This window comes from Lepidochelys olivacea (genome assembly GCF_965140295.1).
Source record: "Lepidochelys olivacea isolate rLepOli2 genome assembly, chromosome: 6".
Taxonomy (NCBI): Eukaryota; Metazoa; Chordata; order Testudines; family Cheloniidae; genus Lepidochelys; species Lepidochelys olivacea.
The window spans coordinates 87,699,975-87,823,445 of record NC_140416.1 but is presented as its reverse complement, the minus strand read 5'-3'; the positions used below and the strand labels follow the sequence as shown (position 1 = coordinate 87,823,445).

Genomic DNA, 123,471 nt, shown 5'->3' with positions numbered 1-123,471 from the left:
TTGGAGAGAGCCCTTAAAGGGACAACACCCCTTTCCTTCCAGATAGCTGGACAAATGAGTTTCCCTGTCTTTACCTCTGACTATTTGATGAACTAGTTTTAAGAGAACCCTCCAGTAAAATCAGTATCTTAGTAAGATATCAAATGCTTTGTTCTGCCTAAAATCTTTGGAAACATTTTTTAAAGTTGGTGAAATTTCATAAACATGTCTACTGTTATGGAGATCACACAAAGTAAATTAGTGTTACTTTTTTTCTAAAAGCTATGAACACTAAACCTCTGACTGATTTTAAATGTCTGTTTCAGTGAGTTAAATATGTAGTACTCTGGAATGATTACTTTATGAAGGCTTAAGAGTACATTTAAAATATAAAATCAGCTTAGAAATACTGATTAAGAAAATGTAAAACAGGGAAGAGCTGCATCATGTATTCCATAATATTTAATGCTGTAGTCAGCAAGACAGCTGACTTGCCCTTGCTACAAAGTTTTTTGCAAATAAATCTAACTTCAGGGTATATCAAAAAACCTGTGACTGACCTTTTTTATTGTTGGATCATATTAAAGAAGTTCTGTATTAAAATCACAAATGAGTTTGATTCCCCATAGTTTAAATTCCAGGGTATTACTAATTAAGAGGTCTCTTGGTTTTTGGTACTGTTTCTCTCCCTCTATGTGTGAAACTTGCAAGCTGCTAACTGTGTTAGTACATTCTAAGACAGAGTCTGTTCTCAAAGCAATTCACAGAGAGAGAGACTGAAAGCAATACTCTAACAGAAACAGCACCCAGAGACTCCCTGCCCTTTTGTTGTATTAACAATTGTGATTAAAATAGAGATAGAGGATGTATGTAGATGGATGCTTGGTGTGGATAATAACTGAATGATCAGGGAGGTGCCAGCCTAAGAATCCAGTGTCCATCGGCTGAAGAAGGCGTCAAGTGGAAATAACCAGAGGACCCCCCGCCCCCCGGAGGGCAGACTGGAATCCACCCAACAGCCTCAAGGATGGGAGAACCAAAGAACAAGATAACATCTTGGAGCCGTCAGGAATGTGCTATCTGCTGATTGATTCAGCAACAGCATGATGAAGCAATTCCCATAGACTGGCATAGGAAGAAATTCCTATAAAAATAGACTCTAAAAAGTGAGAACTTTGGGGTCTGATTCTGCAAACCAACTTCCAGGAGCATCAGATGAGCATCTGACAAGGCCCTGCTCCCTCCTCATGTCCAGGCCACCTGGCCAGTGGCTTGGCATGAGCAACTCTAAGGCTGGTAACTATGATAACAACCTTGCAGAACCTGTGTGTGTGGGTGTGTATGTGTGTGTGGGTGTGTTTGTATGAATGAATGTGTGAATAAATATGAGATTGAATGGAATGTTATAGCTATAACTAACTGCTTACTATGATTCTTTCTGTATTCACAATAAATGTGGTATTTTGCCTTTTTCCCTTTAATAAGATCCTGCTGGTTTTTATTTTATTGGTACAACATTATTCCCATGTTTAGTGCTTTTAATTAGGTACCTTCTGCATAGCCAGTCTTCACTAACTGGCATGCAGTAGAAAACATGCTCCATTTTCTTTAGAAAGAATTTGCAGAAGAGTGGTGTGTGGTTTTCTTCTCATCCCCTCCCCCCGGCCCCATGTCATCTGCTTCATTTGGGTTCAGGGATTTGGCTGGAAGGGGGTGAGCAGAGAGGAGGGAGACAGTGGGAAGAGGGTGGGGCCTGGGGTGGAGTATAGGAAGGGCCAAAGGCAGAAGAGGTGGGCTGCTGGGGAGCTAGTCTCCCCAAGCAGCAGCTTCACCCACCGCCCATGACAGCAGGTAAGAGCAGGTCAGCTCCCACACACCCAGCTCACGCTGCAGTCTCCTCAGGCAGGGGCCATAGTCAGAGCTGAATGCGTTGGTGCTGCACATTCTGCGTGAGGGAGAGGGTACGGGGGTCTCTGCAGGGAACACTGACTCTCCTCCACCATGAGGCGGGATGGGCAGCTTGGTATCCTTTGCTGCCTCGTCCCTCCCCCCAGGTTGCGAGCCAGGTTGCCGTCAGGCATAGGGGCACCAGTTTAATAATACTGCATAGAGCCCCATGAATCTTAAGGACAGCCCTGCATCTGCCTACAGTCCACCGAGTGAGGGCACTAGGCTCTACTCCCGCCTGAGCTCCCCTGGACTGTTTGGGTGCTCTACCCCGGCCTCAGCCCAGAGGACTTGTTGCCCATACTCTGTACTGGCCCAGCCCAATTAAGGGCTCAGCTTACTTACTGTCTCTTTGCCACTCGCCCCTGAGTACAGGTCCAAGCCACTGACCCTTCACTGCCTTGATTATGGCTTATCGCTCTACCCGGACTGCTGCCCAGAGCTACAAGCCAAGAGTGACTCAGCAATTCCCCCACCTGGGCACAACGCCCTGCGACTAGTGAGGCGGAGTGGCCTCTCACTGACCCAGAGAGGGAGGGGCTACTGCTAACCCACTACAGGCAGGGACCATCTTTTTGTTCTGTGTTTGTACAGCACCTAGCACAATGGGGTCCTGGTCCATCACTGGAGCTTCTAGGCACTAGGAGGATACAAATATTTATGTACAGGATTTACAAAAAGATTTACTGGTATCACTACGTGCTAAGAAGGCCTTTGAGAAAGTAGAGTGATCTTTCCTAAAAACATGACTACCAACAATGGGCAATATAAACACTTGGATAAATTACTCTCTCCACTAGAATAAAAGTTAATGAGGTATACGCCAAAGACTTTCATCTATGAAGAACCACCAGACAAGGTTGTCCTCAATTCCTCTCTTTTGTTCACTCTTTGTTGAAATTAGAAATTGGTATTTTAAAACATGAAATGATATGATTTAGTTACTTTTATTTGTATTATGTGCAATAAAGCAACATACAAAAGTTGTAACAGATGGTAAAAACAAAACTATAGTCTAGTTTTCAATGCTACTTTAAATGTACAGAGCTAGGAGGCAGTATACTGAAAGAGTTCAGTTTGTGAGTATTGATATTTTGGAAAAGCAACTGTAGTAGGTGATCACATATAGTAACATTCAGTTATGTAGAATTAAGACTTATCTGCAAATAGTGAAATTAGCAAGGAATGAACATACTTGTTAAGTTATCAGAATGAAAGATTTCATTATTTTTAAGTGAATAGTTACCTCAAGCTTTGCAGTTTCTTTTGTTAGAAGTACAGGATCTTCCAAAATTGAACATTGCTCTTTTCTAGTATTTTATTCAAACTAATCAGATGGAACATAGAATGATGTGATATGCAGTACAATCTAGGATCTATGTTCCATAAGAAATTAATGAATTCAGTGATATGAGGCTATGGAACTAGTTATACTAAATCTGAAATATTATACGGTGGGGGGGAGGGAATCTATTATTTACAAGATACATTTGTGGTTTTATGATCCAAACAAAGTATTGAGGAGTCAATATTTCTCTTAATCTCACTTGGCCAATTGAAAATCATTTTACTCATATTCTGAAAAATGATTTGCTGGATTTGGAAAAAACTACATTTGGCTTAGCTTGGCCATAAAGCAGCAGTAAAAATGAATTACTTAGCAAAACTTCATTTGCTATTTCAGGCCCTACCACTATGGATACCAAAAATAACTGGAGGCAATTCAAACAAATTATTAACTTTGTGTGGGACAGTAAACTCCAAACTTTAAATGAGAACTCTTAATAGAGCAGATCTGCAAGGGGGATTGGTAGTACCAAATTTACTAAACTATTATTGGGCAGCTCAATTAAAATCACTGTCAGCCTAGTACATTGGATGGAACTCAAACAGGATTTTAAATATAAATGTAGTGTATTTTTGTACCTCAAAAATTAAGACATACACACCAGGGAAACAATATATACATCACTTTGGATATGGAATCTGACACAGATAAGAAGTAGCCTCTTCCTCTCCCTGTTTACACCCATCAGAAACAATCCAGAATTTTAACCAGAGTTATCAAATCCAATGTAGACTATATGTCAGGAAAAAGTGTATACAACCACCGACTGGATATTCTGTAATGATAAACTATGGAAATTAATATGATCAAAAAACTGACAAGGAATATTAATATAACAGTTTGACTTATTGCAACTAGAGCATTATATCAAAACCCATGTAAGAAGCTTATATCTCAAGAGGATAGAAACACTAATTACAGGAAAGACCACCTTAGAGGGCCAGATCTCTGTATGGTACAATGAATTGTTACCGATGGACCTGGAAAGCAAGACTACGTTAATGGGAAAAGATCTAAAAATGGATATAACTTTGCAACAATGGGAAAATATCCTGAGAGGTCAAAACTTCATCTAATTGTGTAACCCTTAAGGACAATTATTGCAGAATACTTTATCAATGATACCTCACTCCATTTAAGCTAAAGAAAATATATAAAAAAGGAAGTCCTAAATGCTGGAGAGGATTTGGAGGAATAGGGACAGTTCTGTATGTTATGGTGGGAATGCCTGGATCGAATAGTATTTTGAACGCAAAAGCAGAAAATAAAACTTTCAAAATAATTAAAGTTAGGCTACCCATAGTGATTTTATTATGTTACAGCCCAAAAGAGACTATTGAATGGGGGAAGGACCTTTTGATCCTTGGGTGCATAAACACCGGAATCTCGAGTAGGAGTAGCGAGGTTATTTTTACATCTATATTTAGCTCTTGTGCCAGCACTGTTGGAATATTGTGTTTTGGTGTCCACACTTCAAGAAACATGTTGATGAATTGGAGAGGGTTCAGAGAAGAGCCGAAGAATCATTAAAGGATTGGAAAACATGCCATATAGTGATAAACTCAAACAGCTCAATCTATTTAACTTAACAAAGAGAAGACTACAGAGTACTTTAGTCAGTCTGCAAGTACCTACCTGGAGAACAAATATTTGATAATGGTCTCTTTAATCTAGCAGACAAACAAGATCCAATGGCTGGAAATTGAAACTAGACAAATTCAGACTGGAAATAAGGTAAGTTTTTAATAGTGAGGGTAATTACACACTTGAACAATTTACCAAGGGTTGTGGTAGAGTCTCTGTCACTGGCAATTTTTAAAGCAAGATTGACTGTGTTTCTAAAAGATCTGCTCTAGTTCAAACAGAAATTATTTTGGAAATTTCTATGGCATCTATAAGGAGGTCAGATTGGATTTAGTGGATCTTTCCAGCCTTAGAATCTGTGCATCTATGAATAACATGATTACTACTAGCACCAGATGTATGATAGTTCACTTTTAGAAAAATACAGATCCCCCAACATTAGTGGTATAGGAAATAAAGTATGTAAAATGCTTCCAATGGAAAAAATGACAGACAGCCTTACAGGAGGATCAAGTCGATTTTAAAATATATAAAAAGAAAAGGAGTACTTGTGGCACCTTAGAGACTAACCAATTTATTTGAGCATGAGCTTTCGTGAGCTACAGCTCACTTCATCGGATGCATGCCATGGAAACTGCAGCAGACTTTATTTATACACAGAGAATATGAAAAAATACCTCCTCCCACCCCACTGTCCTGCTGGTAATAGCTTATCTAAAGTGATCATCAGGTGGGCCATTTCCAGCACAAATCCAGGTTTTCTCACCCCCCACACAAATTCACTCTCCTGCTGGTGATAGCCCATCCAAAGTGACAACTCTTTACACAATGTGCATGATAATAAAGTTGGGCCATTTCCTGCACAAATCCAGGTTCTCTCACCCCCCTCCCAAAAACCACACACACAAACTCACTATCCTGCTGGTAATAGCTCATCCAAAGTGACCATTCTCCCTACAATGTGCATAATTAAGGTGGGCCATTTCCAGCACAAATCCAGGTTTTCTCACATCCCCTCCACCCCCATACACACACAAACTCACTCTCCTGCTGGTAATAGCTCATCCAAACTGACCACTCTCCAAGTTTAAATCCAAGTTAAACCAGAACATCTGGGGGGAGGGTGGGGGGTAGGAAAAAACAAGAGGAAATAGGCTACCTTGCATAATGACTTAGCCACTCCCAGTCTCTATTTAAGCCTAAATTAATAGTATCCAATTTGCAAATGAATTCGGAATTCATTTGCAAATTGGATACTATTAATTTAGGCTTAAATAGAGACTGGGAGTGGCTATTTCCTCTTGTTTTTTCCTACCCCCCCCCTTAGTCTGCGAATACAGACTAACACGGCTGTTACTCTGAAACTTAAAATATATAGTTACTGTTTTTTTTAATTTGAATAGAATACATACACAGATAATTATAAGATGTTGACCAAACACAAAGGGAACTTTAAAAGGTCACAAATACAGTTTATGAATAAGATTTATTTAATATCTGTATGGAAAGTTTATAGGTGTTAGTATAAATGCTTGGCGCTTCCATAACTATTTAATCTTGGTTTATAGTAACAATGGCTCAATTACTTGTACATTTTAAATAAAGTGAATTTTTACAATAAAGCTTTATAAAGTCAAAACTTCATTATACTATGGTCAAAAATCATCCAAGTGAGATCTTACTGAATAAATTAAATGGGAGCAACTATACTCCGTTAAGAGTTTGGGTCATAACACTACAAAGGGATACAGACCTTAGTGCTTCAGAGTATAGGTATGATGGCTAACAGGAGGCTCAGAAAAGTATTCTATCCCCCATCCCTGCCATGTCACATTCAGTGACAGCAACTGCACAACTAGGGTCTAATCCTGCAAGGCATTGAGCACCCTACATAAGAACATAAGTTATTGAAGTCAATGGTAGTTGAGGGTGCTCAGTACCTCCTAAGATCTGGCTCTTCCCCAGACCTATTATAGAGCTTTTTATTTTCTTCTGAAAGATCAGACCTTGACCACAGCTGGAAGCAAGATCCCAGACTAGATAGGACAGAGGTGGGCAAACTACAGCCTGCAGGACTGTCCTGCCCGGTCCTTGAGCTCCCAGCTGGGGAGGCTTGCCCCCAGCCCCTCCCCGCAGCGACGTTCTGGCCAGCCGCTCCTACTGGGCAGCACAGGGAGTGCAGCTGGCTCCGGCCAGATGGTGTGCTGTTGCTGCTCTGAGCAGCATGGTAAGGGGGCAGGGGGTGCCAGGGGGCAATCAGGGAGCAGAAGGCGGTTGGATGGGGCTGAGGTTCCGGGGCGGGGAGTAGGCAGGAGATGGGGAACAGGGAGGGTTGGGAGTGGGAGTCCCGGGGGGCCTGTCAGGAGGCAGGGGTGTGGATAGGACTCGGGGGGGGGGCAGTGAGGGGACAGGGAGCGGGGGGGGTGGGATCCCAGGGGCAGTTAGGGGTGGGGGGCAGTCAGGGGATGAGGAGCAGAGGGCGGTTGGATAGGGGGTGGGAGTCATGGGGGGGACTGTCAGGGGGTACGGGTGTGGATAGGGGTTGGGGTAATCAGGGGACAGGGAGAAGGGGGGGTTGGATAGGGGTTTGGGTCCTGGGGGCAGTTAGGGGACAAGGAGCAGGGGGGGTTGGATGGGTTGGGGGTTCTGAGGTGGGCAGTCAGGGGGCAAGAAATGGGAGGGGGAGGGGAAGGGGGCCAGGCTGTTTGGGGAGGCACAGCTTTCCCTACCTGGCTCTCTGTACAGTTTTGCAACCCTGATTTGGCCCTCGAGCCAAAAAGTTTGCCCACCCCTAAGATAGGCCAACGGTTTGCTCCGGTATGGCAGCTCCTATGTTTTTACCTGAGTGTATATGCACTATACATCCCGGTTTATTTCAGCAGGCTCGATTTTTCACCAATGGCTACCTAATTGCCCAGTTTGGGTGTGGCGTGTGAGCCTTACATGCATATGGAGCCCTCTTATAGCAGTGGTAACACCTGTGGTGGTTTTCCTTAGTTTATTTTAAAAACAATTTATTAACTAAAAATCCCACCTTCATCCTCCTCTGAGTCAGAAAATTCATGTTCCATGTTGCGTGTCCTTATCAGCACTCTGAGAGTGCTGCTTGTTACTTTGCTTTTTCTCCTCTGCGAATTACTAGTTTACAGTCATCTCTGTCTGACACCCTATGACCTCCTCACACAAAACCCCTGCCACAGCCACTCAACTCTAATTGTCAATCACAGAAAACCTCCAGGAGCAAGGGTGTCATCTATATGATTTGTAATCTTGATTTATACTGTTTCTGAATAGGAAGATCATTTCCCAGTCACTGGGGCTGCCTGGGTCATGTGGCAAGTTTTTGCAAGGCCCCTCTTTCATTTCTTCTCAAGCATTCCATGACCTCATCTGGACATTGTGACTCAAGATAGAGGTTTGAGCATTGGCCTGCTAAACCCAGGGTTGTGAGTTCAATCCTTCAGGGGGCCATTTAGAGATCTGGGGCAAAAATTGGGGATTAGTCCTGCTTTGAGCAGGGGGTTGGACTAGATGACCTCCTGAGGTCCCTTCCAACCTTGAGATTCTATGATTCTAAACTTACCACGAGATATCCTGCAGTCATATCACATCAGTCTTTGGGTGCATCAGATCTCATTAAGTAGGATCAGAACCGGTCAGCATTTGGATAAGTGTTTCAGAAAGTGGTGCTAATAAGCTGGCAAGGGGTGCTCACCCCTCAGAATCACTAGTGAATCAATGTACCAGCCCGGTACATTTTCAGATGAGAAATTCAGTCATGACCATTTGTAGTCTTTAAAGACTCTCAGCACTTTTTGCAAAAGTTGGTTTATAAGTCCCCATGTCCTGAACAGATTCCAACTTGAGTAACTGCTTCTTGCCTACTGTATATAGATGTGCTCTGTAATGATTTAAGTACCTAAAAGTGCCCTAAACCCAGGTATTTATTATTTATCCAAGCAATCTTAACTGATCCCAAAGATGAGGCGGCTCCATTGAATTGTCAAAGGAATTGGATCAGTGCTTTTTATTTATTTACAGTGTTAGAGGACCACTCAAAAGGCTGACAAAAATCATTTTCTTAATGAAGGAGGCTTTTTGATAAAGGTGGAGGAGAACTATACTCAGGACATTTAAGGGCAGTCTTCCCCTAGAGGAGGTAGCCCAATAAAGATAGTTTCTCATAGAGGTTTCACAATGTATATAGCACACACAGATTGCTAAGTGCTATATAGATATAAAGAAAAAGTCCCTGCCCCAAAGAACTGGGTATCTTAGAAACTTTGGTAGTTTTGTTTACCCATATTAAGCACAAAACTCTCAACGATTCCAGTTGTCAGAGTTCAAATAGGGTTATTCTTTGGTGCAGAAGAGTAAAATGTTGCGTAAGCCAATGGAAGTTTTGACCTTGAAATGCAGGCCCATTGTATGTTTTGATTTTGTTTGTGAATAATTTTTCTAGTGCAGGCATTACAATTTTGGTAGCTCAGACATTTGCTTGCTTGTGGTACTAATTAATTTTCCATGTTCCACTAGTTAACAGTCCTCACATATTTCAGTGTGATTGTCTCAATGTTGGATGGTTCTTGGATACTATACCTCTTCTGTCAAAGATCGACTTTATTTTAAAAATGCCCAAGTAATTATCATTTGCTGTTTCAATAGGCTGCTGCCTCTGGGCTATTAGTAATATCACCTTCCGTTTCTGTAGCTGAACAAAAAGGAAGAATAGTCTAGTAGTTAAGATGCTAGCCTAACACTTCTGAGACCTGAGTTCAGTTATCTGCTCTGTCACAGACTTTCTGTATGACTTTAGACAAGTCACTTTGTCTGTGCCCCAGCTGTAAAATAGGGATAATAGTAATGTCCCTTCCTCACAGTAGTGTGATAAATACAGTAAAGACTTGTGAGGTGTTGAGATGGTAATGGAGGCCATATAAGTACCTTAGGTAGATTCATGCATGGTAAATTTTGTTCTGTGGTTTTGAAACAAAATTATGTTATTTTGAAAATGCTCTGCAGATCACCAATCATTTTGTCTTATGAACCGTCTTGCAGCAGTCAGTGCAGGCTCTGTTAACAACATGTCAGCAATGTCCTTTTTGGCTAGAGGTTTCAGAGTTGTTTTGATAGAGATATGATTAATGTGCTCATCAGCAGGTGATGGGTTTGTTTTTAAGGGATGTTTGGAGATACAGTCAGCAGAGTTAGTCTTTCCAGTTCTGTGTATTACTACTTGTGTATAAAGAAAAGGAGTACTTGTGGCACTTTAGAGACTAATGAATTTATCTGAGTATAAGCTTTTGTGAGCTACAGCTCACTTCATCGAAAGCTTATGCTCAAATAAATTTGTTAGTCTCTAAGGTGCCACAAATACTCCTTTTCCTTTTGCGAATACAGACTAACATGGCTGCTACTCTGAAACCTGTACTTGTGTATAAGACATCAAGAGTATACTTGGAGTAACAGGGCATATCAGTACTCAATTTTATCTGACGTTTGGTTTCAGATTTTTAATATGGTCAGAATGATGAATGTAGCAAAATGTTCAAACTCTTCTCTTTCCAGATGAAACTATCTGGTTTCAATATGTGACAGGCTTCAACTTTCATGGGCTACAATGTGATCATGACTAGCTGGGACTGTTTGATTCTCTATAGCTCTTGAGTTTAGAGGGTGTCATAAATATAAAGAAAAGAAAAGGAGTACTTGTGGCACCTTAGAGACTAACAAATTTATCTGAGTATAAGCTTTCGTGAGCTACAGCTCACTTCATCGGATGCATTCAGTGGAAAAACTTCAAAAACAGACTCCAACGAGAGACTGCTGAATTCTGCAGTCTCTCATTGGAGTCTGTTTTTGAAGTTTTTCCACTGAATGCATCCGATGAAGTGAGCTACAGCTCACGAAAGCTTATGCTCAAATAAATTTGTTAGTCTCTAAGGTGCCACAAGTACTCCTTTTCTTTTTGCGAATACAGACTAACACGGCTGCTATGCTGAAACCTGTCATAAATATAAAGGGAAGGGTAAACACCTTTAAAATCCATCCTGGCCAGAGGAAAAACCCTTTCACCTGTAAAGGGTTAAGAAGCTAGGATAACCTTGCTGGCACCTGACCAAAATGACCAATGAGGAGACAAGATACTTTCAAAGCTGGAAGGGGGGGGGGGGAGAAACAAAGGCTCTCTCTGTCTGTGTGATGCTTTTGCTGGGAAGAGAAAAGGAATGGAGTCTTAGAACTTAGTAAGTAATCTAGCTAAATATGCGTTAGATTCTGTTTTGTTTAAATGGCTGATACAATAAGCTGTGCTGAATGGAATGTATATTCCTGTTTTTGTGTCTTTTTGTAACTTAAGGTTTTGCCTAGAGGGATTCTCTCTGTTTTGAATCTGATTACCCTGTAAGGTATTTACCATCCTGACTTTACAGAGGTGATTCTTTTACTTTTTTTCTTCAATTAAAATTCTTCTTTTAAGAACCTGATTGCTTTTTCATTGTTCTTAAGATCCAAGGGTTTGGGTCTGTGTTCACCTATGCAAATTGGTGAGGATTTTTATCAAGCCTTCTCCAGGAAAGGGGGTGTAGGGTTTGGGGAGGATTTTGAGGGGAAAGACGTTTCCAAGCAGGCTCTTTCCCTGTTATATATTTGTTAGACGCTTGGTGGTGGGAGCAATAAAGTCCAAGGGCAAAAGGTAAAATAGTTTGTACCTTTGGGAAGTTTTAACCTAAGCTGGTAAAAATAAGCTTAGGGGGTTTTCATACAGGTCCCTACATCTGTACCCTAGAGTTCAGAGTGGGGAAGGAACCTTGACAGAGGGCTTCAGTCAGTCTTCTATTAAAGGAAGGGTTGAAGGACAACATCTCATATGTTCATCAAGGCTACATATGATGACATCACCTGCTTCAGACTGTGCTTTTGCCCATACAGATTTTGTATAATATTTCATAAGATCCTGAAGGGGAGCAATTACACTTGCAAAATTAGGAAGGCAGCATGATCAATAACTATTCATGCCTAAAATGACTTAATATCTGCAATTGTTCAGTAAGACTATATGCTTTATTGTTTTGATTTTCAAAGGATATGAGATGACTCTTGTTTGAAAATACATGTCCAAAGACTTTTAAGTAGATTTTAAAAAATTGATCTTGTCCCTGTTTAATATGGGGGCATTCTAGGATTTTCTTTAGTGCATCGTCATGGTCTTGATATACTGTTCTGCACATACCTTACAGGATGGATTAGACGGCATTAGGAAATGTTTCTGCAGCCAGATATTACAATCTTTTGTAACGCATTGGCCAATGTGAGTCGAAAAGGTGGTTAGGTACGTGAATTCAGGGTCCATTTGGAGTTGATGGAATTCTTGTTTAGGCCCAGTTTTGATAAACATCCAGCACTATTAAGGTAATGTACAATACAGCCCAGACGGGTGTAATATATGCTGCTCCTGCCTGATTGCCTCCATGGGACACCACACAGCTCTGAGCAGGTATGATTAGGGTTACCATACGTCCAGGTTGTCCCAGACATGACCTTTTTTTTAGTCTACCGATCTCTGTCCAGGCAGATTTTTCAAATAAGAGGAAATGTCTGGGATTTTTTTTGTGGATCTGATGTTGCCACTCAGAAAGAGCCATCTCCATGTCCCAATTGGTCCCTTCCCATGCACCCTCAGCTGTCAGATCCTGGCCTGCCAAATAAGTGGAGCCACCAAGCACCTCTCCATCGGGCTACCTGCCCTGCCGTGGGGCCTCAGAGCCCAGCAAGGACGGGTGAGCGGGCCAGGGCCATGCTCCTGACCCTAGGGAGGGTGACAGCCCTGCAGGGCTGTGCTGCCTGAAGGCTGGTGCTGTGTCCCGGGCCTGCGCCAACTGCCCTACCACTGTGACAAGGAGCACGACACTGCCCACAACCTCGAGAGTGAGGCCACAAGCACCCCCCCAAATGCCCCCTCCAACACCCCCCAAATATCCCTCCCTGTACACACACACCCCTCCAGTGCTTCCCAAATATCCCTCCCTGTACACACACACACCCCTCCAGTGCTTCCCAAATATCCCTCCCTGTACACACACACACCCCTCCAGTGCTTCCCAAATATCCCTCCCTGTACACACACACACCCTTCCAGCACCCCGAAATACCCCTCCCAATACATATACCCCTCCAGCACCCCCAAATACCCTCCTAGTACACACACGTCCATCCAGCATCCCCCAAATACCACTCCCGAACCGTCCCAAATACCACTTTCGGTACACACCCCCCTCCCGCAACCCCCAGCTGTCCCCTCCCCTCCCCTCCCGCTGGTGCAGCGTCCTCTATTCAGGAACTTGAATGGCAACCCTAGGTGTGAGATGGGCGGATACCCAAACGGGATCAAACGCAGCACCGCTTCACAACGCAGACTCATCCACACAGAGGTTGGGAGAGCAGGCGGCCTGGAGCTCCTGGGAAAGTTTACAGGCCTCATCCCCCCAGCTCTGCTCCCCGCCGCGCTCGGTCTCCGGCCCCAGGACGGACGGACGGGCGGAATCCATGCCGGGGGCGCGGGGCAGCGCTGTGCCAAGGCCGGGCCGAGCCGCCGGCGGCTCCCAATAAAGTTGTTGTCGAGGCGGAGCCGGGCTGGGAGAGGATCGGGCCGGGCGGCATGATCGGCACCGTGCTCTGCTACCTGCTGCTGCCAGCGGCGCGGCTCCTCCGGGCCCTCCGAGGTAACAGCCCCCCGCCCCGGACCCCTCCCACGGCCCGTGCGGCCCCGCCCCCGGCCCCGCCGTGGGGACGGCGGCAGGCTATTGCCTGCGCCCAGGGCTGCAGCCAGGACCACGGGCCCTGTGGACGCTCCTGCAGCCCGCCCTGACTGGCGGGTCGTGGAGCAGCTAGATCACCTCGGGCCCGAGGTGGGCGACCCCCCCCCAGCTCCCGGGCCTGGGGTGACAGGCCTCCCCGACCCCCCCCCCGGCGACCTCCCCCTCAGCCCCCGGCCTAGGGTGACAGGCCTCCCCGACCCCCCCCCGGCGACCTCCCACTCAGCCCCCGGCCTAGGGTGACAGGCCTCCCCGACCCCCCCCCCGGCGACCTCCCACTCAGCCCCCGGCCTAGGGTGACAGGCCTCCCCGACCCCCCCCGGCAACCCCCCCGGCGACCCCCCCCAGCTCCCGGGCCTGGGGTGACAGGCCTCCCCGACCCCCCCCCCCCCGGCGACCTCCCCCTCAGCCCCCGGCCTAGGGTGACAGGCCTCCCCGACCCCCCCCCCGGCGGACCCCCCCCTCAGCTCCTGGGCCTGGGGTGACAGGCCTCCCCGACCCCCCCCCGGCGACCTCCCACTCAGCCCCCGGCCTAGGGTGACAGGCCTCCCCGACCCCCCCCCGGCGGTCCCCCCCCTCAGCCCCCGGCCTGGGGTGACAGGCCTCCCCGACCCCCCCCCCCCGGCGACCTCCCCCTCAGCCCCCGGCCTGGGGTGACAGGCCTCCCCGACCCCCCCCCCGGCAACCCCCCCGGCGACCCCCCCCAGCTCCCGGGCCTGGGGTGACAGTCCTCCCCTACCCCCACCTCCCGGAGTGACCCCCCCCTCAGCTCCCGGGGCTGGGGTGACAGGCCTCCCCGACCCCCCCCCCCGGCGGATCCACCCCTCAGCTCCCGGGGCTGGAGTGACAGGCCTCCCCGACCCCCCCCCCCCCCAGCGACACCCCCTTCAGCTCCCGGGCCTGGCGTGACAGGCCTCCCTTACCCCCACCCCCGTTACCCCCCTCCCTCAGCTCCCGGGCCTGGGGTGACAGCCCCCGGCGACCCCCCTCAGCTCCCAGGCCTGCGGTGACAGGCCTCCCCTACCCCCCACGCCGGCGACCCCCCCCTGCTCCCAGGCCTGGGGTGACAGGCCTCCCCTACCCCCACCTCCTGGGGCGACCCCCCCCTCAGGTCCCAGGCCTGGGGTGATAGGCCTCCCCTGTGACCCCCCCCTTCAGCTCCCAGGCCTGGGGTGACAGGCCTCCCCGACCCCCCCCAGCTAACCCTCTTCAGCTCCTGGGGCTGGGGTGACAGGCCTCCCCGGCGACCCCCCCCCTCAGTTCCCGGGCCTGGGGTGACAGGCCTTCCCGACCCCCACCTCCTGGGGCAACCACCCGCCTCTGCTCCCTAGCCTGGGATGTCAGGCCTCCCCTCACCCTGGAGAAATGCCCTTCAGCTCCTGGGCCTGGGGTGATAGGTCCCTCCTCCTCCTCCTCAGAGTGACCCTCCTCAACTCCTGAGCATGGGGTGAACCTGGCTCTCACTGATGTTTCCTGGAGAGACCAGCTCTCCCAGGCTCTCTTAGGTACCTCCCCCAGCTCTCCCCAGGGAACCCCAAGGAGACCAAATTCTCCCAGGCTGTTTTGGATAGCCCCTTGCCTGATTATTATTGTTTATATAGGCCTAGCAACAGTGCTAAAATCATGGGAGGGCCCTGAATGTCAGGTATCTTGCTTTAATTTAAACAGTAGTGAGACTAAAGAAGTGAGGTAGCCCCTAAAAGTAGTAAGGGGGCCCACTGTCCAGCCCTCCCTCCAGTCCCTCTGTAATTTAAGCACTGTTTAGCAGTGATCTAAGTGCTTTCACATCAGAAGACAATGTCCTTGCCCTGAGGAGCTTGAGCTCTAGGCAGATGGAGGCAGGGCTAAGAGGTGAAGCTGTGCTCTAGAGCTGGCTGAACAATTATTCAGTTTCTCTCTCTCTCTCTGTTTGTTTTAAAGGAGTAAAAGGATTAGTAGTCATCTAATTTGACAGCTAATCAGAGGAGGGTTTAAAAGAGAGAGTGGAGGCTTGGTGGAGTGGTCAGGTGAGACCATCTCTAGGTCCTCCTCCCAGCCCTGACCATTGTGTACAAGGGAGAGCAGCTCCTCCAGACCTCAGGAAACTCTAATTCTGATTGCTCGATTGCTAATAGTCAGCACTAGCCTGGGGAGCCCGTCTTTCCAGTAGATACACTGCTGCCTGTTTTTTTTAAGCAGAGGTCCGCAATCTGTGGGGTATGCCCCCCTAGGAGGCGCAGCTGGGACCTGGGCCAGCCCCCACGAGGGGTGGAGAGAGAGTGCCACTCAGCTCTGCTCCTGTCTCCCGCTGTTGGCCCCACGCCCGGGGATCAGCTGCCAGCCCCACACCCAGGGCTCTGCTCTCAGCCCCATGTCCAGGGATCTGCTCCCAGCCGCTGGCCCTGGCTACCAGCCCTGCACCTGGGGTTCAGCTGTCGGCCACAGCTGCTGGTCGAGGCTCCACTCCCACCCCAAGCTGTGGCCCTAGCCTCAGCCCCCTTACCCTTTCTGTGTTTCCCCCCTCCCAGAGCCACGGCCCCGCTCCCAGCTTGGGGGTGGCAGCGTGTGGACAGGGGTAAGGGTGGCGGGGCGAGGTAAAAAGTTTGGGGGCCACTGCAGTAGATCATTCTTCTTGGGGGAATGTACTTAAAGCAAACAATTTCAAGGGGAATGTCTTTAGAAAATTATATTTTAATTTTTTTTCCACTTTATACATCCTCCCCCATCAAAATAAAATAGGGTGCATCCGAAACCAAGTGCCTTGAGAATATTTATAAATACATTTTTATAAGCGCTTGTCTACACATGCAGTTACTCTGAAATACCTAATCCATTCTAAATTCACACCCTACCTTATTTTGGAAAAGCATTTATGTGTAGACAAACTCTGATTTGTAGTTCCATTCATTTCTCTTACCATTCTTACTCCTCAATCTCCAGTGAGCAATATCCAGGTTAAAGAGGGATAGAAAATGAATGATTTGCAGAGAACACAATATGCTAATCAGTAATGGGGATATGGTTGCACAGAGATTTTAGCAAAAACACAAATGCTTTTATCATCTTGAAGAGTATAAAGGGGAAATACTAGTGAAACTAGTATGTTCTTGTGTTGAGCATGCACTGAAGTATTTGGCCCATTACAGATGTCAGTCACCGCCATCGGGTGAATATCATGGGCTTCCTATTCTCAGACCATGGTTTCTTTCATGGTAGTGTTTTCACTAATGGGGCTTTTCCATCTTTAACTTCCATGTTTGTGCTTCCTTGTTCGTCTCTCCACTCCTTTTCTTATATGCATTTGAAAAGACAATTCAATGTGGAATGGGTCTTCTATATTGGGTCTCTGCAATTATGGAAATTCCTGGTATCTAAACTGAGGACCCCTTGTTCATTTCCTGAAAATTCACCCATTCCAAAGGTCAGCTGCTAGAACTTCCTTCCTGATGTCTCTGTCCCATGTGGCTAAATGTATCTGTATCTGTGTTTGTATAGAAGATGCTAAAGAAGGGCAGTACTATAGCTTAGATCGGGGTGGGCAAACTTTTTGGCCCGAGGGCCACATCAGGGTTGCGAAACTGTATGGAGGGCTGGGTAGGGAAGGCTGTGCCTCCCCAGACAGCCTGGCCCCCGCCCCCTATCCACCCTCTCCCACTTTCCTCCCTCTGACTGTCCCCTCAGAACCCCCAACCCATCCAACCTTCCCCCTCCTGGGACCCCCACCCCTAACTGCCCCCCGGGACCCCTTCCTTATCCAAATCCCTTGCTCCCTGCCCTCTGACTGTCCCAACCCGTATCCAACCCCCCTGTTCTCCGTCCCCTGACTGCTCCCCCCCAGAACACCCAACCCATCCAACCCCCCCTGCTCCTTGTCCCCTGACCACCCCCTCCCAGGAACCCACCCCGTATCCAACCACTCCCCGCCCTCTTACCATGCCGCTCAGAGCAGCAGGAGCTCGCAGCCCCACCACACGGCTGGAGCCTGCCGCGCTGCCCGGCAAGAGTGGCGGGCAAGAGTGTGGGCAGCGCAGCGAGCTGAGGCTGTGGGGGAGGGAGGACAGCAGGGGAGGGGCCGGGGACTATCTTCCCTGGCTGGGAGCTCAAGGGCCGGGCAGGATGGTCCCGCGGGCCGGAGTTTGCCCACCTCTGGCTTAGATGCTGCTCTGCTGACCACCTATTGCATTGTATAAATAATAATATAAAACCAGCTTAAATTTCACTTTCAGTTAAACCAGCACCAGCTCACTGAAGTCAATGGCATTGTACCAGCATAACTAAAGTCAGAATATGGTCCAAGAGGCAGCCTTAATTACTCAGAACTATAACTATGCATCTTTTTTGAGTAGCCACTCAGTGCTCTTGATGTATTCAGATGGTTCTATAGCACCAAATTGTAACTGATTTCTCTAGCCTAAATAAGCCAATAAGTGAAGAGAGCCGTGGATTTTAACCATTGTCTTGTATTAACTTCCTGACAGATGCTTTCTTTACGTGTCGAAAGAATGTGCTTCTGGCGAAGAGCCCGACCACCCAGGTAGGGGGTATCTCTTCTGTACCCAGCAGGAGGTCAGTCCCAGAAGAGCAGGAAGCCCTGCTGCAGCAACAGCTGGAGGTGGAAGCTGGTGGGCTATACAGCAGTGAGAGTCCTCTCGTGGTGGCGAAGGTGTCAGACACAGTGCCTAGTGACTGGCTGGAAGGCTCAGAATTATTGATGACCAGCCTTAGCAATCTGAATGTGGCTTCAGAGGTCACATGGTGCAGTGATCAGCAAGACGATGAGCTACATACATTAATATCTCTAGGACCAAAGGAGCATGCTGCAGTAACATTGGCAAAATTACCAGAAGAGGAAAGTGTGGCTATGATGGGCATTGCAGCATGGCCAGCTGTAAGGACACAGACCGATCACCAGATTAGTGGCTGCACCCCTTCAGCCCTGGAAAGGGAGGATGAAGATACTGCTGTGCTGGACTGGAGCTTAGTGCATGACACAGAAATAGTGCCAGTGGAGGCCACAGCCTGGCCCTTTTATGACACAGGACAATTCCAGCCTTTTCCAGCAGAGAGACCTTACCACGGTCAGTAGTAATACAGCCTTTTTTGATTCTGAGCATGCAGTGCTAGATTGGGATGAGGTAGTGTAACAAAACTTTCTGATCTCCCTGCATGTGGATGCTAAATCCTGGGTGAGCTGGGTATGTCTGCACTTGCTGTTTGTTAGGCAGAGGTTGCATCTTTCCATGCCAGGATGATTGCATCTGGTAATGAAAATGATAAAAGTAATCTTTCCTGATGGAAAGGCCAAGACTTCTGGCATTATTGGGTTGGCTAGTGTTGCTAATCACAATTCCTGTGAAGTTAACATAAGTGCCCACTTCATATTGGAGATGGCCTCCAAAGAATGGCTTGAGTTTTTCTAAAACATTTTCTCCCCACTAGGACCCTGCCATTCCATCCCTGTTGACAGCTATTCAGATTAATCAAAGAAAATCATCCGAGGGCCGATGTAGAGTACAAAATGCCCAGATTCAGGGAACAAGAGAACAGCTAATCCCAGTGCCCCAGCTAGCAGGGGCATTCCAGGAAATAGGACAGGGAAGGATACCCAGCATATATCTGACCTGTCTTCCTCTCTCTTACATATAGAGATTTTATGGAGGGACTGGGAGGATCTCTCTACACGGTTTGCGGTTCCAGAGCTAGGCTCAGAGAATGGGCCTCTGTTTGAATTCCGAGTCATGTCTTACAACATTCTGGCCCAGGACCTGGTGGAGCAGAGCCGTGATCTCTACCTGCATTGCCAACCAGATATCCTGGACTGGAGCTATCGTCTTCCAAACCTCTTGCAGGAAATCCAGCACTGGGACCCTGATGTGAGTACTACCCTGGCCCTTTCATGTCCGCTATCACCAGAGTTTTTGGGGTGTGAAGCCAGTGCCTCTGGAGTTATTAGGGTCCCTGGTTATGTGCCCACTGGCTCCTATAACCTTACTAGGATCTATTCTTTGATTGGAGGGGCTCAACTTTTCCTAATAGAAGTGGGAGCAGGACAGCCTGCTGCAGTCCTTGGCGAGGAGGCAGAGCCTATAGGGCAGTCTGGAACAAGCCCAGAGAAGAGGCCTACATGAGGGTGGACTTCCTGTTCCTTGCTTACTTCTGTGTTCCTCAGGCTAGCTTAGCATGCTGAGGAAGAAGTGTGCTCACCGCTAAGGATGAGAAGTGAATTTTATTTCACTCTTGCTTCCCCACTGGATAACTGAAGGAGAAGTATGTGCTTCAGAAGTTGTCCTGCATGCTCTGTCTCAGTGGTTCTCAACCAAGGGTACGTGTACCCCTAGGGGTAGCAGAGGACTTCCAGGGAGTACATCAACTCATCTAGATATTTGCCTAGTTTTACAACAGGGTACATAAAAAGCACTAGCAAAGTCAGTACAAACTAAAATGTCATAGACAATGATTTATTTTTACTGCTCTGTATACTATACACTGAAATGTAAGTACAATATTTATATTCCAATTGATTTATAATTATATAGTAAAAATGAGAAAGTAAGCAATTTTTCAGTAATAGTGTGCTATGACACTTTTGCATTTTTATGACTGATTTTGTAAGCAAGTAGTTTTTAAGTGACATGAAACTTGGGGGTACACAAGACAAATCAGATTCCTGAAAGGGGTACAGTCCTCTGGAAAGGTTGAGAGCCAGTGCTCTAGCTGGAGGAAAAGTTGCTTAGACAGCATTTCTTGGTGAAGGGGTTAAGTGTGAGAAACTGTTTTTCCCTCTCTTCCCTCACTGTCCCAACTCCTCTCCCCTCTCCACAAAAACTCCCCAAAGCAATTGCCAAACAATGGCAGAGTGAGCTAGGTCTCTGCCTTCCTTGCAGGTTCTGTGTCTCCAGGAAGTGCAGGAGAATCACTACTGGGAGCAGCTGGAGCCAACATTCAGGATGATGGGTATGTCCCTCTCTTTTCTACAGGTTTGGCTGAGACTTGCTGAGAACACTCCATGTCGATAGCTCCAGAGCTATACTTCTGTTTACAGAAGTAGTCCCCACCCCAGGTTTTGATGGCCACATTTCTGAAGCTGTCTGCACCCTTTCAATTGTTGTCCTGTTCCTGTTGTGACCGATTCTTCCCCATATTGGCTGATGAAAGCAACAAAACTCATCAGGGGCCTGGCTTATATAGAGAGAACAAAAGACACTTGATAGTACATGATGGCTAACGGGACAGTACTGCCTACAAGGGCATGAGCCAGAGGACGAGAGATTGATTAGAGCATCCCTGAGGGCATAACTAGAAGTATGGGCCGAAAATGAGCAAGAGGAAAATTCAAACTGGGTATTAAGAAAATCTTCCTGCCAGTGAGGTCTGCTGGACTGCAGAACAGTCTACCATGGGAAGTAGTGGGAGCTCCATAGGTTGTGCTATTTAAACCCTGCAAAACAGATTTCCTATACTTTGCTACATCTTACTAAAGAGGAGCCAAGGCTCCTGGCCATTTGGGCCCTCCTGATGGATGGTGGTTTTTTTTCAGGCTTTGTGTGCTTATACAAACGGAGAACAGGAAAAAAGACAGATGGCTGCGCAGTTTGCTACAAGCACAGCAGGTTCCAGCTGATCAGTGCCAACCCTGTAGAATATTTCCGGCCTGGCCTGGACATCCTAAACAGAGACAATGTGGGTCTGGTGCTGCTGCTGCAACCTTTACTCCCAGAGGATGTAGGACAGAAGGCAACAAGCCCCCTGTGTGTGGCTAACACTCACGTGCTGTATAATCCCCGCCGAGGAGATATCAAACTTGCACAGATGGCCTTGCTCCTAGCAGAGGTTGACAAGGTTGTGAAAACTGTTGAGCGCGGCTACTGTCCTGTCATCTTGTGTGGAGACCTGAACGCTGTGCCTGACTCTCCATTGTACAAGTTCATCCGGAATGGTCTGCTCTCCTACCATGGGATGCCAGCCTGGAAGGTAGGTGTAGACAGGGAATGTCATGGAGCAGCTCTTTGGGTTGGAGGGAGTGGAGTATTTGTATAGTTGTGTCTCTGATCACTATTATAAGGCTACTTCCTCTTATAAAGAATGAGCCCCACTCAGCAGCAAATTCATAGACGTACAGTACATTGTGATAACAGTGGAGGTTATCGAAGCAGAGAGAATTTTTAAAATCTTGTTTCTTTTTCACCGCTGATATTGCTTGTTTGTGATGTTAGCTCAGGTGGTGAAACTGGACTGGTCAGTTCATCATTGTCCTTCACTCATCCATCGCTGTTGTACTTGGGTGATAGTAATTGAAGGGGGAGGTGCAAATCCATATTCATGGAAATATTCTCTAAAGGTTGGGCCTAAACCTAGTTCTGTTCCTGAAATATACACCCATGCAAGCACTGCTCCTTTATACGTACTCTCTGTGGCTGTGCACCCAAACACGTACCAACCTCGCTTTCAAAATGGTTTGAATGAAATATTTCAAACAGAATTTTTTTTTTTCTTTCCCCACACCTTCGTTTTACTACATGTTCCCCAGCTAGTAGCTGCACCACGGATTTACATGATCCTTATTCTGTGCCAGTAGTAGTGCTGGGGTTTGGTTCTGTGTGGGGGCTGTGCACGTTGCTGGCCTCGCTTTAACTATTTTCCTCCTGGTACTTTGTTCCCCTCACCTTTACCCTGCTGCCTTGATGCAGGTTTCTGGACAGGAAGACTTCTCCCAGCAGCTGCACCAGCGGAAGCTGCAGACCCCACTCTGGCACAGCTGTCTGGGTATAACGGACAACTGTCAATATGTCACTCTTTGCCAGCCAAAGAAATCAGGTGAGCTGTGGTGTAAACGTGGGCTCAACGAAGATGATTATTGTGTGGGTCTTGCTCCCTCTCACTGAGCTGCAGTCTCACTCTTGGCAGGACATTGACACAACTCCAGGGCAGAACTGGGGAATGTGCTGCACCAAGCACTCTCCTTGACATGGATTCTCTCCTCTCAGAGTACCTGATTTGAACTGTATCACTTGTATGCCCCACAACCCGTCTCAGCCTGGGTTTCTGCCATCTTCCTGCACTTGCTGGAAGCTGAATGTCCCACGGTACTTCACATATCGTAGTCATATTTGGGATACGCTTGAAGGGCCTTGTCTTTTTTTCTTCAAAGCGCTATGTGATGTAGAGCCCATTTAGGCTCTCACACTGCTCTCCAGAGATGCTTCAGCATATGAAGCCCAGATCAGGGTGTTCTTGGTGGAAGCTTGGTGGATATAAACTCCCTAGAAATCAGGCTGAACCCATATCTCTTTTTCCCCTTCAGGCTGGGGTTTCCTCCAACATCTGTGTCATAAACACCCCAAATGCCTTGCTTAGAAATTGACTGGTATCTTGCCACTGTAGACCATATTTTGGGAAGGGGAAGCTCTTAATTTGTGGAACCCCCAGATACCACAGTGATGGGTGCATCAGCAATAGGTATTAAAGTAGCTGGGATGCAGTCTAGACAGTCTCTTCCTCTTCTATCACCATGTCTATTCTATATTCAGGTTCTTATATTGTGCCCATCACCATGGCATTCATGTACTCTGGTAGTATTTTTGGCATGGAAACCTAAAGAGAGAGCTGACTTCTTGGTTATTTCCTTCCTTTGAACTGGCTCTGCGCTGCAGACAGACGCAAGTACAGCCGGGACTTCCTGCTTCAGTTCCGTTTCTGTGATGCTGCCTGTGAACGACCTGCACATCTGATTCTGCAGAAGGGTGTGACAGATGTTAAACCAGGTACTGGAGCAAGTTCTCCCTACTTCAACATCTTTTCTGCGGCATGAGCTGCCTTTGGCAAGACTTGAAGCCAGCAAGCGGAGACCAGTCTTGGCTTGTGATTGGCTGGATGAGTCCCAGAAAAGGCAAGGACTTGGGAAGGTGGGAGCCCACCATTGCATCATATTCCCATGGTCACAAGTGGATTCCATAAGGGCTCAGCAACAGCTCTCAGCTACTGACCTGCTCCTTGCATAGCAAGTCTTGCTTTGCTGATTTATGTGTTTTACATCCTGTGTGGAGAGGAATGGAAGAGAGGGTTCAGTCTATTTTCTGTCCTCCCTTTGTTTTGGAGAAGGGCAAGTATTTTTCCATTCCTTCTGCGCTTCCAGATCCACTGGAATAAATTCATGGTGGCACCTGAGCTGCCTCAGTGCTAATATGGGTGGCATCAGCAGGTGACCACAAGCTGGCATTAGATCTGCTACTAAAGAAGCAGAACCTCTCCTCATCTCTGTGCCTTTTGACATGTTTGGTTCTGTTCTCCTCATTCCCTACCTCCTCTGGGATGGCAACCCATTTCATGATCCCAATTCTGTGACTGTCTGAGTTTCTCTGACAGCAGAGGTTGTAGTACAGGGCCACAGGGATCGGCCTCTGGGCAAAGGTAATGTCCACAGCTCTATGCACAGGAGCTGATTGACCTGGATAAGTTGGTTGCACTAATTTGCTCCTGGGATCGGCCCACTGACTTTTTGCGGGAGGGAGGTAGGGGTTAGGCTTTTTTTTTGGCCTGGTATCAACTTGTTACTCTTTCAGCACCACTGTACCTAGGCCTCCTGTCTGAGACCAGGACAGTTTGCATTCAGCTTTGGAACCTTGTCCTGACTTTCCAGCATGTACTGTCACTCCTGAGGGTGCCTATCCAGGAGGTCAGGAGGACTCTTGGCGCTGCAATAAGAGACCTTTTGGGTCCTGGGAGGAACTTTCAAACTCAAAATGAACAAACTGCTTCAGGACCAGTGGCATGTCAAATTGGAATCTCTCTGCTCCTTTTTAGATCGTCCTGCACATTGGCCCAAGCATCTCACCATGGTGAATGATCCTGATCCAGAGCTCTTCTTCCCAAGGTAACCTGGAGGGAGGGAAACTTCAGCTGGGCCATGTGAAGTTAGTGGCACCCCTCCTTGGAGTGGCCATGGTGGGGTGCTTGGAAAATGGGCACAGGAAGCTAAATTAATGTCAAGGTTTAAATAATTCCATGGTCCCTTCTCCCAGGCTAGAAAAAGAACACACTAGAGATGGGAAAGAATCAGAAAAATCTATCTACAACTGACCAGATCCATACCAGGCTGCACGAGCAGCTGGGAGCTTCCATGTCAACACTGGGTTGGTGCTGCAGGTCAGGAATGCAGTGCGTTGGCAGAACTGTATGTTGATGGTGAGGGAGCCCCTGTCCACTCAATGTCTTAGTAGAAATGGCCTTAATAGTCTCTCACTGATATAAGCATTAAAATATATTGAAATATATGTGTAGAAATAGTCTACAAACAGCTGCATCAGGAAAGTGGCTTAGTTTGCTTAGATTCCAACACTGAGCTTTGCATCCCCTCTCCCATGTGAGGGAATGGGGGAGCTGTTTCTTCTCTTCAGGTTTCCAGGTGTTATCCGGCATGGCCTTAATCTGACCTCTGCCTATAGCCACTTCTTGCCCCAGAGAGGTCGCCCTGAGGTCACAACCATGCCCATGGGCCTTGGAGCTACAGTTGATTATATCTTCTACTCGGCAGAGCCCATTGAGAATGGGAACAAAGAGGGTGAGTGTGGCAACATTGGGCCTCCTGAGAGCTTATCCCCACCATGCTAGGAGGGAAATGTGTGGTACAGCAAAATGGAGCTCATCATGGTGGGCAGTGTGTCTCCACCATGGCAGGAGTGGGCCGCTGGGTGTGGCAGCATGCAGTTTCCAGGGATCTGTGCCCAGTAGGGGCTGAGTGATGTACTGTGGGGAAATGCTGTCCTCCCCAGCTGAGGTGACAAGATCTCTATTTTATGCTATTGAGGAGATACAATAGTTCTGCCTGTCCTGATCATAGTTTTTAAGGGGAAATCAAAGTAGAATGGAATGTTACTTTCTTGTTGCCCAACACTTCACCTTGGGTTCACTTAGCATATGCCCTGGAACAGCCCCACAGGTAGTTGGCATTGAGATCTTAGCTCCTCTGGCCTGGTAGTTTGTATCCTTCGCAGCAGCATAGACCATCTGTAGGAGGCACCCCACTTCACCTCCAGGTGATACCCCCTGCAAGAGTCACACTGTTTGAAGGAGTTGATTTGATGAGGCTCTGCAAGTAACGGCATCCAGCTCCTACGCCCTCTGAGGCCAAGATCAGCTCAGCATGGGCTCTTTGAGGGTGTGGTGGGAATAGAGTGCGAAAAGTCTCCACAAGTCAAATTTTGTTTCCCCCGAGCCTATGGCTCATTGGGCTGACACGGTTAAGGCATGTCAGTTTCATAGCCAATGGTACGCAAGTCTCTTCAAGTAGAGGCCTAAATTCACCTCTGGGAATTTGAGTGCTACTAGCAAGAGCTTCCTTGTGAACAGCTGCATGATGACTGCAGTGTGTGTTGCAGCTCCTGTGTGTGCCGGAGCATGAATCCATATATCAGTAGCAGTCTAGGGTGCCTGTTGCTATAGTAGCCAGGTACGAAGAGGGACATGTTGTTTTGTATAGGCTGTCTGTGTGGATACACCCTTGCTTCCCTGACTGTGCAGCATATGCTAGCTGCCCTGTGTCTGCGCAAAGAGTTTGAGCACGAAGCTCCAGTCTCCATCTGACATGTCCTTCCCATTCCCTTGCCAGGTCGCAGGCTATATCGAGATGGAGCCCTGAAGCTGCTTGGCCGCCTCTCCCTGCTCTCCGAAGATGTCCTGTGGTTGGCAAATGGCTTACCCAATCCCTTTTGCTCATCTGATCACCTCTGTCTGCTGGCTAGCTTTGGCTTGGAGATCTCCAGTGCCTGAGAGAGGGGGATTGTGTGGGTCCCCTCAGACAAACTGGACTGAATGCAGAATACAGAAATTGTGCATTCAGAGCCTCAGTTGGCTCGCAGGAAACTTCCTTTCCATTTCCCCCCATCCTCAATGTAACCGGAGCATGAAGGGGCCAGGAAGACTGAGCCCTTCCCTGCATTGCTACTCCATGGGACTCCATTACTGGCTGATGCCCAGTTATTCTTTGGCTGCACTCTCTCTTAAAGGGGCCCGGGCAATTAACTTCCTTACCTATTTGGTCCTGCAACCTCTGGCAGATGTTCTAGCTGTGATGTTCTTACACTGCAGGAATCAACATGACTTCCGCTTATTTACTTGTCTCTGTGTGCTGCTCCTCAGTGATCTGGGAAAGATCAGGTGCAGTTTTGAGACTTGTGTGGGCTTTTTTTTTTAAGTTGGCTACTTGCTGCCAACACCAGGGGGTGCGCCCAATCATCATCTGCCACACTAAAATGGTGATTCTTTTTAATTTCCTAGCAACAGTGTATGGAATGCATTCCCCTTGGATTCACCCAAGCATCCCTTCTGTCATCTGTAACTTAAGATAGGACTGGGCTTGATGGTGGCTCGGAAATGGAATTGAAGTAGCGTTTACCTAGGGATACCTAAAGAGAGTTTCCATCAGGTTCACCCAGGTCTGCACCCAGCACACACATCAGCAGAGTGAGAGTTTTAAGTTTCAATAACTTTCTGTAGGGAGCTTTCTATCGTTACGAGACCACTGTACCAATAAGGTCTGACACAAAGATCAGTGTGATATGGAGGTGCTGGTTCTCCAGAACCATCATAGAAAGCCCTGGAATTGCCACAGCAGAAATCTGAGATCCTTGGAAAGGCTCCCTCACTGCCTTCCTGACCATCTCAGAACAGTTCCTAGTACCTCTCTTGGCACTTATAAGTGATAGAGAAGGATTTGCCAAGGCCTTTCCTACGGGTTTTATGCAGGGCGAACAGCGGACAGCTCTGGACTGATAAGAATGTGAGAGTGATGAAGGGCTGTGGTCATAGCTGCTTGCAGAACAATGCTAAAGAGAGAAGGGGTGCCAAAGGAAGTGGAGGAATAGCTGCTTCCTCTTCCTTTTAGTAGGTACTTCACTGATCTGCAAAATGTAGTAGTCAAGGCTCAGGACAGATCAGATGTCCTCCTGGCCAAACATGTTATTTTGTGTGCATATTATTGCCCCGTTCTGGATCTATCCTGTAAAGGGAGTTGAGCTGATAGGAGCTGCTCCTCTGTCTGTGATTTGGAGCCCTATCGGTTTGGAGCCAAAGCTTCAATACTTGGATCCCCATTGTAGCCTTATTGTCATGTGTGTTGATGATATATTCACCGGTCAGCAGTGGCTTGTTGCTAGTTCTTTTGGGGGGTTTTTTGGCGCTGGACCCTGCAGGTCAGATTCCTCAGCATGACCTGACTGTTGGTGCTCAGTATTTATCAATGAGTTATGAGAAGAATGTTAGCAGAAGAGTTCTCCACCCTTAAACTCCACTTCTGGGGCTGAGAAATCTCCTGACCCTGTCTTAGCCAGGTTTTCAGGGGGGAGGAGGTGAGAAGCTAGAAATAACTATAACTGGATTGTTTTGAATAATGCATTAGAGAGGTTTCAGTGTTTTAAGTGTTACTTTCTTAAACGTCTTATTTGAAAAATAAAATTTTATAATTTCAGAAAAAATGCACAGTAAAAGTGGCTGCTGGGGCTCCTGAGGGCAGAGCCCCCCTCCCCTTAAAGGCCTGGTTACACTTCAGTTGGTTTTGTGTGGAAGAGGCGTGGGGTAGGGTGTTAGCTGTGCAAGGGTCATGGCAAGAAGTGGGGAGAGGTTGGGCCTAGCTGATAATCTGTATAAACATTCATATCAAACAGGCCATGAAAAGCCCCAACCCCTGATGCCATTCTGGTATAGCTCATTTGGGCTGTTCTAAAACAGCTTCTAAAACTAAAGTGAGCTCAACCCACGAATCTTTCTTCTGAAAGTAGAGGCTATTGCTGGTTTCTAGAGCCTATGTCCAATCTTCAGGTTGTCTCAGCAGCTCAGCCAGACCTTCGTTATTGGGCTCCCATGTTATCTTTACAGTGGGGTAAGAGAAAACTGTATCTGTATGTCCTTTTCCTCTCACCCCGTTCTGTTGGGAGTGATGTCTGCCTACCTGTGGGTGACTGGACCCATTATTACCTGATGTGGGAAGTGGGTGAGTAGGATTCTATTGTCCATTTGTGTGCATGCTGTCCAATAATCTGTTGTGGGGGAGAAGGATTGTAGGGGCAGATCCACAAAAGGACTTAAGCAACTGAGTCCCAGCTTTAGGCACCACTGCAGTCCATAATGCCCCCGCTCAGCTGCAGCCTATACTCAGTGCTTAAACTTCCCTTGAAGAAGTTCCCCAGGTGCCTGTTTTTGCCACTGGGCATGTGAACTGCTGCCTCATTGTCTCACTCCTAAACTCAGTGCAATCCACATTGAGGAAGTGTGTCCTAACCACTGAACTATGAGAGACTCACATCAGAATAACCCAATCTCTCCGATTGAAGCCGGTCCACATTAATTGAATATGAATTGGGCCAGAGAGAGTGAGAATCATTCCATAGTCCAGAGGCCATGGCACTTACCTGAGATGTGGAAGATCTCTGTTCAGAACCCTTCTCATAAGACAGAGGTGGGAACTGAACCAGGATCTGCCACATCCCAGGTCAGTACCCTGACCACTGCGCTAAAAGTTACAAGGGAGCCTGGGGCTGCCAGTCTTTTCCTCTCCCTTCCCAGCTGTTTTTTGCAGAGTTAGGTACACCCACTTAATTCATTCTCACAAGAAACAGCTTACACACCTAAGCTGCCTTACTTCAGGAGAGGGGTTCCCAGCTGTGGATCACAGGCAGAGCTAGGTGCCTCCCTGTAGCCCAGACTTAGGTGCCAAACTCTGTGAGAGGGGAAGTGCTTAGGACACACCCACCTCATCAGTATCTCCCATTGGCTGACTTAGGCAGCTCCTTGCAGTAGCCTGCTGGCTTTTGTGCTTAGGGGCCTGTCACTCCCTATTCATTATATAGGGTGCCTGACTCAGGATTTGTGGATCCCATTGTTGTTCCAGTGATTTTCTAGGTGCCTAAAAGTTAAGTGTTGCAACAATCTAAGTCCCTTCGTGAGTCTAGGCCAGGGGTTCTCAAACAGGGTTGTGACTCTGACAGCTGTAACCCCCGGAAGCCTCCATCCCCAAACCCCACTTCACCTCCAGCATTTATAATAGTGTTTTTTAAAAGTGTTTTTAGTTATAAGGGGGTCACACTCAGAGGCATGCTGTGTGAAAGGGGTCACAAATACAAATGCTTAAGAGCCACTAGTCTAGGCCATAGTTGCATGTTTATGAAGTACCTCTTCCCCAACTTATATTGATTTTGGGGTGGCATTGTTTGGTGGGGTAAATGTAATTGTGAAAAAGTTCCCATAGCTGGTTGCTCTAACAATTGCATTAATTGCTGTAATACTTTTATTTTAACTTCTTTATAATGGGGGTTTCTGTATTTACAAACAAACAAATCCATGTAGCCCTTTGCCTGTGAGCTTCTATTCCTATGTCTGATTGGCTCAAGATTCTAGGTGAGCCTGAGACTGAAAGTGGCCCATTCTGCACTAACATACTCACAGGCTGGAAACACACAGAAGGGGAAAAACTGAAAGGTGGTACTTTGGGAGAAACCCACTGGAAAACTTAAGGCATTCAAAACTAATGCAACTAAGTGCAAAGTATTAGGTAATCACAGCAAAAGCTAATGTTGCAGAGCTTAACTTCAAAGACACTGGCTTAGATTCTAATAGGTAGGTTACACAAGTATATATCTGGAGTTATTCAATTGCCTTCAATGAACTCTGGAAATCCAGATTTTAACCAATGTAACTGATATAAGAATCTGACCAACTATTTAAGCAGCTTAATCTTTTTTTAAATAAAAAAGTTACAGTCACACTGAAATGTTTCTAAATGCCACAACGCAAGGGGGACTTTTAAAATTTTGAAACAAAAAGGTGTGTTGTTGTGTAGCCTTCTTTGTATAGCTCTAATGCTGAAATGGCTGAAGGTAGAAAGTTTAAAATTTGGCATAGAAGTAGCCCTCCTTGAGAAATGCTTTTGTGTGTTCTGCTGAAAGTATCACTTAGTGCAGCTGCAGTGCAAATGAGATTTAAAAAAAAAAAACTCAACACTTGGAAAGAAGATTAGGGTGGCCTGTACGTTGAATGAGGTGGGTTGAGCCCTGTTTCATTCACTGCATAGCAAAGCGTCAAGGGAGCTGCAGATTTTCTGTTCCCTCCCCTACAGAGTTTGACTTTCACAGGGAGTCTCCTACAGTACACAGGGGAGAGGACTCTGTGGGAGCCTCACTGAGTATGCACCATAGGTGGGAGTGGGACAGTATTCTACTGGGGTCCCAGCCAATTTGTAGCAGATTCTGGTCAGCCTTTATTCTTCACAACCCCCATAATAAGGGTCAGGGGGGACACCTAGGAAATTCAATTTAAAAAACTAAGGTTTCACAACTAAGCACTCAAGTCAGAATAGGCCAAAGCTGAAACCGCAGGTGCAGCCTTAACTTTCATGTCTATGTGTTTCCATGCGTTTTTTTTAAAATGACATAGTCCTGTAGTATTTCTGAAATAATACCACACAATTTATCTTCTGTGACCTTGAATTTAATGATGTATGGATTCTGCATGTGTATAAAACATATATTAAATTATATATAGTGTCACTGGAAGACATAACATATATAGATGTAGGTGGGCGGAATAGCATAATATGGTATTATTTGAGAATAGCATGTGGGGAGATAATTAAAAATTGTATCATAATGAGTAGTTTGCAACAGCACACAGGTCAGGTTGCATATATGGCCTTAACTTAAGCACATCCAGACCCAAATGCTTAACCAGGCAACATTAACACTTACCCTGCATAGTTTTTTTCCTTTTTTTCCAGGAACTCTGGAAACAAAAGGAAATGACACACACACACACAAAAAAAATTAGGACAGGTAATAGTTTCCATGACAAACACTTACTGCTGCAAGAGCATGTTCTCCTCCATAGCCTTTTCCTGACACAGTGGAGCAATACACATTATTCCCAGTTCCCCTTGACTATCTTCCTCTAGACTTCTGCTTTGGCTGACTAATTTTACACTGGGAAAGGCCTTTACAAAAAATAAATAGTTTAACTTAAGAGAACAGGCAAGTGCTGCATCTCTAGGCAGCCCCACCTGTCCCCTCTCCGGGTAATGGTCTAGTCTCCCAAAGCAATCACAGTACATTGAGACTGCAAGGATTCCTTTGACTTGGCATACAGAAACAAGAGTTTCCATGGGAAGAGAATGCAGATAAAAAGTAGCATGGGACATATATCAAATCAGTTGTTTCTTTTGACAGGTTTCAGAGTAACAGCCATGTTAGTCTATATTCACAAAAAGAAAAGGAGTACTTATGGCACCTTAACGACTAACCAGTTTATTTGAGCATAAGCTGTCGTGAGCTACAGCTCACTTCATTGGATGCATACTGTGGAAAGTACAGAAGACCTTTTTATACACACAAACCATGAAAAAATGGGTGTTTACCACTACAAAAGGTTTTCTCTCCCCCCCACCCCACTCTCCTGCTGGTAATAGCTTATCTAAAGTGATCACTCTCCTTACAATGTGTATGATAATCAAGGTGGGCCATTTCCAGCACAAATCCAGGGTTAAACAAGAACGTCTGGTGGGGGGGAGGAAAAAACAAGGGGAAATAGGTTACCTTGCATAATGACTTAGCCACTTCCAGTCTCTATTCAAGCCTAAGTTAATTTCTTTTGAGTAATTCTTTTTTTCCTGGAGCGTGAAAAGGAACAACAAGAGCAGAACCCAGCCTGGCTGCGTTACAGCATATGTGACTGGTTAAGGACACCCTCACCTGTTGTTAAAACTGACCTCAGTATCTCCTGCAGAGCCAGCAGTGGATGCTTGCACTGTGGGTTTTAGTGAGCAGCCATCACTCAGAGCTACCTCCCTGTCCTGCAGATATATTTTGGGGACAGAACAATGATTTTTCTAAACTGACTTAGAATCTGGTGCAGGAAACTTCTTACCAAGGTGAAACCATTTTAAAGAAGTTCAGAAGTGGTGATTGTGCTTACTGGATTTGGCAGTGCCCTTTTAATGTTTTACTTACTGGGGGAGGGATGGCAGCTTGCAGCCACTGGCTTATCTGAGGTGAGATGCTGCTTGTCTTGATTTTATCAGCTCTTAGTTTGGCTGACTGAAGTTCTTCTTTTGCTGTAACATGGGAAGAGAACCCTGGAACTATGTAGATCCTTTCCTCCACACAGAAAAGGCTTTTCCTTCATAGCCAAGTACTTTGGTGTGAAATTGAGTGAGAACCCTAGAACTGCAGCAGTGAAGCTAAGAACCAGTAGTGGCAACTTGTGAGCTGGGAGGGGGTCAGTGGTTGAGGGATAGTATGATCTTGTGGACGGGGACCACCCATGTTTTAATCCCAGCTGTTACAGCCTTGGGCAAGCTTCTTCCTTGTTCTTTGTCTCTGTAAACTAACATTCAGCCTGACCTATCCTGCATGGGTGGGTGTAAGGATTAACTGATGTTCAAGGGTATGTCTACACTACGGAATAAGGTCGAATTTATAGAAGTCGGTTTTTTAGAAATCGGTTTTATATATTCGAGTGTGTGTGTCCCCACAGAAAATGCTCTAAGTGCATTAAGTGCATTAACTCGGCGGAGTGCTTCCACAGTACCGAGGCTAGAGTCGACTTCCGGAGCATTGCAATGTGGGTAGCTATCCCACAGTTCCCGCAGTCTCCGCTGCCCATTGGAATTCTGGGTTGAGATCCCAATGCCTGATGGGGCTAAAACATTGTTGCGGGTGGTTCTGGGTACATATCGTCAGGCCCCCGTTCCCTCCCTCCCTCCCTCCATGAAAGCAAGGGCAGACGATCGTTTCGCGCCTTTTTTCCTGTGTTACCTGTGCAGACGCTATACCATGGCAAGCATGGGGCCCGCTCAGGTAACCGTCACCCTATGTCTCCTGGGTGCTGGCAGACATGGTACGGCATTGCTACACAGTAGCAGCAACCCCTTGCCTTGTGGCAGCAGACGGTGTAATATGACTGGTAGCCGTCATCGTCGTGTCCGAGGTGCTCCTGGCTACATCGGCTGGGAGCGTCTGGGCAGACATGGGCGCAGGGACTAAATTTGGAGTGACTTGACCAGGTCATTCTCTTTAGTCCTGCAGTCAGTCCTATTGAACCATCTTATGGTGAGCAGACAGGCGATACGGATTGCTAGCAGTCCTATTGCACCATCTTCTGCCGAGCAGTCATGAGATGTGGATGGCATGCAGTCCTTCTGCACCATCTGCTGCCAGCCAAAGATGTAAAAGATAGATGGAGTGGATCAAAACAAGAAATAGACCAGATTTGTTTTGTACTCATTTGTCTCCTCCCCCATCTAGGGGACTCATTCCTCTAGGTCACACTGCAGTCACTCACAGAGAAGGTGCAGCGAGGTAAATCTAGCCATGTATCAATCAGAGGCCAGACTAACCTCCTTGTTCCAATAAGAACAATAACTTAGGTGCACCATTTCTTATTAGAACCCTCTGTGAAGACCTGCCTGAAATACTCCTTGATGTAAAGCAATCCCCTTTGTTGATTTTAGCTCCCTGAAGCCAACCCTGTAAGCCATGTCATCAGTTGCCCCTCCCTCCTTCAGAGCAACAGCAGACAATCGTTCCACGCCTTTTTTCTGTGCGGATGCCATACCAAGGCAAGCATGGAGGCTGCTCAGCTCACTTTGGCAATTAGGAGCACATTCAACACCACATGCATTATCCAGCAGTATATGCAGCACCAGAACCTGGCAAAGCGATATCGGGCGAGGAGGCGACGTCAGCGCGGTCACGTGAGTGATCAGGACATGGACACAGGTTTCTCTGAAAGCATAGGCCCTGCCAATGTGTGCATCATGGTGCTAATGGGGCAGGTTCATGCTGTGGAACGCCGATTCTGGGCTCGGGAAACAAGCACAGACTGGTGGGACCTCATAGTGTTGCGGGTCTGGGACGATTCACAGTGGCTGCGAAACTTTCACATGTGTAAGGGCACTTTCATGGAACTTTGTGACTTGCTTTCCCCTGCCCTGAAGCGCATGAATACCAAGATGAGAGCAGCCCTCACAGTTGAGAAGCGAGTGGCGATAGCCCTGTGGAAGCTTGCAATGCCAGACAGGTACCGGTCAGTTGGGAATCAATTTGGAGTGGGCAAATACACTGTTGGGGCTGCTGTGATGCAAGTAGCCCACGAAATCAAAGATCTGCTGATATCAAGGGTAGTGACCCTGGGAAATGTGCAGGTCATAGTGGATGGCTTTGCTGCAATGGGATTCCCTAACTGTGGTGGGGCCATAGACGGAACCCATATCCCTATCTTGGCACCAGAGCATCAAGCCAGCGAGTACATAAACCGCAAGGGGTACTTTTCAATAGTGCTGCAAGCTCTGGTGGATCACAAGGGACGTTTCACCAACATCAACGTGGGATGGCCGGGAAAGGTACATGACGCTCGCATCTTCAGGAACTCTGGTCTGTTTCAAAAGCTGCAAGAAGGGACTTTATTCCCAGACTAGAAAATAACTGTTGGGGATGTTGAAATGCCTATATGTATCCTTGGGGACCCAGCCTACCCCTTAATGCCATGGCTCATGAAGTTGTACACAGGCAGCCTGGACAGTAGTCAGGAGCTGTTCAACTACAGGCTGAACAAGTGCAAAATGGTGGTAGAATGTGCATTTGGACATTTAAAGGCACGCTGGTGTAGTTTACTGACTCGCTTAGACCGCAGCGAAACCAATATTCCCACTGTTATTACTGCTTGCTGTGTGTTCCACAATATCTGTGAGAGTAAGGGGGAGACGTTTATGGCGGGGTGGGAGGCTGAGGCAAATCGCCTGGCTGCTGGTAACGCCCAGCCAGACACCAGGGCAGTTAGAAGAGCACAGGAGGGTGCGGTACACATCAGAGAAGCTTTGAAAACCAGTTTCATGACCGGCCAGGCTATGGTGTGAAAGTTCTGTTTGTTTCTCCTTGATGAACCCCCCCCCCCCCCCGCCCCTTTGTTCACTCTACTTCCGTGTAAGCTAACCACCCTCCCCTCCTCCCTTAAATCACCGCTTGCAGAGGCAATAACGTCATTGTTGCTTCACATTCATGCATTCTTTATTCATTCATCACACAAATAAGGGGATGACTACCAAGGTAGCCCAGGAGGGGTGGTGGAGGAGGGAAGGAAAATGCCACACAGCACTTCAAAAGTTTACAACTTCAAAATTTATTGAATGCCAGCCGTCTTTTTTTGGGGCAATGCTCTGTGGCGGAGTGGCTGGTTGGCCGGTGGACCCCCCACCGCGTTCTTGGGCATCTGGGTGTGGAGGCTATGGAACTTGGGGAGGAGGGCGGTTGGTTACACAGGGGCTGTAGTGGCAGTCTGTGCTCCAGCTGCCTTTGCTGCAGCTCAACCATACACTGGAGCATACTGGTTTGGTCCTCCAGCAGCCTCAGCATTGAATCCTGCCTCCTCTCATCACGCTGCCGCCACATTTGAGCTTCAGCCCTGTCTTCAGCCCACCACTTATTCTCTTCAGCCTCCTGGTCATTTTGTGCTTTCCTGCACTCTGACATTATTTGCCTCCACGCATTCGTCTGTGCTCTGTCAGTGCGGGAGGATAGCATGAGCTCGGAGAACATTTCATCTCGAGTGCGTTTTTTTTTTCTTTCTAACCTTCACTAGCCTCTGGGAAGGAGAAGATCCTGTGATCATTAAACACATGCAGCTGGTGGAGAAAAAAAAAAGGGACAGCAGTATTTAAAAAGACAAATTTTATAAAACAGTGGCTACACTCTTTCAGGGTAAACCTTGCTGTTAACAAAAAGAAAAGGAGTACTTGTGGCACCTTAGAGACTAATCAATTTATTTGAGCATAAACTTTTGTGAGCTACAGCTCACTTCATCGGATGTATACTGTGGAAACTGCAGAAGACATTATATACACATAGACCATGAAACAATACCTCCTCCCACCCCACTCTCCTGCTGGTAGTAGCCCATCCAAAGTGACCACTCTCTTTACAATGTGTATGATAATCAAGGTGGGCCATTTCCAGCACAAATCCAGGTTCTCTCACACCCCCCCCCCACCTTTTTTCCAAAAACCACACACACAAAGAGTTTGTGTGTGTGTGGTTTTTGGAAAAAAAAAAAAAGGGGGGGGGGGAGGTGAGAAAACCTGGATTTGTGCTGGAAATGGCCCAACTTACAATGTGTATGATAATCAAGGAGAGGTTTCAGAGTAACAGCCGTGTTAGTCTGTATTCGCAAAAAGAAAAGGAGTACTTGTGGCACGTTAGAGACTAACCAATTTATTTGAGCATGAGCTTTCGTGAGCTACAGCCCACTTCATCGGATGCAAGGAGAGTGATCACTTTAGATAAGCTATTACCAGCAGGAGAGTGCGGTGGGAGGAGGTATTGTTTCATGGTCTCTGTGTATATAATGTCTTCTGCAGTTTCCACAGTATGCATCCGATGAAGTGAGCTGTAGCTCACAAAAGTTTATGCTCAAATAAATTGATTAGTCTCTAAGGTGCCACAAGTACTCCTTTTCTTTTTGTGAATATAGACTAACATGGCTGTTACTCTGAAACTTGCTGTTAACATTACATACATAGCACATGTGCTTTCGTTACAAGGTCGCATTTTGCCTCCCCCCACCGTGTGGCTACCCCCTCAACCTTCCCCCTTCCCTGTGGCTAACAGCGGGGAACTTTTCTGTTTAGCCACAGGCAAACAGCCCAGCAGGAACGGGCTCCTCCGAGTATCCCCTGAAGAAAAGCACTCTATTTCAACCAGGTGACCATGAATTATATCTTACTCTCCTGAGGATAACACAGAGAGATAAAGAACGGATGTTGTTTGAACGCCAGCAAACATACACTGCAATACTTTGTTGTACAATGATTCCCAAGTACGTGTTACTGGCCTGGAGTGGTAAAGTGTCCTACCATGAAGGACGCAATAAGGCTGCCCTCCCCAGAAACCTTTTGCAAAGGCTTTGAGAGTACATCCAGGAGTGCTGCGAATGCCAGGGCAAAGTAATCCTTTCACATGCTTGCTTTTAAACCATGTATAGTATTTTAAAAAGGTACACTCACCGGAAGTCCCTTCTCCGCCTGCCGGGTCCAGGAAGCAGCCTTGGGTGGGTTCAGGGGGTACTGGCTCCAGGTCCAGGGTGAGAAACAGTTCCTGGCTGTTTTGCCCCCGCTTGCTTGCTGTGAGCTATCTACAACCTCATCATCATCATCTTCGTCCCCAAAACCTGCTTCCGTGTTGCCTCCATCTCCATTGAAGGAGTCAAATAACACGGCTGGGGTAGTGGTGGCTGAACCCCCTAAAATGGCATGCAGCTCATCATAGAAGCAGCATGTTTGGGGCTCTGACCCGGAGCGGCCATTCGCCTCTCTGGTTTTCTGGTAGGCTTGCCTCAGCTCCTTAAGTTTCACGCGGCACTGCTTCAGGTCCATTATGACCTCTGTCCTTCATGCCCTGGGAGATTTTGACAAAGGTTTTGGCATTTCGAAAACTGGAACGGAGTTCTGATAGCACGGATTCCTCTCCCCATACAGCGATCAGATCCCGTACCTCCCGTTCAGTCCACGCTGGAGCTCTTTTGCGATTCTGGGACTCCATCATGGTCACCTCGGCTGATGAGCTCTGCATGGCCACCTGCAGCTTGCCACGCTGGCCAAACAGGAAATGAGATTCAAAAGTTCGCTGTTCTTTTCCTGTCTACCTGGCCAGTGCATCTGAGTTGAGAGTGCTGTCCAGAGCGGTCACAATGGAGCACTCTGGGATAGCTCCCGGAGGCCAATACCATCGAATTGTGTCCACAGTACCCCAAATTCGAGCCGGCAAGGCCAATTTAAGCGCTAATCCACTTGTCGGGGTGGAGTAAGGAAATCGATTTTAAGAGCCCTTTAAGTTGAAATAAAGGGCTTCATCGTGTGGACGGGTGCAGGTTTACATCAATTTAACGCTGCTAAATTCGACCTAAAGTCCTAGTGTAGACTAGGGCCTAGTATCATTAGTAGCAGCTGCAAAGAGATGGAGGGGGGGTATCCACAAAGAGGAATGGTATTGGCAGCATGAGGTGAAATGGCACTGTAGATGACATTTACAGCAACTCCCAGCTCTGCTTTTGAAAGGTCTTTTCTCCTAAGATCTTGTGAATCTTGAATTTAGGTGTGATAGGGGAGGGGAATGCTGTAGTAGTTCCATTCAGCAGCTGAGACAAGTGATGTTTGCCAGTGAGTTTGCTATAAACAGCCCTGCAAATCCACAGATGTAGATATTTGTGGACCATGTTTGCAGATCAGCTGCAGTTACAAATTTTGTACCCATGCAGGGCTCTAGCTATAAACCCCTCTTATGCTAGAAGCATGGGCTGAAGGTTTATGGTGAGGTCACCTTAGGGATGAAGGGGACAGCCATTGCTTGGCAGGGGGCTTGTTACCATTACTTTTTAATAGTGTAGTAAGGCTTCCTCATTGATACAGAGCTTATTTCAGCTCAGAGGGATCATTGTAAGTTCCATCATGTCCTGCTGGACAGAAAGCAGGAGGACCCCATGTGGTATCTCCCCCACTTTCACTCAGGTGCCTGCTGTAAGCCTTATCAACATCTCCATGTGCTCATGTTCTGCTGTTATTCAGCTCTCTACAGTTAAGCAATACACTTTGTATATGACATACTAAAAGTTGGATCCTCCCTCATGGGGAAAGGACAGTTTTGCAGCTGCCTTTCCTTATTAGGCTACTCTGTGCTTTAAGAAAGAATCACGAGAGAGACCACACTGGTGAGGACATATGCTTCAGAGAGCTTGGACTGTATGTTAGAACTCCAGGTTTGGTCAGTACCTGCTGCTCTTGTGAGGACAGCTGGCTGGATCATCTATCGAAGGTTGGTTCTGCTTCCAGGCCATGGCACCCTTTGGACCACCACATCATCTTGAAGTTTGCCTCAGCTTAATTAGCAGTATGAAGAGAGCCTGGCTGCTCAGCTCCTTTCCTCTGGTGCTAGGACGCCATGTATTTCATTCCTGCTCGCTGAGTGGGTTTTGGCTAGCATGGGCATATTGACCAACCCAGATGAATGAGGGGGATGGTGTAGGGTTCTTTCCCCTTCCCTGTGAAAGCCACCTGTATTTATTCTTTTTTGGTGTTTGAATAGGACACACATCCTTTCCAGAGAGCTAGCATCACCATATAGCCAGACTAGAAGTTTAAATAGCACCTGGGCTCTGGTTTTACTGATCAGCAACAATGAAAACAGAGACAGTTTTCATTTTGTTCTCTGCACAAGGCAAGAGATGTGCAGATAGGAACTTTTATTTTCTCACGTGAAAGGAGGAGGAAATACTGATATGATACAAGTGCAGTTAAAACTAAATCTAGATACAGGTTCTGTGTTGACTATAGAAAAACAGGCCCACAACTGGTTAATTACAAAAAAAGACACACATGAAGCAGTCCATAAAGAAAGTCCTTCATTTCTTGGATAGTTCTGTGCAGTATCAGTGATAAAATGTAAATGGTTCTGTTGCACCATAGAGTAACAGAAACAGGATAAATACTGATGTGCATGGAAGGGACTATGCAAGTCCCACTAGCACCATCTCAGCCCTGACCTGGAGGCTGGAGGAAAAACACTACTCTGCAGAGGTATAGGAGATTCAGTTGCCTTCTTGGCCTAAGCTGGTTTTCTCCTGAGCAGACAGTGTCTAGGCACCACCCTGAGGAAGAGTGGTTGTGATATGAACAAACATCTGTTAAGGAGACCAGCAAGCATTCTGAACCCCCCGAGGAGCACAGCTCAGCTGCATAAAGACAGACTCCACCTTGGTTTGGCAGAGTAGGAGCCAACCAAGAACTGCTGACCTGAGTTGGATCACAGGCTCCCTCCTATGCAGATTCTATACATTAGAGACAGGGCAGCAGTGCAAGACTATTAGAGCACATGGTGCTGTTTCAACGAAGCAGACTCACAAGTAAGACACAGAGGGAAAAAAGAGCATGCCCTGTTTACAGACGTTCCCTGGATAGGTCAATCACAAGGAATAATGCCTAAAACAACTGGCCCAACTCAGTAGCAAGAGCCTCTGCAGTTGGATCAGGCCTACTACTTCCTATCTAGTCCAGACTTTTGCCCCTTAGCAATGTAGGATTCTTTTCTAGGCTGTGGTTTCTTGGCCTTTGTAAGGGACTATTTTAGGGACACTCATGTTCCAGTTTATACCACACCACATGTGAACCAGCCTTTCAGGTGACTTATGGGGTCAGAGTCTGGTTCAGGGTTTTAGCTGCAATACCATGGCAACATTCTTCACGTAAAGCAGCTCTGGTAACAGCAACAAAGCAAATAACTCCTTTTTCTGCTACTGGGCAAATAACTTACCTCTTCTGCTACACACAAACTACATCCAAGACAAGGCTCTGGAGTCATCTACTGTAACTGTCAAGGTATAGAGTACACTAGAGAGATGTGCAGTACATATGAACTGGGTGTCACAAGGGGTAGGATAATCACACCTAAATACAAAGCATTACACATCCCACAGCCGTGGCATATCATGAAATGCAGTAAGCCACTGCAGAGTGGTTTCAGAGCAACACTGGAGTCTCACAAGCCTAGACTATTGCACAGATGCTGATGGAGACCTGAGCCCACTTTTCAGCAGTCAGCCTGGTATATTTGTACCATGCCAGAGTACCCCAGGGCAGAACCCCTTGGTCTCTGTTCATTGCCTCATTTATTTTAAGACAGTTGTAGAATTAAATTGCTGAAGGGTGTGGAACAAGAGGCCGTGTCTACACCAGCACCACAGAAGTGTTAGGAAGAACTGTGTTTTGAACCCAGCATTCATATTTGAAAATGGTCTTGCTAACAGGAATTCAGTAAAGGCCCTCTCTCTGTAGCCCTGGTTAACCACATATAGCGGGATGGCCAAACTTACTAACCCTCCAAGCCACATAAGATAATCTTCAGAAGTTCGAGAGCCGCAAGACAAGCACACCCTGCCCTACAGGACAGCGCCTCCTGCGGCGCTGAAGCCCTGAGACCATCCTCCCCACAGGGCAGAAGGCTAGTAGGTGGAGAATGGGGGTGGGGGCATGGAGGGCGCCACAAGCCACAATTTGGTCCCACCTGACATATACAATGCAGGTATGGTCTGGCTCATGTATGGAGGAACTTCCTCCCCCCAGGTTTCAGACTTGCATGGACTAGGGAGTATATAAGGGGGAGAGCCTGAAAAAGTGGGATTTAAACACATAATAAAAACCTCACTGGTGATGTTTTTATAAGACCTTATTAGGACTCCAAGCTAATACTAGACAAAATCCTCTGCCCTGGACTCCACTTGGTTCACGTTTTACTCTGGAAACATTAAGGATTATCGATTGATCCAGGCCCATTGCCTTCATTCATTCCTAACAACTTTAAACTCACTTTCTTACAGAGGTTTGGGATACAGTGAAAGGACCAACTTTACCCTTAAGCTACAACACAGTCCCATCTTTGGGTCTAGCAGTCAGGCTACTACTCTTGGGGCTGGAGGAAACAGACCAGGGCGAGCAGCATGGGCAGAGAGAAAGACAGCATTACTACTTAACTGGTGAATTAAGGTTATTAAGCTATATGCCCAGGGTTTCTCATGGCTGGACTGCACCGATTGCTTCCTGGGGCAAAAACTATGTCCTGCTCTCGGCTACAGTGGACTCTGAGGTGGCAGGGAAGGTGGGATTTATTCTGAACTAGAATCATAGAATATCAGGGTTGGAAGGGACCTCAGGAGGTCATCTAGCCCAACCCCCTGCTCAAAAGCAGGACCCATACCCAATTAAATCATCCCAGCCAGGGCTTTGTCAAGCCTGACCTTAAAAACTTCTAAGGAAGGAGATTCCACCACCTCCCTAGGCAACGCATTCCAGTGTTTCACCACCCTCCTAGTGAAAAAGTTTTTCCTAATATCCAACCTGAACCTCCCCCACTGCAACTTGAGACCACTACTCCTTGTCTTGTCCTCTTCCACCACTAAGAATAGTTTAGAACCATCCTCTCTGGAACTACCTCTCAGGTAGTTGAAAGCAGCTATCAAATCCCCCCTCATTCTTCTCTTCTGCAGACTAAACAATCCCAGTTCCCTCAGCCTCTCCTCATAACTCATGTGTTCCAGACCCCTAATCATTTTTGTTGCCCTTCGCTGGACTCTCTCCAATTTATCCACATCCTTCTTGTAGTGTGGGGCCCAAAACTGGACACAGTACTCCAGATGAGGCCTCACCAATGTCGAATAGAGGGGCTCCTGTCTTGCTATATTCACCATTACAGAGTGGAGAGAAAGAGCAAGAGCAAAAAAGTGGAGGGGAAAAAAATGATCAGGTCATTACCAGTCTCCTGGCACTACCCCAGAGTAGAGATATAGGAGCACTAAGAAGTGGTGGTTCCAAATCCAACACGCAGGCAGCACCAGAACAACAATGCAAGAGGCCTCAAGTAGTCCTCAACTAGGGTTACTCCCCTGAACTGGCTTATGGAAGATACAGCCACAGTCTGATGAGTTCACTCACCCTTTTCCAAGGGAGGGGCTTGACTCCTGCTGTGATCATCTAGGATCTGCGGTATGATTCCAGCTTTTGTGGCTTGGACCATCCAGGAGACCACCACAAACTGGTACACTGCTGCACCCAGTAAAGGCACCTCTGTCTTGCAGAACAGTCCTTTGGGAAACGTGTGTAGATAGTATTCTCTCTCTTCTCCCATCACTGTTCCCAGGAGAGGACTAGGGATGCGGAATTTAACACGGGATTTTTGTAACTGGTATAGGATATCTTTCCGTTCAGCCTGGGGGTTTGTCCCCAATGGCCCAACCTAAGAATAGCAGCTATTGCCACATGCAGGAAGCTGCTGATGGCACCTATCACTTACTAGAGGAATAAGGAAGGGGGGCAATTACTGCTGAGATACAAGGAGCACAGCTGTCAAAGTATTTAGACCATATGCACTGTGGATCTGCATAGGAAAAAACCAATGCAACATCTACTCTTTTATCAGTGTTGAAAAGTGGACAGCAACAGATGCTTCAGAAGAATTTAAACACTCCTAATGCATTTAATTATGCAGCTACACCTTGAAAGAGGATATTCATGTCTGGCACCAGCTGGTGAATACACTGAAGGATGAGGAGTAAGAGACCTTGAAAAATATCTACCTGCCACTCATTTTTTAAAATGTATACTTAATTTTCTGTACTACTGGCTTCAGTTACAATCTACATGAACAAGCCACATAGCTTGAATTACAGGGTGGCACAAAACATTTTGTTTCATCCATTTTGTACTGATGATCTTTTAGTGTCACTGAGCTTGCCCTCGCCCTGCTTCTGCAAAAGAATCATTAGCATGCAGCCAACTTCTCAACTGCACAATTCTCTCATTCTTCTCCTATCCATCTACAGAGAATCAACGGTGGGATCCATGAAGGGACTTCCTACTCTGAGTGTCACAGTGCCTAACTTTTAGGCATCTTAAAAAAAAAACAAAACACAGGTATACCACTGTGATATACAAAGCCAAGTTAGGCACGTAGGCTCCTATACAATGAATGGGGAGAAACAGGGGCCCCAGAATGCAATCCACAAGAGCCAACATGCTAGGCTGGGAGCCACTTAAGCTAGAGGTGTGTGGTTAGCCTCATCTCTCTCAGAGATCGGTACCCAGCTCTGCTTAGTGATCCACAAATGGGAACCAGCCGCCTGGAGTCAGACAGCTTAGGCCCCAAGTCATTTCTTGAGGAAATGAGTTAAGCACCTGCCATGCTCCACACAAAATGGCAAGAGCTGGAGCTGCCCTGTGATTAGAGCACTCACCTGGGATGTGGGAGACTCAGGTTCAATTCCACCTCCTCCCCAGGGGGGATTTGAACAGGGTCTCCCCTTCTTAGGGGATTGCGCTAATCACTGCACTATGGGATATTCTGATTTAGGGCTCCCTCACTCTCTTCTCTTGAAGCTGTTCCATTGTGACTAAACAGTCACGGGGCAGAGTGAGAGAGGGAATAACTCCAGTAGTTCGGGCAGAGAGAGGTAGGAGACTCCAATTCCAGTCCTCCTACTCCAATCGCTATTTCATTATTTATGTTCTGGAGACTAGCACCTGTCACTTGTGTTAAATTCTTTAGGATTACCCACGTAATTATGGGTAAACAGCAAGTTATGCTACCTCCCTATTCAATCTTTCTTCCTGTCACACACCATGCTGCAGAAAGGACAAACAGCTAAAAAGGAGCCTGGACTGACAAACTGCAGTGATAACCACAGAGTAACTAACTGGTGGTGAAAGATTATGATCTAGGCACCTGCAAGGAATCAGTTAGATCCCTCTGGAGCAGTGCTTTAAGGGTTAATGCTGCTTCAACTGACAGAAGATATTACTTGATGTAAGGCCCCATTCAACACTACCAAAATGTCTGTGGCCACCCATGTTATGACAGAAAGCCCAGTTATCTACTATAGTTATAGTCTGAATCATGCTTCCAACATGCACTCAGGCAAGAAAGAATACGGAATGTTTAACATGATTTGGATACAGCCAGATTTCGTAAATGTTTAGACACTTTTTGTAGTGTAACAGGACCTAATGTTAAACATTTCACCAGCCCCTATCTATGTCAACATGCCTCAGGCTTGACCCACTCACCCCTTGCTTCCCACCTCCCTCTCTGAATCAACTCAGCCATGAGCTGCAGTACCCCTGGTATGCCAAGTTTTGGGCCCCACACGCAGATCTACCAATACTCCTCAGTTCTGACATGCAGCATGTGGACCGCTTAGCTGTGCCTCTCCTTTGAATGGAAATTTGTGGGCTGCCAAGGCTTTAGTCAGGTGGAGGGCTTGCTGGAGAATGGTAATCATTAACATAATTAGTGTTAAGTACACTGTGTCAAACAAACCGGAGGAGGACAGGCACACAGCTATGCTCCCTGCTCCTAGGACAGACAGACCTCTGCAATCAAAATGGGCCAGACTGAACAGTTTGGAGAAATGCGATACCCTGGAACAGTGATTCCCCAAAGACATTTCAGTCTTGATTGGGCTGTTACCCTAGGTTTAACTTGGGCATGAGCCTCTGGGTTGGACTCGGTATGGCAGCACAACTCATCTATTTCTGCCCCTCTTGCCCAGCCTGCGCATGGGTTGCTCCAAAACCTCCACAGATGAAGGGAAGGAAGCATGGAGTGGTAGACCAGTGCATGAAAGGGTTGGGAGTTATTACCCTACAGCAACAGTGCAGCACGCCACCTGATTTCAATCTGAGAAACATTTCCCCACTCTACCTGCAATAGCATTTATTTCCTGAAAACAGCCTCAGGGGTACCACATGGGATTTGCTGTGGCGGTGCCCTGCGTGTTCCTAGAGGCACTCCAGCAGGCATTGGCCAGCTGCGGATGTGGACAAGGAGTGGGGGCGAACAGGGCAACATGACCACAAAACACCATCTTATTTTGCTTAAGGATTTGCCAGCACACTGACCCCTCGAGCAGAGCACTGCACAGGAGCTTGTACCCTTCTGTTTTAAGGCTGGTTCCCAAAATTCCACTGTGGCTCTGAGCATCCAGGAAAAGTAGCCCTTCCTCAAAGGGTGAGATGGAGCCAGACTCTATAACGGGGAAGTGCAAGGCGTCAGAATAGTAGCTTCATACACACAAGAGCTAAAGTGGGAATTGGATGTGGTAGTGACTTGAACATTCCAGGGTTAAGCAAGTGGCCAGGATGGGAAGGAAGGAAGGCCCCCGCCCCCGGCCACGAGACTAACGCTACAACCCAGCAAGGAAAAATTGAAGTTCTTTCCTTTCTGAAGAGAAAGATGCTTGTGAAGGCTACTCATGTGCAGAGTCACTTGCTTCCTGGTGGAGTTTGCATCTCAGTGGCCAAAGCTTTTCCCACAGCTTCCAGTGACCGCCACTGAGACGGAAGTAGGGGAGGCAGAGTTTCCAACTATCGTACTAGCTAAGCACCCATCCCCACAGATGGAGCTGTCCAGCTGCCTGTTTCCACATTACGACAGCCTGGGCATTTCCTGAACAGCCTGCCATGAAGGGAAGCATCCACAGCACCTCACAGGAAAGGAGACACATACTCATCCCCCATAGAGTCAATGAGCCATAGTGGGATACCCTGCAGACCAGACAGAATGTTAGAGTGGTGGATTCACTGCATATGAGGCCCTCAACTCCACTGACAGGTTGCATTTTCATTAGTGAGGCAAGTATTAATTATTTCAGGGCTTATTCCTCTTCCCTGCAGGCACAGGGGATGGGGAAGGTGATCTGTGTATTTTGCTACTGTCGCTCTTGTTGGGGAGGGAGGGAGTGAAATGCACAAAGTTACAAAACCAAAAATCCTTCCTCTACCAGAGGCAGGGGCCTTTCCATTCCAAGACCTTCCCCTCCTTCAAGCCCAGGGGCTTTGTGCTGGCTTAAGACCTTCAGCATAGAAGAGGCACTGTGGATAAAATGCCCCATCTGTCGTCTTTGTCAGCCCAAAGGATTCCATGCAAAGCATGAGCTCTGCTTGGCCTCACTCGCTCAACCCCTCACCACGTCACAACAGGAGCCTTCCCGAGCACCCTGCAGCACCTTCCCATCAACTGGCAGTTCTGTTCTCTTAAAAACGTGTTTTGTTGAATTAAAAAGTGCTCTTCCCGAGAAGACAGGCAGGTGACTTGTCTGATCCCCAGGATACAGCTCTGGGATAGGCTTGATAGAAGTACCTTGGAAGATCAGCCCTCCACTTCCCCTTCCCCATGTTGAGCTTGCTACAAGTGGATCCTGGTCTCAAGTGTGGCCAGTGAAGAGTCGATGGAGCCAGGCACACCAGGTGTGCCTCTCTTCATACCCGGATTTGATACCCATTGAGGTCTGGCATGGCTTTGGATTCGGCAGGCTTCTTCTCACCAGACAGCCTGCGAAGAAAGAGGGAAGTAGATATTCAGAGGCATTCTCAATTTCTCCTCTGACAGGGTAACCTGTCGGATTGAGAGGTGCCAACATGAGAAGAGGAGTTTCATCCCTGTTACCAGATCCCATACAGCTAGAGTAGCAGGGGTGGCAGCTCTTCTTCACCCTGCTAACTCCCATAAGAGGATGGAATACAGAGTGGGAAGCCCAGCACCTCCACTTGAGATACCTTCCTGGAAAGATAGACTTGGGGTAGGCCTGAAAGCAGCCTCAAAGGCACACCAGTTCTCACTGACCAATGATGGAGGTTCAGACGTCTCTTTTGGGGGTCATATGTGTGACCCATCACACATTAGGTATTAGATGGGGTGACCTTCCTCTACCTGCAGCCCGCCCCTAATTCCAGCTATAGTTTGAAAGTGGGAAGGCAGCAACTCACACTGGAGAAAGCAGTGACAGAGTTGAAAGGGAGAGACCCACCAATGCAGCTGAGAGACATCTCCACAGTTATGGACCGTGCCAAGAGAGTTCTCAGAAATCTACTTTATCCAAGGGTGCGAGGGGATGGAGGGGAAATCCTATAGCACGACTAAGAAAGATCCTCCAACCAAGCCATCCACCAACCCCACTTACCGCCTCTCCCCACGGCTGTTGCGGCGGTGTGGACTGGACTGGCCCCGCTGTGGGGAGGACACATCTTTCTTCCTATCCTTTGTGGGAGATGGTGGCCCTGTTCCTTTGCCAATCTGCAGAAGGAAAACAACAGGATAAGAGAGAAGCCAGGGCTAGCAGTGGCTGGAGAACATAAAGCCCAAGGTACTCCATTGTCTGGGAATGGGTGACAGTGAGATGAAGAAAATCAAAAGGAAAAAAAGAAAAGGCAGTGGTGAGCATTATGTAGCTCTACTGTACTGTACCCCACCTTTAGAGAGTGTCAAGCACACCCATGCACGCAAAACTTCTGAGCAAGTATGTATCTTGGTTCATCTGTCCAGTGACCAGCAGGCATACCTGAAGGCACAGGATTCATATTCCCAGGTCTTGCCCAAGATACCCTCATACACAGCATCTACACCTGCCAAGTGGAGAGGGGTCTGCACCCCACTGGAGCCAGGGTCTGCAGAAAAGGAGAGGAGAATCCTTACCCCCTCCCTCCACCTCCCTGCCTTCCCCCATCCGCACCCCAACCCAGCAGGATCTGTACCTCCCAGCATACTAGCGCCAGGATCCATTTAAACTCCAAGGCTTTGGCACCAAGTACAAAGTTCACACCTGCAGCCTTCAAGAGCAGCAGGCTAGTCTCCCCAGCACCTCCCAGCTTCTCACCTTTAGCCTCATGTCCCGGGCATGTCTCTCAAGCTCCTTGCGGAAGTCCTCACGGCCCAGCTTTTCCACATCCAGAATGGAGTGCTTCCACTCAATCTGCTCCACACTGTGTGGGTCATGGGACACACAATGGCCCAGCTTCACCTTTTTGAGGACGTGCCAGCAGCGGTGGTATGCCTCCTCGTAGTTGAAGATCAGCTCGCTCAGTGTGCGGAAGGTGGGCGCCTTGTACATGAGCTCCTCACGCCGGCTGATGCCCAGTGCCCCATAGCGACCCCCAAAGTTCACCCCCAGCACAATGTGGCGGAAGTAGTTCCCTGAGAAGTGAGTTTTGAAGCTGATGGGGAAACGCTCCAGTGTGGGCATGTTGTTGGTGAGGTAACTGGCAACATCACCCCATTCAGGAAACAACTGGTGATGCCAAGAAAAGGAGTAAGCCTCTTCCTCCCCATCCCCCAGAACATCTCAGTCAGCCTAGACTGGAAAGCAGATTCACTGCTGATGACAAGTACTTGATTGACAGCCCTGGAGACCAAATCCCCAGAGCAGGTATAGCTCCAGCCCCGCACAAGACAAGTCTACCCTGTCCTGGGATCAGAGGGATGCTCAGTCCTCACCTTCTCCAACAAGGCTGCCCACAAAGGGAAGACAGTTATAATGGCAGTTTTGTAGTGTGTACACCTGTCCTGCTAGGAGCTGGGAGGACCAGGGCCACCATCTCATTTCACACAGAGGCAACTAGGCAAGTTAGTTAAATTGACCATCACTATCGGCCTAGGAGGGATTGGACCTGGTGCCCTACAGGTAAAATGTAACCCATTCTTCTGAGCCATCGAGATCCCCAGACTGGCATCTCATAAAAGCACTGCATTTGAAGACAACTAACTTTCCAAAACGCAAAGACCAATTAACCTAGCTTTCAAATGCTTCCCCATCACTGAGGGAACTCCAATAAATAAATAAACGTGGCCCCAGTTGGACTCAGCCTGGCAGGTCCCAGAGGAGATGTGTTTCCCAGGACGTGTGTACACGGAGGTGCTAGCTCAAGTCTGCATCTAAAAGCAAGGATTACGCAAGGGAGAGTCTGACAGGTTCCCTTCCATATCTGCCTGCAATGTGGAGAAAGTGCAAGGTGACATAGTGAGTGAAACATCCCCACTATTCAACAGTGTTTCTGACTTGAAGCTATTTCCTTCCTGTTTAATCCCCACATCCTTCGCCTCTCCCTCCCCCAGTTATGTCCAAAAGGAATAAACACTCAATCCTAAAGCGGGGGAGAGAAGTGACTCTGAAGAATTAACTCCACTACTCGGGTTCTCTGCTTGGGCCCTTGCAATGCTCCAGTAGCATAAGAGGGGCATAAGAGAGCAGGGGGAGTAGAGCTGTGAGCGGATACAAAGTTTGTATCCACATCCAATCCATGATCCACAGATATCTGAGTCTGATATAAAGTGGATATCCCCAGATTTGCAGGGTTCTACAGGGGGAGAACACATTAGGATGGGCACACATGCATGTTTCTAAGAGGAAAGGATACATTCCCAGGATCACAGCTTCCAGGCATTTGATTGGCAGGGCCTCTTTGGTCATTTCTTTGGCCAGGTCCATCAGCCTGTTAGACAGCACAAGCAGGAGAGACAGAGGAGAAGAATTAAAAGGGTTTGCATTGGGTGGGGCTGGTGAATTCAGTCGCTGGGCAGCATATATGCAGGGCAGGTTGCAAGGAGAGAGGAAGGCTGTTAAGGCAGACGGGAGAGGAGAAAACCCTTTAGGAATAAATAAAATTCAAACTCAGTATTTTGGCATTCTCCTCCAATACTGCTGCTGTGGAGTTTCCCCTCACTGAGCCAAACAGGATCTACCCTCTATGCCAGACACTACTCTCAGCAAGTCTGGAGTAATTCCCTTTCATCTCAATGCAGTCCCTCTGGATTTCTACCCATCAGACCAAGATGAGACACCTCAGGCAGGAGGCCAAGTTCCAGAGACACTTGCTTTCCCACATCTGAGGGCAGGGAAGGGGCCTGCAGCAGATTCTGCCCTGGCTACATCATAAGATGTTTGGAATGCCCAAATATCCACCCATACCTGATGGCTTGGGCCAGCAGTATTAATATTGGCACAATGGTTTGGTTAGCAGACTAAGAGGTCCCTAACTGTACATGTGGAACCCAGGTGCACGAAGATGATTGCCTCCACCCTGTGTACATGCCTGAGGGTTTACAATGCATAGCAGTCTGGGGGTGTCCACCACCACCTCCTCCTTCCTTCCTCACACATTTCTTTGTTCTTTATAAAGTTTTTTTTTTTTTTTGGTGACTGAAAAAGGGTCTAGCAAGTCCACATTCTGCACCAAACGCACTCCAGGATTCTGGACAGCTAGAATTGCAGCGACATTTGGCCTTTGGAGAGCTTGTTTAAGGCAGGACTTTGTTTTACTTTACACAAAATCTCCCAGAAGCCCATGATCTAGATCAGGGGTCTCAAACACGTGGCCCGTGAGCTGCATGCGGCCCGTGGGGTTCTTTCGTGCGGCCCACCAAGCTCCCTGTGCCCCCACCCCCGCCCCTCTGTCTACCTCCAGGCCAGGAGTAGGCAAACTACTGCCTGTGGGCCGAATCCGACCATGGGATCGCCCCCCGCGTAGCACGCGGAACCATGTCCCTGCAGTCCCGGGGCGGGGGAGGGCGGCAGAGGACTCCATGCATTGCTCTCACTTCCGAGAGCCACCAACCGCAGCTCCCATTGGCCAGAAACGGGTAACAGCAGCCAATGGGAGCTTCGGGGGAGGTACCTGAAAGAAAGCAACACGGAGCCCTCTGCCCCCCCCCCCCCCCGCAGGGACCTGGTTCTGGCTGCTTCCTGGAGCGGGGCCAGGGCAAGCAGGCAGGGAGCCTGACCTGGCCCCAGTGCACGCTGCTGCCACCCTGGAGCTGCTCTAGGTAAGCGGCGCCAGCCCTGAGCCCCCTGCTGCACCCCAACTCCCTGCCCTGAGCCCCCTGCACCCCCTGGGGGCAGGGAGGAGGCGGAGTTGGGGTGGGGACTTCAGGGAAGGGGTTGGAATGGGGGCAGGGAAAGGGTGGGAAGAGGCGGGGCCTGGGGCAGCGAGGTGGGGGTGTCAGTGATGCGGCCTTCGGGCCAATGCACTAGTCCTCCTGTGGCCCTTGTAGTCATTTGAGTTTGAGACCCCTGATCTAGATTATAAATTAGATGTGCTCAGAGACTGGGCACCTCTGAGTAACAGATAAGTTTACTGACCCTTGGCAACAAATCCAGCCCTCATGCTTGAATAATGCTAAATTATGGCTCTGACCAGCTGCACCCTGAGCAGAGTCCAACCCCCTCAGGAAGGGCAGAACTGTGACAGTGAACAAAATCCCCAGAGTCCAGCCTGTACTCTCGGCCAGACTCAGTACAGGGGTAGCAGAGGTGGCAAGTTCCCCAAACAGAAAGGCAGGAGCGTGAGAAAGGCTGACAGCACTTACCCGGTCAGAGGTCTGCTCTTCTTAATTTCAAAGAACTGCGTCCCAGTATGATTGTACCTGGAGAAAAAAGGTTAAGGGGCCATGCAGACTGGAAGAGAGAGCTGAGAACACAGAGTTGCCCACATACGGCAATCTGCCTGGATGAAGCTCTTTGTACTATCAAGGTATCAGTTACCATTCTCACAGGGATCTCAGGATCCAGCAAGCAAAATACCAGCAAATAGAAAGTAAGCGTTTCCATTTGGCTATTCCTCCCACTTGCATTCTTTGGCCTGGGGGAGGAAGGAAACAGAGTGGCAATCTATTTCCCTCCCTATTCCTGCTGACAGCACATTTTCTGGTCAGCCTCCTCTCCAGCAGCACAGGCTCCCAGACCCGAATAGGGTTGAAACGAGTCCTCTTTTGCTGCTGCCTGCAGGGGATCATGACCAGTCTAAATGATGCCAAAACTACCTTGCTTTCATGCTGGCTGGGATCTGTCCCCAAAACAACCCCAGGATTAGCAAAAAAGGTGCTGGCAGACTCCATTCCCACCTAGAGTCAGCTCCATATCCCACCAGCAAGATAAAAATGCACTTGTGTTGCACATGCCCTCATCCACACTCCAATCCAGCACACAGTGCACGAGGATATGTAGGAGTCCTGTTCCCAGGCCATGAACATACAGGCAGCTATAAATGGCTGGGAGTTGGTCATCCACCTGACTCTCAAAAGCAGGAGGGACCATCATGTTCTGGCCACCTACAGAGAAGAAAGCACCCCGTAAAATGACTCAGCATGAAGCTCAAGTTCCCCATCGCCAGCACACCCAAGCTTGGCAGGGGAGATTAGCATTTTCTAATCCCAGGTTTTAATCTGTCCCAGGCCCTCCCTGCACGGCTAGGCAAGCACAGCAACTACAAGGACCTTCAATTAGGATGTTTTAAAAGGAACAAGCACTTGAATTCAAGGTGTCTGGCTGAAGGAGAACCTACCACACATTAGCTTGGCCCTGCTGACACACATGCTGCTGGGACAAAGGGGTTAACCACAGGAGACACAATTGGGCAGGATTAGAATAAAACAGCAAAACCACTCACTGTCACAACTTCAGTTTCCTGCTTTTAGGGAACAAGTTTCATTTCCCCTTCTGGCTGAAGCAGAGTCAGCTGTTCTCTTATGGTCAGCTACTGGAAGGTCTCCTTGCTTCCCCTTCCTGGATCATCATTCCTTGGTGTCTGTGATAATAGTAAAGGATACTGAAGCTCCTTGATGTAGCGCTGTATGGCTTCCAGACGCTCAGGGATGGGGGTGGACGGCTGGAGCGCAGGCACACTCGGTGTGGGAATCTGAACAGGGGGAAAGCAGAGTGAGTCAGAGAGCAGACATCTCCTGAACCTGCTAGGCCCTTTGCTGAATGCACTGGCACATCACCATAGGAATTGCATTCCTCTGTAACCCAAGGAGCTAATCCCTTTTTGCTGTCCACCCGAGATATTCTTTGAGTGGACAGTCACTTCATTCTTCTAGCCTCAAGTTGACAAACTGGAGGGGATTCAGAGAAGAGTGACACAAAGTTATTGGGGAGATGGAAAGACTGTTTTTTAAAATGAAAAACTAAAAGAAAGTCTGTAGAATTTAGTTAAGTGACAACCAAGGAGGAACACAAAATAGTCTACAAACATCTAAAGAGCATAAATACAAAGGAGGAAGAGGAGCTCAGGACGGTACATGGGTCTAAGATGGAGGCATGGAATGAAAATGTAGCCAAGTTCAGTAAGAATTCTACAACAGCAAGAAATATCAGGGCATGGAACAGACTCACAAGGGAAGGGGTGAAAGCCCCACCTGTTGGCACTGTGAAAACTAGAAACGAATTGGGAATGAATTTGTATTGGCAGGGAGATGGACTGGAAAAGGCAATAGGGTTTTTCCATCTCAAACTTCTATGACTTTCAATTACACAACTGTGGATATTACCCAGACTATTGCCTTGAATCTGCAGTCTTGGCCTCTATAGTCCATCCAAACCTTCCTTTCTGTTTACTCGGAAGTCAACATCTGCAGCTTTCACAGCTGCTAAGAGTTATCCTAAGAAAGGAGAAGGGTCCTGTCTGCCCAGCCAAAACAAAAAGACAGGGCTGGACTCACAAAAAGGGCCAAGGAGACACTCGGTCTATGAAAGAATGGAAAAACAGATTTGGTGCGACTATGATAGAGAGAACTTCGTGGCACAACTTCCCCAAGCCTACTGAGGAAAGTTAATGCCTTCTGCGTGTGGATCCAACACCAAAGCCCCAACTCTCAGTGTGGTTTTGTCAGTTCCATCCTTAGGGAACATGCGGTCACCCACCCCTTGTATAACAACATTAATTGGAGACAGAGCCCTCCCTCTGGTCCTTTCATTGTATTTGGTGGTGTCTGCCTATTTAGGCTGTAAGCGTCTCAGGGGAGAGGCTGTTTTGTTCAACTCCAAGCACAGCAGTATTTACACAACAGCAGGCAGCTGTAAGAAGTTCTAGGTCTTGATTTTCTCTTGTGTATTTTGATCTTTCTTATTGTCTTGTCTTAAGATTTTCCCCATAAGTCAGTTTGATGAAGATGCATTTTGTGACCGGTGCCCATTTCCCAGCACTTCTCAGGGAGACAAGCTGTGACTAGACATAAGAACCAACAAAGTGTGCCAGCTGTTGTCTCCAGTAACCTTTGTAAGCAAATACCTCACTGCAGTCCCTTGCTGGGAATGTGCAGATACGAGAGCTCCTTCTATTCCAACCTCTCTCAGCAGGAAGCACTGCAAGGGAGGGGAAGGAGAGATACAAGATCCCCAACAGTTTGAGCTCTTATCCCCAGGGGAACAGGAAGCCCTCTAGACTCTAGAGAATGATGCAGGGAATTCGGCAGTCTCTGAAACTAATGCACGCTAAATTGGTTTAGAAGCTAGGAGTTAACATACTGAGTCACAGGAAATTACTCCCAAGCAGAACCAATGAAAGTGGTAAAACCAGGGCAGGCTCAGCATTTAGCCTTAATTCATTTCTTCAGTGGGTAACCTTTGTGCAGAGACAAACAGCTAAAATTAACTCCCTGGGTTCCAGTTAGATACACATTACCAGCACAAATTACTGGTTCCTTTTAGTTACTCCTCTCTGCTGCTGGAAACCACTCCTCGCTGTCAGATCCTCTTTCCCTCTGGGGAACACGCAATACCCTGAGACAGTGTAATGGAAACCATTTCACTGGGAGACTAGTTAATGTAGAAGCCGTGTTAGTCTGTATTCGCAAAAAGAAAAGGAGGACTTGTGGCACCTTAGAGACTAACCAATTTATTTGAGCATGTCTCTAAGGTGCCACAAGTCCTCCTTTTCTTTTTAATGTAGAAGCGGCACCTTAAGTAATTAAGCTGTGCTCTGGCTCTCAGATCTGGCCATGAAGCCCAGACTGGGCTATGGTTTCCTTGGCAGCAGGTCTCCAGTATGTTTGCCTGGGGAAAAGGTGGGGAGAAGTGAGAGAAGAGATAAGGAATCTGTCCCTCTCATCCCTGTGCTGAATGGAGGAGTGATAACACTTTGGCCTTCTCCAGCATCCTCCATCCACAGGTCTCAAAGAGTACAAACAGGTATCTTCACAGTCCTCAAGGAGGTGGATGGAAATTTATTTTAAACACAGAAGGGAACGTAGAGGTGGATTACCTTACCCATAGTCACCAGCAATTTGGTGGGATAGCAACACAGGTTTCCTGGGGCCTGCTGCTCCAGTCACTGGAAAGCATGCCCCTGCAAGGCTGCCTGCCTTACCCATTCTTGTCTTCCCTTACTTGTATGGCTGGGTTACATCCCAGCACTCCCAGACTTGTAAACCCTTGGATATTGCACTGAACTCCTGCCTGACACAGCTGAGTCCCAACCCCATCTTCGGAAGGGAGCCTGGTGAAGATCTGAGATTTCCAAGCTTAAAATGAGCCAAGCAGAATGAAAGCAAACCAGCTGGAAGAGGCGCACAAACAGAGCTCCTCCTCCCTCAGGGAGGAAGTGTTTGATAATGTAACTTAAAAAAAACAAGCTGTCTCTCTCAAAGTACTTATGTGGTCCTATCATCGTAGTATTAGGGCTCTAGCTGCTCAGATGCTGCTGCTGCCGCCAACGGAGTACTGATGTTATTCAGACAGCAGATGGATATATTAACCCCCCCACCCCATAACTAAAGCTCAAGCATGCACATCACAGCCTGTCATTCATAGATGTTAAAAATCCAGCTTCTTTTGTGGGGGTCCCCACCGCCATCACTGACCAGCTACAAATCTGCTTGTTTCCCCCTTTATATCTCTGCCATTTAGAATGCAAAACCTTTACAAATGCATAGACAGATGTGCTCCCTACCTTCGTGCCATACCACCCATGGAGCCACTGATTCAACATCAGCTCTGCAGACAGACACCACCACCTCTTCTACCAAAAGCAGCAAGGCCAGCAACTGCCAACAGTGCTATCATCAGGTCAGCCTTTGGAAGCTGAGGGCAACTGAATGGAGTGGCACTAATGCCCATTTCCTCTGGAATAACTGGACAGCCAGTGGGTTATTCTGAAAGGCTGTCCTGCCCTACAGAGTGAGGGAAGGTAGGAAGGATATGCTAAAACGCAGGACAATCCAACAGGTAGGAAAGTGCACTGGAAGTCAAGAGATCTGGGCCCTTGTCCTAGCTCTGCCTCTGACCTGCTGTGAACACCTTGGGCAAGTCACTTCAGCTCTGTGCTGTAACGTGATGCTTCTTGGTGGCACCCAGGGTTGTGAGACACCTCACTAGCACTGCCATTAGTGTGAGAAAGCTTTGTCTGCACCTGCTGCGGGTCGGCTCCCCAACACCACTGGCCAGGGGCAACACAAGCACTCTGCTTTAGGCCTATGTAGCCTACCCACTACAGGTTAGCAATAGGCACACTCCAATCCCAGCACCCCACAAACATCTCCCTGGAGTGTCCAGCCCCGATCTATTGGGCACTCGCAGTATGCACAGATTTGTTGGCTCTAGAGAAACAGTACATCACAGCTTACCAGTTCCACCTCAGATCACTGCTCTGCTTAACACACAGCATTTAGATAAATATATTTACACACCAGCATAGATGTTTAAGTAATAGCAAGTATTGGAAACAAATGCTTACATATAAAATTAAGTCATAACACATTCTAGAACATAGACTTAAAACGAGATACTCATGTCTTGTTGAGCAATGCTCACCCGAAGTCCAAACAGCCTTTTACAGCTGTTTGGCTGTGATGCCTCTTCTAGGAGACCAACACTGTGAGCTTGTCTCCTACATGAAGGATCCAGTGTGTTACTTTGCTTCCCAAGATATACAGGTCCCATCCTTTGTCTTCATTCATAAACAGGACACCCACCATGCAGTTTTGTTTTTTCTTGTAGATCTTGCAAACTTTCTACTGGCATCTGGCTCAGCGTGCAATAGACCTCCATCGTGAGGTGGACAATACGCATATGACCAGACTCAGAGATAAACATCTGTTGCCTTGGATGTGTTCCTTTCAGACAGGAGGGTATGTCACCTCCTGGTGACCTGCCTTACTTTCAAGTCCTCAAGAACATCATTTTCAGTACAGATACATAACCTGTTAAATATTATCCGTACATACATTTTATGGTGACTGGTGGGCTCTTGGCTCTCAGAGACCTCACACGCCACCCATAGGTGAACTATTATGCATATATGTGACCCTGGGGATCCTCACAAACCCTATGCATCTCCTCTGCCTGTTGCCACCAAAAGGTCACTGTGTCAACACTCATTAATTCCCCCATCTGTAAAATGGGGATAATTATACTTCATTTCCTTCATAAAGCACTTTGAGATATACAGATAGAGAGCTATGAAAGCGTTATTAACTAATGAGTTCTGAGGCCTCATTCACACTGCCACAGCAGCCCAAATGGGATAAACAATAGACTTCTAAGGGAAGTAAGAGATGTTTCAGCACTTCTCTCAACACTGCCTACAATGGAGGGGCTAGGAGAAGCAAGGTCACAGAGATGGTGCCCTGTTGTGACGTCCACATCACAATGCTCAGCTAAGGCCACAATCTCACCTCAAATCAAACTGCAAGCAAAATTACTAAGGTTACTTTGTGGGAAATGCCATTGATCTACTGCAGCTAGAGGAGTCTTGCTTCCTGGCTTGAAGAGGGCCCTGTCACCAGAAAAGTCACAAAAATGCTGTCAAACACCCTTTTCACTACTACTTCATTTCACTCCACTTGGGATAGCAAAACTGGACTAGTTCATTTCTCTTTCTATTTCTCTACCAGTTCAACTCTCCAATTAGGATCAAAAAGGGCCCTGGCATGCAGGTGACAGTCTGGCAGAACCCTGGGAAACAGCAGCATGAAGGAAGAGTTTGGGAAACCTCCTATAGACATTGCCAGACTACTTACCAGGATGTGCAGCACCGGTGAGCAGGAGACAACTCTGCTCTCTGTATTTTGCATTGGGTCATAATGCTGGCCGGCGGCGGAAAAGTTCATGTTAACATGGCAGGGGAGGCTCAACAGGAGCCAACATCTAGAGATTTATATGGATAATGAGATCATCTACAAATTAAGGACTCACAAGCTTCCCAGAAATTTGTGCCGGCTTCAGGGCTCAAGCTAAATGCAAACTGACAGGGGTTATTAGGAAACTTTCCATTGGCAGGTTATTCCTTTCGTGCCCCCTATACTTTCATCCATGTATCTACAGGATTCATACAGGAACAGTATGGCATCCTGCCACTGCCATCTTGTGATCTAGAATCTCAGCTTTTTTTTTTTTTTTTAAATAAAGTCTCTCAGGCAGAGATGCCTGTCTGAGTCTGCTAAGAGCCCGAAACAAGAGCTATGAGAGAGAACTGCTCTTTTCATCTCACTGAGGAGTTAACTCAGATAAATGATCAACATTGGGTAAGTGTCACTGTAAACTAGGTCACTGCTGATCAAGTCATGTAAGATAGGAAAAGGGAAATCATTATGAAAATCTACACAGCCTACGGTGAGTCACAGCTCATTTATTTGACAGTGTAACACCATTTCCTCCCTCCCCCAATCAGGGAGCCAAGCCTAGCAGAGCTCAGCATGCCACTGTGGGAGAGATAAGCCCAAGAAGATCACATGATGATGTTTTTAACACCTGTACAACATACCGTGGCCTGGTCTAAACTGGGGGGAGGGGATATCGATCTAAGTTACACAACTTCAGCTATGTGAATAACGTAGCTGAAGTCTTAGATCTACTTACCGCAGTGTCTTCACTGCGGTAAGTCGACTGCTGATACTCCGCCTGTGCCTCTTGCTCTGGTGGAGTACCGGAGTCGATGGGAGAGCACTCGGCAGTCGATTTATCGCGTCTTCACTAGCCACGATAAATCGACTCCTGCTGGATCGATTGCTCCGGAGGTAAGTGTAGACATGCCCTGTGATTACATCTCATTGTAGTGTCTCAAGGGGTGGAGCTTATTTTGTTGGCAGAGCTTGGAACAGTACCACTGTTTTCCCCAATTCAACCCCTAAGCATCTTGTACTGACCCTCATCCAAAACAGGATTTTAGATTAGCTAGGCCACTGGGCTGATCCTGCTATAGCAACTCCTGCATCCCACCCAAGGCCCATTTAGCCTCAGGAACCTAATGGGCATCAGCCTCTCACAGGAGCCAGCCCTGCAGAGTACACTTACAAAATATATTTCCCCCTGGAATATATTATTGCCAGGATTCTAAACTGTTGCATCAGTTCTTCAAAGAAAGAAAATAGACCCGCTTCTGTGTATTTCAATACAAATGGTGCTCAGAGACACGGAAACATCGGTACAGGCAAGGGTGGGCTCTTCTCATTCCCTTGCCCCAATCCTTCCTACCACATTCACTCCTCTGTATTCCCTGTAAGCTGCTGAGACTGATGAGCAGTGAGCCCAGATGGCAGAATGTGTTCTGCACCAGCCTCACTGAATACAGTGCACAAACCTGGCTACTACACAATGGTGCTGCAGGTACCAAAAATAGATGCTCGGCTAAGTTTTGGCCAAAGAAACACCCTCAGTGCTGAAGAGACACAGAAGAGAAACAAGGGTTGGAGTAAGTCTCATGATTCATACAGGGGACTGGACCCCTGAATTCCAATGTTTCCTTACTGGCTCTGCCACAGACTTGCTGTGAGAGCCTAGGCAAGTCACTTAATCTTCTTTGACTCAGTTGTCTCTATTTGTAAAAATGGGAATAAAGATATCTATTTCAAAGGACAGTTATGAGACAGTGAATATTTGCAAAGCACTTTCAATCTGAGGATCTAAATATACCTTAGAATTACCACCAGAAGCCATGCATATACAAAAATGGCAACATCTACAAAGACTCACGAGGCTCATACGCAAAGGACTCAATAAAGCATCAAGATTAAGTTGCATGATCTTGGGTTCCCCTTTTCATAGGATTCTCAGCAGTAGGGCCAGAAAAGCTGTGAGATCATCTAGTCTGATTCCTTGTTGGCAACAAATTCTACAAGTGCTCTCTAATTTGCTTTTAACTCCTCTGTCAGAGCCACCTTCATAGGCAGGCACCATTCCAGTGCAAAAATTCCCCTTGTTGTGGGGAAGACTGTCCCTCATGACCAACGTAAGTATTTCCTTTTATAGCCTATAGCTTGTTCCTGGTTATAATTACTCAACTCCCACTCCTCCAGCTTTCCCCATCTCAAGTATTTAACCAGTCATAAATCCCAGCTTTACTCTCCTTTTCTCCAAGATGCACATATTAAGTTTCCTTATCCACCAAACAGGTCCCATCGCCTTGTACTTTTAGCAGGTTGCCCTTCTGGATTATTTTTAATTACAATCTTTTAAGAACAAAGTGTCCAGATCAAAACACAACGCTCCAGAATACAGCTGGAGCACTGTCACCCCCTCTTTCAGGCCAGGCAGGCTGCCTCAGAAGCTCAATCCCAATTCTGTACTTTGTCTCAGAATCCTGGCTTTTCCCCATTTGGCTAAGGTTACTGGACATGTGGCTTTTTGCATCAACACAAGCAGTATCAGAGCAATTAAATGGGAAAATTCTATTAAATCAAAGCCCAAATCCCAAACAGCACAGGACAGAGACTCTCCCTCTGATATGGAATCCCGATACTTTACACCCTTATGACTGTTTCTGTTGAGTGAAACCCCCACTTCAGGATTATTGATCTGAATTTCCATGTTATATAACACAATCCCAGCTTCTCTACCATTCTCTGAGTGGACTGTCTAAAGCCATGTCATTTGATTTATTATATCAGTTCTTTCAGGACTTCTCACCTTGGGTAGGTCTGTGGCTCCTCGAATCCTTTGAGCCACCATTTCTCCCTCAGGGTGGATCTTGGCCACGTGTCTCCACATTCTCTCCCAAGTGGGCTCATCAATGGGTAGCCCTCCTCGGTTCACAAAGAAAGGAACTCCACCGTCTCGCAGATCTTCATCACCATCATCTTCCTGCTCCTCCTCTCTCTGAGTTGCCTCTTTGCTGGTCTCACAGCGCTTGGTGGCAGCAGCGCCACTACCCCCCGTTTTCCCCCCCGGCATCCCAGTCTGCACTTCGGAAATTGGTGGCTTACAACACTATGCCCACCACCCCCCTCAGCCTGCCAGAGAAAGAGCAGCATATGGCAGGCTGAGTGCAGAGACCCTTTAAGGAAAAAAGGGTGTGGCTCATTCACAGAAGAACAGTGCAATATCAAGGTATATTTTACCCAACAGGAGGTTGTTTCCTCAGGTCAAACCAGAAGGAAGAGTCAAGGCAGGGCCCCGGTGAAGCAAGCGAAGTGGCCTGGAGACGTACCTTAGATTAGGCTTTAAAAAAAAAAAAAAAAGTCACCCTTGATCAAGCAGGCAGAACCGGACAGGCGCAGAACAATGAAAAGGTCCAGTTATAAAACGGCAGGGGCTGTATATTCAGATCAGGCCACCAAAAATAAAAAAAGACAGGCTCCACTGACCTAGCAGGAGATTGCCGGTTACAATCAGTAGCAGCAGATCGATGAAGTATTACACCCAGGCAGAGCTACGGGGCAGAGCACAGCTGACTGTCCACAGGCTCATAGCACCTCAAAGCTTAACCCGCTAGAGACGCTGCCTGCCAGACACCGGAGAAACTGCAGCGACGCTAGACAATAAGACTATTAGACCCAAACAAAAGCAAATGGCCACAAAATAAGGCAATCAGACCGCTAGGCTTTGTTGGTTCCAGGAGCGAGCCGGCCCAGGGGCAGTTCAGGATACCCGCCTCAAACGCCATCTCCGCTTTCAGTCCAAGCTCCTGCCTGCTCCGGGTGGGGGCTGCTGAGCTCAGGAGGGGTCACAATGCACCAGGGGCAGGCGGCCAGGGCTCCAGCCCCCCTGCCGTGGGAAGAGGAAGCTGCTGCCAGCTGCTGGAGCCGGAGAGCGGAGGAAGCGCAGTCCTGGGGGTGGCTCCTGGTGAGCTTGCCGGGCAGGGGGCTGCAGAGACCGGGGGACAGGAGACAAAGGCGCGGCGGCCCCTGGCTGCCGCTGCGAGGAGAACCGGCTGGGCAGTGGGCTGCGGCGGCTGCTGCACGCGGAGTAACAAAGCCCCTGTCCCCGGCCGGACTGGCTGCTGGCCGAGGCTGTCCCCGGACCGCTGATACCGCGCCGGGAGCCCAGGCGGCAGCTCTGCTCCGGCTGCCCGAGCCGCGCGCGCTGGGATCACACGCCCGGGGGCTCCAGCAAGCGCCGCTGCCGGCTCGGCTCGGCTCGGCTCCCCGCCCGGAGCCAGAGAGACGCTCCCCGCGCATGCGCCCCTCCCCCAGCCAGCCCTGCCCTGTTAAAGGGACAAGAGAGCCCCCAGCCGGGCAGCCTGGGCCTCTCGGGCTCAGGGAGGGGCTGGCAGGCCGGGAGGTAGGAAAGGGGGAGTCTGCCCCCCAGCCCTGCCTGGAGCCTCCCCTGGTCCCCCGCCTGCCACGCCCCCGCACGCCATCCCCCCGGCCCCAGAGCGCCCGCCCCTGAGCGTCCCTCGCTCGTCTGCGCTGCCGCCTGAGGCTACTACAGCACAAGAGCCGGGCCCCGGGCAGGCTGAGGCAGCTGGCTGCTGCCGCAGTTGCTCCACCGCGGGGGGGGGAACGACACAGACACACACACACATTGGCAGCCCTCCCCTCCTCCGGCATCCGCCGGGAGACACCTGGAGCGGCCCTCCCTCACCCGAGCACCTGTTGGGGCTTGGGTGAGTGTCTGACCCTGTGATCCTCCCACCAGCCCGCAGTCACCGCTCCTGCCCCACGCTGCGCAAGGGGCAGCCCCATTCCCCCTGAGGCTACGGTGAGGGGCTGCAGCAGGGGAGGAAGGAAGCCACATAGGATGGCAGTCCCCACCCACCATAGGGGAGGTGAGGGGGCTTCGTGGGCCTGAGAGGGGCCCCAGGAGCATGTGCAGTGACAGCGGTACAGAGTGAGTGTGCTGGAAGGCGGGGGTCCTCAGAGCTCGCTGCTGCCGGCGGGGAGAGGGTTGGGGGGAGTCCTCTCTGGCCCTAGTCCCAAGGCAGCCTGTGTGCACCCCAAGCTCATGCCCCGCCCAACCCCAGAGCCCAGGCCCCCAGCAGCCCAACCCACAGCATCAGCCCTAAGCCCCCCTCCTACACTGTGAAGCCCTCATCCCCATCCCCAGCCCCATCCCAGAGCCCTCACCTGAAAGGGAAAAATACACAACTTAAATTTGACGGTCAGTTTGGGATATGATCGTGTTTAGCACAATACTTGGTTATTTTACACCCTTTAAAGTATATAATTGGTTCTATACAAATACAACAAAATATAATATATTGAAGCAGGCAAGTGCTGCTTCTGACTTTCCACTTTTAATTGGCCCTTGTAATCTTGTGGCACCGACGTGTTGTAGTTTCATTTTATCCCAGCAACAAATTCTTGATTTGTAGGACCAGTAATAATCAACAATGGATAAATGCTTAATAAAGTTACCCAGAGAAAAAGAAGAAAAGGATCATTCATCAAGTGATGGCCTGAGTTCGACACCTGGCTTTCAACCTGAAGTTATACAAAAGAAAGATGCTGCAAATGTACAAAATAAGAAAAGGAGTTTTCAGCAATCTTGGCTATCAAGATTTAAGTGGTTGGAGAACAACAGCGAATTAAATAGAGGTTTTTTCTCAGTTGGCAAAAACTGTTCTGAAAAGATTATCTTAATATTTTCTACAAAGGCTAAACCAACATTTATTTAGTCCAGATTTCAAGATTGGAGACATGCATTGCGTGGCTGTACATCACACAAAAAATCCTTCAGTCACAAGGAAGCAGTAATGAAGTATGCTGCTCTGCAATTTCTGGAGGGACCCTCTAGCAGCACAAGAGGGCCCCCCTGCCCGCAGCCACTGCTCCTGCCCCATCCTGGACAAGGGGCAGCCCCACCCCCACTGAGCCTACAGTGAGGGGCAGCAGCAGGGGAGGAGGTACACATGTGATGGCAGTCGTCCCCCCCCTGCTCCGCACCCACCATAGGGGAGGTGAAGGGGCCCTAGGAGAACGTGCACTGACAGTGGTGTGAGGTGAGTGTGGTGCAAGGGGGAAGTGGGGGACCCCTCCCCCAGAACTCGCTGCTGCCTGCGGGGTGAGGGCTAGGGGGAGTACTCCTCTCTGGCTTGCCTGCACCCAACTCCTCATCCCCAGCCCCCCCCACCTCACAGCCCTCACCCCAACCCTCTGCCTGAGCCCCTCCCAGACCCCAAACCCCTCATCACCAGCCCCACCCCTAAGCCCTCACATATTTACATTATTTTAAAAAATATACAGTAACTCCTCGCTTAATGTTGTAGTTATGTTCCTGGAAAGTGCAACTTTAAGCAAAATGATGTTAAGCAAATCTAATTTCCCCATAAGAATTAATGTAAATAGCAGGGGTTAGGTTCCAGGGAATTTTTTTTGTCAGACAAAAGACTATATTTTATTTATATATATATATATATACACACACACATACACACAAACACAGTATAAGTTTTAAACAAACAATTTAATACTGTACACAGCAATGATGATTGTGAAGCTTGGTTGAGGTGGTGGAGGCAGAGGGTGGGATATTTCCCAGGGAATGCCTTACTGCTTAATGATGAACTAGCACTGGGCTGAGCCCTCAAGGATTAACACATTGTTGCTAAGGTAGCCTCACACTCTACAAGGCAGCAGGAATGGAGGGAGGGGAGACAGCATGGCAGAGAGAGACAGAGGCACACACTCTGTGTGTGAGAGAGAGACACGCATTGCCTCTTTAAAGTAGGCTGACCCCACTCTAAGTACACTGCCTTTTTAAGTAGATCAGCAAGTTGAGACCACAGCTGCTGCCAGCAAGCTCCCTCTGTCCTGAGCCCTGTCGTGTCCCCACCCTGTTCTGTGGAGATGGGGGGAGGAACGGGGAAGGGGGACACCCTGACGTCAGCACCCCTCTTTCCCACCCCCGCCCCTGCACAGCAAACAGGAGGTTCACAGGAGCATTTCAAGGCAAAGGGCAGGAGCAGCACACAGGAGTGTTGGGAGGGACACCTGAACTGCCCAGCAATTGATAGCCTGCTTGGCAGCTGCCACACAGGGAACTTAGTGGGGCTGCCAGTCCATCCTGGTTCCAAGCCCTCACCACTAGCTCCAATGGGCTGCTCTTTCTGCAAGCAGTGGACAAAGCAGGCGGCTGCCAAACAACTTTAAATGAGCTTGTTCTCTAATTCAGAGGTTCTCAGACCGTGGTCCGAGCTCCATTCAGGTGGTCCGTGGATAGTTCCCTCTAAGGTGCACGCCTGGGCGGCTGCAGGTAAGAAAATGAAGGGCCACTCACCTAATTAGTGTGGCCGCACAGGCATGGCTCCACTAATTAGATGCCTGGACCCTGGAGAAGATGCACATGTAAGCTCAGGTGGTGGCCTTGGGGGGAATAGGAAGTAGGTGGGAGAGGGCAGTGGTGTGAGAAGAGGCGGTGGGGGGAATTTGGGATGTGCGGGGCTGTGGCTGCCAGAGAAAGAGGCGACTTTCCCCATCTCCAGGGCTGCAGCTGCTGGGGAGAGACAGCCCTCCTTCCCAGCCTCAGCTCTGTGGTTGCTGTGGCAGGGGAGAGACCCCCCACACCTTCCCAGCCCCAGCTGCGGTGGGGGAAGAGAGGGAGAGACCCTCTGCCTTCTTCCCAGCCCCAGCTCGGGGACTGCCACGGTGGGGGAGAGAGGGCACATCCATCCCATTAGAAAGATTAAGACTACTGAGATTAAAATATGAGTTGTGTGCTTTTATGTGTAGAACAAAAAAAGATTATTATTATTAAGGGTTTTTTTTATATAGCGCTTTTATCCAAAGCGCTTTACAATCATTAGCTAATGGTACAAACAACGTTTGGAAAGATCATTAAGTGGTCTGCTGAGACCCTCAGCAATTTTCAAGTGGTCTGCGAAAAAAAAAATTTAAGAATCACTGCACTAATTGATCAGCAATGTAACAACAAAACAACGTTAACTCTGGACGACTTTAATGTGTGTGTGGCGGGGGGGGGGGACTTGAACCTGTTCTGGGCACCACCAAAAATTATACAAACCTGCCGCCTCTGGCAGCCACAGGTAAATGTTTCTGCACTAATGCTGGCCAGTTACTGAAAAGAATCACAATCAGCTAGGATTGCACTGCACAACGTTTTTACCAGTGTTCAGTACCTAGCTGAACAAGGAATAGCGTTACGTGGGCATAATGAGAGTGATTCAAACTGGATGCAGCTCTTGTTGCTACGCAGTACAGATTCAGAGGAACTGAGACACTGGCTTAATCACACAAAATACAAGTGGCTGTCACATTAGGTTATTAACGAAATCATCGAAATGATGGCACTAAGACAAATTGTGCAAAAGATAAAGACTTCTAAGTTTTATGCCATTGTAATGGATGAGGCTACCAATTTGTCAAGAAAAGAACAAGTAAGTTTTTCTTTAAGGTTCTTTTCCAGTGAAGACTGGGAGATTTATGCAGAGTTTATTGGGTTTTACCAAACTGACGCAATGGATGCTGCTTCTCTTTTCAAAATTGTGGAAGATACACTTCTTAGGTGTGATTTGCCCTTTTCTGATTGCTGGGGGCAGTGTTACGACGGAGCCAGTAATGTGTCCAGCATATTTACTGGGGTCCAAGCCAGAGTGAAGGATCAAGAGCTGAGAGCAGAATTTGTGCTCTGTGTTGCACATTTCCTTAACCTCACCATGCAGGATGCCCTGCATAATATTCAAGAATGTTGTGATATGTTTTCGATGGTGAAAGATCTCATCAGTGCTTTCAGGAAGTCACCAAAACTTATGGCAGCATTCAGAGAGTTTCAGAATGAAGGGGAACCTTCTTTAAGACCATTGTGCCCAACAAGATGACGCCAAGGATCTGTAGCATTAAATCACTGCTCCATAACTACAAGGCCATGATGAACTGCCTAGATGAACTTAAAGAACGAGGAGTACTTGTGGTACCTTAGAGACTAACAAATTTATTTGGGCATAAGCTTAATGGATTCTTGAAACAACTTCAGTCTTTCAACAAACTTTACACTAACAGTTCTTGTGAAAGTCACAGGTCCTGTAAAAGAAGCTAATGAAAAAATTCAAAGCCCAAATGTGTCATTGGCAAGCATTATGAAGAAAGTTGGCTTGTTGCAAGAGGTGTTGAGTGGGATGCGCACCGACTCATCATACAATCACTTCTGGGAAACAGTAGAGAAGGCAAGAAATCTTTATTTAGATGATCCTACTCTCCCGAGAAAATGCAAGCCACTGAGGAGGCTCGACCATGGAAGCTTTCCTTACACCTTCAGTGACCCCAAAGAGTATTTTTATCAACTATATATTGGGATCATTGATGCTTGCAAAATTGCCATTGAACAGCGGTTTTCAACTGAAAGCTTTACATTCGCAGTAAAATCGGAGAAGCATATAACTGATGCAGCTCAAAACGGGACACTGTCCCAATAAGTAGAGCTTTCCATGGTGATATTAACACAGAGAAGCTATTTCTTCATTTAGAAATGTTGAGTAATATTTGCAGATCGAGAAATTGCCAGCTTAATTCAGTGAGCGAAGTGAAGCAATTTCTGAAACAAAATGAAGGCTTGAGTGACATGTTCTAAGAAGTTACAATTCTCCTGAAATTATTCTACACAATTCCAACTATAGCCCGCACCACTGAGCGATCATTCAATTGCCTGCGCCAACTGAAAAATTATTTGCGAACGACAATGGGCAAAGAATGTCTAAATCACTTGGCATTTCTGCATGTTCATAAGAACTGTACCTCTGAACTGGACATTGCAAGTCTCCTGGATGACTTTGTTTCAAGAACCAAACAATGACGAAAAGTGTTTGCTGGCTCCTGATGAACATCGCAAAAGAAGGGGCTATAATTGTTTTAATTTTAGAAAGTATTTGCTTTTGAGGGTTATTGATCAAAGAGTGCTTGGTTGTTTCCATATTCAAAAGAGTATTAATGATATTCATAGTTAAATATTTTTTTCTTATGATAGTGATACTATGCAATAAAGGGAAACTGTTAAAGTCTTATGGTTTCCAGTCCATTTTTACATTATTTCAAAAAATATATATCTGCTTATCGGGCAGCGGGGAGGACTTAGACCCATTCTGTGCAGCACCAAAAATTATACAAACCTGCCGCCCCTGTGTGAGAGAACGGGTGGGGGCGGGCCCACAGGGCTGGGCAGCCAGGGAGCAGTTGAGGAGGATAAGGACAGCAAGGAGGAGCTGCTTTGCAGCCCCCAGAGGCAGGACCAGTCCCTGAAGGATGATATAGGAGGGGCTGCTGGACTTCAGACCCAGGGCTCAGCAGAGGAACTGCTGCGGATCACTGATAGGCGAAGGCTGGCAGACCTTCACCCCCAGCCAGAGAACATTGCCTGTGGGGGAAGGTGGGAAGACCCGGGCAGGTTTAGTCTAGGGCAGAGAAAGCTGCGGGGGACCAGCTAACAGTCTGCAATAAGTTCAGGGTTGCTACAAAGAGGACCATGATCCATTGTTCTGCCAGATCCACTAGGACAAGAAGTCATCGGCCTAGTCTGCAGTAAGGGAGATCTAGGTTAGACACAAGCTTTTTAACTACAAAGATAGTTAAGCCTAGCAACAGGCAGGACTAGCCCTAACCGTTTTGCCAACCAGGGCAGAAAATGTTTTTTGTTGGTTCACACCTAGATCAGCGCAAAAATGAAACAAACAACATCAGCCAATCAGTGGCGGGGGAGGGAACAACCTGCCAGCCAATCATCGTCTGAGAAAGAAAAAAAGCCAAGTGGTACAGCAGTCCAGCACTCCCTGGAAGTTGGCACCTGGAGCGACTGCCCTTCTTGCCTGGCCCTAGAACTTGCCTTGGAAACAGGTTGCTGAGGGAAGTTGTGGACTCCCTGTCTTTGGAGGTTTTTGAGAATAAGGTAGACAAACAATTGCCGGTGTCAGAGTAGCAGCCGTGTTAGTCTCTGTCCGCAAAAAGAACAAGAGTACTTGTGGCACCTTAGAGACTAACAAATTTATTAGAGCATAAGCTTTCGTGGACTACAGCCCACTTCATCGGATGCATAGAATGGAACATATAGTAAGAAGATATAGATAGATAAGTTGGAAGTTGTCATACAAACTGTGAGAGGCTAATTAGTTAAGATGAGCTATTATCAGTAGGAGAAAAAAACTTTTGTAGTGATAATCAAGATGGCCCATTTAGACAGTTGACAAGAAGGTGTGAGGATACTTAACTTAGGGAAATAGATTCAATATCTGTAATAACCCAGCCACGCCCAGTCTCTGTTCAAGCCCAAGTTAATGGTATCTAGTTTGCATATTAATTCAAGCTCAGCAGTTTCTCGTTGGAGTCTGTTTTTGAAGCTTTTCTGTTGCAAAATTGCCACCCTTAAATCTTCTACTGAGTGGCCAGAGAGGTTGAAGTGTTCTCCTACCGGTTTTTGCATATTATGATTCCTGATGTCAGATTTGTGTCCATTTATTCTTTTGCGTAGAGACTGTCCGTTTTGGCCAATGTACATGGCAGAGGGGCATTGCTGGCACATGATGGCATATATCACATTGGTAGATGTGCAGGTGAATGAGCCCCTGATGGCGTGGCTAATGTGATTAGGTCCTATGATGGTATCACTTGAATAAATATGTGGACAGAGTTGGCATCAGGCTTTGTTGCAAGGATAGGTTCCTGGGTTAGTGTTTTTATTGTGTGGTGTGTGGTTATTGGAGAGTATTTGCTTCAGGTTGGGGGGCTGTCTGTAAGCGAGGACTGGTCTGTCTCCCAAGATCTGTGAGAGTGAGGGATCATTTTTCAGGATAGGTTGTAAATCTCTGATGATGTGCTGGAGAGGTTTTAGTTCGTGGCTGAAGGTGACGGCTAGTGGCGTTCTGTTATTTTCTTTGTTGGGCCTGTCCTGTAGTAGGTGACTTCTGGGTACTCTTCTGGCTCTGTCAATCTGTTTTTTCACTTCAGCAGGTGGGTATTGTAGTTTTAAGAATGCTTGATAGAGATCTTGTAGGTGTTTGTCTCTGTCTGAGGGATTGGAGAAAAAGCGGTTGTATCTTAGAGCTTGACTGTACACAGTGGATCTTGTGGTGTGTCCTGGATGGAAGCTGGAGGCATGTAGGTAGGCATAGTGGTCAGTAGGTTTCCGATATAGGGTGGTGTTTATGTGACCATCGCTTATTAGCACAGTAGTGTCCAGGAAATGGACCGCTTGTGTGGATTGGTCTAGGCAATTGCCAGGATGGTCTCAATTTACTTAATTCTGCCCCAGCGTGGGGAGATGGACGAAATGGTCTCTTGAGGTCCCTCCCAGCCCTACATTTCTATGATTCTATATGCAGGAATTTGAAAATGGGCATGGCTGAGCTGCTAACAGAAATACATGCTCTCATTTGAGATCAGGTGCTTTGCTGGAGGCCTGGACAGTAGCAAATGGGGTAACCCCTTCCCCTCCCTCCCTTTTTATTCCCCCAAAATGCTAGAGGTGATCCTGGCAATCACAGACCAGTGACCCTTTGTTCAGTCCCTGATAAAGTAATTGAAACTATAATTAAAATAGAATTATAAAGAGCTAGACAATCATGTAGTGATATTCAGAAAACAGTATACCTCATCTAAAGGAAAACTGTGCCTCTCTTATCTACCAGTATTCAAGTGAGTTAGCAAAATAATGTATAAAGGAGAACTGGTTGATGTAATTTGTTTGGCTTTTCAAATAGCCTTTGACAAATTATCTCACAAGAGGCTATTAAGGAAACTAAGCAGTCACAGCCTGAGAGATAAAATTCTGTCATGGATTAAAAACTGGCTAAAAGACAGAAAACAAAAGGTAAATGTTTAAATATCAACAAGGCAGAAGGTTAACTGTGGGGTGCCACAAGGACTTTGTTTATTATTCTGACATGGTGATGTGGCTAACTTGGAGATATATTTATTTCAGCAACTCAAGGCTAGAGGTGGCTGTTAAGAGTGTTATCAGTTTAACAAAGCCGGGTGAATGAGTAGCTTGATGGCAGATGAAATTCTGTGTTGAGAAATGCAAGGTAATATGCACTGAAGAAACAAAATGAGCTACTGCTAATCACTTCTGGGTTCTGAGTTAAAGGCAACCACTAGAGGAAAAGACTTGGGTGTTATTGGGAACAAGTCAATGAAAGCCTCTGCTCAGAAAAAGTTTTAAAACATTAGGCTGTAGGAGCAATGGTATGAAAAATAACACTGAAAATTATTATTACTATATGAACACACTATATGCCTTCACTTGGGATACTGTGCTCCGTTCTTGGCCCTCTGTCTCAAAAAGGAGAAACAGAAGGGATTTAAGAGATGGGCAATAAAAATTATTGGAGGCTTGAAAAAATTTCCATATAAGAAGCAATTGAAGCGATTGGGACTGTTTATTTTATAGAGTAGACTAATAAAATTTTTAAAATTAAAACTAATTAAATAAAGATTGGATTTTTTTTTTAAATGACGTGCTCTAGGAATTATTTAGGGAAGTGCTATGGCCTGTGTTATATAGGAGGTCAAATCGGATGATCACAATGGTCTCTTCTGGCCTAGGAATCTATACAAATAGGAAATAATAGAGTTAGAGAAAACAATAAATGGGATGGTCCAATTTATTATTTTTTATAATATAGGACGAAGGTAACACTAAAAAGTGCTAAGAAAATAATGGAGGGAGGAACTTGCACAAGGAAGTAACTGACCTGTTTCTGTGCACTTATGTTCTCCTAAGGTTGAGTCTCCCTGGTTTATCTTTATGTACTGCTGATCCTTGGTAAGCACTGATAGCCTGAACTTTTGTTTTCCCTGGACTTCTGTGGAAAGGAGCCGGTTTCTAAATGTTAGGACACAAAAAACAGGATGCCACCACAGGAAGAGCACAATGGTCAGCCTTATTTCCATGAAAGAGGCCTCATCAGTACAGGGACATTTGGGTATTTAAATATCATGATAAATTTAAAAACTAGAGATTGTCCCAAACCAGACAATCCAGATGCTGATTTCAAATGCCTCATAATTGAGCAGTGTTTGCAGCTGGGGTGTGGGACTATCTGTATGCAAAATTGAATGAATGTGGTGGCTAGTTCCTGATTTCACACAGCTCTGTCCTGGCACCTCTGTGACCTGATCTGCAACTCCCAGGCTATTTCTGTCCTGGGCAGTGACTGCTGGTTGTGTTTCTTCCTTGTCCTGTTATATTGACCATTTCTGAAGCTTCCAATATGAAGAAAAGGTGCTTTGTAATTTAATCACTGAGAAAAAGAAATGACACACACAAGTTGTTGATGAATGTCCCAAAAGGACATCTTAAAATTCCTACATTTTACACCTTTTACAAAGGGTCCTTGTTTAGCCTCAGTGGGGGAAGTGGGAGACTAAGGGAAATGAGTCATGGAGCTGATTGCGGTGGGTTAAAAGAGGGAATTTGATGTGCCACTGGGAATTGTATGTGACCCCCATGCAAAGCAGAAAGGGTTCCCAGAAGAATTAGGGCTAGGGTGACATTTCAGTCTCTGAAGCCATTTGTTTGAGATCATGCCACAGTCAACACTTCAGGCAAAATGTTCAAAAACGGTATCTATTTCATCTCTCTAATCTGTCTAACCCAAACTTTTGAACACTGGATTCCCTTCAGGAAAATTAAACCAGTCATGTCCCACTCCCTCAGTCATTCCTACCATGTGGTCTTAAAGGCCTCCACATCTTAACTGAGATATTGTCTGTGCCTCCTCCCTCCTGGCTGGTCCTTGGTGATGGTGGAGGGATCCCCACACTTTGCAAAATGCTAGCCTATTCTGTCTCTGAAGTCACCCCTGTCATTTTGTGCATATGAGAGAAAACTTGATCACCTGCTGCATGTCCAAATGTTGCTTTCACACACACATTCTGTCTCTAGCAGGTACAAATGGTTTGTGCCCAAGAAATGGCAGAAGCCAATTTTGTGTCAGGGCTGGGACCCCCTTTGGAAATGGGTCCCTTAATGTGCATTTTGATTTGCCAGTGAAAACAGTGGGATGACATGTCCTGTGGGCTTGAATTGTAGCAAAATGATTGTTTATTCAAAATATTTTAAATTAATGTTGAGCCTCTGGTGGACTGATTGTCCTAGAGACTAAAACATCCCAGGATGACTGGAACTTTAATGTATTGCCAAAAAAATCCCTGAGCTTTTTCACTGAAATGACACTAAAGCCTAGATTGATGAGGTGTAAAGGAGAATTTATATAATGACAGAAACAGATCCTGACTAGAGGTGCAGCATGCAGAATGACAATTGTTCCATCATCCCCATGAATCAACATCAGCATCTAAACCCAGCACTAATATTGGTCTAGTCTAAAATTAGAGTTAAATGGGAAACTTTTAATATTCTTCCTATTAAGACAACACAAGAGTTGTATGTAGACTGAAATGCAGTACCAGATTCCAAACAATAGTGACTGAAGTGTCAGGATTTCATTCAGATTCATGCAGTCCATGACCAATCCAGAAAGAGTGTCCCCGCTCCTGATGTATTGTCTGTTTTGGCTAAAGTATTAAAACCTTGGGCTGGAAACCATAAATCCTGCTTTTGAATCGCTATTATCTCTGTGATGTTAACTGAAAAATATGGTACTCACAGCTGGCTATAAGAAAAGGAGTACTTGTGGCACCTTAGAGACCAACAAATTTATTTGAGCATAAGCTTTTGTGAGCTACAGCTCATATCATCGGATGCATTCATGCTGGCTATGTGGCCATCTAGTGGCTATTGGGGAAATGTTTAACAGATGCCAAAAAAATGGCCCTGATTCTGCAGCATGGCTGAGCTGAGCTTGGCGTGGAGATGGGGAGGCAATATGGTTTTATTTTGCCTTTGAAGCTCCTGGATTCTGGAGGTGAATGGGGACTGCTATAGCCCTTGGTATAAGTTAGAGCAACTTCAGGGGGCAGTTATAGGGGCCTGCAACTGCCCTCTTTGGGCGTCTGCAACAGACCAGAATAGCCAGAGAGCATGCAGTGCATACCAGCTCTGTCCTCCCTCCTTTGGCCATGCCCCTAAACTGATGGCTGCATGGAGGCGAACAATGCAGGGCCGTTCTGCCAGCTCCACAGCTCTTAACATTAAGGGGTCATCCATGTGGCCAATTCTGCTAAATTTCTGGCCCTGACACGGGAAGTGTATTGGCTCCACACATAACCTGGAATAGGAACCCTTTCATTTAGTTATGTCAGGGATGGCCAAAGTGCAGACAACAGGCTAAACGTGGCCTGTGGAGATTAGGGTGGCTAGGTGTCTGGTTTTTGACTGGAAAGTCTGGTCAAAAAGGGGACCTGATTGTGTCTGGTCAGATCTACTGACTAGGCACCCAAAGTCCGGTTACTGCAGATGGGGAAGGTGGGGAGGTGCTGAGTCATCAACCGTGGCAGCCCCTACTCAGCCAGGGCCACCTCCTACCGGCATCGGGCAGCTCCAGCTCCCAGCCCCAGCTCTGCAGGCGAGTCCCTCCCAATCCACCCTGGGGAGAGGGGGGAAGGGGCACAGCAGGAGCAGGGCCTCAGGCAAGAGGCAGGGCAGGGGGAAGCTTGGGGGAAGGGGCGGGGCAGGGACTCGGAGGGGAATGGGTGGGGAATGGAGGTTCCAGCACTCTTGCTGGAGAGTCCGTTTTTTAAATATTACAAAGTTGGCAATTCTAATAGTGATCTATATTGTGGCCTCACAGCCTCCCTCAAGTTTACGGCAGTGTGCAGCCCGCAGGTCCCAGGCTGCAATACTCTGGGCTAGATTATCCAATCTGCTGAGTTCATGCTGCGCTGCCTACATCTATGTTTGACTCCACTAAGACTTAAGCATGTGTTTAATGCTGTCCTGTGTAGGGATGCTTTCCTGATTCGGGCCCTTGCGCAAAGCCGAGTTGCCCTTGATTTAGGGTCTGTGGCCTGGCTTGGGATTGTTTGTTTTTTACTAAAAAACCACAGGCATTTCAGCAGAAGCCAGTTTCTTACATTTCTTCATTAAACAGCAGCAGCATGGGCAAAAGGAATGAACAGATCTGGAAGTCAAGACTTTAGGTTTCTAATTCCAGCTCTGTCATTGACCCCCTCTGTATTCTTGGGTAATTCAGTTCACCATTTGAGCCTCAGTTTCTCCATCTGTAAAATGGGGGTGATGATCATAATAATACTGACCCACAGCCAGGAGTATTGTGAGGCTTAATTAATGTTTGTGAATTTGTAAGAATGCTCATTAAATAAACATCAGGATAATGTGTTAGCCTAAAAGTGAAATGCAATCCCTGAATTTTTAATGCTTTCAAAATATTCTTAAATCTCACCCAAAGTAAATGTAACCAGAATATCACTAGAAAGCAACAGGACAGGATTTCTGGGGGGCTTTTTGCCCACTTAGTACTAGTTAACTACTACCCAATGCCCCTCCCTTATGCCCATGACTTCTTCATTTTGCAACAGCGGGGATTCAGTGTTTTAAGGTGATAACCCAAGCATAGTACTTTGCATGGTGGTGGGAGTGAAGCACATTGCACTGAGTGTGCCAGTCGCCTGCAGCAGCATGGGCTGAAGAATGGTGCAATAACAAAGGACCATGACTTATATTGCTACTTAGTCTGCACAAAATGTATTTTCTTATTCCTGAGCATTGTTATGCATCATGCAGGTTGTTCATAATGGAAGCGGAGTATTGACTTCAGCATTCTGGCAGCAGCTGAACTCCTCAGAAATCCCATGGTAAGACAATGAGATACTGAAAGAGTATTCTGTTTTGTGCAATTATCGAAAAATAATGCTTTGCATTTACCTAGTACCTTCCCTCAAACACATGGAAAGTGTTTGGAAGTAGGGTGAAAGTCACACCTGTGCAGTGGTTCTGCACAAAGTCTATGCACTACTTAAGTCCTAAAAATAAGACTTAAGCCATGCCAAGGCTTGTGCTGGCCTTCTGCATGAGGGTGAATTTCACCCACTAATGAATTAAAAAGTGTATGTGGGGGGAGCATTGTTAAGTTACAGGTAAGGTTACTAAGCCATTAATCAAAGAATAGAAGAGGTAAAAATAATAAAAAGGTGACCAAAAATCAACCAAACAAAACTCATTAAAATAAAGAATATGGGTTGTTAAGATACGAAACAAAATCTCTTATCTGAATTAAAATTCTATAAAGACCATTCAGAAGAAAAAGAAAACCCTTAACTCTGATCTTATGGGTGAAAGACTAGCCCCACTGAAGTCAATGGGAGTTTTGCCATTGATTCAAACAGAGCCAGGATTTCACACTGCATCTTTTTAAATGTGTGCAACAGTAAATAATGGACTCATGTAACAATTTCTTAATTCCATTTACATTTTGATGAATGTTGCTTTTAATTTCTACAGACTGTTTATAATGGTTACTACATGAAATAATATTAAGAACAAATTAGTTCTGTAATTCCCCTTTCTTCCCTAGTTACTCAGGAGCAGGCAACATTCACCTGTGTGCCTGGGCGCCTGATGTTGTTGACATTAAAGGAGATCCTGAGTATCCCAGTGGTGATGCTGGAGAAGTGGAATCCTCTATCCACCCCTCTGCTGCAGTCTCTTTACTTCTAAAGCAAGTTAAAGTTGGCAGTGCCTGCACCTGGCTGGCCCCTATACACACTCAATGCCCTGCCTTGGGAACCTACAGGAATAAAACCTAAGTCATAATAATAATTAATAACCTGTGGCATGAGTCTAACTCAAATATCAATGACAAATAATATACATTCAATATACTTAAATTAGAGCTAACATTCCTTTACTTAATAATTTAAAGAAACAGGGTATAACAGACTAAGATTAAATGTCACTACTAATTTAAATCCACAGGGGCAGTTGAATAAAATAAAATTAACAGATATAATATACGATAATAAATGAAACTTATGTAACTGGCATTTACACTGCCACCATTTACCCCACCCAGATTGTACACTCCTCTGGATTTCAGAGTCCTAGACACTCGCTTGCATAGGCGAGCTTGAAGATCTGCAGCTTTGTTGGTTCTGTGTATCAGTCCAGCCACGGCAACAAGCTGCACAACCCCTCTGATGATTGGAGCTGGCCCCACCAAATGCAGCAGCTCTCGGTCCTGGTTCGGTGGGAAGATCACTCTGCATCTCCTCAGACTCAGTCTCTCTGCTGTGCCCCTTCCCTTGCAAGTACTTTCCCAAACAAGAGTGGGGGTTACTCACAGTTCCTTCACTGCAGGCCCAGCACTAGGCACAGCAACAGTCTCTGCCCTGGCTCCAGTGAAGCCACCAACAGCCTCTGAAGCTCCCTGCTCGATCGAAGCCCCTGCAGGCTCCCAGCAGCAGCTTCTGGCTTCCTAGCAGCAGCTCCTGGTATGGATAGAGCTCTACAGCAGCAATCTCACTCCTTTCCCCAAAGTGGAGTTCACCACCTGCTCTCCCTGCACAAGGAATTCTCTCCCTCTTTCCCCAAGGCATCATGGGAGTTGTAATCTCTAAAACTAGATTACAGCACACAGGCTTTTCCCCTGGAACACTCCCAATAAAGTTGAGAGGCCCCTTTAATAAAGGGTGCTTATAGTTCAAAAACTAAAGCTATTGTTCTTTGACCTTGTGATGGGTTCAGTCACAGAGACCCCCTTGGGACTGTCACCTGACATGCTGGAATTACCTCTGAGCCCATTTTCCCTGCCAGTTTGGGACTCCAGAATCCTGTCTTGTTGAGCCAGACATGCTAGCCCACTGCAACACAGACCCAGGGTCTGAACCACGCCCCCAAAGCTGCAGATTTTAACAAAAAACTGCTCAATTGGTCACCTATCTCCAGCACCGACACCCAGTTCCCAGTGCGATCCTGTCAAATATAAAGGGAAGGGTAACAACCTTTATATATGCAGTAATATAAAATCCCTCTTGGCCAGAGGCACAGAATCCCCTTACCTGTAAGGGGTTAATCGGTTCAATTAACCTAGTTGGCACCTGAGCAGAAGGACCAATGGGGAAAGAAGATACTTTCAAATCTGGGGGGAGGCTGTGCTTTTGTACTCTGTGTGTGTTCTCTCAGAAGACAAAGAGAGAGACCAAGCAGGTAATCCTGCTCCTACTGAATGATACATCTAAAATTACAGGAATAGTAAGTAATAGCAAGGAAATGCGTCAGAGTATCTTTTGTTTTAACTTGTGAATTTTCCCTATGCTTAGAGGGAGGTTTGTCCCTGTTTTTTTGTAACTTGGGAATCCTCTGTGTTTTGAATCTGTTTACCCTGTAAAATTACCTTCCCTCCTGATTTTACAGAGGTGCTTCTTTTACTTTTTTCTTGATGTAAGCAGTGTCAGGATGAGCTCCACCCTGATATCTGATGGTGAGGTGTGGCAAGTTGTGGAAAAGAACTTTAGGGGCCGATCTCATTTGCATAGGCACACCCACCCCGCCTAGAATGAGACCATAGCTGCCCAAATGGTCACTTTGGCTGCTGTGGGATCCCCAGTGTCTCTGTTATTGGGGCAGGAAGAATAAATTGTTATTACCCTGATTATGGGAACTGTGCTTGGCCTTTTGTTATGATGGAGGGATTCACCATCAACTAAGTAGCACTCGCTAGGCAAGGGTCATGGGTTCCAAAACTCTGTGAATTGAGAGGTTGGGGACAAGTATTAATACTTGGTGGCATGGGCCCCTTGGTGAGGGCCTTATGTGCTAATTGCACTTCCTCCTCTCTCCACTGTGGAATATCAGAGCTAATTTTGATTTTATTAGAAGTCTAGTTATAGGCTGCTGAGCTCGCTTTGGGCTAACAGTGCACCAGCACTGGGGCTCCCCTCCTACAAGCTGACTTCACCTAAGAGCTGAAATCACTGAGCATTGTGTTAAGTAGTGGGGGAGCCTGAAGATATATTGTGGAGCAGTTTGCGGGACGGCTGGAGTGCCTTGTGGATAGGCTGGTGAAGCAGTTCGACGCGGAGCAGTTTGTGGATGGCAGGAGCTGCTTGTGGGCCACAGAGCTGAGTGAAGGAGTTCATGGGGCGGCTGGCGGAGCGGAGCGCAGCTGAGCGAAGGAGTTCGTGGGGCCGCTGGCGGAGCGGAGCGAAGCTATGGAGCTATGGGGCGGTCAGCTTCAGATCATGTAAGGTGCCTCTTACCCCCGTCCCATCTCCACCCAGGTTGGGAGGTAAAGCTCCGCAGAAAAACTTTCGAACTCTGGGGCTGCCCTGACCAGGGACAGAGACTTTTGGGTCATTGGACTTTTGGGACTTTGGGTGATTTGGGGTTGCTGGGCTCAAGAACCAAAGGGAAAAGGGCATGCCCCAATTTGCTTGGGGTGGGGTTTTTTTGCTCATGGGTTGTGTTATGAATCTTGTTGGTGGTGTTTCCCCAACATAATGCCACATTGTTTCTCTCTGTTATTAAAAGGCTTTTTGCTACACTCAGATTATGTGCTTGTGAGAGGGGAAGTATTGCCTCTTGGAGGCGCCCAGCGGGGGTGGTATATATTTGTCCCAGGTCACTGGGTGGGGGCTCGAGCCGGTTTGCATTGTGTTATTGGAATGGATCCCCTAGATATTGAACCCGGCCCTTGTTGCTGCCAACTCTGACGGGCAGAAGGGTTACATTTATAATAAAGTTCTGTTTTTTTTAAGAATCGGATTGGTTTTAGTGTCCTAAAAACCCAGGGGTTTGGTCTGTACTTACCTGTACCAATTGGTGAGGGTATTATTCTCTAGCCTCCCCAAGAAAGGGGGTGAAGGGGAATATTGGGGGGAATATTTTGGGGAACAGGAACTCCAAGTGGTTCTTTTCCTTGAATCTTTGTCTAACTCACTTGGTGGTGGCAGCAAATACCGTCCAAGGACAAGAAGGGATTTGTGCCTTGGGGAAGTTTTAACCTAAGCAGGTAGAAATAAGATTAGGGGGTCTTTCATCCGGGTCTCCACATCTGTACCCCAGAGTTCAGAGTGGGGAGGGAACCCTGACAGATCCAAACCTCAAATAAATCCATTTTACTCTGTATAAAACTTATAAAAGTAAACTCATAAATTGTCCACTGTGACAGGGTCAGGCCAGATGGCTACAAGAGAGTGGTCTTATTGGGATCCAGGAAGTGGGCGGGCAAAGCTCGCCCACTGCTAAAGGATCCCCCCCCCAGTCTAAGGGGGAGATCCACAGGACCTGGGAAATCAAATAATTACGGGGGACAACTAATGAACAACAGGGACGGGAGTGCAGTCAAAGGGTCAAACGAAGGGAACCGGACGGGGACACCGAGCAGAGAACCCCAGACAGCGCCCACCGCTCCTCAAAGGCGTCAAGGGAGTCAGTGGACGCTGCCCAGAGGAACTCTGCCCGGAGGCGTGAACAGACAGAGAATCGGAAATAGGCCCCGCAGTCACAGGAGACTCCATTGGCCAACCTCCTCACCCTGGTTTTATAGATGGCCACTTTAGCCAGGGCCAGGAGGAGGTTGACCAGGAGGTCCCGCGACTTAGTGGGGCCACGGACAGGGAGTTCATAGATAAGAAGGTGAAGAGAAAAGTGCAACCAAAACCTTAACAATATATTTGTGAGGAGCCGGAATAGGGGCTGCAACCTGGCGCACTCCAGATAGACGTGCGTCAGGGTTTCCCTCATGCCGCAAAAGGGGCAGGTGTCCGGGATTGGGGTGAACCGCGCCAAGTACACGCCTGTACTCATGGCCCCGTGAAGGAACTGCCAACTGATATCCCCGGTGAGCATCGGGACTAAGGTGGAATAGAGGCTGGCCCACCGGGGCTCCTCACCCTCTAGAGGTGGCAGGAGGTCCCGCCACTTTGTGTCAGGGCGGGACGCGAGGGTGAGGACATGAAGGGTGTGGAGCATGAGCGTGTAGAGATGTTGTTTTGGCGCGGTCTGGAACTGGACTGGCTGCAGCTCGCGTAGCCGGCTCACGGTGAAGGGGCGGGGGGGTTGGTCGGGTCCATGGGGCAGGAGCCCGATGAAAAGGTCCGGAGGGCCTGGGGTGGAGGGTGGGCGGGGCGCGCCCTCTCGCAGGACCTGGTCAAGGTAAACCCGAGCAGCGGGCGGCAAAGCGGCCCTCATCTCCTGAAGTACACGCAGGGCAGTACGAGGTCTGGAGAGCCCCATGCGCTGAGCGAGCATCAGGGGATCCAGCCAGTCTCCCCGGTCGTAGTCCAGGAGGTCTCCAACTTTGGTGACTTCTGCCAGGACCAACCTCTGGCGCACTGAGGGGGACTCTGCCGCCTGCACACGGAGCTGGGGGTTATGTAGCAGGGGCTCCGCGAGGAGATCTTCCCCCACGAAGGCCGCCACAGACCTGGTCGCTGCAAACAGTTTCCAGGTCCAGAGGAGGTCCTGGTAGAAGACCGGCAGCCTGGAGAGGTCTCGCGGAAGACCCCTCGGATGGAGATAAAGGAGCTGCCAGTCATATTGGAGCCCTCGGAGGTGGCGCAGGAAGGCGTGCGCCAATATGCTCCACGCCGGACTACCTGCACCATAAAGGAGCCTCTGCAGGGCCTGGAGACAGAAGACATGGACCTGAGTGCGGAGACACTTCAGGCCCTGCCCTCCCTCCTCCAGGGCTACAAGAGAGTGGTCGAAGGGAGATACATTAGTTCCAGGTTAAGCAGGTCCTTTTCCCTGGGTAAGATAACAGGTTATCTGAGTGAACTGCAGATTTGAGCCACGAAAATGGCCAAACTGAGGGCTGCTGTGAATCTCTGAGGTGAGGAAAATCCGCCAGTAAGCACAGGACCCACCAAGGTAGAGGAGGAACTTTATCACACCACCCTCTATAATACTGATAGAGAGATATGTACAACTGTTTGCTCCCCCAAGTATTAATCACTTACTTTGGGTTAATTAATAAACAAGTGATTTTATTAAGTATAAAAAGTAGGATTTAAGTGATTTCAAGTAATAACAGACCAAACAAAGTAAGTCACCAAGCAAAAACATGCAAGTCTAAGCCTAATACATTAAGAAATTGTTTACAGATAAAATCTCACCCTCAGGGATGTTCTAATAAGCTTCTTTCACAGACTAGACTCCTTCCTAGTCTGGGCCCAATCCTTTCCCCGGTACAGTCCTCGTTAGTTCTAACAGACATCTTAGGTGGAAAGCAGGTGTGTTCTCATGACTGGCAGCCCCCTTTGTTCTGTCCTACTCCCTTTTTATAGCTTTGGCACAAGGCAGGATCTTTTGTCTTTCTGGGTCCCCACCCTCCCTTCTAAATGGAAAAGTACCAAATTTAAGATGGATTCCAGTAACATGTGACATGGTCACATGTCATGTGAGACCTCCTTCTTCATCACCCACGGGCAGGCCCCTACACAGGAAGGTTTGCAGGTAAATAAAGCCATTCACAACCAATTGTCCTAGTCGATGGGAGCCATCAAGATTCTAAGCCACCGTTAATGGCCCACACTTTGCATAATTACAATAGGACCTCAGAGTTATACTTTATATTTCTAGCCTCAGATACAAGAATGATAGATAGATACATACATACATACAAATAGGAGGAATATATTCAGTAGGTTATAACCTTTGTTATGATACCTTTTTAATCTCCATAAGAGTTAACAATTGAAACAAGTAGCAGAGTTTTATACTTCTGCATCCGATGAAGTGAGCCGTAGCTCACGAAAGCTTATGCTCAAATAAATTGGTTAGTCTCTAAGGTGCCACAAGTACTCCTTTTCTTTATACTTCTGCATGTCAGTTATATATCAACAATGACAGGTTTCAGAGTAGTCTGTATTGGCAAAAAGAAAAGGAGTACTTGTGGCACCTTAGAGAGTAACACATTTATTTGTTAGTCTCTAAGGTGCCACATATATCAACAATGTTACTTTGTTTATTTTGTATATATTCTCTTATTCTGAATCCTTCCTGTACTGGCAGACATTAGGGAATGAATAAAGCTCCTATCCTGGGCTGCTCTTTGCATGTCCTCTGTGTTGTTAACTTCCATAATTCTCTGTCTCAAAGACGGAAGGATTCTTTCACTCAGCCCCTTTTAAATATTCCTTTAGCTGCCCGATGGCATGCATGCCATGGCAGGGATTCTGGCTTCATTTTTAACGTATTCCAGATATTTCCATCTTCTTGCCTGTATAACTTTGGAGATGAGGAATAGATGAACTCTTGATTTATTCTGGCATTTGTTAGACATTCATTCAATTTAATACCTAGTATTTTTCCTGAGGCATTTGCTTTTGGGCATTTAGACAGCTCTCTGAATCTTTGATGGATTTCCAGCTTTGACAACCATATGTGAAGGAGGAAATAACATTTTAACTGAAGACTTGTATCTTGTTTTTTAAGTTGTGGATTTTCTAACAGTAACTTTGTTACGTAAATTATTTCAGGAACATAAAATGCATAGTGTTTACATGTGCATATACATGAATGTAACCTTGTTTTCAACATTAAGGGCCTGACCCATTGCTAACTAAAGTCAATGGGAGTCTTTTGATTGACTTCAGTGGGTGCTGAATCAGTCCCTAAATGTCCCAATATGCTAACCTCACTCTCAGATGAGTAATCTATACTCACACAAGCAGTCCCATTGAAACCGATTACAGCACTTGCATGAGATGTGTGAGTCAGGCTCACAGGACGAGGGCCTGGGGAGTAAATTAATGGTCACCTCCTTTGTAGCACTGTGATTTTTTTTTAATATATTGGCAGAGTTAAGCCTCCCCTCTCTCCTTTTGATTGATTTTATAGGTGCTTTTTAGCTAATGTCAGAGAGGTTTTGAGTCTTTTTAACCGCTTTTGAAAAGCAAGCACTTGTTAAAGCAGTTTATTTTTCCATGGGGGAGAATGTTTACATTTGCCAAATACAAGGGTAGCAAATTATTCACCCAGCTCCAGGAGCCACAAAAGGAGGTATGGGGCCTTCTCCTCCTCTCTTGGTGGTGTAAATCAGGAGTGTTTCTAACAACAATTAAGTTATACCAGTGTAAAATTGGTGTGAGATGAGAATCAGACCATGAGATTTTAAAGTAAAGATCTTCTCCATTAAGCCTGAGGCTCTGGCTGAATCTGGGAAGGTGGCCACTCTTTTATCAGAACAATGTGATTGTTCATTGAGGCATGCTGGGATCAGCCTTGCCCATGACTTATCAGCTATCCCTCAGTCTCACTGATGAGCTGGCAACATCAGCTGTATGTAGTGGGGCTTAATTAGAAAGTCTGACCCCAGCTGTTACTTAAGTAAAGCGGTGCCCCTCATGGGGGGGAGAAAGGAAGAATTCCCTTTAGGAAGGCTTAGTAGCTTAGAGTGGCTAGGGAGCAGCCCTACAGGAGTAGGGTTAACTCCTGGGGGGCTTAAAGTAGAGAGGAGCCCTGAGCTAGGATTCACAAGGACCAAAAAATGAGATAGAAGTCTATGGAGGCAAAAGGCTACTTTAAGAGTATTTGAACTCCCAGTGGGGAAAAGCTTTGGGGGGTTGGTACCCTGCCAAGGGGGAAAGAATTGAATCTGAGCCCAGGAAGGACAAAGGATCTTTTGTTTGTGAAGCTGAGCCCAGGAAGTAGACTGAACTGTTGTGAGACTTGCCTAGAGGGCTGAGCCACAGAAGACCTGGAGAAGGAATCTGGAAAAGAGGAGTGGTTTCAGAGTAGCAGCCATGTTAGTCTGTATTTGCAAAAAGAAAAGGAGTACTTGTGGCACCTTAGAGACTAACGAATTTATCTGAGCATAAGCTTTTGTGAGCTACAGCTCACTTCATCGGATGCATCTAGGAGTGGTCACTGTGGCTGGGAAAGTGGCCACCAGTGTGGATGCAAGAGGCAAAATCCCCTCTGGTGCTGTGTTCAGGTACAAGGGGTGTGTCCTTACCTTAAGGTTGTCCCGAACAGGGTGTTTAAGCTATTAGGATATTTTGGGGTTCACCATTGGTCCTAGAGGCCTAAGGCAGATGGGTTGAGGGGTTGGCAGACAGTGTTGGTGCCCAGGAAATGTGCCAGAGAGGCTAAGGAAGGAAACTGTGTTGTTTCCTGCTAAAATCCAGGAAAGCTTAAAACACCCAGGGACCCAGGATCTGGCTTGTCTCAGAGTAGACTAACCAGTGGCCAAGAAGGGGTGCTCAACTGCAATCTGTAACAACTTGTTTCTAGCAATGGTCCAATTCCTATTGTGGAGTTCCTCAATGCTTCTCTAAAACACACATATGGTCCCATGCAGACACAGATCCGAGTCCCACACCAGCAGTGCCAAGGGCAGATAAACAAGCTGTGTATTTATCTGTTGTCGGTCACAAGATAGAGCGGTCTGAGAGAATGAAATAGCTATGCCAATCCCAATCCAGTTACACTCAAGCACCGACCGTTTGACTGGTTTTTGTTTTTTAAAGTCTTAGCAAATGGATCCCTAGAAAGTTTGTTGCACATCAGGTTGAATTGCAGCAGCCTTTGTCATGAGAAGGTTGGAACACTCACAGCCATCCTCTGGTGCGGGGGTCGGCAGCCTTTCAGAAGTGGTGTGCTGAGTCTTCATTTATTCACTCTAATTTAAGGTTTCGTGTGCCAGGAATACATTTTAACATTTTTAGAAGGTCTCTTTCTATAAGTCTTTAATATATAACTAAACTATTGTATGTAAAGTAAATAAGGCTTTTAAAATGTTTAAGAAGCTTCATTTAAAATTTAAATTAAAATGCAGAGCCCCCCCCCGGACCAGTGGCCAGGACCCGGATAGTCTGAGTGCCACTGAAAATCAGCTCGCTTGCCGCCTTTGGCACGCATGCCATAGGCTGCCTACCCCTGCTCTACTGCACCTAGCTCAGGGGCGGGCAAACTTTTTGCCCTGAGGGGCATATCGGGTTTCCGAAATTGTATGGAGGGCTGGTTAGGGGAGCCTGTGCCTCCCCAAACAGCCAGGCGTGGCCCAGCCCCTGCCTCCAATCTGATTCCCCCTGCTTCTTGCCCCCTGACAGCCCCTGCCCCATCCACCCTTCCCTGACCACCCCTGGCCCCATCGAACCTCTCCTCTCATTCCTGACTACTCTCTGGGACCCCTGCCCCATCCAACCAACCCTTCTCCCTGACTGCCCCCTGTTGCCCCATCCAACTCCCCCCACTCCTTCCTGACTGCCCCCTCCAGGACCCCTGCCCCCATTCAACCCTCCTGTTCCCCGCCCTCTGATCGCCCCGACCCCTACCACCACCCCAAACTCCCCTGCCCTCTATCAAACCCCCTGTGCCCCCTTATCGTGCTGCCTGGAGCACCGGTGGCTGGCGGTGCTAGAGCCACACCGCCCAGAGCACCAGGACAGGCAGCCGTGCCGTGTGGCTGGAGCCAGCCACGCCACCGAGCAGCACAGAGCACCGGGTCAGGCCACGGCTCTGCAGCTGTGCTGCCTGGCAAGAGCTCGCCGCCCAGAGCATTGCACAGGTGGCGCAGTGAGCTGAGGCTGCGGGGGAGGGGGAACAGCAGGGGAGGGGCCGGGGGCTAGCCTCCCAGGTCAGGAGCTCAGGGGCTGAGCAGGAGGGTCCCCTGGGCTGGATGTGGCCTGCGGGCTGTAGTTTTCCCACCTCTGATCTAGCTTATGCCTGATTGTGAAACTGAACACTGTAGAGAACCATGTAGTTGCTATTTTGCATGTAAAGTTTCTGTTCAGTCAGTTGTAGTGCAGATTGATCATATGCCCAAACTGCTTTTCATGTGGGATTTAAAAAAAAAAAAAAAAGCTAGATCAGAGGTGGGCAAACTACAGCCCGCAGGCCACATCCAACCCGCGGGACCCTCCTGCCGGGCCCCTGAGCTCCTCTGGGTAGCTTTTTATAAAAGTCCTAGAATATGTGTAAATAGAATGCAATATTGGTTTTGGGTGTTAGCTGGACTTCATTTAAAAAAAAATCCACTCTCTGCCTTAATTTTTTTGAACAGAGGGGGTGTGTAGTGTGGCTATTTTGGAGGGAGGGGGAGAAATAGCAATGGTCCTGCAAACACAATGAAATTCCAAATCTTAGCCAGCCTTTCACTGTCCAGAAACACCAGAACAATTACAACAGAGCTTGGGGCAAGGACCTTTAACCAGAGCAAAACAACAAGATGCACTGGATCACTCGTCTAGGAAGTTGTTTCCCCAGTGTCCAATTACAGGGGATAGCTTCTCTGTCTTTTTGTGTTGCTTGTCCTGCATGAACTGGGGTGAGATCTCAGACACTATCAGCAAATTGACTTTCTAAGGGCATGGCTACACTTGCAGATGTAGAGCGCTTTGAGTTAAACCTGCCTTCGGAGAGCGTAGTAGAGAAAGTGCTGCAGTCTGTCCACACTGACAGGAACAAGTGCACTGGCATGGCCACATTTACGGCACTTGCAGTGGCGTTGGGAGCAGTGCGTTAATGGCAGCTATCCCACAGAGCACCTCTTCCCATTCTGGTGCTGTGGCTTGTGGGAAGGGCGCGGAGGGTGCGGGGCATTCTGGGTCCTGTCTCAACGCCCCATAATGCATCGGTTTGCATCCCAGCACTTCCGTCCACATTTGGCGCCATCTTTCAATGTTTTTTGTACTGCGCACTCTGGCTTCCCTTTTGGTCTGGCTTCCCTTTTGGTCTGGAGCCCAAACTGCTGAGGAGTATGCTGACAAGTCTCGCCAGCACGTCACGTTTGGCAGTCGAGTTATTCGGTATGATCCAAAGTGACAGTGAGGGGTCCAACGATGATATCGACTCGAGTAACGCATATGACACGAGTTTGCTTGTGGCATTCACGGACATGCTTGCCACCATGGAATGCCGCTTTTGGCTCGGGAAACAAGCACTGAGTGGTGGGATCACATTGTCATGCAAGTCTGGGATGATGAGCAGCGGCTGCAGAACTTTCAGATGAGAAAAGACACTTTCATGGGACTGTGTGAGGTGCTTGCCCCCACCCTGCAGTGCAAGGACACGAGATTGAGAACTGCCCTGATGGTGGAGAACCGGGTGGCTATTGCAATCTGGAAGCTGGCAACTCCAGACAGCTACCGATCGGTTGCTAACCAGACAGCTGCCGATCGGTTGCTAACCAGACAGCTACCGATCGGTCGCTAACCAGTTTGGAGTGGGGAAGTCGACTGTTGGAATCATGTTGATGCAAGTTTGCAGGGCCATTAATTGCATCCTGCTCAGAAGAACTGTGACTCCGGGTAACGTGCATGACATTGTGGATGGCTTGGCACAAATGGGTTTCCCATTGCGGCAGGGCAATAGATGGCACACATTCCAATTCTGGCACCAGCCCACCTAGTCTCAGAGTACGTTAATTAGAAGGGATATTTCTCTATGGTTCTCCAGGTGCTTGTGGATCACCATGGGCCTTTCATTGAAATTAACACAGGTTGGCTTGGAAAAGTGCATGACTCAGGAAGCTGCAAGCCAGGACTTTTTTCCCAGACCAGAAGATCACCGTAGGAGAAGTCGAAATGCCCATTGTGATCCTTGGAGACCCCGCTTTCCCTTTAATGCCATGGCTCATGAAACTCTACACAGGGAGCCTTGACAGCAGCAAGGAGCGGTTCAACAACAGGCTGAGCTGGTGCAGAATGACTGTGGAGTGTGCTTTTGGCAGTTTAAAGGACTGCTGGTGCTCTCTGTATGGGAAGCTGGACCTGGTCAATAACAGCATCCCCGCGGTTATATCCGCATGCTGTACCCTCCATAACATTTGTGAAGGGAAGGGTGAACGATTCACTCAGGCATGGAACTCGGAGGTTCAACACCTGGAGGCTGAATTTGAACAACCAGAGAGCAGGGCTATTAGAGGGGCCCAGCGCAGGGCTGTAAGGATTAGGGATGCCTGAGGGAGCAATCTGAGGCTGAAAGCCACCAGTAATGTCTGGTGCCCTGCACGGGAGTGAAGTGCAGTGGTTCCAAAGTTAGTAGGAATCTGTTTTTGCTACGCTGACTTGCAGTGCCTGTTTCTTTCCTGGGCTAAGCTATCTTTTACTTTATGCAATAATAAAGAATGTGTTCAAAGCCAATAAATCCATTTATTGAAAAGAAACACAACTGTTTGGGAAACAGAAAGGGCAAGGCAGTGGGGTGGGGAACGGTACAATCACAGATTTGTGTCCTGTTTATCATACTCAGCCTTCCTGTCTGGAGTGCTGTGCAATGAGTGCTGCACTTCAGGATGGCTATACTGCATGGTGATTGGGGCATGGTGATAGTGGGTAAGGGTCGTAGTTTTCAGGGCTGGGTGGTGAAGCTACAGGCGCTGGAGGCAGCTGGTGGCAGTAAGAACTCGGATGTTGGGGAAGGTGGGTTGGAGGTGACATGGGGGCACGAGGGAAAGAGTTTTGGGACAAGGGCTGCGGGGGGGTCGGGCATTGTAGTGTTCCACCTGCATGGCTGCGAGCGCCTGGATCGAGTCCCCTTGGCGTGCCATGATGCTTATCAGCCAATCTGTGCTTTGCTGCTGGAGCACCGCGCTTTTGTGCCGGCGCTCCTCGTTCTGCTGGCGGATCCTCCTTTCCCTGTCCCGCCACTCCTGCACTTTTTGATTTTTTTCTTTTTTTTTTTCTTTTTCATTACTTGAATGCTGCATTACTTCATGCAACATGTCTTCCTTGCTTCTACGTGGCCTCTTTCTGATTCTTTGGAGTCTTTCAGCTGGTGATAACACGGACGGCTGAGATCTCAAGGTTGCATCTGTAAAGGCAAAATTCAACAGTTAACAGAGGCAGCATTATTCACACAGAGCAATGATTCCCCCATACTTAAGGGCAAGCACAGTCTACACAATAGCATAATTTGTCCATCCCAAAGCAAGCGCACACTACCCCCCAGGAGTCCCAAAAGGGTGAGTAAGCACAGGGTCAAGCGTGACTGACTGTTTCACAGCTGTACTGTCCTCTGGGTTTCTGTGCCTTGCAGAGAGCCAACAGCGGCAGGGGGCCCTTATACTGAACACTGTCCCCACATTTTCCCCAGGAGTTCGTCCTGGAAGATATGTCGCTGCTGAGGGTGATCTGGGAAGCAAGGTAGGGTCTTCTACTGCAATGCAGATTCCGCCCTGGCCCGTATACAGCTTGCCTGTATGCAGTAATGGTCCCCCCACTCCTCACGGCACAGTGGCACGGACAAGTTAGCCTTACTGGGACAAGGAACACAGTGGCTCTCCCAAGAAACCCACTCGAGCTGTTTGGATGAGACCTTTGTTTGGATGAGAACTTTGATGCCCAAGTTCTGGATGAGACCTTTGAAGAGATCACCGAGGCTGATTACCACGATGTGAGAGAGCACATCAATGCCCTATTCCGCATCTAGGCATGCATGCAGCCCTAACCCCCCTCACCTCATCCCAAGAGCCTGCACCGAATAACTTCCTTCCCAAAATAAAAGCTGCTTACCAGGAACCTCCTCTGGTGTTTGTCCTTCCCCAAGCACCGGCCGCCGCAACTGGCTACCTTCCTCCTGGCTTGAGGAATGCATACATCTAGGGATTCCGGGGTGTCTTCCTCCACCTCCGTACCCTCGCTCCTGCTTTGCTGCTGCTGCTCCTCCTCCCGCCTTGTTGAACTAGGCTCTGAAGTGTCCATGGTTGTCTTTGGAGTGGAGGTGGGGTCACCCCCAAGTATTGCGTCCAGCTCTTTGTAGAAATGGCAGGTCACAGGGGCAGCACTGGAATGGCTGTTTGCCTGGCGGGCTTTGCAGTAGGCATTCCGCAGCTTCTTCACTTTAACCCTGCACTGCAATGCATCCTGGTCATAGCCCCTTTCCATCATGTCCTTGATATCTGACCGAAGGTATTGTAATTCCTACAGCTGGAGCGCAGCTTGGACTGGACAGCTTCCTCCCCCAAACACTGATGAGGTCCAGCACCTTGCAATTGCTCCATGCTGGGGATCGCCTGGCGCGTGGAGGCATGGTGACCTGGAAAGATTCGCTGAGAGCACTCCACACCTGGCTGAGCAAACAGGAAGGGGATTTTCAAAATTCCCAGAGAATTTAAAGGGTGGGTCTGATGACTGAACTCTATTGCCCTGCCCTCGGGTGACCAAAGCGATGACCAGAGTGGCTAGAACAGGCATTGTAGGATACTTCTGGAGGCTGATCACAGTGCACTAACAGACCAGGGCTTCCACACTGGTGCTCCAGTGGGGGCGTGCAAAACATTATTTCAATTGCCAAGGTGGAGTACCAGGAGCAGACCAGCCGCGGAGTCAGAGCGCTCTACGTGCTTTGCCGGTGTGGACGGGTAGTGAGCTATGCGCCCGGGGCTCCTTTAATGCGCTGTAACTCACAAGTGTAGCCAAGCCCTAAGAATCTAATCTGCAGTATAGGAAGTTGGGGGAGGGAGGGAGAATGGAGTGGTTTTTATCCTCTATGTGAATGAGCAGCAGTTGGACATCAAAGGGTAGGTTCCTAGAAGTGCCCAGCATGGAGGCAATCTGACTGGAATAATTCAGGCTGGTTTAGGCTAATCTGCTTTCTAGAGGTGAGGTCAATGAAGCTGAGGATTTGTCTCTCCAAAGGAAAGCATGCAAAACCTGTCAGTGTAGACATTTAACCTGGTCTGGTCAGAGCAGCAGAATAAGCTTCCTTGCCTAGGTCCCTGCCTTTGTATTAATTATTATAGCTTTGAGTGATGGATTCTGGCATAAAGAAGAAGCCACCCTTGCTGTATGAGTGACTTCACTTCACTTCACTTCACTAGGTCTATTTTACTGGGGTGGGAAGAGGTTAGTTCTCTACGAACCTCCTGGAGTTCTGAGGTTTCCCCCACCACAAGCTTTCATCCTTCCCCTCTAGGCAAGCAGCAGACTCTACTGATTTTGGTTTACTTAATGTACCCTCTCTATACACACACACACACACACACACACACACACACACACAAATCATGAATTATTTGAAAGCTTATGTCTACTTTAAGATGAGGTATGATGTGCTGTTACCATAGAAACAGAGAAACAATGATACCATCACATTAAAATGACCACTTTGAAATATTTGCATTGGTTTCTGTGAGCTCTATCAACAGTGTGAGGGTTACCACAGTCATCTTTGCCTTGACACGTGTACATAGTGCAGGGAAGGTTCTGACTACAGACACAGTTGATTTTTCTCACTGACTCTTTCATGGCAAGTCAGTTCTGGGTGTGTTCTAGGCATTTCAAATGTTGCACGCTGTGTAAGAGACTGCCTGGGGAGCATGTGACTCCCACCCCTACACACACACTTCAGTGATACATCTTGTGATGCTGAACTATCTGCAGTCTGTTCCTGAAATACCCCTTCCAGCCATTGAATGGAAGGTATTCTTTCAATCAACTGCTACAAAATCCTGTCTGTGTATTATCATCTCCTTCATGGGTACAGTTCCATTTGGAATGAATATACCTCCCTAGAGTCTTTCTACTTCAGTCTTTGCAGCACTAGTAGTTAGCCACCTCAGCTCTGCATAACTGATGCAGAATCCATGAAGATGTAAGATGTCAATTAAATTGTGAAACCCAAATTCATGGTGTAGCTATGCAGCAAGGTTTACATACAGTGGCAAGACAATTCTGGAACTGTTAAATACTATGTACTCTACAACTAAGAGGCACCTTCTTTGACTGTCTTCTGAAGGATGATACTTGCTGCTGGCCCAATTAGATGCCTCTTCATCTGTCAACCAAAGGACAAACTGCACCAAGTGAGACACAAAAGTAGCTGAGTTCTCCTACAATCACCTGGTTTTGGAGAATATTCTGAGGTTTTCATTTTGGCTATTTCAGACTGAAGGGTTCGAATGGCATTATATCAGACCACTTGTTCGTTTGAAAGCTGTTCATCAGGATTACTTGCCAGAAAAACATCCACAAAACATTTGGATAACTTAAGTTCCTGCTTCAGATTACTAGCAGCTGGATAGCGTCACTAATGTTGTTGTGCTGCATCAACAATGGTAGACTTGCCTCGTCCATGCTGTGCATGGACTGAAATTGCAGAACTGTAGTGTTTTCTAATCTTGCCTGTAACTTGTTCCTGGAATAGCTTGCAGTTTGTACATGTGAGGGAAGTAGAGCTTTGTAGCTTTAGTAGCTTGGACAGAAGGAAGAAGCTTTTTGTTGCACATAAGATCGTTTTCTCTTCCATCAGCTGATTAAAATACACTGCAACAATAGTCACCTTGTGATATTGCAATTAGATGGCTTGGCTTTGATTTTGTTTTCTTCAAGTAAGAAGAAAGGCATGATGAGTGATAAACTCATCCCTACTGCAGTGCTATTATCTCAGCAGGCTCACTGGTGAATCAGCTTGGTCCATTTTAGTCTTAATAAACCATATGGGCAGGGGGCTGGGTGGTCTGTAACAAACCTAGCACAAGTCATCGGCAGGGCTGGAACCCAGGACCTTCAGCAGCAGGTAACATAAACCCTGTCATTTGAGTTGCGGGATTAGCTCTGTTAACTGTTGGTAAATAGTAGACTCCATCTCTCTGAGCTAGATGCTAGAGTGTGTGTGTGTGTGTGTGTCTCTCTCTCTCTCTCGATGTACTAAGCCTAAGTGCGCTATTCTACTCTGGAGCATGCCTTGAGTCATGTAGCCATACACACCTTTGAGGCATATGGCTTCACTTGCACACTTTCACCTGATGTCTGTTATCAATGGCTCATATCTTGGAGGTTCTAAGAACGGGCCACCTGGAAACCTGAATCTCTGTCATTGCTTGTTTGCTTTCCTTCTAGCACGTCTCCCTTAGGCTGAAACACCAGGAAGGCTGCAGACTCCTATTTTACAAAGTTACTTCTGCTTTCACAAGACCTCTGGGAATGGAAATCTGTCCTCTGGGCTGAACGATGTGGGTGGATAGCCGTGCCACCTGTTCTATTGCCATCATTCTCAGTATTCAAAGAAATATTGACAACCCCTCCCCACTCCCCCAAGCAGATGGACCTGAAACCAACTCCAGCTCAGGACACCCAGTCTCTGGGAAACGTCAGGGCTGAACTGCAAACCCAGATCCAGCTCTATCTCTATTTTAAAGCTCAAATGTCATGGCTTATCTAGCAACAGCCAAAGCACCACCACTGTCTGTGTCCGAGCCTTCATCTTCTGCATGGTGTTCTGTAGCAACAGGTATTAGCCACGGCAAGAGACATGGCCCTAGGCTATGAGAGAGTACAAATAGCCTGATCTAATCTAGCAAAGGCTGTACCTGGCAGCCCTAGAATTTTTTTCCTGTCAAGTATCTTACGTGAGGCTCAGGCATTTGGCTGCCCAGCTGAGAGGTCACCCATTTAACAGAGCTGAAGGCAGAGACTCTAGTGGCCCCTGCCCTGCAGACACTGCCTCTACCCTCTTTCTGCCCTCCAGGTGGGATCAGAGCAGGCACCAGTAAGTGGCTGATGGGAATGGACAATGATAGGCCCGGTGCATGTCTCAGGCTCCCTCACTGAGACCACAGCTATTTTCATACAGACTTTGAGATTGGAAGGGACCATCATGATCATCTAGTCTAGGGGTGGGCAAACTTTTTGGCCCGAGGGTCACATCGGGGTGCAAAACTGTATGGAGGGCCGGATAGGGAAGGCTGTGCCTCCCCAAAGAGTCTGTTCCCTGCCCCCTCCCCCTCCCCACCCCCTGTTCCCCATCCCCTGACCACCCCAGAACCTCCGCTCCATCCAAGCGTCCCCTGACTGCCCACCAGGACCCCCTGCCCCTTATCCGACCCCCTGCCCCTTATCCAACCCCCCGGACCCTGTACCCTTACCATACTGCTCAGAGCAGCATGTCGGGCTGCCGCACTGCCCGGCCACAGACAGACACGCTGCTGCACTGCCCTGCATGAGCGCGCAGCCCCGCTGCCCAGAACGCTGCCCACGCAGCGGCGTAGCTGCAGGGGAGGGGGGACAGCAGGGGAGGGGCCAGGGACAGCCTCCCTGTCCAGGAGCTCAGGGGCCGGGCAGGGTGGTTCCACGGGCCAGATGTGGCCTGCGGGCCATAGTTTGCCCACCTCTGATCTAGTCTGACTTCCTGCATGTTGTAGGCCACAGAACTTCACCCACCCCCTCCTGCAATAGACCTCTAACCTCTGGCTGAGTTACTGAAGTCCTCAAATCATGATTTACAGACTTCAAGTTACACAGAATTCACCATTGTTAGGCAGTACTCAGCACCCCTACCCCAAACAGCCAAGAGCTCCTCTGCACCCTCAGCTAACTGGAGAGACCCAGCACACCCTGACCCAAACACCTTCTAGCACCCACCTATCTATCTAGCACATTCCCTTCTGCCTATTTCTCTCTTGCTATTACACAACACATCTAATATGAAGGAGTCACAGGAGTCCAGTGAGGTCCAAATAACCATGTTTGCCAACTCCCTGCAGGGTGCAAGGCCTTGCTGCAGGGTGTACACTACTGTTCTGCAGGACTCCACTGGCTTCAGGATCATAGAGGACAGTGAGGGCTGCTAAAGGTATCTAAAGAGATATTATCCAATTTCTATAAACTGCACTCCCCCAGCTTGGCAACCCAAGTCATAGCTGCCAGGTTTTGTGTAACTCCGTGTCTTACCCTCACCACTGCCCCTATGTTGCTTGAGGCAGGGCCAGTCAGCTTAACTTTGATATCTGGAAAGATACTGGAACAAATTATTAAGTTGAAGTTTATGGCTCTATGCAAGTATGCAGTTAGCTAATTAAATAACTTGCATAACATGTAATATTTAGCTGCACAAAACTCAATAGCTATAGAGAAATTTCAGAAGGAGAAGCATTCAGAAGGTGGACAAAGTAACCAGGGGGATAGCCATTCTAGACTTGATTCTGACTAGTAGGGAGGAATTGGTTGTGAATCTGAAGGCAATTTGAATGAAAGCGATCATGAAACAATAGATTTCATGATTCTAAGGAAAGGAAGGAGTGAGAGAAGCGGAATAAGGACAATGGAGTTTAAAAAAAAAAAAAAAGCAAACATCAACAAATTCAGAGAACAGGTAGGTAAGGTCCCATGGAAAGAAAATCTACCAGATAAATGATTCAGGAGAGTTGGCAGTTTCTCAAAGAGACTATATGAAGGGTACAACAGCAAACTATCCCAATGTGAAGGAAGAATAGAAAGAGACCAACATGGTTCCATCAGGAGCTTTTTAATGACCTGCAAAGTCAAAAGGAATCCTACAAAAAGTGGAAACATGGATGGTTTGCTGAGGAGGAGTACAAAAGAATAGCACAAGCCTGGAGGGACAAAATCAGAGAGGCTAAGGCAGCAAGGGACATAAAAGGCAATAAGAAGAGGTACTATAAGTACATTAGGAGCAAGAGAAAGATGAAGGAAAGTATAAGTCCTCTGTTTAGTGGGTAAGGAGAGCTAAATAACTGATGACATCAAGAGGGCTAAGGCGTTTAATGTCCATTTTGCTTCAGTCTTCACTAAAAAAGTTAATTGTGACCAGTGATGTAACACAATTAATATTAACAAAAAGGAGAAAGGAACACAAAGCATAACAGGAAAAGAACAGGTTCGACTATTTAGATAAGTTACATGTATTCAAATTGTCAGGACCTGATGACATTCATTCCAGTGTACTTAAGGAACTAGTTGAAGCAATTTTGGATTTTTAGTGATTATCTTCACAAACTCCCTAACCTTGATACCTGGAAAGATACTGGAACAAATTATTAAACAATCAGTTTGTAAGCACCTAGCATATAATAGGGTGATAAATAATAGCTAACATGGCTTTGTCAAGAACAAATCATGTCAAACCAACCTAATTTCCTTCTTTGACAGGGTGACTTGCCGGGGTGGGGGGGGGGGAGACTAGTAGACGTGATTATGTCTTGATTTTTAGTAAATCTAGTAAAGTTTTAGGTTTTGACACAGTCCCACATGACATTCTCATAAGCAAACACGGGAAATGTGGTCTAGATGAAATTGCTATAAAGTGGATGCACAACTGGCTGAAAGGCCATATTAAGAGTTATCAATGGTTCCCTGTCAAACTGTGGAGACGTAACTAGTGGGGTTCCCAGGGGGTTTGTCTTGGGTGTGGTACTAGTCAATATTTTCATTAATGACTTGGATAATGGAACTGAGAATGTGCTTATAAAATTTGCAGATGACACCAAGCTGAGAGGTGTTACTTGCATTTTGGAGGCCAGGATTAGACTTCAAAACAATCTTGATAAATTGGAGAATTGCTCTGAAATCAAAGAGATGAAATTCAATAAGGACAAGTGCAAAGTACTACAGTTAGGAAGAAAAAAAATCCATGACTGCAAAAGGGGGAAATTAACTGGCTGAAAAGGATCTAGCGGTTATGGTGGAACATAAATTGAATGAGTCAGCAATGTGATGCCGTTGCGGAAAAGGTTAATATTACTTTGGGGTATATTAACAGGAATGTTGTATGTAAGACATGGGCGGTAATTGTCCCACTCTACTTGCAGTGTGTGAGGCCTCAGCTGGAGTGCTGTGTTCAGTTCTCGGTACCACACTTTAAGAAAGATGTAGACAAATTGGAGAGAGTCCAGAGCAGAGCAACAAAAATGATGATATGAGGTTTAGAAAATCTGACCTATGAAGAAAAGGTTTTAAAAAAAATCTGGGCATGTTAAGGTCTGTTTTCTCAAGACTAATCACGCCCCCCTCAGTCTCCAAATACGTTAAGGGCTGTTATAAAGAGGAGGATAATCTGTTGTTCTCCATATCCACTGAAGGTCAGACAAGAAGTAATGGGCTTAATCTGCAGCAAGGGAGATTTAGGTTAGATAATGGGATGGGGACTTTCTAACTATAAGGATAATTAAGCTCTGGAACAGGCTTCCAAGGAAGGTTGTGGAATCCCCATCATTGGAAGTTTTAAAGGACAGGTTGGACAAACACCTGTCAGGGATAGGCTAGGTTTACTTGGTCCTGCCTATGCATCTATGAAACTCCTTCTGAGCTTCCAGTATTCCAGCTGGTCCAAGTCAGGGAGGCTCCCCCCCCCCCGGAATATCAGCTGTGACAATATGCACAATTTTTACTGGCACACTTCAATTCAGTGGTGACCAGCTAGGGAAATGTTACCTGACTGTTTTTTTTTTCAAGCTTAAAATTTCAAATACAAGAGGCCTGAGGTGCAGTTTCTACACTAAAATGCACCTGCAGAGCCTGGGGAATTAGGGTCCTCAAGTTTCACCAGAACCAGTAGGGCAGAAGGCAGGTGACCCATAGAAAGACGAGCCCCAGGTAGTTTAAGGTTTATATAGACAATATGTAAAGGAGGGAATTGTGCACGGTCTCTTCATGGCTGTATGTATCATGTTTTACAGAAACCACGTTTTTAAGCACAAAATATTCCCCTAAGCTTGGGTTACATATTTAAGTTGGGCCGTGTCCTGTGCAGGTGCCCAGCGTGGGAGGACACAGAGAGCCAGCTTGCCCTCTTGCAACCTGTGCATGGACCAGGTGTAGTTTTGGTATTTGGCTTCCAAGTCACTAGAATCCCCATAGAGGAAGGGAAGGGGGGAGAGAGACCGACCATGTTCTCCCCTCTCTGCCAGCTCCAGTTAGTGGAACTGGGCTGTTGCCAGATGACTTCTATGTTGCATCCTAATAAAGGTGGAAGTGTGGCACTGCTGCAGCACCAGGGTGTCTCTACTCCTGCCTCCCACAGGCAGGGCTTCAAGCCACAATCCTACCCTATGTGAGCTGCAAACTGTGGTGAGAGTTTGAATCCTGAGCTGGATTTCTCATGTCCCCAGCCCCAAACAATCCGGGCCATTTGGATCTGGGATTTAGTGTAGGTCCATCTCTGGTAAAGTTCATGTGTAAAATTGTATATTGGCTATGTAAACCTTAAACTACCCGGGGCTAGTCTTTCTATGGGTCACCTGCCTTCTGCCCTGCTGGTTGATGTGAAACATGAGCATGGCCTTCTGTCTACCTCGTGGTGTAATCTAGAGAGAGTCATGGGCAGAACTTTCCCGGTGAAGGGTCATGACTCATGAACACTTACATCCCTCAATGGGCAGCATCTTGTCAAGGAGGCCATTCAAACGTGCTGGCTTCTGATTTTTTGGCTACACAGTCAACATTAAAGATAGGCAAAAAGAAAAGGAGGACTTGTGGCACCTTAGAGACTAACCAATTTATTAGAGCATAAGCTTTCGTGAGCTACAGCTAGGGACTCATTCTGCCATCTATTGGCAATTTGTGTCACATTGCTCAGTCTAGAAGTTTAGCTAGCCTAGGCTAAACTAAATTGTTCCATCTTGCCTTGTTTCTTTGTCAAAAATGATTACAGAGGGATAAATCCCTCTAATTTTTGTACATAAATCTGGGCAAATACTGAAAAGAATTTTTGTGATTGTTCAGCTAAAGTCTTAAATGAATTTGCTTCACTTTTATCTGGCCTTTGTTTGCTTTCCAGGGATATTCTAAGGAGTGGTCCCCAAACCTTTTACCTTGCCCCCCACTTCAGAACCAGGACAGGAGCAAGACTGTGGCTCTGGGAGGGGGGCACATGGACAGGGGTAATGGGGGCGTGGGACTGGGGCCAGAAGTGGAGCTGGGTGGCACTCCCTCCCTGCCTCCCATGGGAGCTGGCCTGGGCCCCAGCCATGCCCCCCTGAATGTTTCTCTATGTCCCCCTAGGGGGGTGCATCCCACAGTTTGGGGACTTCTTTGCTAGAGGATGAATTTTCTGGCAGGAGTAGTCTCAAGTAGCGAATTCTAGGCGAGAATATTCACAGAAAGTGAACTTTTGAGTTCATAAATGTGAATAAACCTGCTTCTACATTTGGGCTCACTGAGAGAAAATGGAAACAACAATTGATAGCTATGTCCAATCAAAACTGCTCCAAACCACAAATGTCACTTCCTATAAAATACATTTAATGAACTTCTTGTGCAGTCTACAGATCAAGTCGTCACGCTAATTATTCAGTGAATGATTCTGATTACATAATGAAGTTGAGAAAATTGTAAGCTGTTTGCAGATAATTTGCAAACAGAAAAGTTAAATTTGTCTGATTATTTGCTTGGCTTTTTGGATAGTTTTCTTTTTATGAGAGAATTTATAGGTGATTTGTAAATGGGACTTTTTTTTTTTTGGTTCTCATTTACTGTTCTGTGATGTGTATAAAGAAGTCATGAAAGGATTTTTTTTAAAAAATATTCACACCAGAAATTCAGTCCTGTCTGTGGTGTGGGTTTTTTTTGTTTTTGTTTTGTTTTAATATGGAAGATTCTGTAGAGAGCCAGCAGCGTTATGAGATCGCAAGTAACAGAAGTGAAGCCAGAGAAGGGATCTTTAACTGGAATACTCTAGGTGTGTGGGTTTTGTATACACCTAGAACTTAAATAGCTGATAAACAGTTAGGAGAAAGCTCCGTTGGAGAGAGATTTGACATTTGTCAACTCTCACTTGACAGGACAGAAATCTCCCTCTCCAAACCTGTGGTTCTCCTGCAAAAACCGGGAAGATGAGAGTGGATATTCCTGATATTTGTAAGGTAAACACAACTGACACAGTCAGACTACAAGTCTGTTAACTTACTCTAAGACCCTGGTCAAATCACTTCCCCTCTCTTTGACCCAATTTCCTCACTTACAAGCTGGGGATAATGATATTGACCTATCTTTGTAAATTGCTTGGAGCGCTACTGTTGTAAGTACAAGATATTTTTCTCTCCTGATACACATTGAACACCTGTTGATGCCAAGTGTTGAGCATGAGAGTTGAGCAGTTTACTGCCTGAGCTATGCTTGGACCTTGGAACTGAATGAAAGTAACAAATAACAATTCTCACATGAACTCATAAAATGTGGTCTTTTTATTCTGTATTATGCATCTTTAATTTTTCATTGTCCATGAAAAGGTCACAAAATTGCCTTTCCCACATCAAATGCAAATGCTGGGTTCTAGCTGCAAAGTCAATTCTGCAGGAAAAATGGGCCTATCTTTACTTGACCTGTGAAACAGAAGAACTTTCATCCCACTGGGGGCCATTTCCAAACATGAAAGTAGATTGATTTAAAATGCTGATCTTACTCGTTATTTAAATCAGCAAGCAGGAAACCTTGATTTAAATAATTTACTTTAATGTTTTCCATTTGTCCTTTTCAGTTATTTCTCTAAAGAAAGTTTTTTATTATTATCAGTTAGTATAACCATTAATACATGCTGATTGGCAACCAAATAAAGCCTTTACATTAAATTTGGTACCACTTTTTGTTAATCAAGAGAAGATACTATATCTGTACACATTTATTTAAAGTTAAAGAGCTTAACACACTTATTCAGATTTGTAATTTTAATATTTTTGTTTGAAAATGGTGAATGCGGCTTTTTATATTTACTAGATTTAAATTTTTTTTTTAAAAAAAAATCAGGATTTTGTGTCAAGCTGTAGTCAGCATTTCACTTTCCATCCATTAAAATGCACAAAGATATTTTAAAATTGTTTTTATTAAATAAATCTACCTTAAATGTACTGAATACATAAGGGAAAAGTAAGTTTATCAAATTATGTTTTGCATTTAAAATTAACTCTTATTAAACAATGGACATATTAACTATAGTTAGTGAATCGATGGACTATTTCTGGTCACTGTGGGCCAGATTTTCAAAAGTATTGGAGCGCCCAAGAATGCGGATAAATGCCAAGTGGCATTTTGAAAAGTGAAATTAATAGACATTCTGAAATTCCTACTAGAAACCTGTCTGCGTCTTTAGGTGCTGAAGGACATTGGACCAGATTTTCAAGTTTTTAAGCATTACTAGGTTGCTTCTTCATCTCCCAATCATTTTCTCAACTCTGAATTAACTAGTCCAAGTGAAGAAAATATTCTCTTTGCACCTGCTAGCTAAACTAAAACTGAAAGTAAGGCAAAAGCTTTTCTCCACAACAGAAACTGAATACACTTTTATATTTGCTCCACTGTAAAGACTGAAAATAATATTGTTACTTAATGCAGTCAGTGGTGGATTAGTCACTGGGCCAACGGGCCCTCCCGAAAAATGGGCATCCCTCTGCCCATCTGGAGCTCCTGCTGGGAAGCAGGGGGTCGGGGGTGGAACAGGGCAACTCCATTTCCCAGGCAGGAATGTGGAGGGGTCGGGGGGACTGCAGACAGAAGGGGTGGGGAGGGCGCCCCCCCCCACTTGCTCTGGCGCAGGGCCCCACAAAAGCTTAATCTGCCTCTGATATGCAGTACATGACATTGACATTTATAAAGCTTAAGCTGACCTCAAAGTGAGAGATGTTTTCCCCTGATTCTGTAAGTATTTAAAAATACAGCATCCTTTTACCTTATTAAAGTTTGAAGAGAGCTCATTGATGCAGCATATTTGTTATTTATTTAAATGATTTTAGTAAATGTAGACCTTAATATAGGTTGTCAAAATTTCAAATTTAATTTTAAACAGCTTTATTTTTTAAAAGAAAAATATATTTAATTTAAACCAAAAATTTAAATACAGTAGAGGCTCAGTTACAAACAGCTCAGGAATGGAGGTTGTAATCAATGGATTTGTAATCAAAAATAATATCAAGTGAGCACTCTACACTTTGTATTCTGTGTTGTAATTGAAATCAATATATTTGAAAATGTAGAACAACATCCAAAAACATTGATAATTTTAAATTGGTATTCTGTTACTGTTTGACAGTGCGATTAAAATGGCAATTAAGTGCGATTAATTTTTTTTAATCGTTTGACTTTTAGATTATCATTAAACCCAAATAACCAAAGAGCGTGTGTCGCTCCTTCAGAGATGCTGGAGAATGCTCTTCCCTCTGAATCTGTGGGGACAGGATGGGAACGATATGCTGCTTGAAGGGGTAGCAGTGAGGCACCACAGCAGGATGTTGTCAGACACCATCCTGCTGGAAGTGCCTTCATTCAGATTAGGCATCGCTGAGGTCACTGGCTACTTGTGCTAATTAAAGCTCTGTGGCTGTTTTCACAAATAGTCTTGTCAACACCTGGCTAATGTCTAACTTTGGTAATTCTGTTCTGCCTCTCCACGTTTTCCCTGTAATTCCAACTGGACATGGGATTTTTCTTCTCTTCTGCCTTTGTGGTATTACTTGCTGGGTTCCATTCCAGAAATGGCTGCATTTCACTTGTTTATGAATTGATCGGGTTATAAAGTGCTTTAGGCGTCTCTTGGAGGGAAGATGTGTTAGAAATGAAAGATTATTATGAAAATTCATATTTTGGAGCCTCAAATGCAGAGTGGCCACAAGTTAGGCTAGCAATCAGCCTAATCAATCTACAATGAGTTTCTTTTTATTGTGCACCTATTGCAATCTTCAGCCACATATGGAAAAACTGCAGAAAGATCCAGGCTACAGGAAAACATCTACCCTGACAAAATGTCAGCAATATTAGGGGTCTCTAACCTCTCAGGAGACTAGTGGAACATGATTTCCAAAGATGAGGCCCCTACAATGAGAATGTCCTTCCCCTGATGCGTGATTCTAATGGTCCTCCAGCTCAAGCACTTCAGCTGTCGAGTAGAAGCATGAGGAAAGAGGTGGTTTCTAAGGTGGCCAGGCCCTAATTTATAGGTCAGAAGTAGAATCAATGGATTTTCTACTTTGATGGATGTCTTCACTTTTCCTTTGGACTTCTATTTTATCCACTCTAGTGGGCTCCTATGCAGGAAGGTGGGCTGTATATTTTGTGCTAATTATTTTTTTACTTGGCTTATATTAATTTAGTAAAATATTTTACTAAGTTATCCGAGATCTAGGAGTACGAAATACTGTACCTATTGGAAGCAGGTCCATGTCTGATTTCCCTCCCGCCCCATCAAGACTTGCAGTCGAACCCAAACTCTCCATTTCCCAGCTTTTGCAGCTTGCATTTGGTAGGCAGAGTCCTTGTAGAAAATGGGTGGAGAAAGGGAAATCAAGAGCCAGTTAGCACAATAATCTAAATGTGTGCTCCCTGCGGTTCCTGTTGCTTATCCCAGGCATCACATGAAGGATGCCACTCCAAGTTCCTCTGCTGGTCAGGAGCTTGACCAGTAGGACCAAGTGCATCCTGCAGGCTTCTCTTCTGTGAAAGACTTGTTTCCATGAGTTGCGTGGCGGTGCTAGGAGGAATGTGCACTAGACCTTGGACTTCATGTCTTTTAATCAAGCTGCATGTAGGAGGTGCCCATGTCTAACAGTAATACCATTTTATTTTGGGCTTTCCCCATCTTTCCTACCAGAGAGGAAGAGGCAGCAACATTGTACTTGGTGAATGGAGAAGACTCCATGCTAAGCAGTGGAGGATGAGATTTTTTCAAAAATCCATGACACTGAATTCTCTCTCTAGGTGCTTGGATCTCAGTGCAGCCTGGGTAAGGTGGAGAAATGGATGCTGTACTGGTGAGCAGCAGGGAGAAGTTTGGGTAGCATGGTAGGCCCCTCAAAGTTCTGCAGTACCTGCCTCTCTGAGTTAAATGACACCTAACCTTGGTCAGCCCTGGAAGGACACTTTTTGTTCAAAAAAAAAAAAAAGAAAGAAAAAATGTACACGGTGATAAGACCATTTCCTTTCTCACAGCGTCTCCTTTAATGTCAGGCCTGAAATATGAAGTCATTAGGGGATATTAAAACAGTGCTGACAAACTAATTAACAAAAGACATTACGCCGGATGGGCTCAATTTATCCTTTTTAATGGTTCTTATAAATGGGTGCCGCCAATTAAAATTAATAAAGATTTACCAGCGATTGCCCAGCATACACTGTTAAGGAGCTCCACTGAAGGTCGCCTTAAAGTCAGCCCTGTTAGCGCTGGAAGTTCAGCTCCCAACGCCAAGCTCTGCTAAGTTGCTCATGGTTATGTTTTCCAAGGCAGTTTCTCTGTCTCTGTATTTGGCTTGAGTTTGCCCACTTCTGTCTCCATCTCGCTACAAATCCATCTATCTGTGTGTTGACTCTGTTTAAAAAAAAAAAATTCTCTCCCCTTCCCCTTTACTGGATTTGTCAGTTTTCTAAGCAGAATCTCATCTGTCAATCCTAATGAGAACATGCTGCTTCCTATAGCTCTTTGTTTTGAGGAGCTCAGAGCATCTGGAAACACCGTTTCCTCTTTAAACATCTCTTTATTTTCTTCCAGTGTGACTATTCTGAGCCTTGATCAAACAGTTTATTTAGATTCTAAATAACTGTTACCTTCTACCATGTTCATACCCCATTTTATTCACAAACATTCCCGAGAATAAGCTGATGACTGGGGAATGACTGAACTAACCCCTGTATTTATAGATCCCGATGGCACTTGCTATTCTCATGTTGGAAAAGCTTCAGTCAAGCATTCAGGGAGCAAAATCAGTCTAGCACCAAACATAGCAAATGGCTAAAGTGAGCAGTTCGCAAACAACCTGGTGGCTGAGAATTAGCGTCAGCTTTTCAGACAATTACAGATAGAGTAAATCTTTTTTAAAAAGTCTACAGATAATTCATGAACAGAAAAATGGCTACATTTGTTGGATATTTTATATGCAACTACTAACTGAACAGCTCAATTCCAGTCTTTCCCCCTCTTTTCCCTTTCTCTAAAGTGGTAGGACTGGTATACTCACTGTACGTTATTCTCCTTTGCTTATCCTCAAAATAAACACTGGCATGAGGGATGTATTGTAAGTCAATAGGTATATTACTTCCTGTTTGGAATAGGAGTTTCTGTTTCTGGCTCTTTGGGGAGCCATATGTGCAATGGATGCTTCATATGGGAGTTTGCTATGAAGAGGCAGATTCTACCGTAAAAGGTAGGAAGTACCTGCTCAAAAGGGACAGTTGCTTGGCATAGTCAAATGCTCGTGCTACTGCCATTTATGATTCCACCCAACAACTATTGCCAGCCCAGTCTTCTGGTGGCAGCATTGAGTGACAGGAGGATACATTCTGGATTTTCATGTGCATACTGAAGATGATCATCTTTGAGACATCAAGACTGCAAATACTGTTGAAGAGCATTAAGCAGTGCCAGATCTGTTCTCTTATGGGGGCTATATAGAGGACTTCTCTGGGTGGAGGACACAAGAGACCAACCTGCACAAGGTTCTCCATTCTATCCTATTGCTTAATTACCAAAAGCAGATCCCTGAAAGAATCAAACATCAGTGACTGGGGCTTTCTTTGAAGCAATAAATCATTACTTGCAAAATAAAGGGAAAGAGAGACTCCCTGCAAAAGGTGACAAAGGAAACTATCTGTGAGCTGTAAAAATGGTTAGAGCAGCTCATTCAGTGGAAAACTACCCTGATTAGTGAGACCCAGGGCAAAGTTCTCCTTTTGTATCCCCTGATGCAACCCTAGTGAAATCAACTGGGTTGCATCAGAGGAACTTGGGAGAATTTGAGCCCCTATAGTGAGCTTTGAGTTAGTGCATAGCTGTAACTAGATCATTAGAGCCAGTTACTCTTAGTTTACTCCTGCTAGTGTCTCACCATCCCAGCTCTTCATTCTTTAGTCTACCAGATGCACACACAGGAGATGTACAGTAAATTCTAGGAGTTAGTATAACCCCTTCTGTGCAGCTTGAGGGACAAGCTCCAGTGGGCAATAGCTTCATTCAGATTCTCAGACCATCCTGGAGATAAAAAAGAAAGGGAAAGGGGAGAGGGTAGCTTGAGGAGATAAGAAGGAAGGGCCAGGAAGTGAGGATGAACGGAAGGAAAGAAAAGTAATGGGAGAGTATTTTTGAATACAGTATCTTTCAAGTTTTTTCCTCCTCATGGATTGGTGCGTTTTATTAAAACTTCAGCACAGAAGCCAACCACAGGCAGGGGCAGGAAACCATCTCCTCCACCCACATGTTGCATAGTTGGCCAGGTGCACTCTCATTCCTGGTCAGAAGGATTAGGTATTAACTACTGCTAGAGGCAGGCTACTGTATTGAAGGGAATGTGAAAACAACCACTGCCCTCTCCAGACCTTCTAACCAGAAGATTACATTGGTAGAAAATGAAGGACCCTGGATGGATTTTTTTTTTTTTCAGTAAGGGTTTGTGATTTCCGCTTACTTGTCTTTGTGCTGCTTTCCCTGTGAGGAGACATCAGATAAAACTCTGAAGTATTGACAAGATCCAGGAGTACAGCAGCCAATAGTGCGTGTGAACTCTCTCTCAATAGAGTAATGTTAGGTTTCTTACCAGGAGTCAGGCTCTGATCTCTGAGCCATATAACCATTTGGATAGCGACCTCAGTGTGAAAGAGTTTACAGAACTTCCAGTTTTACTATTCTCAAGCTGGCAAACCGAATAACCTGTAAAAAGCCACATCCATGTAAGACCAGTTTGGGCAGGGCTTTGCTGATCTGGTAAAACTGATGTTTACAGACCAGATGTCTGCATACCAGCTTGAAATCTTGGTTGTGGTAATGTGCAGGCTTTTGACTCTTTCTCTTCCACTTGACTTCAATTTTATATATTCCATAAGAGCTCAAAATGTCCCTGCAGCAGGTCTCTGGTTGAAATTCCACCTCCTGTGTTTTATCCCATTACTCTTAAGATCAAAGGGATTTAACTCTGTTACCGTCCCATGGTATAGTTTTGAAACTGCGTGAGATAGCACAGATTGGCAAGGGCCTGTAGGTTTGGAATGCTCCTTCCAGATATCCTAACATTGTTCAAGTTGGGGACCTCTTGTTTCTGTATTTCCTGGCTATTCTGTCTGCCCTAATACAATGTCTCTGTGGTACAATCAGTTAGCGCATTTGGCTGTTAACTGAAAGGTTGGTGGTTTGAGCCCACCCAGGGATGTGCTCTATTTAAACCCCGAGTGCTTTTAACAACTTTCAAGTACATTTACACATGCTGTCACTAGTACCTTACCCAAATGGTTCACAGACTACAATGTGGGTATATGTTGCAGGAGGACCACCTTTATACCTTTTTCTCTTCTATTCCAGACTCACTGACTGATTTGAGCACGTTGCTCAGTCTGGTGGCTCTTTGTAATGTTAAAATACTCAGAGGCATTCGGGTGCCGTGATATTAATGAACAAAACAAAGATTATTTCTTCTGGTTTTTTTACTTTGCCTGTTCATTTTCTCCACTCCTCTTTGAATCTGAATTAGTCAGAGTGGTCACAGCAAGACCACAAGCCATGTTATTTGTGTCAAATATAACAAGTGTTGAGGCATTCATTGTTGGTGTATGAAATATTGGGACTTCCTACTCCTTGCCAGAGCGTGAATTCTCCAACGTGCTCTGAAAGTGAGGATGCAGGGTGGGAGATCTCACTCTCTGCAAGGGGAATCTTTGGATGAGTAAGCAACAGGCAGAGGCCAGTGGTTCCAAACAACTGAGCTTTGCAGGTTCCTCAAACAGCCCTGTAGAGTGGGATCACCAGCTTTTGTCTGCACTCTCAATGTGCAGTGCATTAATCGTGCCCTCCCTAATTCCTGCTTCAAGATAAATCTCTTGCGCTCCCATTATTTGGATAATTGCTGTGGATTATATGGCAGTCGGGTGCTCTTTGGCAGGGAGAGATTAATGGGGGAAGATTCCTTTGTTTTGATTTCATTTGCTAATTGCTGTGTGGAAAGGTGGCTATGTTCATTCATCCTCTCAGCCTCTTAGGTAGCAGGGTTTGATTTGCTTGTGCTGGGAAAGGACTAGGTTGCCGGAAATCCTAGATGGTTCTGCACCTTTATTTTGCTCTTTAGACTTGGAGATTCTTGAGAGGCAGGACACTTTTTTAGCATGTAGTGTATATAGGGTGCTTCTGTGTGTATGTACTTGTGTGCACACAAGCATGATTGACCAGTAGTGCACAAGAAGGGGGAGGGAACACAACAAATCATCTGGATTTTGGTCTGACGTTGAGTCATCATGATTTTGAGTCACTCAGTCTTCTTGTATTCCTGTCAAACTCTGCTGGTAAAGAGCAGGCACCTCATAGAAAATCTGAGTCAGCATGTTAATCGAGCTTCCATCTGTGTGTATGACCCTCATTCTAGCCCTTGGACTACACCAAAAGCCTCCTCCTGTGAGATGCTAAGTGTCCTCACTCCTGAGGAAGTTGAAGGCACTTAGCATCTCACAAATCTATCCTTAAACTAATTCCTTTGCTAGTTGTTATTTTAGAAGCTGCCTAATAAAAACATCTCCAAATATGCAGTTTATTCAGATTTGAAAAGATGCAAGAGGCTGAGAGGACTGCCCGGCTTAGGGAAATGGGCTTTTGGAGTCTCAGACTTTGTGATCTAGAGGGGCTGAAAATTGTTATCATCTGTTGGCTGTTCTTTGGCCTCTGTGAAATGACTTGAATATTACTGTCATTTCTACTGAGACAGATGTCAGCATTCCACAGACTCCTGCCAGGATTGGCACTAATTGCCCTTTTGGTTGGCGGCTTCAGCAGTAGTTATGAAGAGCCACTCTCATCCCAGCAGAGGTCCCTTGAGAGCAAGGATTGGATTGGTACAATGGCAGGAAGTTACATGTGTGAAGATGCTCCACAGCTCCTGCTGTGATGTAATTTTTTTCTGTGGATAAATGTGGTGCTTTTCTCTCCAGGACTGTCAGTCTGATACTCTTCACTAGAACTAAAGTCATTTGGGTGTGGTGTAGTAGTAGTTAATAATTTTATTAAAGTATACAATGGGGTTGTATACCCTGTACTGGTAGAAAGAGTTAACTGAAGCTAGGGAGCAATTAGTGCACTCAAGTGCACCTAGAGTGTGGGCCAACCCCAATTTAGGATAAGTCCCAGCTGAAGGAAGCAAGATGACTAATAAAGGAAGGATTTCAGGGCCCTAGAAGGAGGTGGGAGGCCCAAGAGGAGAGGATCCCAAAAAGGGAGCGGATCCTGTCATAAATGTAAAGGGAAGGGTAAACCCCTTTAAAATCCCTCCTGGCCAGAGGAAAAATCCTCTCACCTGTAAAGGGTTAAGAAGCTAAAGGTAACCTCGCTGGCACCTGACCAAAATGACCAATGAGGAGACAAGATACTTTCAAAAGCTGGGAGGAGGGAGAGAAACAAAAGGGTCTGTGTCTGTTGGTATGCTGCTTTGCCAGGGATAGAACAGGAATTGAGTCTTAGAACTTTTAGTAAGTAATCTAGCTAGGTATGCGTTAGATTATGATTTCTTTAAATGGCTGAGAAAAGAATTGTGCTGAATAGAATGACTATTTCTGTCTGTGTGTCTTTTTTTTGTAACTTAAGGTTTTGCCTAGAGGGATTCTCTATGTTTTTAATCTAATTACCCTGTAAGGTACCTACCATCCTGATTTTACAGGGGTGATTCCTTTACTCCTATTTACTTCTATTTCTATTAAAAGTCTTCTTGTAAGAAAACTGAATGCTTTTTCATTGTTCTCAGATCCAAGGGTTTGGGTCTGTGGTCACCTATGCAAATTGGTGAGGATTTTTACCAAACCTTTCCCAGGAAGTGGGGTGCAAGGGTTGGGAGGATTTTGGGGGGAAAGACGTGTCCAAACTACATTTCCCAGTAAACCCAGTTAGTTTGGTGGTGGCAGTGGTTATTCCAAGGACAAAGGATAAAATTAATTTGTACCTTGGGGAAGTTTTAACCTAAGCTGGTAAAAATAAGCTTAAGAGATTTTCATGCAGGTCCCCACATCTGTACCCTAGAGTTCAGAGTGGGGGAGGAACCTTGACAGATCCCAAGAAGGGAGCTCTGGCAAAGTGCCAGGGGAGACAGTGGAAAGCCACAGTTGCCATGAGCCTTGACTGAAAGGCTAAAGCCCAGGGAGGCAGCCTGGGGGGTCAGGTTTCTAGAGGAAAGAGACAGACAGAGAGCCTTGGGAGAGGCAGACAGGAGCAAGGCCTCCAAAAAGAAAGCCCTTGGAGGTGCTGCTTGGTACAACAGCTGGTCAGAACTCTGCAGATCCTGGCAAAGTCTGTGGAGAAGTGAGCCCAGGAAGGACCTTGGGGGAAAAGGGCCTAGAGATAGATAGGAAGGAGTTTGAGGAAGCAAACCAAGCTTACAAGCTACCTGCTGTAGGGTCCCTGAACTGGAACCCAGCATAGAGGGAGGGTCTGGGAGTGGCCTACTGGCTACCAATGAAGGTGACATGAAAGTCATAGAATATCAGGGTTGGAAGGGACCTCAGGAGGTCATCTAGTCCAACCCCCTGCTCAAAGCAGGGCCAATCCCCAATTTTTGCCCCAGATCCCTAAATGGCCCCCTCAAGGATTGAACTCGCAGTCCTGGGTTTAGTAGGCTAATGCTCAAACCACTGAGCTAAACAGTCAAAAAGCATGTGAAGGATAGTGAGTTCTCTAGAAGAGTAAAGCCATGGCACAGGCTCTAGAAAGGTCACCAACAAGTTACTACTCCCTATACATGCAGAGGGTTATTTGGTGCTACATCCTACAAATGTAGTCTAAACTAAAAATACATCATACTGCCTGGGAAGGACCTAGGAAGAAGTCCTCCTGGGGTAACTGGCATTTGCCATGTAGTGCCCACCACTTGGAATGGATTTAGGAGCAGTGTGCAAACATAATAGGCTATCCTATCTGAAACTCAAAGTGGGACCCTCAGGGTCTGCAGGCCGCTGCTCTGTCTGCAGTAGGAGCTGAGCTTTACTTTCAGGAAGCCGCTCTTGTACACACCTGTCATCTGAAGGCAGTGTTTTATGGGAAATCGTTAGTCGGGCCTGAGGAAGATTTGTTATGTGACAATGTCCTTGAATTTCAGATGAAATGGAGGGTGTGTGTGACTGTGGGATGGGGATGGTGGGAGAGGACATTTAGTCACATGTCTTCTGCCAATTTGCCAACCATTGTAACTGCTGGTAATAACCTATTCCTTAGGGTGACCTTCCAGATCTCCTAATCAGGTACTGCTAATTAAAAGATAACAGGCAGGTGACCTCCACAATGAGGGCAGTGGAAAGGATGCTAATTCCTGCACAGAGATGGTAGATCTTAAACAACAGCATGAAACTTTTAAAATACTGTAGCAGCTTTCCGTATTTCAACTTGTTGTGGGGTGAGGTGTTCTCTCTTCCCTTTTTAAAGCAAATTGAATGCAGGTAAGAGATGCCCAAATGAGCCATCTGGAAATCTGCATACTCTGGTTATTGTCCAACAGTTACAGCATGGGGAAAGGTAGGAGAAGTTACCCACTGTGCCTCACACCACCTGATCAATTTACTTCAACTCTGAGCAGCAGAGGTCCCATCTAGTAGTGACTGGGGAAATTGAGTCACTATGGCTCATTCAGTCTTTTGAAGTCTAACACCTCGATGGTGGGTATGTGATAGACCTCTGTCCTTTAAGATACTGTGCTGAGACCTGCCCACTCATTTCACATAGGGGCTCCCAAGCAGGTGTCAATAACATTCAGTTATTACCAGCTTGGGCAAGGGAAGCAGTCACCTAAAAGTGGCAGACACCATATCTTCTTCCTAATCCTCCTGACTATTCAGTCCTCTACCCTGGGTCAGAATGGAACCAGTTCTCTAGGAGGGAAAGGCTCCTGCTCCTAGGCCCTATTCATTTTTTGGTTGTTTGTGGGGTGTTTTTTGGGGGCGGGGGGAGGTTACTAGGTTCATGCTGTAAGTAACACTACTGCCATGCTGAGCTCCTTTATAGGAGGGAATCTTGAAACTTCTACTCTGTGCCCAAGAGGCTGGACAGGTTGGTTTCTGCTCCCTGACATGTAGCACACAATGCAGTAGACTTAAGAAATATTAGCATGTAACTATACATTTACCCATTTTCCAGGGTTGTGAGCAGTAGAGGCTCTCACCACTAGAGAGCACTGCCACTACTATCTGAAAACGTGATGAAGCTCTGCAAAACCTAATGGAAAAAGATGTTCGTTTAGTGCTTCTGTACCTGCCCCTCTTCCACAAGAGAACAATATGGGTACTACATTCCAGAATATTTAACTGGGAAATGTTTAACTTGCAAGCATTTAACAGGTTGAATGCCCAATTCCCTATTCTTTAGACAGACGGATTGAAAATCTGCCCCCAAGTCTCTCTTCCATCTGGGTAATTGCATTCTGCCTCCTTAGAATTCCTCTTGCAACTTCAGTTGGAAATAGGATCCTTTCACTTTCCCTTAACATACATTGTGTGGGTACTGTACAGCTGTTAAACTACTAACATGTTCCAGTGCAGAGGTCGCTCCTGTTACTGAGTGAGTCGATTCCTGAACTTCTCTAGTATCCATGCCTAATAGGGTCAGAAGCAGCCAGACTTGTTCAGCACAGATGCAGAAGACTCCTCTGTGGGTTTATGGCACTGTGACTCTTCAATGGGGAAATGATCTGCTGAGGGTGGGAACTGGAGGAGGACCTCTTTTCATGGCATCATCCTCCATGCACCACTTGAGCTTGTCAGCACTCTCCATGGAACCCCCCCTGTGCTGTGTAATGCTCCTGACAGGGTGGTTGGAGACTGACCATGGCAGCAGGGTGTGGAGGAGGAGGCTGTGCAGTTATGAGGCAGTGGAGTATGAGGACCAACTCTCCTTTGCTTTGCTGTCCTACCACTCTCAATTCCCCCTTGTCATAAAAGATAGTTTCAGACTGCGGCCTCTCTTGTTCTAAGACGGGACGCTAATCCTCCTCCTCTAGTCCCGATAGGATAACCAGAAACTCAAAGAGTTGGAAGCTGTTTGTGCTGCCATCACAGGACCAGGACCCCATGGTGCTAGATGCTGTTCAAAACACAGAACAAAGCAATGGTCCCTGCCCTCCTCCTCCCCCCCACTGCCCCCCAAGAGCTCTACTGAGTAAATTACTTCCCTGGAGGGGGTGGTTTTTCCCTCCTTTACAGAGCACGGAGTCTCTCTAGAAATAAGGTGGTATCAAGGAGAAATAGGATCTCCAGCCAGAGAAAGCCCTACATGATTAATATGGAGCCTGAATGTGAGGCACGATTAAGAATGTGGCAGCCCATCCTGAACTTACCCAGGGGAAACTCAAAAGCAAACCCAGCCCATAATAGCTGCTAGTCTCCATATATTATTATGGAAATAACTATACTACCAAATGAAATTTAAAATGCAGCATGCAAATAAACAGTGTCCTCAGCAGAGGTCACGAAGGTCACTGCTATTGATTACCCCCCCCCCCCCATGGGATGTTGTGTTTCGGGAATACTAACTGGCCTGTCCCAGACTGTATTCAAGAAGAGGGAGCTCACAGATGCATTTAATCAATCAGAATTATTGACTGTGTTTTTGGGGGAATAAATAATGGTCAGTGACCTGACTTAGCTGAATGTCCTTTCCTTGCTCCCCAGAAGGCCAGAGGGGGAAAAAAAAAAAAAAAAAAGATCTTGCCATCCCAGGGCCATGGCCAGAGTCTGTCCAAGCAGGTTTTCTGGAGTGATTCATCTCACCCAATCCCTGGCATTAGGATAAGGGACAAGAGCAATGCCCTGCTCTCTTGTTGAAGCCAGTGTTTGGTATATTCACTGGAGAGAGATTCCTCCAATGTGGCAACTCTCCAAAATGGAGTAAAGCCCAAATGATTGCACCAGGGGAATCTTTGCTTTTGTAGGAAATAGCAAATGCACATCAATCAGGGTGGGAGGAGGACTGCATAGCAGCCTGTAAAATCTTACCAGACCTGACCATAGTCGCAGCTTCCTGGCCTTGGGGCAAGTCTAAATGTACCCTGCAATTTCTATTCTCGAGTTGCATCTGGTTGAATGGCTATTTCCTCTAAGAAATGATGAGCAAAACCTTTTGGGCAGACTCACTCTAGTTTCTACTACAGGACAAAGCCCATGGGTCTAAAACTACTAAAGATTTTCTTGTTGCACCCCAATGTATGGGTGCTTCACTTGAAAAATAGGGGGTCCTGGCACAGACAGATTGGTTTCTTGAAAGTACAGTATAGGGGATTGAGAAAAATGGTGATCATGGCACCATGGGTGGAAGCACTCACATTCCCTTGTGTGCAAGGCTAGAGAATCCTCAAGGACAACAGAATTAAGAGCATTAAGATGCCCAAGGTTTAAATTTAAAATTAAAAAAAAAAAAGGTGTTGAGGGTAGACATGTGCAGAGATCAAATGAATGTGCAGTCAAGACCACTAGTGAAAAGGTAAACTTGCAGAATGAAGTACAATAATTGTAGTGGAAAGGGTGAAGGAGGAGAATATGGGCACTCACAATATAGTGGAAGCAAGCAGGAAGAAATGGGAACATTAATAAAAGAGAACAGTGAAATCAGTTGAGAACTGTAAAACTGCTGAGCTTCTGAACTGCTATATAAAATCCAACTTGAACAAGAAACTAAAAAGTATGGATAAATGTGAGGAGGACTGTAGCAGGGTCGAGACTTACTGGTGCTGCTGGTCATCTTGGGAATTAACTCTCCAGCATACGGAACACTTCCTACTGGCTAGTGTCTTGCCTGCCCCTGGCTCCCATGTCCCTCCCAGACCTGCTGCCCCTTTATCTCAGGGTTCTGCCCACAGCAGTACCCCCTTACTCTGGATTTCCCTTCCCAGGAGAACCCCCAACCCTCTAAACTCATCTTGCCTCAGTGGCTACTGCCAGTCATCATTTAGCCCCCACTCGCTGGAGCTAACTGCAGTCCGTAATGGTCATTCATCATTAGCAAGGGAGGTTGGTCCTGCTGCCTTTGCCGGTCCCCAGGCTCCCCCTCTGCAGCCCCAGTATCTTTTTGGGCCTTTAACAAGGTCTTCAGCCTGGAGAGTTGCCAGGCTGGAGCTCCCCAGCACTGCTCAACCTCAGGAACCCTTGCTCCTTCAGGCAGCTAGGGTTCCCCTCCCCCCCTGAGACTCTCCTAGCTCTTCCCTCAGCCCTTTTATCAGGGTCAGCTGTGGCCTGAGTGGCAAAGCAGCCACAGCTGCAGCCACACCCAATCATCCTACCTATTTCAGGAGTGGAGCAACTGCCCTACTACAAGGACTTTTACAAAAATAGCTAGTGAGTGTGGTCTACAAAAGGACAGAGGACAATTATCTTAAATACTTAAATTACTAGTAAAATTACTACAGTAAATACTTTTTTTCTTTCCCTTTTGAACATCATCAGTGTGCACATAACAGAATAAACTGGAGCAAAGGGGTTCCTATCCAAAGGAGCTCGTGATTCACATTGGAGACAAATAGATCAGATTGGGGGATAATGGATGTCTGATTTATAGAAAAAAGAAAAGGAGGACTTGTGGCACCTTAGAGACTAACCAATTTATTAGAGCATGAGCTTTCGTGAGCTACAGCTCACTTCATTGGATGCACAGAATGGAACATATAGTAAGAAGATATATATATACATACAGATAAATTGGAAGTTGCCATACAAACTGTGAGAGGCTAATTAGTTAAGATGAGCTATTATCAGCAGGAGAAAAAGACTTTTGTAGTGATAATCAAGATAGCCCATTTGGAAATTGCCATACAAACTGGTATTCTAGGCTTCCAGATGGTCTGGACCATTTGGGCCATCTTGATTATCACTACAAAAGTCTTTTTCTCCTGCTGATAATAGCTCATCTTAACTAATTAGCCTCTCACAGTTTGTATGGCAACTTCCAATTTATCTGTATGTATATATATATCTTCTTACTATATGTTCCATTCTATGCATCCGATGAAGTGGGCTGTAGCTCACGAAAGCTCATGCTCTAATAAATTGGTTAGTCTCTAAGGTGCTACTAGTACTCCTGTTCTCTTTGTAACTAACACAGCTGTTACTCTGAAACCTGATATACTGAGTGTAACGGAACCATGAGCCACCAATATAGACATTTTAACAACAAATCATGCCAGACAAGAGATCGTGTGGCTGGAGAAACTGGTCCTTGTAGATTGCTGATCAGGATCAGAGCCTTAGACTGTAAGCTTCTCAGTCTGGGGTATGTATATTGTGTCTGAATAGTGCCTAGCACACTTCTGAGTACTGGATCCAAAATTTTCAAACTTGGGTCCCTAAAGTCAGGCATTAAGGCTCCTAAATAGGTAGCCTGATTTTTCAGAGATGCTGAGCACCCAAGTTTCCCGTTATTGATTTTAGTGGGAGTGAATTCCATAAATGGAAACTGCCTGTTGAGAACACCATTATGCCTGGCACAAGCCAGTGCTGTTATACATTTTGCTGTCATGCGCTAGTATAAAAAATGGCATTAAATTCAGCATTTACAGACAATAGCTACTCTTTATGTATTGTCCCTCCCACATACTTCTTCTCTCTGATGGCTCTGAGACAAGAAAACACATTAATTTTATTACTATTATTTAGGGCCAACAGCATGCTTGGCACTGCATAAAACACGGAATATACAGTCTCTGTCCTAGAGAACTTGGCGTGAAATCTTGGCTCCACTGAATACAATGTGACTTTTGGTATTCACTTCAATGGGGTCAAGATTTCTCCCTTTATCTAACTAGAGAGATCTAGAGAAGAATGACACGCTGAGACACCAACAGAAGCAACTAGGATTTTTTTCTCCAAACATCATTCTTAGTGCTTTGATAGCATAATTTTAATTGCTATTCACATTCCTCTCTCTTAAAAATCATGAGATCATAAGAAAAGCAAAACTCTTTTCACTGCCAATCCTTTGAGTGAGTGAAAAAAGAAAAGGAGTACTTGTGGCACCTTAGAGACTAACACATTTATTTGAGCATAAGCTTTCATGAGCTACAGGTTATGCTCAAATAAATTGGTTAGTCTCTAAGGTGCCACAAGTACTCCTGTTCTTTTTGCGAATACAGACTAACACGGCTGCTACTCTGAAACCTGAGAAAAGAAACTATTTCTGCCAATAGAAAACTGTCAGTTGGCCACAAAAGTGGTAATGTTTCTCTGCAAAACAGCATTTCCACCTGGGTCAAATAGGGGACTGAACATGTTTCTACTCTGGCATCCTAGATCTGTGATACTGAATCCTGAACTGGTGCTAAAATAATGTTGCTAGATCCAGGGGCCAATGAAGGTCTGACAGTTTGAGCTTCAGGGCTAGAAATGAATGCCAAGCTATTTACCAGTTTGAACACTTACCTTTTATGTGATAGGTCTAGAAGTGAATGACACAAATATTCTTGATGTGCTTTGGTGTCTGGTGCATGGCAAAATACCATATCTGGTCTTTTAAAAAGAAAATCTAATTTACCATATTTTTCTCTGTGAATTATTATAGGATTTTTAGTGATCAGTAATAACACTGAGAAGCCATTTTTATACTATCTGGAAGCCTAGAATACCAACTTTCAAATGACATAACACAATAATCTTGAACTCTAGCAGACTGAAAGATTGGTGCTAAAATCAAGTGGCAGAGATGTATAGTTTTAAAGGTAATTACAGTAGTGGAGCTAAAAAAAAAAACTAGTAAATCTCTATGCTGAACCCGTGATCAGAAGAATCGGTCCCTGGTCAGATTTGTGGTTTTGCCTAGGAGGAAAGAAGGAGACAACATTTCTTGTTAGTTTTATTTTTTAAAAAAACTATGCAGAACTTTGGCTTGCCCGTGGATTTCTCCCTGGCTCAAATTCATGCCAGAAAATCAGTGTTGATTTCACACCACTATGAAGAGTGTAACTCTCCTAGGATTCAACCCATGCTCACCCTTCACATTCTGGCTGGGGCTCTACTAATTATCTCTGTCTACTTTACTTCTGTTCCAGGAAGGTCTGACTGTGGCTGTTGGATGGTGTAAGGGTTATTTGCAAAGTTTCCTGCCCTTTTCTCCCTTCTGAAAAGCTTGCCATCACTGTTTCTAGGTCAAGCCATCAAGAGCAAAACTAAGTCTGATGAAAATTTTCCCTTGATGCTAACAGTCAAAAATTGACTCTGAGAAGCCTGAATGTTAAGGAGCCAGTGTGTTAATATGGTCCAATGCTTGTCTCCCTTAGCCAACCTGCGCTGGAACAGATTTGGCTCCCTTCCATTCTGAATAGTAAGTGTCCATACCCATATGGTGAAAATCATCTCTTGGCACCATACGTTATTAAAAGAGAGATGCTGCTCAGAACAGCTGCATCACAGGAACCCTAGACAAAACAAATTCCCTTCGCACCTTCCCATTGTGGTCCCATACCAGAGATCTCCCTTTTAAATGGGCTCTTGGTCTTCTCCGATCCACTCTGCTAATCTGCATACACTAAGCAGTAATCGATGACCTCCTGTCTTGCTCACTAATTTTTTATGCTAATTTATGGACCTTGCTAATCCTTGTCTTCTTGCTGAGTGGCAACATTTATAATATGCTTGAGGATCTGTACCACCAGCTGTCCAGCTGGGCTCCAGAGCTGGTAGGCAATTCCCAGCTAGAGCTGAATTCTGTTCTTACCCAAGCTCCCGAGAAGTGGTGAAACTGCTGTCTGACTTATCTTGGTTAAAGCGCTATTGTTGTTTGGCAAAGGAATTGGATTGTGGGATAATTCCCATAGAGAAAGGTTATCTGCTAACTCTGGAGGATGGTAACAGGATATGTAGCCTTTCAGTGGAAGGTTCAGTCCTTGATTCAAATTCAGCCCAGGTCACTAGTAACTAAATTGTTCCTGTCTGACTGTGTGGTGACCTGTGTGACATTAGTTGGTGTGGGTTTCAGTTCACGTCTTAATGGAAAGGTGTTCTCATGCTCACGACAACTGGCACTATCTGTTCTTGTTGGCAGAGATGGCCAACCATTGAATTAACATGGGGACTAACCTTCTCTCCCTCTGGAATGGGCCCTTTCAGGGCAGGTTGGTGTGGAGAAGCTGGCACTACCATTGCCTTGGATGTACCAGGTCTGGTGACAGACTAACAACACTGAACAATAAGGAGAGCCCCTGCCCAAGGGAGGGAAAGTTGGATGACCATGCCATTCTGTAGCGCTTCTCTGGGTATGGCTATTTAACTTTTGTAAGGCAGTATGTAGTAAACAGTATTCTGTAGAGCACTTGCAGGTGGTCTGCAGAGAGCTGGATGGTCATATGGCCTTTGTTTCCTCCTAGTAAACTTCCTGTTTAAAAAGAAGCGTGAAGTACACTTGTTTCCTAATGTGAGTCTTCTGTGTGAGGAGTGGCTATAGTTCCTGCAGGGATGTTTAGTGATGAAGAATAGGGCAATGACACATGGGAAGGAGGGTGTCAAGAGGTAGTCACTGTAAAATGTGTCTGTACTGTGGGAGCTTGAGGTCCTCTGGTGTAACATGAAGGTCTCAGGGTGTGGGTTTAAAGGACTAGTGGGAAAGGAAGATGTTAGAGATTTCAGCTATGATGTGCACTGGGCTTGTATATTCTGATTAGCTTAAATTTGTGTATTAGATTTAAAACCATCAGACATTTAAACTTCGTAATATTTCTGAAAGTTAGAAGCTCCTGACTGATCATTCTCCAGCTCTTTTGCCAAGTGAGTCCTGTTTCTGTTCCCCGTGGACCATGAGAAGTAGGCTCAGGAAACCTGTTTAGTATAAAATTGTGTATGTATCTCTGGGGTTTGTGATCCAGGATTGGGATTCAGAAACTTTGGTACCCAGTGGTACATGTGCTGTGAACACCCAGGTAGAGGAGCTGCACCCAAAAATTGCTGCTTCCCACGTCAGAGGAAACAACCCAAATGTGCCTTTGTCTCCATGTTTCTAGTGTACCAGTCATGATCATACCTAGATAACAAACACAAGAATGAAAAGCATCAGCAGTGTTCTGGAAAGGGCACTTTCTCTGCATCTCCCTTGACAGGTCTTGCTCCTTCCTTAGCAGGAGACACCTAACGGAGGAAGAAGAATCACCAGCTGAACTGACTCTGAGGGAAGAGCTATGCAAAGGGGTATATCTCAGCCTGACTGCCTTGGAGCCCAAGCCATGAACTCCTGATCTCCTGCAGCCACCCCTGCAAGCTTTGTTCTGGGTACAGTTAGTTCCCTCTGTACTCATCCTAGTATTCTAAAGGAGGCAGGGACAGGAACAAGATTGGATTCTCTTGCTGGTTCAACCCAGCCCTAAGGAAACTGTCACTAGGCTTGTTCATCCATGTCTGTGAAGAGGATAAAAGCCCTGCCCCTATTTCCTGCTGGGGGAAGGGTGGGGCACACAAATGGTACTAGATGCCTGCCTTTGGGTTTTATATTTTGTGCTGTATGAAACTGCTCTATATGCATGTCTATTGGATTGAGCACCACACAGTGTCTTGCTCTGTAATGGTGTTCAAGAGATGGAAAGACTAGGTCTTAGGTACTCTTGAAAAACATACCCAAGTGCCTAAGTCACATTGACTTTCAATGAGACTTAGGCCATGTCTACACTACTAGGTCTATAGCAGCACAGTCGTGGTGCCATAGTGATGTCAGCATAACCCGGTGATGTAATTGCAGCCTGAGGTGATGGAAGGGGTTTTTCCATCAATGTAGGAACACGCCTCCTCAAGCAATGGTAGTTAGGCCTGTGACCATGTTCTTCCATCAGCCTAGCTGTGTCTACACTGGGGGTAAGGTTCGCATGGCGATGATGCCAAGTGGTGTGGATTTTTCTTATCCCTGAGCTCCATAGCTATGTTGACTTAACTTTTAAGTGTAGGCCAGGCCTGTGGCTCCTTCAGGCCTAAACACCAGATTTTATGAAGATATTTAGGCATTGTGTAAACCCCACAAGGTGTTTACCTCCATCTTTATGTGCCTAGATACCATTGTAAATATGGCTCTAAGTCACTCGAGAAAAGGGGACTTAGGCTCCCAAGTCACTTAGGTGCTCTTGCAAATTTTATTGCTTAGCTAGTCCGTCCAATAACCCAACTCAGGGGTGCAGGATTGTTCCCTAAAGTTTCTCCATCTCACCATTGCTTTTTCCAGTGTTTGTGTGGTTTCTCACCTTTGTGAAATTATTTCACACCCCCCTGGGGAGACCATTTCACATCCTAGATCTCACTGTTAGGAAGTTTTTCCTAATGTGCAGCGTAAGTTTTCCATTGCTTAGTATCACCTCGTTCCTCCTAGCTTTATTGGCTTTCACTGCCCTAAATTCCCCCCCTCTTGACTACTAGACCTACCATGTTCCCCATTAGTCGTCATAGTCCAGCCAGCCAGATTTAGCTCTTTTAATCTTTCCTCCTAAATTAGTCCTACCAAGTTCTTAACCATTTTTGTCACTCTTCCGTCAATTCCACCCTTTGCTGAAATGCCCAGAAGTGATTCTATGCCAAGTGTAGTCCCTCCAGAGTCCTGGAGAGAGGACTTACCACCTCCCTGCTCTATGATATTATGCCTCTGCAGCCAGGCAATCCCAAACTTAATTGTTTTTTGGTCACTCAGATGCAAGTTTGCAGTACAACAGACTTCACACCTTTGTCCACTCTTGCCCAGAGGTGTCTAAGCATTACTGATTACAGTCTTCTTTCTCTCACTGAACATTGGTTGCTGTTGATTTTTTTCCTTGCTTTATTTCCTGCCCACTGCTCTTAATCTTTCTGAGTCCCTTTATATCATCTCAGTTAGAGTCTTCAGTTCTTTACAATTTAGTATCTTTTATGAATTTCACTAATGTGCTGTTTCCCCTACACCCTTTTTCAGATCCGAGTTTAAAGGTGGGTTTGAAGGAAATTAGACTTGTACACACTTGCATTTTTTTATGACGTATAAATGCCTGAAGTATTTTCTCCTCCCACTCACAAAAATTCCTTCTATCTTTTCCCACCACTAGAAATATCATGAACATCAAGTGTTGTTTGCCATGGCTTTTGCAGAAGGATTCCTTGGATAATTCTTCTT

At 46.5% G+C, this 123,471-nt stretch overlaps 2 protein-coding genes across 4 annotated transcripts; one reads left to right on the top strand and one right to left on the bottom strand.

Moving 5' to 3' along the window:
* The first annotated feature begins 13,183 nt into the window (after nucleotides 1–13,183).
* ANGEL1 (angel homolog 1) lies at nucleotides 13,184–31,117 on the top strand. 2 transcript variants are annotated; one of them, XM_084629939.1, is made up of 10 exons: nucleotides 13,401–13,578; nucleotides 18,129–18,728; nucleotides 19,297–19,523; nucleotides 20,535–20,604; nucleotides 21,188–21,621; nucleotides 22,338–22,464; nucleotides 23,301–23,411; nucleotides 24,451–24,520; nucleotides 25,044–25,207; nucleotides 26,255–31,117. In XM_084629939.1, exons 1-10 carry the CDS (start codon nucleotides 13,515–13,517, stop codon nucleotides 26,413–26,415), a joined length of 2,028 nt encoding a protein of 675 aa, XP_084486065.1. In that variant the 5' UTR covers nucleotides 13,401–13,514; the 3' UTR covers nucleotides 26,416–31,117. The 2 variants fall into 2 exon arrangements, with proteins under 2 accessions (XP_084486066.1, XP_084486065.1); XM_084629940.1 differs by lacking the exon at nucleotides 26,255–31,117 and having other exon boundaries at nucleotides 13,184–13,578; nucleotides 25,015–25,204.
* A 4,609-nt stretch (nucleotides 31,118–35,726) lies between these two features.
* On the bottom strand, nucleotides 35,727–63,117 carry VASH1 (vasohibin 1). Of its 2 annotated transcripts, XR_014711980.1 has the most exons (9): nucleotides 62,343–63,117; nucleotides 61,666–62,196; nucleotides 53,595–53,683; nucleotides 52,356–52,412; nucleotides 50,408–50,482; nucleotides 48,871–49,252; nucleotides 48,178–48,290; nucleotides 37,685–47,549; nucleotides 35,727–36,307 (listed from the first exon to the last, which is right to left on the bottom strand). XR_014711980.1 is itself a non-coding variant. In XM_084630511.1 (8 exons), exons 2-8 carry the CDS (start codon nucleotides 61,927–61,929, stop codon nucleotides 47,477–47,479), a joined length of 1,053 nt encoding a protein of 350 aa, XP_084486637.1. In that variant the 5' UTR covers nucleotides 61,930–62,196; nucleotides 62,343–63,117; the 3' UTR covers nucleotides 37,266–47,476. The 2 variants fall into 2 exon arrangements, 1 of the variants encoding a protein (XP_084486637.1); XM_084630511.1 differs by lacking the exon at nucleotides 35,727–36,307 and having other exon boundaries at nucleotides 37,266–47,549.
* Nucleotides 63,118–123,471: the final 60,354 nt, after the last annotated feature.

Coding starts and splice junctions, on each gene's coding strand:
- ANGEL1 (XM_084629939.1), top strand. CDS start 13,515: ATGATCGGCACCGTGCTCTGCTACCTGCTGCTGCCAGCGGCGCGGCTC. Junction 18,729..19,296: donor AGCAGAGAGACCTTACCACG/GTCAGTAGTAAT, acceptor TCTTACATATAG/AGATTTTATGGAGGGACTGG. Junction 24,521..25,043: donor CCAGAGCTCTTCTTCCCAAG/GTAACCTGGAGG, acceptor TCTTCTCTTCAG/GTTTCCAGGTGTTATCCGGC.
- VASH1 (XM_084630511.1), bottom strand. CDS start 61,929: ATGCCGGGGGGGAAAACGGGGGGTAGTGGCGCTGCTGCCACCAAGCGC. Junction 53,684..61,665: donor GAGCCACAGACCTACCCAAG/GTGAGAAGTCCT, acceptor CCCCCTGTTCAG/ATTCCCACACCGAGTGTGCC. Junction 50,483..52,355: donor AAGAGCAGACCTCTGACCGG/GTAAGTGCTGTC, acceptor GCTGTCTAACAG/GCTGATGGACCTGGCCAAAG.